General features: G+C 45.1%; 1 protein-coding gene and 1 long non-coding RNA gene across 4 annotated transcripts; both read right to left on the minus strand.

The window, feature by feature from the left end:
* Nucleotides 1-392: 392 nt before the first annotated feature.
* On the minus strand, nt 393-4,022 carry LOC129077691 (uncharacterized). Its single transcript, XR_008529886.1, has 3 exons — nt 3,868-4,022; nt 1,918-2,010; nt 393-1,554 (listed from the first exon to the last, which is right to left on the minus strand). It is a non-coding gene; the product is annotated as an uncharacterized LOC129077691 (long non-coding RNA).
* Nucleotides 4,023-8,251: 4,229 nt separating this feature from the next.
* TAPT1 (transmembrane anterior posterior transformation 1) lies at nt 8,252-63,879 on the minus strand. 3 transcript variants are annotated; one of them, XM_054581956.1, is made up of 14 exons: nt 63,633-63,879; nt 52,133-52,263; nt 40,014-40,132; nt 29,874-30,036; nt 27,401-27,536; nt 25,951-26,048; nt 25,712-25,781; nt 24,149-24,229; nt 22,430-22,539; nt 21,013-21,072; nt 20,582-20,650; nt 17,162-17,238; nt 13,537-13,697; nt 8,252-10,421 (listed from the first exon to the last, which is right to left on the minus strand). In XM_054581956.1, exons 1-14 carry the CDS (start codon nt 63,826-63,828, stop codon nt 10,204-10,206), a joined length of 1,689 nt encoding a protein of 562 aa, XP_054437931.1. In that variant the 5' UTR covers nt 63,829-63,879; the 3' UTR covers nt 8,252-10,203. The 3 variants fall into 3 exon arrangements, with proteins under 3 accessions (XP_054437931.1, XP_054437933.1, XP_054437932.1); XM_054581958.1 differs by lacking the exon at nt 63,633-63,879 and adding an exon at nt 59,957-59,975; XM_054581957.1 differs by lacking the exon at nt 63,633-63,879 and adding an exon at nt 57,424-57,646.
* Between the last annotated feature and the right edge of the window lie 80,300 nt (nt 63,880-144,179).

The raw sequence follows: 144,179 nt of genomic DNA on the forward strand, positions 1-144,179 counted from the left end.
TGGAGGAGCTGGGAGCTCCGATGATGTCCGAGGGCAGCCGAAGATGGATGTCCCAGCTCAAGGACAGAGACAGGTCACTCTTCCTTCATCTTTTTGTTCCATGGAACCCGCAGTGGATTGGGTGATGCCCCGCTCACACTGGCGAGGACTTGATCTCTTTATTTAGTTCTATTGAATTAAATGCTAACGTGTCTTCCAGAAACACCCTCACAGAAACACCCGGAAATACTGTTATTTATTTAAATAAATACACATTAGCCCATTGAAGTTGACACATAAAATTAACTGTTGCGGTGCCCTTAGCAGAGACAGGAGAGAGAGCTTACTCCCTCCTCTCTGCCCTCTGCCACAGGAGGACACAAGAAGACAGCAGACCAGGAAGAGGGTCCTTGGCACCCTGACCACGGTCTTCCAGGTCCCAGGACTGGGAGATAAATGTTTGTCGTTTAAGCCATCCAGTGTCTGGTAATTTGTCACAGCAGCCCGAGATGAGCCCCTCCGTGAAGGGTCTCTGCTGCAGCCTGGTAGTCAGGGTCCTCTGCGCTAGGGGGGGCTCGAACGCTCTCCCAGCCCGACTCCCTGCGCACAGGCCAGCGGAGCGGGGCGCCCAGACACTGTTCTGCTTCCCTGCCTCCTCTCCCGGCTGCACCTGGCCACAGCCTGGCCTTCCTTTTAGGTCTGACGCTGGTCCCAGTTTGGGTGTTTCTGATATCTACCTCCCTCTTCTTCGGTGCTAACCAGACCCTGATTTGGTTCAGTGCCGATATGTTCCAGGCAGTTGATTCTTTTAAGCCAGTGATTTTTCAAACGATAGCAGCCGGTCCATCACAGGATTATGCAATCGATTTAACTGTGGTAGGAACAGCATTTAAACATGTAAACAAAAAATGTTGGACTAAATCAGAGTGAAGGTAAATATTGCCGGTGAAGGTTCACTTCCCAGTTATATATACACGTGTGTGTACACTGGGTTTGAGTGACAGTGCTCTCCTGGGCGTGGCTCTCCCACAGGGGCCGGAACTCTGGTCTGGGCCAATCAGCAGGCTTCCCAGCTTCCTCCTCCCAGCCCTCCGCTCGCAGCCAGCACACACACACAAATTAAAAGGTATGACTACACATGCCCCTAAAATTGAAAACATATCTAATAAATATATTACAAATATTTAATGATGCCCTTATACCTAGGTATGCTTTTTAAAACCCCGGGAGGTGGGCAGGGGCTGGGACGGTCACCCACCAGGGCTGCTGAGAGCGTGGGGCTCCAGGCGCGCTCACACGCTGGGTCCCTCTGGAGGGCAGCTTCGTCACCCACATCAGAAGTCATGTGGTGCTTTGGCCCCAGGAACTCCAGCTCTAGGGATTTACCCTCAAGAAATCATCAGACAAATACCCAACAAAAAGGAATCGCCGAAATAAATTATGTTCGGATGGTACATGGCATTCTAGTCCACGTGAAGGAAACAAAGCTCGTTACAAACCATCGTGCAGCATCTCGCTAAGATCTATTTTCACGCAGAAACGTATGTGTGCGCATATCGACATTGTCAAAAGCAGCTGGAAAGAAGGAACAGGCATCCAGTTAGATGGTGAGACTGTGGCGATCCTCTCCCCACCCCGGCCTTTGTCTGATTAGTCTCTGACTTCTCTATAACTAGTATGTATTCACTAAGGATGAAAAATAATACCCATTTTAAAATTGTTTTGTGGTGTTTGCTCTCGCCCGAGGGGGGAAGAGTGTGCTGTCCCCGCCTCCCTCCTTAGCGTGGGGTCAGCAGTGCAGGCCTCTTAGGACTGTGTGTTTAGCGAGCCTGTGCCCAATGCAGTGGGGAGCCGTCCTCCCTGGTCCTGGCACCGCACCCACGGGACTAGAAACCAAGGCCTGCTGGTACACGGGCAATGCGATCCCGTTGCGCCCACCTTGCTGGATGAATGCAAGCCACACGGAGACTATTTCCAAAGTGCCAGGGATCGCAGAAATCCATGTTGTGACGCCTCACGCTGTCACGGTTCCTTAGGGAGGAAAAAAACCGGTGATTCAACAATAAGCAGTGAAACCAGAACAATTCATGCGTAATCCAAGTTCTAAAAATAGCACCCAGCAACGCTCGGTCAACGGAGAATTAGAATCATACGAGAGTTTGGGAAACGTCAACCGAGAGGAGGTCAGAGGGAACGGGACGCGTGTCAGCTGTGCGCGCTCTGGTCAGGAAGGGACTGAAGAGAAACAGCGGGCGCGCTGCTGAGGGCTCTGGCGGGGGCTGCCCTGATGCCCGTGCGGGGCGCGGAGGTGAGGGCGGCCTCCCTGGCGTTGGAGGGGCCGGGCGTCCGTTCTGGCCCTGTCCCTGGCTGGGTGGCTGCTGAGAAAGAGTCTACTGAGCCTCGGCTTCCCCATCTGGGACGTGCAGGGATGCCGTGCAGATTAAATGAGGAATGAGTTAAAAGAGCCTTGGATGATGATTTGTGCTGGACATCTAATAAATACTGCTCTAAAAATTGTTATTATTACTACTACTGCTGCTGCTATAGTTCTTGCTTCAAGCCACAGCCAGACAACATCTTATCAGGGGTAGAGGAGAAAAGCAGCTTGAAGCACAAGCTGCCGGTGGTAAGAACACAGTCACACAGATGAAAAGCACAACCCAGGGAAGACAGCGAATAACACTGAAATAATGATGTATGGTGCCAGGTGGGAACTAGACTTACTGGGGTGAGCAATTCGTAAGGTATAGAAATGTCTAATCGCTATGTTTTACACCTGAAACTAACGTAATACTGTATGTCAACTGTAATTTAGTAAGTTAAGTTTTCAAAAAAGAAAAAAAAAAATCGGCTTGCCCTGGGAGAGAGGCTGGGCCTGGGTGGGACAACGTTTGGGCGCCTCATTAGAACTCCTGCAAGGCGGTCCCATCATCCTGGGGCCCATCGCATCTTTACGCGTGTGCTCTTTGAAGGAGATGTGACCAGAGCATTTACATCCATTGTATTTTCAGGGGAATCAGTTGAAGATGGAGAGGATCTGAAAGCGCACGGCTTTGCAGCACCTTGCCAACAGCTCCTTCCCAGGTGCGATTCTCCGCCTGGTCCTGACAGTGGGGAGCTGAGCCCGATTTCTGGCTCCTTCCTTTCATTCCCCCTCCTGGAAATTGGCTCCCAGCCTTGGCTCGTGAGTGGGTCCCCCCTGCTTCTGGGAATCTTCACAGAAGGTAGCAGATCTGGCGGCCACTCATCACCACGACCCACCATCCAGTGAGAAACAGACAAAAACCGATTGTGCCTGCTCCGCGATGTCGCACAAGGAAGGGGTCACGTCTAGGCGGAGTCCTGTCCTGTGTCCTGTGCTGCCGGTGGGGGTGAAAGCTTCCTGCAGGGGCTGCTGCTTTGCCTTTGGAGCAGACAACAGGGCGAGGTCAGCCTGCCGGGGGGGCGGGGGGAGTGTGAGGAGAGGGTGAAGGGGAAGGTCTGACACTGCCCAAGTCCAGTTTATTCCATAAAGGCAGCCCCTCCCTTATTTCATGCCCACTGCCCTGTGCCCCCTTCACACAGCAGAAGAAAGCAATGTCCTAACTCCCCTGGCCCCTGGACTTGAGTGATCTACTCTAGACCTCTGCTCTCCACCCTTGTTGCTTTCACGCTGCCGTAAGACTGTCCCCACGCCAAGTCCCCCAGTGCCATCAAACCTCGGCTAGTAGAATGCACCCTGCTCACTCTTACCCCAGCGGCTCTGGACTTGCGGTCTCTGCCTGAATGAGGTTCCTACCCACATATTAGCTCTTAGAGGCCTCCCCTGCCCATCCAGGTTCCAGAAATCGTCACACCCCTATGACGCTACCCCGTTTTCTCTGCGGCACCACCCATCACCCTCCTCACCTCTCAACGGATCCCATGTGCGTTATCTGGTGTCTCCCCTGGAATAGAAGCCTGCGAAGAGGAGGAGCCTGCCTGCCCTGCTTGCTCTGTCCCCAGCTCAATGGCACCACTTACTGGACTGTGTGGCCTTCCCCCCGGCCTCGGCTTTGTTTGCTGATCAGAGCTTTGCAGCATCACGTGCCCCGTGGTCTCTGCCTGACTAGCCTGAAAGGTCCCGCAGCTGCGGGAGGGGAGGCCACGAGGGCACAGCAGGCAGAGCGCTGAGGTTTGAGAACATCTGGAAACCCCTTGCTCTGCGTTATCCCAGCAGCCCGGCCTTGGGCAAATGACATCAGCAAAATGCCAATTTTTAACTTAACGGTAGGCATGTGCTAAAGAACTTCGGCCCACATTCTATTTTTGTCCCTCCCGTGTTTACCTTGGGAAAGGCTGACGGAGTTGTTTTTGGCACCATAATCTGAGGCCCAGATCCCAGGGAGTGGTGGCTCTGGGCCAGTGGATCTCGAACGTGAACATGCATGTGAACCCCCAGGAGGGCCGCAGGGGCAGGTGGTTGGGCCCCACTCCCGGAGCTTCTGATTCAGCGGGTCTGGGCGGGAGCGAGGACTCTCTCTGCGATTCTAACACGTTCCCCCGTGGTGGGATGCTGCTGGTCCAGGGACCACACTTGGAGGACCACTAATCTAGGCTATGAGGCGTCAGGCGATGATGGTCAACACGACTGAGATTTGTGCAGAGCCCCAGCATTCGAAAACTGAGTTTCAGACGCACTATTTGCTTCTCCCAAAACCCTGAGCAGTGGGTGTTACACTCAATTTACAGACGAGCAGACTGAGGTTTGCAGGATCACACAGAGCACGTCCTGGCTCCAACACCAGCTGGCCCTACCCTGCACTTCCCTGAGGGGTAAACACCCTAGACGTCTGATATATAAAAGGTCACTCTACCCTAAGTCCTGAAGTCCTTGTACTGTGGTGTTGCCTCCCAAAGGGGTCTCCTTGCCTGGGCCCCTCCCTCTTCCCACAAGCTGCACACAGCACAGAGCGGGCGACATAGGTTTTCCAGTTGTGGAAGGGGTTTAACTTTCTGCTCTGGTATGTGCTGCCTCTGTGATCTTGCACAAATTATGTAACACTATAGTTTACAAAGTAGTTTCTTTCCATTTATCCCCTCATTTGGTAGCTACAACAGTCCACTTAAAATTCCACTTAAGTACCCCGGCCTGGTGGCTCAGTTGGTCGGAGTGTTGTCTCGTACACTGAAAGGCTGTGGGTTCAATTCCTGGTCAGGTCACATACCTAGGTTGTAGGTTCCATCCCCAGTTGATGTGTGTATGGGAGGCAATGGGTTGAGTCTTCCCCCTCTCCAAGATCAATAAAAACAACATATCCTCAGGTGAGGATGAAAAAAAAATTTCTCCTTAAGCTCTACCTATTGCCTACAGGGTCAAGCCCAGGATTCTTGGCCAGGCCCCTGCCCCGCCTCCTGTTTCCCCTGGAACAGAGCAAAGCCGTCTGGTTCCGAGCATGACAGCTGGCACGCAGACATGGCCCGTGCGGGGCGATGCGGTGCCGCGGCCGTGCTGGGCTCTCCCGCCTCGTTTGTGTCTGGCTTGCCCTTCCTTTCCTTTCTTACCCATTTAATTCTTTAAAGGCAGTTCAACTGCACATCCTCCACAGTGGCTCCCGTGTTTATTCATCCCATAAATGCTCGCTGCCTCCACACGCCAGGAAACCTCAAGATGCTAAGGCTCCGAACAAGGTGCTGGCGGTGAACGTGGTGGACCCCATGGGAAGCGGATGTTCCGCTACAACCAGGACCTGTGTTTACAGCAGTGCTTTTCCCACGGGACTGTCATCGCCCAGTTTAATGGTCAGTCCCCCTGCGAGGTTACAGACACACGTGAGCAAAGAGCACAGCTTATTCATTCTGTGCTTTGCACAGTGACTGCACAATTAGTATTTGTTAAATCAGGCCCAAGAATATATTGATGCTTTTTTGTTGTTGTTGTATTTCACTTACCTTGTTAACCCTGACGTTACAGCTATTTCTGACTTTCCCTAGTATTTACACTCTTACGTAGGCATATCTAAAATGAAATGAGGACATGGTTATTGGAAATTGCAGTTTCAAAAATAATGACCCGCTTTGCAGGTGATCCACCCTTCAAGAGCTTACTCATTCTGTACTTTTGGAACTATCTTAAGAAGGTGCTGAGTATTCTTTCAAGACACCTTAGTTTCCTTACCTGCCCCCCCCCCCCAAAAAAAAGTTGTAAGTTAAAAGCAAAAACATTGTGCAGATAACTACCCTTCTTTTCTTGTTACTTTCAATATCAACTTCAACTACAACTTCACACTGCCAAAACTTTGCGTCTTCACCTAATTTGCTGTATGAGTTGACTACCTTTTTTGACTGAGATTCAGAAGAGCAAAGCCATGCTTGTGGGCCCTGCTGAGCTTAGCCAACTTTTCAGATCACTTAGAACGCCAATGTCTCTAATGACTTCCCCTCTCAATTGTACACATTTCCCTTTCATCAAATTAAACATCATCTAAACCATCCTAGATGTCTCCGACACTTATGATGCCACATGGCACACTGAGCCAGAGCTAGAGATATTTTCAGCAGTTACTTATATGACTATTGCCTCAGTCTGCCCCTGGATGACATTTTTGCTGCCTTTTTGACATACGTAGTAACTCCTTTTGCTTCCACTTCCCCGTGCTGGTAGGCTCCACTCATGTACTCCGTTACTGTGCACACAACTTTCCTGAGAGACAAGGGGCAGGGCACAGTCGTTTGGCAGAGTATCCGATCAAACAGGACTTTGCCACTTAGGAACAAGTCTAATGTTTGGTTCAAGATGGCCTAGGGCACTGGGAGCATGTCCGCTGAGTAAACGGGGCATAGGAATCTATCTTTTCCCCTAAGAATATGTAGTAAATGTGAACCCAAGAGTATTTTCAGAGGCCTATGTTTTAGCGAGTCAGGCCTAACACCTCACTTATGTAACGATCTCTAAATAGGCCCTTTCAGATTCCCTAGTGTGTGGATGAGGATGTCATGGACCCTCCGCGTTCAGAAGTGTAGAAACAAAGGCATTTATTTCACTCTCGTGTTTAGGCAACGCTGAGTGCCCCCAGCTGACAGGCACCTCCGCTCCGCAGGGGCCTTCAGGGACCCAGGTTCCTTCCTGCATCCTACGCATGCTGAGCTTTTACTGCACGGCTGCCACGAGGCACACCTTCTCTGCGTCCCAGCTGCTGGGACGCAGAGAGGAGGAGGGGACCCGCCATGGCATACACCCCTTCAACTTCCAGCCCTTGGTGAGAATCAGTCCCCTGCCACATCGGTCTTCACCATTAAGACCAAATACAGCAGCTGCCACATGGAGCAGCGAGGCAGATGCGGGAATGTGGTCCCCAGCTTGGCCACTTGGTGCCCAGCTGTAACTCTGTGTCTGTATGGACAACTCGTGTCTCTAGTGAAAGGGCAATTGTTTGTTTGTACTTGGTAGAACTACTTGAAACTGCTAAACAATTACCTGATGTTTAGCAAATTCGATAGGAAAAGAGCCAGACTTACATAAAAATATATTAAAGAACTGGGTTTCAGAACTGAAATAAACCGGAGGTCATTTGGCCTTCAGCGGTGTCTCCTGCACGCGTTAGCTCACTGAGCGCTTGCTACGGGTCGCCCCCAGAAGAGCAGGGACTGTGTTCATTGCCGACCCCAGTGTCCGCAATAGTTCCTGACACACAGGCGATGAATACATCTCTGTTGAAAGAGTAAACTGGGAGGTATCATGTAGAGATTTTAAATTACCTTGTGAACGTGTGTCCTCCTCTGCTGAGTCACCAAGAGCAGAAGGAAAGTTTCCAAGGATCTATTTTAACAAGTTTCTTTCGTGGGCGTGTATGAAGAGTACGAAGTCTCTGGGTTAGCCGAAATACCAAAGCAAGAAGGACGAGCTCCTCAGTCACCCTGAGCGTTTACACCTCAGTTCCAGAGGCAAAGCCAGTGAGAGACTGACCTATGTTGTGCCTTAAACTTTTAAAACCAAAGTAATGCCTTGAACTTGACTCCCAGATGTGAAAAGCGTATTGTGTGACATTCAGAACACTTGCAAAATGCATTTAACAGATATTAAATGGCCGATGGTCATGGCCCAGCCTTTTTCTTTTAAAGACAAAAACCAAGCATTTTTGTCACCATTAAGACCAAAATAATAATTCAAATTTGACAGTCCCGTCCCTTGTAAATTAGAAATAAATTCCTAATAGAATGGGAAATACACTCTATGAAATATAACAGTAAACGCCATCAAAATAAATTCAGTGACCTTTTTAAAAAAGATTACAAAATTGAATTTATTGAGTTTCACACAAGATGCACTTATAAAATTAGTACTGAATGCCATTTTGACAGAAGAAATGAACATCGTTCCAAACTCTCCCAATATATTCTGCAAAGGGAAGTAAAATCTTGTGAAATTGACAGCACAGTGACAGAGTAATTCAAGCTGAACTGAAGGCTGTACCACCGTCACATTTTTGCTCTGCTTAGGGCTATGTTTGGCAAAGTTTCCCCCCAAACTGTTTCTATTCACCGTGGACACTTTCAGTGGAAAGGATGAAAAAAAAAAATCCTCAACTGGGGCTTTATTAAAACATAGACAAAGCAATTAATAGTCTTTTCAGTTTTAACTTGATACTTTTAACTTTTCATGGTCAACAAAAGAATTCCTGTACTGTTTCCTTTTACCCTATGTGAACATTAATCTTCAGATTTCTTTAGTTAATGCAGAAGGTTAAAAATCACTTTTGTATGTCAGATAAACAAGCCAAAGCTTTGTTCAAGCTTGCTTTACGTTTCACCCAGGAAACAGACAAATCACCTAAAATTTATCCCTGCACATCATGTGCCTGAAATAGCGGCACAGGAGCTGAACTTCAAGATGAAAATGCTACAGGAAACAACAGTTAACGGTGACATCCGGAGACATTGACATTAGATGCTGTAAAACATTTATAACAATGCAGGAAAGGCTTCTCAAGATAAAATGTGGTGGAAAAGAGCTTGTCTTACGATGCAGGCCACAAACTAGGAAGTAAGCAGAAATGGGATCCTGACCTCGAGCAAAACCAAAGAGCACCTCTTGGTTGCTGTTCCCAACATCCAGGCACAAGCGCCTCCCCACACCCAGGCAGCCAGCCACACCCCCAAACACCCCATTTCCTGTCTCCAGCACGAGTGCGCCCCGCCCCCCGCACAGGCGCACCCAGCAGCCCCACTCCCCACACAGACACTGTCCCACAGAACGGCCACTCGGCACAGAGGGACTGACGCCCTGGGAGAGCCCAAGCGAGATGAGGCTGCTCAGCCTGCTTCACTATTTACTTTAAAACTGCTGCTCAGAAAACTCAAGGAACGATGACGACTTTGATTTTTGTACATGGATAGTTCTGCAGCAAATCCTTTTAACGGTAACAATCAATGAAGCAATTAGTTTTAGAGTGAGACCAGGTAGCTATACATTAAAGTTAACACTGCTCTGCTTTTTCAGTATAAAAAGTACCTTTTTGTAAGGTAATTTCTATTTCATCCACTGCAATTAAACAATACAAAGCTCACATTTTGCGTTAAACTGAAAAATTATGAAACATTTCCTCAGTGATGCATAACCTTCATTAATTCATATTTTTCAAATAGACAACTGGCTTAGGGCTTTTTTTCCCCCTATAAAATGCTATTATTCATCATGTCTTATTTAAGGTAGCCTTTTATTCTGATTAATTCAGATACATCTTCAAGGATAATTCTGTGGCGAGGACATTTATCTTGACTGAAGTTCAATTATTTTTTTTTAACTGCTTTGGCAGATGAAGTAGAGTTGGAAAACTGTTCGTGAAAATGCTATGATGTGGACAGGTAACGTCGCGGTGAAAGCTGCTCAGTCTCCCGGGTCCCTAGGTGTGTGTCCTCACACTGAAGAGACCCCGAGGCCAACCTGGGCGTCCTGGAAGCACAGATCGACAGGGCAAGTGATTCTGAGGTTGTTCCCATCGGCCCGAAGTGACCCTGCAAGTGACCCTGCTGCGTCTCCAAGCAGGGGGGCGGTCCTCAAAAGGTCAAGGCTGGAGGTCGCTGCTGTTCCGTGACCTGGCCTTCAACCAGACCACATCACTGGAAGAAAGATACTAAGATTTGTTTTCCATTAATAATTTAAGTTTTTAAATAAATATTTAAGTGCCACTTTTCTGCCTCTGTCCATCCCGGTAGCATGGCGTGGCTGCCCCGGGACTCGGCACTCGGCACGCGGAGCCGCAGAATTCAGTCAATTCGGTTTCCACAAATTGTGAACCTGTCTATGTCCAACAAATCTTTCTTGGAGGACCTGTGTTTCAGTTCAGAGTTTTCCTGTGTAATGTCCTTCTCGTCACCATCTGGAGTTGTCAGGAACTGGTCAGAATTGCTTGTCACGAGTAACGGCACGACATTTTCCTTTTGATGGCTGGGCTGGCTGGTGACCGAGGCAGAGAGGTTTTCTTCTGTGGAAAAAGAGACCGGTGAATTAGGAGAGGGCTGCCCCCAAACTCATAACGACTGTGAGCTTACCAGCAAAGTGGTCCTGAAAGAAAGTGTGAATGATAACCAAACAGCATGTTGTACGCGCAGCCATCACTTAGATAATGACAGGCAGAGGCCTGCGCCATCTGTTGGCTAACCCAAAGTTTTATAGAGGGCTGCGAAATGGGTCATTTCACACAAATAAGCCCACTACCTGACTTTGGAAAGATCAGAAATGCCACGTAAGAAACTCCCTCCTACAAGCAAGTCCTCGCTAACTGCTGTACAGACATCAGCTCCTCTAGCCGCGCCAGGGCTGTGCAGACTCTCCCACGCTCTGCCTCCCATGCGCGCCACTCTGCTAGACCCAGCACTCCACCTGAAGGGAAACCACATCTGAGTAAAAACAAACCAATGAACAAAGCCCCACAGGTTTATCTGGGTCCTCAGGGGCCCCGGAGCCCAGCTGGGAGGCCCCTAGGCTGGGGCCAGCCACCAGCCTGACGGGTTCATTTGGCCCTTGGAGCAGCCTCACGAGGTAAAGCAGCCGCAGATGAGTGCCCTGCCGAGTGCCGGGTGTGCCACGCAGCAGCTCCCCCACCCCGGGGCGCCACAGTCCGGCTCACCTGTCTCTGGGCGCTCCCTCCTTCCTGCCCTCTCTGCTCCCCGACCCGGCTGCCAGCTTCTGCTTCTTTTAAAACACAAGCACCACGCCGCCCTGGGAGCTGGACCCTCTTTTCATCCTTGAATGGGATCTGCACTGCCTGACTTGCAACACCTTCCCAAATGCGCTCCTCCGGCCTGTGGTCTCCTGACCCCACACTCTGACAACTCCTCCGAAATTCCCTTCTTGCACGTGGTCCTGGACCCAGGGCCCTGACCTGCGACGTGTGCCTCAGGGTTTACCTCCGCATCGGCGGGGAGGCTCCTTTAAAGCAAGACCGACACTGACTTCTTATGGCTGAAGGGGCCTAGCACAACAGGAGACACACGACTTTGTTCAGACTTTGAACTGCCCAGTCAGTTGGAGCAGATGCAATCTCACATTACCAGCAGGGCTTACACGTTCTTTATAATGGAAAAATTATTTCAAGTGCTGCTCCAACTTTCCGCCACACTTTACACAAGCTCCCTGTCACACGTGCGAAGAGCGCGGCCCTCCCTTCAGACCTGCCTGGCCGGCTCCGCCTCCCGATGCCTCTCGGGCCTCGGCACCTGGCTCCTGCCGGCCCTTTCGCGACGCCCTCTCCGCCCATCCTCACCGGGCTCGTTTCTTCCCACCCATCAAGCCTCAGCTTGGGCAGCAGCCCCTCCAGGGAGGGACGGCCCCTCCCCTGGCCCCTCCATCCATGCCCGTCTATAACCTTGCTCCCTTGTTCGCACTGTCCCCCTGTGCCGTCGCCCCGTCCGTCTGTACGGCCCTGAAAGAATGATGTCTTTATCTTTGTATCATCCAGGCACACAGTGGCTCCGTGCATTTAAAAATAAACCATTTAAACTAAAAGTCATACGAATGTAACATCCATGGGAACAGGGAACTGGTATCTAGTGACAAAAATTCAGTCAGTGTCCCTGTTTTTCCTCCAAACCCTTCAGGCCAGGAACACTGGGATCATCCTTAACCCCCGTCTCCTCCTCACACTGCACGACTTCATCAGCAAATCCTGGGCTCTGCAGATCCTTCCAGAGTCTATCTGGCCAGGCCTCCCCACGCACACCACTATCCTCCGCTCTGAGCCAGGCAGCCTCCTCCGGGCCCCGGTCTCTGGGCTCACCCTTCTTCATCCTATTTTTCACAAAGCCTGACAATCATCTTTTTAAACTGTCTGTGGGTCACACCCCTCCTCTGCTCCAAACCCTGCAACAGCCCCTTCCCACAGCATGAAGGCCAAGGTGCTCACAACTGCCCGTGGGGCCCTGGGCGGGCTGGGGCCCCCGCAGCCTCTCTGACCCCTTCTCCAGTCCCCGCCCCCGGAAGTCCGGCCCCCTGGTCTTCACATCCCCCCACATGCCAAGCGTGGGCCTGCCCCGGGCCTTGGTATGTGCCCACCTGCCCTCTGCCTGGACACTGCTCCCTGGAAGGGGCGACTCCTCACGGTTGCGGGGGTGGCGTCTGCCTCCCCCGGCGCTACCCTGGTTTTCTCTACAGCACCCAGTCAGCATGTTCATTCCCTCTCCCTGACAACCTAGGCGCGCGCTGCCCTTTCCTCCCTCTGCAGACCCCCGTGCAGGAGGTGCTTGCTGATCATCTACTGAACCACCAACAGACGTGGTGGCGCAGAGCACTGCATGGGGGAGGGGGGTCTCTGGGATAGGTCCACACCGAATCATTCATGGGGGGTCTCTGGGATAGGTCCACACCGAACTATTCATGGGGGGGGTCTCTGGGATAGGTCCACACCGAGCCGTTCATGGGGGGTCTCTGGGATGGGTCCACACCGAGCCATTCATGGGGGGTCTCTGGGATAGGTCCACACTGAGCCATTCATGGGGGGGTCTCTAGGATAGGTCCACACCAAGCTATTCATGGGGGGGGTCTCTGGGATGGGTCCACACCGAGCCATTCATGGGGGGTCTCTAGGATAGGTCCACACCAAGCTATTCATGGGAGGGTCTCTGGGATGGGTCCACACCGAGCCATTCATGGGGGGGTCTCTAGGATAGGTCCACACCAAGCTATTCATGGGGGGGTCTCTGGGATGGGTCCACACCGAGCCATTCATGGGGGGGTCTCTAGGATAGGTCCACACCAAGCTATTCATGGGAGGGTCTCTGGGATGGGTCCACACCGAGCTATTCATGGGGGGTGTCTCTGGGATGGGTCCACACCGAGCCATTCATGGGGGGGGTCTCTGGGATAGGTCCACACCGAGCTATTCATGGGGGGGTCTCTGGGATGGGTCCACACCGAGCCATTCATGGGGGGGTCTCTAGGATAGGTCCACACCGAGCCATTAACAACAGCAACGGGGCAGAGTAAAGTCAAATCTTGAAGGCGTTGCTAAATGTGGACAGAGCAGTGAGTTTTTCACGAGGGAGAGCTCAGACGAAAACTCTTCAGAACATGACGTGCAGGCGTGAGAGAAGTCCACCCACCTGGAGAGGGTTTACATCTGCTCTGCGATTTGCTGGACGGTTTGCTGGGAGTGCCGGTGGGGGGAGGGTTGAACAGCTTCTCTTCCATTTTGGCTCCCTTCACATATTGGCATGATTTTCCCAATAGCACAATGCTATTAAGTACTTTCAGGGATATCAACCTAAAACCAGAAAGAGACAAACGACCACTGTTGGAATTCATCTACGTCACTGCGAACACCACCTGCTACCAGGGTGAGAAGAGGACCCTGGAGGCAGAAAGCCCCAGCCTGAGACACACCCACACCGAGTTCCTGAGGCTTCTTCCGGGGGAAATTTATCACAAATTCCTTACTTCTCATTGTAAGAAGAAATCATACCCTTTAAAAGTTATGCTTTCTAACTATTGGACATTTTCTTATATCACGTAAAAGTTTTATCTTCCAAATTATTTAACATTTTTCTCTTACCACAAAATAAATACTTTTAATAAAGCAGATGGACAAAATATACATATAAAATAACCTGTGATTCCACACTCCAGTGCTAGCCCACGTGACATCTGCTGCATCATCTTTTGGTGGCTTTCCTATGCGCAGGCTGCGACGGGTACTTCTTTGCTGTTCTGCACGGGGCCTCCCTTATGAGGCAGGAGGGGGCTGGGGCCTGGGGGTTGTGTCTGAGTTCACCCCCTGACCCGGCGCTGAGACGCTGCCTGGGCCTGGGGTTCTTAACCAGTCAGCCCATAAAGGAGACGGTTCTGGTGAGGGTGATTCAGAACAGCGCACGGAAGTGTCCACTGATCTTGTTACTTTATTACCATCTTTATTGTCTTACACAAAAAACATACGATGAATATTTTTTCCTATCAGCTAATGTTCCTCAATGATGCTATTTTAATGGACTTACACTACTGCACTATATGGGTCATCACATAACAAAGCCCCTCAAAGCCCTTGGTTTCTGGATATTTAGGTAATTTTGAATATTTTTCTTCTATTAAAAAGCTTCTGATTATGCAAGCTTATGTTAAATCTGTATTTCCTTAAAATAAATTCCTAGACAGCTATAATGCCAGAAGTTGGATTTCTAGACCAAAGGTATGTAGCATTTTCAGGTATTTGATACAAATCTGGCAAAAATTCTGGGCGGGGGGAATCAAACCCTTCCTATTAGAGCCTCCTCACGAACGGGCCCTTAAGCGACCCAGCACCAGGGCGCTCCCTGCCCGCTCTGCGGCCAGTGAAGCAGCGGGCTGCTGTTCCCACAGCTTCCTCGGCACTGCCTAGGGAGTGTCTACTAGGATTCCGAACTTCCTAGGCCAGCCCCAACCCTCCAAAAAACAAACCAACACCGTATCTGTATGTCACAGGCTTCCCCATGACAGCACGTGGCAAGCCAGGGCCCTGACGGCTTGGCCTCCACGCTCTGGAACCACACTTGCCCCTCTCATTCCCCGACCCGCACACCCAAACAGCTCATCCGCAGGTCCTGTCCAGCTCCCCTTCCACAACATGCCGCTAGCCGACAAGTTCTCACCACTCCAGTCCCAGCCACGGTCACCTGCCCTGCAATGGCGGCGACGACCTCCTGGCCTGGCCTGGGTCCTGCTCCTCCTCTCGCCTCGCTCCAGTCTCTGCACAGCGACCCGTGAGGCCCCGGCAAGAAGCCAAGGGGATCTCACTTTCTTCTGCTCAGAACCTTCCAGGGTCCCTCCCAGGCTGCGAGGTCCGCTCCCACTGCTGCGCCCCAGCTGTTCCTGCACCGGCCTGTCCTGAGTCCCCTCTGAGACTGCTCTGTCCCCAGGAGTCTGCATGCCCTCCCCTATTCCATCCATCTGACTGCACTGAAGAGCAGCTCACAGAGGCCACCCCGGCTGCTCTCTCCTGGGCAGCCACCTCTGTCACTCTCTGTCCTTTGACACCCCATGTTTTTCTTCCGGAGGCTTGTTACCAACTGTCACTTTATAGTGATTTGTCTTTCTGGTTGTTGCCTGTTTCTTCACTGGAACTTCAGTGACATGAAGGCAGGTACTTGTGTTCTTTTTGGTTGGCCCCTGGGCCAGTGCTGGAAGCAGTACCGGCATGGAGCGCTACTCACTGAGGACACTGAGCAGACGGATCTCTGAGGACAGGTCGCACGCCTCCCCCCGCCCCCAGTTCTGTGACAATGCTCTGAAAGAGGCTGGCGTGCGGCAACGGGGAAAGAGCACAGCCTGTTCTGTCAGGAGGCCCAACTGAGTTCTGACTCATTTCTGCTGAAGGGAGACTCCTGGGCTTGCTGGCGTGAGGGAGTGGAGCAGCCTCCACAGACTGGGGGCTCTGAGGAAGTTTCTGAAGGAGGAAAGGATAATTGGGGTATTACCCTGTTACCAGGATAATCAGAGTAAGCCAACAGACTGGAACGGCCAGTGGGCAGACGCGGCCAGCCAGGCTGCTGAGGGGCGAAGCGGCACGACGCTGGGCGGCGAGGGGACATGGGCGGGGTGGCGGGGGAGGCTGCCAATTCGCAGCAACTCCGATTCGAGCACTTCCACTTCGGTGAATTATGCACGGGCAACTGTAGCTAAACAAAGGTTTTCTGACATAGCAAGTGCACAGTTCATATCCTGATGTGTTTATGTCAAAAGAAAAACACTAGGCTAAAAGCTTGTTAGCCAAAGACGGGAGCAGTTATAGCAACACCACTCGGTGAACAAGGCACAATGAGCAATACGGGCAATTATATCAGAAAGGAAGAATCTCGTGGGTTTTTTGGAACGGCTACTTCAATATAGTAAGCATTTATGCGTTCATTCCGCTGGAAAACAGTCAGTGGCCATGCAACGTGATCAGAATTAAACCTGGCTTCGCTGCCACTGAGGTTACCTGCAGGGTCCGAGCGGCCCTGGAGGTGCTGGGAAGCATGTTCTTGACTCATGACGCTCATGAGGAGATGACAAGTGCCTGTTCCTGTGCTCCTGCGACAGGAGCCGCCAGGCCACGCGCAGAGCAGGAAGCACACTCAGTGGGACACGGAACAGCACGGGTGCCTCCGGAAAGCAGACCTCGGCCCAGGGGAAGATTCCGAGCGCCCAACGGCTGCAGCTAGTCCTGCCGCGTCCGTTCTCTCCCCAGGGTTCTCCTCCTGGGACGCTCGGCTCTGGCCGCTCACAGACGGACCCGGGGAGCACAGCCCCGGCGCTCCCCTGGAGCCAGCGCAGATCAAGGGTCAGCTGGTCACAGGTGGAGAAACTGCACTTCCACGTCCTCTTTGGATTTGTAAGGCACAGGTCTCGAGTGTGCTGGATCGTTAACATGGCAAACACGGTGGACAGTCAAAGAGGTTTTTGACCATAGAGAAATGTCTGAATGCAGTGGCAGATTTTATTTTATAAAAGAAAATATGGGTAAAACTCAACCCCTAAACAAAAAGATCTTTAGGTAAATAATTTCACTAAAATAAAACCTAAAGTGCTGTTAATACTACTAGCAAATAGCAGCACATTTAACTAAACCAGAGCTTAGCTGAGTCACAGACACATGCGGAGGTTCAGGCTGTCGTGGGAGACCCGGGACAGGGAGAATGGGTATAGAGTGACCTGATTGCATCTTGCATTTATACTGTACTGTATAACAAAAACATATTCAAGAACAGTTCATCTTACCCAAAATAGAAGAGTATGACACAGGCATAAGACAGGATTCCTTGCACTTTAATTGAGCTTGTTACAACTCTGATGAGCTAGCCAGAAACAAACCAAAACAACAAAAACACACAAACAAAACACAACCACAGAGTTATTAGTTAATATTTAAATAAAGAGCCATTATGCTGATTTTAACACTTTAGGCACACACCTGTGACCTCTAACTCCAAGTAGGCAGGCAGTTCTAGATCTGTCGGTTCATGCCAGACTGTGGCAGCTTGTGAAACCTTTGGTGGGAGGTTTGGGTTGTTTGGGCAAACCTAGGGTGCTCGTGGCTAATGCTACGCTCAACTCTTGACTCTGTGAAGTCAGACATTTCTCCTAGTTCACAACTGACACGTTTCCTTGGCCCTAATAGAGAAACAAATCAGCTGATTTTTAAAATAAAAATTATTCTGGAAAATACAAAAGAATTCATCATGCTTCATGTGTCTCTGACAGAGCTAGAACCATTTAGTGGGCATTTCCATTGTTCTTGCTTTTTTTTTGGTCCTCTGTTTTGATTCTTTTGAAGAACCCCTCCCCCCACCAAGGGACTCGCAGGGATTGGAGAGAAAAGGGAAACTTAAGAGGTTTGTACTAAAAAAAACTAAATACTATTACAAAATCAATCACATAGAGATTGAAAAATTTCCGTCTCTTTTAGTTAGTTGAGGTTAAATGCCTATTTTCTTTTTTATCTCACATAAATATAGCAGTAAAATCATTACCCCAGGAAACCTGCTGAATAAATCTAGTGGGATCTACCACTGGAAAATATTAGAGCTTTGGCTTTATAATATGCCCACATATTATAAACAAGTATATACAAGTATACCCCACTTTTCAAAAGATCACTTTACACCACTTTGCTGTTACAAAAGACCTACATTAGTACCTGTTTTTGTTAATTGAAAAAAGTAAAAAATTTGCCTTTATCATAAAAAGCAAGAATAACGTTCTGGGTTCGAGCTGCAGGACACCGCAGGCAGTGCGAGGGGACCGCACTCAGCCCCGCCGCAGCTGTGAAGGGCGGGAGCACCTGGGCTTCACCTCGATTTATTCTGCACATGTTAGCAAGAGGGGTCCTCAGGCACCAGGGAAGCCTAAGGCAGTTGGGAAGGCTGTTTGTATCAAGTGTAAAACTGGCCGTAATCAAGCTTTTTGATCTTGCTGAGCAAAATAAGGACACACAAATTAATGTCAGCTGCCTCTTCGATTTACGCCATTTTGGCTTCTGCGCGGTCTCATGGCAAGGCTCTGCGTTCAGATAGCGGGGGACCTGTACTAGGGTCCAGGGGACTGCTAAGTGGGAATGGAAAATCAGGGAAAGTAATTAACCCTATCTAGTAATGTCGTTTTGTCAAATAAAATAATTTATTTTGGTGTCTTAAATAAACGTCATAAGGTACACTTGAAACAGTATTTTTAAAATGCTGCCAATAAAAGAGCAATTGGGGCAAAATAGAGGGGATGGGTTGTCATGTGTTCAATAAATTTTCACTTTGAGGAAACTGACACAGGAGTCCTCATCATTTCCTCTAATGGGGAAATGACCTTCGTGCAAAAATTTGTGATGAAAATTAATGTCTCTAGGACTTTATTTGTTAATATGAAAGGTTTGCCAACGATCACATTCATTGAGGCTTAAACAACTTCCTTTTTATCTAGCATATTATTAGGTCACTTTAAGATACTTATGTCCAAAGCCTCATTTCCACAAGACCTTAATACATGATTTCTTTTACTTTTTTTGGATATAAATTCATTTTAGGACCTAAGGTAACCTTTAGAAATAAGGATTGCCTCTCTTGGGTCTTAATTAAATAACTGATTCCTGAGGCCTTAGTATATTCTTCAAAGGTCCTAAACATCTGCCAATGCCACAGTGTAAGGTGGGAGGTCTTAGAGAAAGGCACTGGGGAAAAAACGAAACCAAAACCAAAAACACACCCACCAGAGCACAACAGATCCCCTGCGAAAATACTGGTTTTCCAGAAGTATTTTGCCAATTATTAAGTAAGCTTAAATCTTTTGGTATAACAACCATAAAAACTCATTTAAAGACAAAAAAATATTTAAATACTTAAATAAAAATCCATACTAATCATGAATAGAGTTTTCTGGCAAATATGTTACTACATAGTTATCATTTAGCAAAGCAGGGTCACACCCAAATACAATCATCTAACCGACCCTTTTAAACAAAAATCAGCAAGGCTATCCTGGTTTATCCTTACACTGTATGTATCACATTTCTAATTGTATAAAACACAGAAAAAATTAATATTCTGTTTTATTAATCTTTTAAGTGTTTAACAAATAATTATTTTACTCTTTAAAATCCTCCATTTTTCCAAAATTTTAGTTCTGTTTCCTAAGAAAAAGGAAACTGTATTATTCTGTAATAAACTACTAAAATAACTGAAAACATCTAGGATGCGGTTATCTGGAGAGCTGCCCTGAAATTTAAATAACATTACATCTATTAGTCATTGGCCCTCTAAAGTCAGGCACGCTGGTCTAAAACACAGGTGTTACTACCTACACCTTCCTGATCCATCTCTTAGGTGATTCTGCGAGACTCTCCAGGAAGCAAGAGCTCCAGATGACCTCTGGGGAAAAGATGGTTGCGTGTGCTTTGATGTGAGAACAGGTAGCTAATAAGGAATATAATCAAATACAAGCACAGCCAGCCAACCTTCTTAACGAATATTATTAGAGCCTGAGGTGGCCAGCAACTATTTACAAGGCTGTTTTGAGCAATTCATTAAGATATAAACTTGATGATTTTTTAAAGTTGATTAAGTAAATTTCAGTGCTACTATTTAAAAATATATATAATTCCTGATTATAAGAGTAGAAATTATCATTGTAAAAACTCTGGAAAATGAATACAGAATGTTTCTGCATTTGAGCATACCATAATTTAATCTACTTCATTCATTTCCAAATTTTTCCTATAAATGCCACTGTAACATATAACCTTGCCTATAAATCATTATGTGCCTTTCACAACTATTTCCTTAGAACAAATTCCCAGAACTGGAATTACTCCATAAAACTGTCAAACTGCCCCTTAAAAATGCTGGATCAGCTTACACTCCTACCAACATGTGTTGCACTGGCCAGGCCCATGCCTACCACCAGGTATTTCCATTAAAAAAAGCCTTTGCCAAATGAAGGAAGTTTTCTCACTCTTAGAAAAGCCATTACACAAAAACAGTTCCTTAATATCACTGACTTACTGGATGGCTCTAATTCCAAAAGATAACAAAACTTCCTCCCAAATCATCTACCTTTCATTTTTATATCAAGTACTTACTAATAGTCTATTTATTAATATTTTATAACGGTGGGCACAGCATCATTTAAAAAAAGAAGGAAGTATGGACTTACCAGAACAGCCAGCGGGAGAGGGATGAACCCCATTCTCCGGGCCACGGAATCGCTGTAGTCAGTGTACGCCTAGACAGGGGGAGAGGGCCGTGGGGGTTAAGCCACATGCGGGAAGCCCCGCTCCCTCAGCACCGTATGTCTCCTAAACAGGTGAGGTTACGAGGAAGCGCCCCTGGCACCCATTACATCATTTAGCAAAAACAATTTGGAAATCTATATGTTCACAAGAAGTATTAAATAAAAAGTTGCATAACTGTTACAATGCTGTTTATCTTACGTATTAGTATTACTATTAATTTGTAAAAATTTAGTGTCAAGGACAGGAGTAAGTAGTAAGTCTAACTTGATGTATCTTTCCCTTAGTCAGTATCTCCTGCTAAATTAAACCACCATCAGTTAATATCAGATTATGTCTTTGATATAATGCTCACATTTTTCTGTCGACTGCTAACAAGGTCAAAAGCAAGGCTGGCTCTATATTCGCTGTAGACCTAAAGACAAATAGGAATGCAATATTAAATAGTGCAAATATATAATGTGGACAATTTAAACTTTGTAGATGAATATGTTTAAAAATTAAGCAGAAAAAAGGTCCTAATAGCCAAGCAGATACCTGGGTAGTGATTCTCTACTTGTTTTCCTACCACAGGAGTAAAACAGCCTCAGTCCCCCAGCTGTTACGCTCCCAAATCTTTTGAGGGGTTCTTTTCAAAGAGATAAATATTCAGGGATTATAGCCCTGAGAGTTTAGAATTGGGGGAATGGTGGCTATTTTAAGCGGTCTAACATACAAGTTCTGTCCGGAAGGTACCCAGCCATGTAGTTTGAAATATAGAGACATTTAATGAAGAAGATACAAGATACAAGAAACACTGTTCATAGGACAATGATGCCTCAGTCCCCTCCAAACCTTGGGACTTCACACCATTTCTCCCAGTCACCATTAGGTGCCCTGTTGGATTTCCCTGAATCTCACTGATGGTCTGAAATCGCTTCCCTTTCACAGGTGATTTTAGTTTTGGGAAAAGACAGAAGTCACAGGGCACAAAACCTAAGCTGCAGTGGGGAGGCTGAGTCACCTGGGTTATTTGATGTTCACCAAAAAACTCTGCATGAGATGTGAAGCGGGCGTGTTGTTGTGATGAAGCTGCCAATCGCCAGGTGCCCACAGCTGCCGCCTTCTGAATCATCTGAACAGTTTCCACGGAGGAAACGTTCAAGCTTAACACAAAATTTGATGCAGATTTGTTCCTCTATGTGCTCAGTCACTTTGAATGTGAAGGCCTCAGAGTACACAGGCTCACTCGTGGGAGTCCGCCGCCCCCCGACGCGGACAGAGAAGTCCTCACTGTGTCAGTTCCCTCTCTTTGGCAGCCAGTTTACACTGATGTCATGCAAACCGTTCTCATTACAGTAACAATGGTTGGACTTTTTCTGGACAGACCTCATATATAATAATTTGGAAATTTTAAATTACATAAATAGTTTGAAAATTATTTTTACTCTATAATAATAATGATGCCTTCTTAGAAAAATAGATGCTGAGCAAGACATAAAATTGAGTTTTGACAGCCTAATGCTTTAAATAAAAACAGTGTGTTTTTTAAAAGTTTAATAGATGACAGTATTAACAGTTCATAATGATTTGAGTTAAGTGACACTCTGATCTCAACTACCATTCAATCCATACCTCCACCAACTAACTTACAATCCTTACTTTAAAGTAGTGGTACCCTTCTATTACCTTCGTAAATACAATAATAAACCTAAACTTATTGTTCTGTAACTTCATCATATTAAGTAGCAGAAGTCAACATCAAACACTAAATTGCTTACGAAAATACATACATCTGCAGTAATGTCATTGAACTTGGTGATGAAAGCATGCTTTACAATATCCACAGCAATTTCTGATGCGATCACCATACAGACATCTGGAAATAACACCCAGAGATGATCTATAAAGTACAGAGGAAAAGAACAATTAAATTACTGAATATAAACAGAATCCGCAATATCACAGGCTCACACTGAAATCTGAAATTGACAAGGCAAAACTGTAATGTTTTCAATAAATAATAGAGATGGAACTAGCATTCAATAAAGTATCAAAGGAGCCACATTTTATCAAGTTGAAGGATAACTCATTCAACGTATTTATTCTGTACTTCCTCTGTGCCAAGCACAGCGTCAGGGGGACACGGTGTGAGCAGTGGCTCTGCCTCTATTCCTGGAGCTATCGCAGGACCACTGGTGGGTGACTGACAAAATAAGCAGGCTCGTTATAAGCTCTTCTTATTCCAGAACTGTCTCAATGCGACAGGGACATGTGCTGAAGTCAACTGAACCACTTCCCCTCTTTGACTGCTGTGACTTAAAGATATAGATCAATCATTTCCTTATTTCCTTCACTGTCTTCAGGTATAATGTCAAATTTGCTCACCTTCACATTTATTAAAATGTCAATTCAGTACCAACTGCCTGATAAAAACTACAAACAGATAAACTCCTAAGACCTTGAAGGACTCAGGAATGGGACAGAGCAAGAAGCAAGTCAGAGATGCTGCCAAGGACCTGGGCAGTGGGGGCGGATGGAGGTGGCAGGGCCGGGGATCTCCACGCTGACAGGGGGCAAGGCAGTTTCAGTGAGTCTGACACCACACTCAGGTTTGGAGAATCAGGTGACCTGATTTTATGGTTTCTATAAGAAAATAACTTCTGGACATGTATTTCCAAGATCACAGGTCTCATTTTATATATTTCTAACTCTTCACAGGTACTTGAAAACTAGCAATGAATCAAAATAAATTAACAAGAAGTTATTAAATGCCTATACCAGGTATAGTATGGAGGTAATAAATAAAATGCAAAACATGATTTCATTTCTTAAGAACAAGGTTTACCAAGTCATCAGACATTAGAAACTCTAAGTTCCTCGAGGCCACTGAGCCCGCGGCCCCCGCCGTCGAGCTCACTGCATCGTTGCCAGGCGGTGCTGTGCTTGCCTGCCTGCTTCCCCCCGGCCTCTCACCCGTGCCGTGCAGCATACGCTCGGTGAGAGTGTGCTGAATGAATGGGTGGGGAAAATTCATGGAATCCTGACGACCTACCAGCCTCAACTCAGAGGTGCATATAAGTAACAATTAATTGCTTTACATTTACGTTTTTAATTTATCATTATTTGAAATGCTTATTAATGTTAGGAAAGAACAGAAGTCGTTCTGGTGAACCCCTACCTACAATGAAAAGAATCCTACTGTGTTTGGATAACCACAGCGTAACTACAGTGAGCAAAAATAAAGAGGCTGGAGGCTGCAGGGCTCAGCAGGGCTCTTCCCCTGCCAGTGAGAACACAGCTTTAGGGACGACGTGCAGTGACGGGCACGATGGGCAGGAGGCTGTCACACAGGCCGTGGCTTCCCACCGCACCAACCCACCCTGCGGAGGCAGGCGCTGCCCACGCCTGGAGCGGAGCGGCTGAAGTGCTTTCCGTTTTCTGCAGCACTCATTCCATTCCACGTCCAAGAGTAAAATTAGGAGCCACTGTAGTTGTTTCAGATTACTTACCTGGATTCCAGGAAAACTGTTCCATGTTTCTTAGACACACTATTAGCAAAAGCACATAATTTGTAAATCGCTCCTTAATATCTGAAAAAAATTCAACACATGGATACAGAGTGCATATAAATAATATGGTAATAGCATAGTATACATATAAAATAATTTTCTCTTAGAAAATGTAACACAGTGTGTGTTAAGGGTCTGTAAAATAAACACACTATTTTATATACAGAACGGCGCCACCCCTATAAGCCATTTACTTCTTCCACCAGCATAGTTCTAGTGTGAACATTCCACTTTTCTATAAAATCTCAAAAAATATTCAAACCATCAGTCTACTCATATTGAGTCTGATTCCTACAATGGTCTTTGGGGACATACGACAACTATTTTCATTTGGAAAAAAAAACAGAAGCAGAAAGTGAAAGACAGGACAGGGCAATGTAAAACCCCCGCGTGGCAGAATGCTGCATTTTCGATCTGGTGAACATGAAGTGTGCGAGTGCTGGCTGACAAATCCCTTCGCTAAACAGTAGTATTACAAGAGCATTTCTTAGGATACATGCAGAACTGAGAGGGGAAAATGCTCAAATTAGGTTAGCTTTCAATAACATTTATATAACTTACTAAATACTCTCATCTTAGCCTAAATGAATTTAATAAAAGCAAATAACTAAATCCCTGCTAAAAGTTGTTCACACCTGTCACTTTATAAACTACTTTCTTATTACAGCCTAAGACACTAGGAAATCAAGAAATAAGATTAGGTAAATCGGCTTCGGCAGCGAGCCCGGCACACCCTATACATGCTGCAGAGACGGGGGGCGGCGCGCAGGCCAGCGTGGTCACTCACGTGGTAACCCTCCCCAGCCTGTGCACATGCAACGGTCATTTCTCTAATATTCCAGAAGCTCACACTTCTGCGCCCCACCTTGCCCTCCAGCGGTGGGACCCCCAACAGACCTCTGCATTTCTATTCCACCTTGCAGCCCTTCCTCAAAGTGTCTTGGCTTCTCTTTGGTTAGGCCCACCTTTCCCTGTAACTCCACAGCAAGTGAAACGGGCTTTTATTCCACAGCCAAGCCTGGGTCTCCGTAAGTGCGCTGGCACCTGCCATTTGTGTATCGCCTGAACTCCTAGACTCCTGCCAGTTAGGAGCAGGGCGGCCTTCTGCAGGGCAGCTCGGCCCTCAGCTCTTATTTGGAAGGGTCTGAGTTGCCACAATTCTGCTCTTAGTAGCTAGTGACCTTGGCAAAGTCAAATACTTTTCCTGTGTTTTAGTTTTCACATCTAAAAATGCAGTAATATCATCTGCTACAAACAAATTTCTGGATTCATGAGAAGTTTCTGAACGTATATAAATGTTTGTAATTTTTTACTATCTTTAACATCCTGAGATTGCAATAACCAAAATAATAAGCAAACTTAGTAAAGATGTTAAAGGGAGTAAGAGAAAGCCCAGTTTAAGTCAAAGAAACAGTAAACCACAGGAAATGTGACATCAGAGTTTGAGAATGAATTGCAAAATAATACTGCAGGAAGCTGCAAGCAGAATCTAACTGTACGTACCGCTATTTGACATCTGAAAAAGATTATTCTTTTCAAATTTCTTGAAAACACTTCCTTTAATTTCAACAAACTGAAAAGTAAAAAGAAAAAATATCATTATGACAGTTTTAAAAATGGACATAATACATATAAAACTTCCTGAATAAATAACACTTAGAAAAAATAATCGATCCCATTCAGAATATTGCTGTTAAAGCGCCCATATAAAGTGCCAAAAATGTAAAAAATCCCATACTTACATTATTAGACATCATGATAGTAAGCAGTGACTTGTTGTGTGAGTTAAACGCTACATTGAGAGTTGTTGCTTGAACCATTATAAGAATTGCATGCAAAACTAGCAGTAAGTGAGGTCAAGGAAAAAACCTGTCTGTTGTCATATTAGATGAATAGAAAACACTATACAGTTTTCAAAGTGAATAATGAGGAGAAAAGATAGCTAGCTGTGCGTATTTCATCCTTTGTAGTTTTCCACTAGTGGGTCGAGCTCTGACAGGATGGAGATGAACGCCACCCGTGTGAAACGCACCCGAGCAGAACCAGACCCCTGTGCCCAATCGCGTGGCCTGCGGGCCCCGGACCACGGCTGCCTGGTTCTTTCTGGTTCTCTGGCCTTGGCTATAATGCTTGGGAAACAGGCCCTTTAACAGTTCTGTTAAATAAGTGGAATAAATTATGGCGAATACTGAAAGAAGACGCTTAGCAATATACGTTCTGAATTAAGATGATCTGCATTCTAAAATAGAAAAACACATAGCAGAAGTCTGGAAGAGATTTGCCCCTCTGGTCCTTCAGGGGGTGGGGAGCCGACGAAAGTAAGAGTTGCCTGATAATTAAGATTTTTCTTCATATGTCATTTTTTTGAAGAAATCGTTAAGGTTCCAGAATTATATTCATATTACACATGGAACAGTTTATTTAAATTAGAACAGTGACTTTTATTCCATTATACTTGAAACAAGCTTTTACTCTATAGAAACCTTCCCACTTAGTCCTTTAACTTTCTAAGTATCAATCCAATTCTTTCAAGTATCACTGTTTCAGAGAGAATATAAACAAGTTATAGGACATGTTCCTGTGAATTTGAGTTCTGACTCACATGGAACTTCAGTGCAGGTACACGTGTGTGTAAATACATGTGAATGGGCACACATACACACTGCTAATATATAATAAAGCCTTCACTCTTCAAAAGAAAAGCTTTAAGGTGGGGGTGTAAGAGGAGAATAAAACCTCTAAAATTCCTCCCACCAATTTCAAATTTTACTTCTAGATGACCTGTACACATTTTAAGCCCAGGTTGTAACAAAGAATTCACAGGCATAAAGATTAACTAAAAAAAAAAAAAAAAAAAAAAAAAAAAAAAAAAATTCCAAGTATAGTCACACAGATCTACATAAATATAAAATATATATAATACCTTAAGTCAAAAGTCCTTCCACATAATCAGCTACACTGAGACCAGAACTGTTTTTCAGCAGTTCAAGGCAACACGCATACATAAGGCTCTTTAAGTTAATTTACAATGACTATTATACCTAATTTCTCAAAAGAAAGCAGATATTTCACATTACTGTTCAGGACACACACATACATCTTTAAATTAGAGAAACTAATTTAAAACAAACCAAACAAAATAATGTAGACTGCACATAACTCTTGGAATTTCTGATACGTCTAAAAGGATACAGACATAGAGAACAGCCATGAAAAAGTGGGGGATCACCCCAATGTGGGCTCTTTTCCTTTCTTTAGGCTCTGTTGCTGTCCAGTAGAGAGCATCTAATATATCTTGGCCAAACGATGAAAACAGACGATCTGCTACCTGGAGGGAAAAATTATTGTAAAGGTGTTTCTTAATATTCCATTTAAACATGTTACTAAAATTCAGAGGCAACTCAAATACTAGAGATGTGCATTTATACAAAAATTAACTTTTAAAAATCCCACTGGAAGGTAAGCTCCCGAAGAGTAGGGTCTTGTTCACACATTTGCTGCTGCATCTTTATTCTCTGACTCACAGTGAGAGCTTCACTTCTCATGTCCTTTGAATGAGTTTGTGACAAAAAAAGTCTTAGTGCATGCTGGCAAAAATAAAAGGGAGAGGACCCATCAAAATCATAGTTCCTCTGCTTTTAACATCCTCTAAATTCAAGCTCAGGAGTCAAACTTAAATCCTTCAGGACAAATACATCATTTGACCCTTTCTATTCATACCTGATATTTGTAAACAATGGCAGCTACAATTTGTTCGGGGCTCACCGCACAGAGTATGTCGATTTACTTCGTAAGACATTTTCAGGTGCTGGTCTCCATGAATACAGCGTGATAAGTGAAATGAAGCGCGTGCACACACCCATAAGAAGACAGCACAGCATTTGGGATTCAGCTGAAACGTCACATTCTAAGACCATCCGATCTCCTGTGGCTCCCACAGTCTCTAATGCCCTGCCCTGGTCTTTTCATCCTGGCATGTGTCATTTCCCAGCACTTCCTGGCCTCTGGGTTTATTTTCTGTCTCCCACCAGGGATACAGGCTCCGTGAGACTGGGCTTTGTCACCTATGGATCTTCGGGGTCTCTGCCAGTTCTTGGCATACTGGGTCCGTCGAATATTTACTGAACGAAGGAATAATGCAAGAGCTACTACTTGGAAGCCCTTACCACATGCCTGGCAGTGTGCTGTTGCCCTTTCTGTGTGCTGTTTTATTTATTAGTCCTCAGAATTCCCCTGTATTTCCAATTTACAAACGAGAACTGAGGAGTAGAGGGCTCGGCAGCCAGCAGCCGTGTGTAGGAGAACCAGGGTCACAGGCGGTGTCTCTCTACACCAGAGCCTGGGCGCTCCTGGTCCACCACGCTGGACCACGCCATCAACTGCTGTCCATGAAGTGAGGAGAATTAACACTATTTTGATCAGCAATTCATGGATCCTTCTTTTTGATCTATTTCATAATAACAGTAAGAATGCCCCCTTGAAGAGGACTTTGTGAGTCAGGTGGCGTACACATTGAGTCAGGGGGAGGCAGAGGCCCTGTCATCTGCAGTCCCCAGGGAGGCAGGCAGTCAGGGAGACCACAGGGCCCTGGCACGAAGAGCCACTCCCACGGCTGTCGGAGAGAGATGAGGCCCAGGCCTGCCTTTCCGAGTGGGCGCGGGGAGAGCAGGGTGGTCACTCGGCCTCATGAGCTTGACTCACACCCGCCTCCTGCGTCCCATCAACGGGGCACAGTAGGCACAGGACACTGAGCCTGGAGTCAGGAAGCTGGGGCTGGTTTGAAATCATCTCGGTCAATGAATTTAGGAGTAGCCAGGCTGGCTCGAGTTCCACACCTTCCGTGACGAGCTGGGAAGTCCGCAGGGACCATGGCAACGCAGCCCAAGCAGAAAGGCCTGCAGCTACCACATCGCCCCACTTGCCCACCCATTAGGAAAAACCCCTCTCTGGCTGAGTTAAGACAGGCTGACCTTACTTACATTCCTAAAACACCGTACAGAAAAATGTAATGTGAATCTCAAAAATGTATAATGTAGGGTAACTTATTATGTATCAAATATTAAGATTCTGCCTATAAATAAAGCCTATTTTGCTTTGTGTAACAGTTTTTGTATATATGCAGATTTTCACCTGCTGACTACTATAAAGTGAGATATATTGTATAAAAATGTTAAGTACTTAGAGATATTGGGAACCTTAAGTTTACCTGCTCTATTTGAAAATTCACAGCAATTAAAAATGTAAATCTATTACAGCCAGCATATATGTAATCCTAACATTTTCTTCATAATTTTTAAAGTTCTAGCAAAAACTAGGCATGGGTTTCCAATGAATATGCAAAATAAATTTTCCCATGATTTGACAATTTACATTCTCAAGATGGCGATGACTCAGAAATGTCCAGACAGCAGGTCCTTCGTCCTGACTTGGGAGCAGGGCCTGCCTGATCTGCCCCCTGCAGGTCCCCGGGACCAGCAGCACAGGCACAGCTTGTTTGAAAGACAGATTCTCTAGCGCCAGCCCGGACCTAGGGAATCAGAATCTGCACTGCCACGAGGCCAAGGACCGGACAGGCCCTGCGGGCTGGAAGCACCCTTACCGGGGCCGGGGCCGGGGCCGGGGCCGGGGCCGGACCGGCCAGGCGGGGAACAAGGCCCTTCCTCACCTCGAGCATGTTGTAGATGATGTAGAGCTTGATGACCGACTGCCCCCTGATCAGGTGGTACATCATGGAGTAGTCGACGTAGTGCATCATGAAATAGCAGATGACCAAAATGACACCCTTCAAAATGTCACACACCTGGGCTGGCTGGAGCAAACGCCTGTCCCTACGACATAAGAAGTAAGAAAAATATGAGTTTTACTTTGTATGTTCTTGAAATAAAGAATCTTTACTGGACATATACTGGCATACAATGGTAATGAGAATTAGGTTCATCTTTTAACTTCAAATGAACAAGGAATTTATCCATGTAACCGACTACTCAACAGTGTGAAATTTTCTGCCCATGTATAGAACATAAAGATGTTAAACCAGAATGACTATCAGAAGTGGGCAACCTTAACAAGTGAGCAGAGTGGGCAGGTGTCTGCAGACGGAGAGCTTTAAAGCCACGCATTTCTAAGATGACGACCTCAGCCTCTAACCTCACCACGAGGCCCCGAGGCCTGCTGCGTCAGCCCCTTTTACACGGCATTCGCACTCTATGCACATTGTTCCGTTCACGGCACTTTTTATTTAATGGCGTGACAGAGTTCCCCTATCAGTTCATAAGGAACTCATACTTCCACAATAGTGTAATGTTCTGGTGTGTGGATGTACCGTAAGTGACTTAACACTTCATCGACAGATTTCCAGGTTTCTGCAACTACAAACCACGATGCAATGTCATGCTTCATATGTAAAAAAGTATGTTCACAGAATAAATTCCTCCAATTGGAATTCCAAGGTTATGTTCACTAGACATTTTGACAGAAGAAGTGACCGGCCCTCCACAGGGGCTGCACCAGCTTAGACTTCAACTAGAAACACACGAGAGAGCCTGCAGCCCATGGGCCTCGGCTCAGTGTTTGGTCCCCTTCTGGATCTTGCCATCCTCTGGTGAAAAACAGTATCCAGTATACTTGCAATGTTAATTTCTCTCATTGGGAGACTGACATCGTCTTAATGTATTTAAGTTATTTATATTTTCTGTGAATTCTCTCCTTGTGTCTTTTTCTTACTGGTTTGTAGAATAGCTTTTACATTACACAAGTTAGCCCTCTGGGACATGAGATGAAAAGTTTTTTCCCAATTAATATGAACAGGAATCATTCCTTACTTCTGAGGTCAGAGCTTGAAGGGCGAAACTGAAGTTGTGAGTGGAAACTAAGACACAGCAAAATACACATTAGAAAAATAGTTTAAGGTTTATTTCACTGAGTATAAACTCCCATGACAAGGATGGGGAAGGAGCTTTCTCTAAGTCTACTGCAGGCTGGGTCCTCAAGACAGAAAATGCTCAATCTCCTGTTGGGGCAGCTTTTACAGACAGCCCCACGGACAAAAAGCGCCACACAGTCTTTTCCTTAGGAGCTGCAGAATCTCCTCGTTCCCACCCACCGTGACAACACCTACCCCGAGGTGTAAGCTTACTTTCCAGCTGGGCCTCTGACGTGCGGAGCCATCTACTTACTACAGCTGTATTCCTTGGCTACCCACTCTCTGGAGCACTTTCCTAACCCTGTCCATGTGTGGGTCAGAGCCTTTTTTTCCTCCGACAACCCTTGTGAAGTTCAACAAGGACTCTGTGAGTTCCAGCGGTTACCTGGAACACCGTTTTACAAGATGACGATGACGTGTGCCATGCCGGCTCGGGAGCAGATGGCACACAGCCTATCTCTTGTTTTCTACAATGCACATGCATGTGGTGTTCACTGAGAAATGCATTTCATCCGTCCACAGAGAGAATGTGGGATACTGAGAAAGTCCTGAAAAGGGGCAAATCCTGTGAAGACCATGTCCAGGAAGGGCTAGAAGTAGATGGGAAGACACTGGGCTGAACCAATGAGCCTAAAGGGAGATGCGGTCAGAATTCGCCTAAGTCCGACGACACGCCTTGAGACAGGCGGGACAGAGTGAAGTTATTCTTCACAGCTGACGTTTTGGGTAAGACTGCATCCAGGACAAAGCTGAGCAACCTCTGCCAGCGTTTGTCTGCTCCCTTTTCTCCCACGCTGTTCCTCCTCTCTCTCCCAGGCAGACTCTCGCCCTGTTCTCCCTGGGAACCCTGACTGAACTTCATCTCCTGCTTCCAAACATCTAGCCGGAACGCAGATCCCTGCCAAGGGCTATGTAATGATCAAGGCGATTAATCACCTGCCCTCCCCCTGACCTTAAAAATGGAAGAGGGGTCGCAGTTGTTGAGAGCTGGAGATAAACATCTCGGATCTGACAAGGGTGGGAGGGGGTGCATTCTGACCGCTCCCGGGCTCTGCGTGACTGTCACCTCTGGTCCGGCCAGGGGACTAGTGGGGCTGCACCGCCCACCTCTTCCTCAGAAGTGTGGGCACAGCTGGGCATATGCTGAAAATCACAAATCACCCCAGTTACAGGTCTTTGTATATAAAAACCATAGGTCCTGTTTTATGAATTAAAGAAAATGATAGAAACAAAAAGTAGAGACGCATTAATGAATCTGCATTAATTACCAAAATGATTTTGATGACTAACCAAAGCAGAAAATTGGACTTAGAGCTTCTGGGGCTAGATTGGCAACTATTTAATTAAGCTGATCCTAGTGAAAGCAGCTTTACTTAAGAGATAAAGGGCTATTTAATACATACATCTAATTGTATTCTTTATAAACATTTGCAGCAAAGGACCAATATGTTGGTGTATCTATGAAGAACTACTGTAATTAATACAGTCATTGCTAGAAATCAGAACTACCAAACATTGGAAATCTATACCCCCAAATAACACAATACCACCACATTTTGAACCAACATGATAATACATTAAAATTTAAAAATTTAGCATAAATATCTTTAATGAGCTTTATTTTGCCTAGGATTAAAGCAGGTTGTACAAACAGCTGGGGATCCAGCTGGGACATGGCAGACCCAGCCCAGGCCCCTGGCACCCAGCCACCTAGTTTTCACAACAGCCCTGCGAGGGGGAATCCCCCACCCCGGCTGGAAAGATGGGGCAGAGGGCAGCCAGGAGCGTGCCTGCGGCCGGAAGCCGTGCGCTGCTAGGGGCTGTGCTGGGGGCCAGGCCGGGCAGCCCGGCTCCGGAAGGCGTGCTCCTCACCACCGTCTACCAGTTCAGGCTGTTCTGTAAAAGACATTTTAAACTTACAGGAACCAACCACTCGGTACCTTTCATCTCTCAGCATAACTTAATACTGTATAACTAATCACTGTATTGTCATTTCATCTGGAAAAACTACTGTGCTAAAAAGCAAATACATCTATCATCTTTGTTCTTTATTTCCAAAAAGGAAAAAACAGGACTATAGGCCATGGTGTGATCCACTGCTTTCTGTGCTCTCGCTGCTCTGGTGAAAATCTTCTACCATAACTGGTTGCTCCAGAAATGCTTCTGATTTTCAAAATAAGGAGTACTATTCAAATAAAAAATAAAAGCAGAACTCTTAAGGAAAAAAGGTCCTGTTTTCATATAAATGTAGCTGTTAATGAAAAAGGAAAGCTGCAAAAATAAAAGAATTGTTTGTAAGGCAGCATCTTAAAAGTCGTGAGTATTTGTCAGATAGCCTGTCTGAGTAAGAAAACACCTAACCTCAAAATCGTTCACCTGGTTTGCAGCAACTCGAACCAGTCCCAGTATCTGCTTTCTCTCTGCCAGGGTATTTTTAGATGACACTCTGATAAGCATTTCCAGCTCCATGAGAAGCTTAGCCACAGCCCTGCCAATCAACTCTAAACTGGCTTTTGAACAATATTTTCAGACCACAGTTCTTCCTTATAAATGACTGTTAAACAGTAGCTAATGGCAATTCATTCTGCAAATGCTGAAAGCCCCATATGGATGCAGAAACAAGTGCAATAAGCTGTTGAACACAGTGAAAAATCCACTAATCTAATTTACAGGTTGGCTATGAGCTATCATAACACAGGTAATATTAAACAAGGTATTCGACAGAACTTAAATTTAAATTTTCAGGTTAAACTGCTCTTCCCGAAACCAAATTTCCTACATTTCTAAATTTTATCTTTTACTCATGCAAATGCTTCCACTGGATTTGCAGTTACCAGCTGAAGTGTTCTCATTGTTTCAAAGGCCCACGTATTTATGGGAACAGAATGACATCGTGAACAGAATGATATTGCAGACAAAGGTGTCAGGGGAAGGCTTTTTCCTCCCCTGTTTAGCAGAAGATAATATGCTCACCAGTAAAAACTGGTCACAGACAGAAAGATCATGAAGGAAGAGGAGGCAACACAAGTGAGCAAGAGAAACGGGGTAACACCTGCCTAGTTAATTTTCAAATCAGTGCTGAAAGATGCTAAGGTATCATCACAAGATACTTGATTATAAAATATATAGGCTGGACCTTTCTCTCTTTCTCTATCTCCTTAAACATTTTAAGCTATTTGTGATATAATTGAAAGAGTAAAGAAATATAAGCCCTCCTGAAATGAAAAACATAAAATATTAAACATGGTTCTCATTTATGAATGGTAAGTCCCTTTATAATTTTAAAGTTAAACTGGAATAAAGTATTGAGACTAAGATATTTTCCTTAATTAGAAAACTAAAAATTTTAAATCTTGTTTTCATGACATACAGTAGAATAACAACTACTAAGTGCTTAAAGTTTTCCTTGGGCTTTAAAATAATTTCAAACTATACTAGAAAAAAAAAATAACTGCTTTTATATAAAGCCATGTCAGGTGTTTGGAGTGACAGAAAATGAAAACTGCTTGTATGGAAGGCACTAAGCTCAGCTGACTGCTGCGGCAGTGGGTATAAGCACAGATGTTTGCTGTCAACTCTGGCCCAACACGAGTCAGGAAAGATCACTTTTCTGAGCGGTTTTCCCGTGTTTGTGGGGTCATGGTCAAATGCTGCGCAAATGTGGACAATGCTTTACAAGCAGGTAAGGCTAGGGAGCCACATTTTCTGCAGTACGTGTCTACTCCCAAGTGGTTATGTCCACCTATGCTGGGTTTTTTTTTTCCCATTATAGTTAATATTTGTTTGAACTGACGTCAATCTGGCCAAGAAAACAGAAGGAAAAATCAGGGTTTACTCACCACAAGGCGTCCCTGTGACACCACACGCCAGTCTACAAAGTGAAAGGGCTCCTCCCTTCGGTCTGATTTACGAGAGAGAAAGAAAGAGAGAAGGTTGTCATGTTGCTACGCTACTTAGAGTGTCATGTGAGGAAACAAGGGACACCACCACCTGATGTTATGAAGACTCTCTCATAAAACAGATACACTGCTCTCTACACATCAGCCATGTGGTCAGCCCTGGGGAGAGGAAATAACAGACATACTTGTTTCTCCAGAGAGAGTTACCAGGAGCTCTCCCTACATGTGCTACAGGGGTGGTGTTAACCACTTAGGCCAGAATTAAGGCACGTGTCTAAAATGAGAAAAATCTATCGTGTGTGTGTCAAGTTAATTTTAGGTAGAACTATCTTGGAGGAAGTAAGGCACACAGAGGAAATCCAGTGGGTTAGGAAACTCTCAAGCATTTTAAATTTTTAACTTCTGGGAGACAGGAGTTTTTCTATGAGGTTAACACTCAAGAGAAAAAGACACTATAGCCCCTTAAAAAAAAGAAGTCCAAAAGTTCAAATAAGAGTTATGCTGAACGCTGGAGTGAGATCAGAAAATCTGCTTGCACATATTTTATTTGCTCTAGAGTAAAAGAAAAATACTCTAGTATGTATTACTTAAATCTATTCTACACTTAGTACCTTCTGAAAAGTTTTCAAAAATAACTATTGGATGTTGGCACCAGATAGTATCATTTTTCTCTATAATTGCCCCCAATTTTTAACTCAAATGTGACTGAGAAATCCAACACACAAAATGGAGTCACAAGTTTCAGGAGGAAAGAGGAGTCACAAAAATGCCAGGCAAATTAAAAACATCTATAAAATTGGTTCTTCTTTATTCTGTAAGTAAATTTGGAAAAATTAGGCTTGATACCTCCCTTAGTATAACAACATACTTTTATTCTTCTAAGAAACATGGATACCTCAGATAATGAATCAAAACTTAATTCTGATTTTCATGTCCCATCATTTAAAAAATTATCCTAATCGAAGAAGTACCTGGAATGTTTTTCTAAAAAGATACTACTCTATCTGGGAAAGAGGGAAGAAATACCTACTTGAATCTGCTTTGAAAGAATCTGGGCCTGCTTCTTTATTTTAGTCTATAATAAAACATTTGGGAGCAAAGAATTTTCAAGATTGTTCATTCCGTAGGAATAGTTTTCACCGCGGTGTTCTTGAGAATACTGAGGAGAGATGTAAACGTTTTACGAAAGCAAGCATCCTTCGCAGACAACACACAGAACCGCCGAGTGAAGCTGATGACCCTGCCGATACCTTAAGTGAACAACACTTTAACGGGCAAAGCCTGACGAATGCCCCCCAGAGCACTCCCGGTGATGGCGGGGTGTCCCCGAGGGGCTGCAGAACTGCTCTGGCCCCTGGGCGCTGGCTCTCAGCTTTAAGGTGGGGCAGCGAGTCCTTGCCGTACACACAAGCAGAAACCCAAAACCCACAGCGAGTTTGCAGAAGATTTAGATATGGGTTCAAAGAATGAATTCTAAAGCAGAAAATATGGGAGGCTGTCAACTTTCAAAAGCCTCTCACAAGTGCTGTACCAGGTAGAATTCTGCAAGGAGACGATGCGAACACACTAATCTCAAATACGAAAAGGCGTCCATAATGTTATTCCACTGTAGATGTGATATTGAAACAAATAGTGCTGGACCACAAGGAGTTACTGTTTTCACATCTGCATCTGGATTACTTGGACTAATCTCCCCTTTACCCCCTCTTCGGGGAATAATTTCAAGAACTAAGAGACTAGGATAAGAGTAACTTTTATTTATTTATTTTTTTAGCAGGAAGAAACCTGAAATAGAAGAGAGAGGAAAAGAAAACAGGTACGATATAATCAACTCCATTGCTGATTTCTTTAATTCCTTCTTATCCCTTCGGAAAAAATTCAGTTAGACCGAAGGGAAGAGCACTTTTTGCTGGCTGAGGAAGACAGAACGCGAGGCAGCTACAGGCAGGATGCACCTGATGCGCTTTAAAGGGAGCGGGGAATGTTGGAAGAAACGCTGTAAGAAGGCAGACTCTGGCTATTTCTGAATAATAATAAAATTCTGCAAAAGTAAAATGTATGTTTATACTCCTATAATATTTGAAAGCTCTTAGGCAATATCAACAATAGCTTTGTTAATATAATTTTCACATTACAATTTAAGTTTCAAATATTTCAAATTTGGTGCTTATAAAAAAATTTCAAAAAGACATTGTTTTCTAAATTGCCCAAAGAAAACATAAATTACAACCCAAATCACCCAACTGTGATAAAGCACATGAAGGCTAAAGCAGGCTAGTACTGTATAATCTGGCCTACATTCAGGGTATTTAAAACTGCTGAAGTTCTGTTGCACAATTTTAGCTGCACTTCACATTTTATATATAGCACATATTTAGTTGTGATGTCATAAAATGTAATTTTTCAGTTGATTCAAATTGCAGAGTGAAGGCTGTCTACCCAGGGAACTTCCTGGAGTCCTAAGTGTAGGGTGTAACACACTGCCCTCTAGTGTCATGTTAGCTACAAAGCCCTGAAAATAGGACACTTAAATTTTGTTTTTAAATGTTACTGAAATTAAAACTTAGATTGCGAAGTACAGCCTGACACACAACGCCAATCGTCCGTGCTTTACATGCTGAGTCTTTGTTAAAACACACAGGAAAGGCTGGCCCAGAGACCACCCGCCTCTCACGACGACGCCTCTCACGACGACACCAGCGGGAGCGAGGACTGAAGACTCCCGGCTCCCGGCAAAACCTCTCCCAGCTTTCAGGACTAACTCTGAAAGACTTCTCGAATGCTACTTTGGTGCCCTGCTTCCCCAGGTGACAAAGGACACACAGAGATGACCCAGTTTAGATGCCTGTACCACAAAAGGGGTCTTCAAACAAGAGCCTTAAGAAAGAGGCCCTTGCGGAAACCCCCGCTGTCAGAGGGCTGCACTGTGTGCCCCAGACCCGAGGAAGAACCCGGAGGGAGGGGGCCTGAGGGTAAAAACATCCTTCACATTTTACCTCCTCACGCCGTCGGCCACACAGGACATGTTTCTTTAAAAACTGCTCACTTAAATATGGCTAGAACACAAATTTGCCTCATACTGTTGATCAGAGAATAACTACGAAGTAATCTAACTCATCATACAGATGTGAAAATCCCTGCATGGCATTATTTTATGTCAGGCAGCTTCACCTGGCTTTACCCACATGTCCTTGTGATGTAATTACACATGAAGATTTGTATGTAATAATGTCTTACTAGCTTTTTTTGGTGGTTTTCTGAAAAGGTAACTGAAGCGGCCCTGATGTTACTGAGCTCCCAACAGCGATACAAGAAAAGAGCACAGGGGGTTAGGCTCTGTTAATATTAAAGTACACGCTGCAAGGGTCTTAAAAAGAGGCTTATCAATAGGAATAAAGCTTCTTAAAAATTCTCCCAAAGGTATAAAGGATGTATTTGATACCTTAATGTTGATGGTAAATTCCTAAAAAGATTCTCACATCTGATTAACACATAATTAACAAAATACGTAACAATTCTCTCATTCTGGAAGGAAAGTAAGATTAAAAAATGAAAAGTATCACACACAGCAATAATATATTAATTCTTATCATTGTTTTACTCTGCATAATCTTGCAAAAATTTTTTACTCTTCTCACAATATAATCATGATCGATAAATTCTTCTATATATATTTGAAGAATTTCTTCCTTACTAAGACCAAGTAAGGTTCATTTTTAAAGGAACTATATGTTATTCAGTGCTTACTAAATAGTATGTATATGCTCTTTTACTACTTTAAAAGAGAATCTTCCATGACTTTAGTTTTCAAAAAACATCAACATATAATTCTGTATCTTGACCAATGACTTTGTAACTCAGTTTCTATGGTTAAGTTATTGATAAGAACTTTACTAAGTATATTTTTATATATCACAGAATAGCCACCTACTTTAGAGTGAAATGAAATTGTACATATTGTCCATTTCCGTATTTCAAAGCTTTCTTAGACTGCAATGTATTAGAAAAGTGATGTGTGTTAGGAATGTAACTTGGGCAACGATGCCAAGAACTGCAGGAGCCTGTCACGGGGAGTGACCGTGCAGAGCGGAGACGTGCTGACGCAGCCACACAAAGAAAGAGAACTGTCTAACCCAGCACCTTCTAACCTCAGGCCCAGTAAAGCATCATGATTCACATCAAGCTTCATCTTTTCACCGTCTTGTTCCCAATTTTGGTAGAGAAGAAAGGGAAGGAAATTACTATTTGTTCCGGTCTACTGTGAGCCAGCCACTGGGTGGGGGGTTCTTTCTAACGCCTCCCAGCCGCTGTGGTAAAAGATGCCGGGCCCCCAACGCCCCCTTTATACTGCTGTGGAAATAGGCCTAGCCAAGTCAAGTAGTTGCCCCCAAGCCACCAGCCAATCAATGTTGTCGCGCTGTCTGATGCTTCCCACTTGGACAAGAGTCTTCAGGAGGTGTCCCCTCTCACAAATCAGAGGAAGTCTCACCTGTAATCAGCCGCTAAGTAAGGCTCCCCAGGCCACTAAGGCAGTGACTCTCAAAAGGATGGAGGACGAATCCCTGCAGTAATGGCTCCTTAGGAGACTCTGATTCCACTGCCCCCACCTCCTCGCCTAGAACCCAGGCCTCACTTCACAGACGGTGCCCAGGTGGCCCGTTAAGGGTGCCGGGCGAGGCAGCACAGAGGCAGCGAGGCCCCGACTCTCAGGCCGAAGGCCCTTCCGTGGTCCCCACGCACAGCCTCCTGCTGCTCTGGTTCAAAATCATTCAGAACATAAGTGTGGTATACAAAGTACAAGTATTAAACAAACATACATTATGCATTAGAAAGACAAACAGCATTTGTTTATTCATTAAAGACCAAAGTGTGAAAAAGCAAATGAATTATCCTTATTCTGCAAAACCTATCCATGTGATTATTTAGTTTAACAGCTGTAAATAGTAAAAGTAACAAACACTTAAAGTAGTGATCTTACACTTACCTTAAGCCATAGCAAGGCAGAGTGAAGAGCCTGAATAGAGCCAGGAAGACTCTCAAAGGAAGCAGGGTGAACACATACAGAAATGCATCCAGGCACAGAAAGATGCCAAAAACCATGAGCTGGATGTTCAAAGGAGAGAAGAAAACAAAACATAAATAATCTTTAAATATTTGTAGAGGAAAATTTTAAATAAGGAATTGCTAAACTTTGTGTGAAATTCATTTCTCATAACTTAGTTATGGTAGAAACAAGTTAAGTAGTTCTATGTGTAGATGAGCCATATTTTAATGAAAAATCCTTTTTCAAAGTACAAATTTGTACTTCTCCTTCCAGAGCCTTTGGTTTACCAACTACAGAAATCAATTACAGAAGCCAATGACTCAAAACACAAGTTGCCCTGGACCACAGCTATGAAAGATCTGATGTGGCTTTCTGGGAACTTTCTCAAACTTTAAAGATATTATAGACAACTTTTAGGAAAACTTTTTAACTCTAAACTTTGTTCAACATTCCTCCAATTTCTGTAGCATTATACATTTTTATCCATTAAATGTGGGACTACATTTCATAGAAGGAGGGTGAAGTCTTTCGATGACTTGGAGAAGTAGCCACACCCAGGCTCCCCAGCCCTGCAAGAGCTGTGACTTCCTGTGTGTCTGACACACAAGTGTCGTACGGTATCTACGACCTTACACATCACACTTCATGTATCTTTTGTCAACAGACAGTCCTACATAAATACATGACATAGTTAAAATCTGCAGTTAGGGCGGAATTGCATCCTGCCCCCCCCCGCCCCGGACCCCCGATATCTATGTTGAAGCTCTAACCCCCAAGTACCTCAGAATATGACTGTATTTGGAGTGGAAGTCTTTACAGAGGTAATTAAGTTCAAATGAATTCATTAGAGCAGGCCCTAACCCAGCATTTCTGGTGTTCTTTTTAGAAGGGGAAGCCTGGACACAGAACTGGACAGAGGGAGGGTGGTGCAAAGACACAGAGAGAAGACAGCTGTCCACGGGCCAAGGAGAGAGGGCTCCGGAGAAACCAGCCCAGTCGATGCCTTAGGCTTTGGCACTGCGACTCGCAGCTGCCCAGTCACGGTGCTTTGTCACAGCGGCCCTCGCAGCTGTGACATACCTCAAAGAGGAAGGACACATTTTATAGATTCTTGGCAAGGTGTCTCAAAAATATGTTTCTCATATGTACACATATGGAACTTTTTTCTAACAATTTAGACCACGAACTACAAAGAAAGTACAACACTAAACTATAGTCAGGGCTCAGACTGCACATTCTCGTCTTCCATCCACGACAGGCGGTCAGAGTGGCCATCCAGTCTGTCGCCGGCAAGCCAGCGTTCTGCAGGGTTCCTTGTTTACACGCCTACAGGGGTGTTGCAGAGAAGACTGAGCATCGCCCACATGCAGCCAGTGGTCACTATTTATTACTCCCGTTCCCAGGTCACCGAGGAGCCTCTCCGTGGCTCAGTGTGTGTGCGTAAGGAAGCGGCGTGCTGGGAAGGACAGTAGGTAGGTGTCTTGCTGGTGACCTGACACATGTGGATGAGCGTGTTGTTCATTCGTCCAACACCCACTAAGCTGCTCATATGACCCAAGCCGCACACCCAGCCCGCCAGGATGGGGTTCCTGCCCTCAGTGTGCTTATTCAAATTTCAGCAAAAAGAGAGGCAGCACACAGATAAAGGTGGTCAAAGAAGCAGTAACGGTGTTGTGACAGAATTAAGGACACAGGGACCAGACAGTGGAGCCCTGGGGAGAAAAGGGCCAACCCGACTTGGGGAGATTTAGAAAAAGCTCCGTATTAGAGGAGACCTTTAATAATATCTGAGAAGGTGAGGGCGGATGGGGCAGGAGGAGCCAGGCCTGGGGGTGGGGAAGGGAACTCTCCGGAGGGAGGAAGCATGAGCAAGCACACAGAGGAAAGTGACTGTGAAGATCACCTTTTTCTCAAGAATGGAAGTACCATCACCTTTCTTTGGCTTACAGGAATTTGCACTAGTGTTGTTTACAGTAAACAACAGTAACTAAAGTCTGATCGACCTCCCCCTTCACGTTTTAAACCAGCCCAATGAACTCAGGGGGCTTCTCATGCTCTAAGCCGACCATGGGACTGGATGACTTGGAGCTGTCACTACCATAGACCTCAGTGTTGCCGTGCAAGGAACGCAGTGGCTGAGACGCAAAGAAAGTGGACTGAGTGGAAAGAAAACATCCCTGGATGTAAGGACAAACAATGTGCAAGCAACAGAAACACCTCCAGGGCTTGGGAATGCGGGAGGGTGGCCCAACCACTATGTCTCTTGTGTGAATGCTACCCTTTCCCATACAGAACTGCATTCTCTGAAATTCTACAAATGAAAATAAGAAAGCTTACTAAAAAAGCAAACAAGATGCAATCCTGCAAACGTCCGTCCCTTCTGGACGGAGGTGAGAAAGCCAGAGCGGTGTGTGGCCTGCCTGGACGGAGGTGAGAAAGCCGGAGCGGTGTGTGGCCTGCGCCAGCCCCTCCGGACGCTGACCTGGTGCAGCTCATTTACAGGGCGACCCCGGGCTGGAGAGGAGCTGCGCCCAGAATGTCCCCCGTGCCTGTCCTGCCTGTGGTCCTCCAGGCAAGCGGGTGTGCCTCCTGCTGGGTCCTCCTGCAGCTCTGTCCGGCAGGCAGCACCGCCCCTCCTGGGCGCTGGAGGAGGCCTCCGCTCCCGGGGCTCAAGGCTTGCCCCAGATCTTACCCACTATTTCTATGAGGCATAGGGATGAACGTCATTATATTTGTGCTAACTCATCTTTTGCCAGTCTGCCTAATGTCATTTAAAAATGCAGAAATAATAGGCATTTAATGAATCAAACTACAAAAGGCATGAAATTTTCACATATTTATATTTATTGCTGGCTTTGAAAAATGTGTTATTAAGAATTAAAAGCTGTGGGCATATATTACTAATGGGGATGTGTACTTTCACACTTTGGTTAATTTGCATGGCATCTTGGTAAAACAGGCAATTACTATTTCCTTTTTATCTGGACGAAATAACCATAAAGTATTCAAGCAGTTGTAAGTAATGGCTCAAGAAAAGTTCCCCTGAAGTCTGCCAGGCGTGACGAGAAAGGCAGAGAGCAGTGCCACTTGCCACTCCATGATTCCCTTTCGAGGAACACAAAAATCTCCTGTCCTCCTTCAAGTGCCACTTGGAATTTCAAAAGAAACACAACGGTGTGGTTAAAATGAAAGAAGCACAATGCTTTTGGAATGTGCTTCCTTCGATCACAGGCGAAAACCTGTCCTACCAGCGGAGAGCCAGGCCGTGGGCCGCAGGTCCCTGTCACCCTCTGCGCCCCGCCCCCTGGACTGCGGCCACCAGCCCAGTCCCGCCTCACTTTGTGCACCTTGTGGAACCTGGGCTCCTGCTTGACAGGAGCCTCACTTTCATGGGGGGAGGCCAGATACCGAGTGTGTCAGCTCTTTAAATTGGCTGTTACAGAAACAACGGAAAGCGGAAAACCTATGGTGAAGAACCAAAGAGAAATGCAAGTGTCTCAAGAAGAAATCAGGCCCTGGAACTTTTGGCATTTTCCACTTTCCTGGGAACAGAAGACCAAACGCTACAAGCTTTCCAAGACTAACACTCATTCTTTGATTTGTTCCTCCTTTTTTCTCAAACATTCGGGGTACAGCTCTACCGTGGCAGAGGCTGTCACAGCTGAATAAAATATATGTTCACTGTTTTAAGAAGATCAAATAAAGTCTTGCGAAGAAGCTTAACATCCAAAGAAGTGGATTCAAATTCTGACCACAACGCACAGTTAGAAATACACTTTACACTGCAATTCACTACACACACACACACACACAACCCTACACACCCAAACACCCAAAACAAGTTTTGCTAAAATAATGCTAACTTTTACTTCATGAAACACAGGCTGATATTTTCTATTTCCTTTTTAAAGAAACGATGCTGGTCTCATTAAATTCATGGCCCACCAAAGGCTGAGGGCGTAATGTCTGAAGATAGGTTTCAGGACAGGCGGCCCATGAGCATCTCCTCCGGTCCCCGGGTGGCCGCCGGCGGCAGCGAGGACAGTCCAAAGGGGCTACAGGGGCTCTGCGGAAGCATCTGCACTGGAATCACCAGGGAAGTGTTGCACAAAAAATGAATGAAAACCGTGGAGTTGCAAATTGCAGTGATTTAATTTAGAACTCATTTCCAGAGTAGAGATTTATAAAAATTTACATGAAAAAATAATTATTTCAAAATAACTCTCTGTTTAATTAGTAAGGCAGAGCTTGAGATTCTTCTCTGGAATAAAAAAAAAAGTGTAAGTGAAAACCAAGGTGCTGTGTGGGGCCTGTGGCCGCGGCCTCAGCCCGCCAGCGCCGCCGCCTGGCACAGGTCCAGAGGCCTGCTCAAGTTCACGAGCCCAAGCAGCGGGGCCAGGCTTCTGGGGGCCTGCAAAAGGCACGGCTTTGAACACTGAAGCCCTATGCCACTAACCACACCTGTCGCTTATCCTTCCGGCCTCAACCTGCCACTGGATTCGCACCACATATATTTAAAAAATAGCAACAAGGTTAGCAAAGTGTTTCACATCTGAACTTCAATGTTAAGAAAAGTACAAAACGGCAATAATTCCGTAATCCTGTATGTCGAAAAAAAGATCACATGCTAGTGAAAATTACCACAGCCAGCTTTTGCCACATTCATTGGGAACCTACTATTGTTCTTCATCATTTGAAAAATACTCGTCTCCACAGAAATAAATAAAAATGCCAGCCTCTCTCTCTCTAGAATGGAGCAAGGTTCTTAACTTTTAAAAATCTATGTTTCCCTTTTTCACAAAAGTCTCCTGCCCTCCTTTTAATGCTCTTTCAAATTTCAAAATAAATAACTTGTTATGGCGAAAATTAAAAGAGCACAATGATTCTGAAATTGGCCTCCTGGCGTTCGCCTTCTGGCGATTCTGAATACTGTCTTGCCACCAGAGCACCAGCTGCCGCCGGCTCGGGGAGGACCCACCAGTCCAGAAGCGCTGGTCTGCAGTGTTCACTGGAAAGCAGCAGCAGAGCAGGAAGGGGCACTTCCGGTCCTCCCCCGGGTCTCACACTCTGCAAAGCTCTGGGTCTAACTCCTGGGAGAGTAGAGATTGTGTCTCGCTCCATTTTACAATGGGAGGACACAAGGTCACTGGGAAGGACACCTTTCCCAGGGACCTGACAATCCAGTGAACTGGACAGAGACCGCGGGGTTGGTGCCCGATGAATGGGGTGTCCGAGAAGCACCGGCCAAGAGGGCGGGTCTGTGCGGTGGCGGGGGCGGGGGGGTGCCTGGGGAGTGTGCACATGGGGGAGGGGATGGAATCAGCAAAGATCCCCGCGCAGGGTAGAAGTTGGGCAGTAGACTTTGCCAGGCACAGCGAGGAGGAACAGAATCCCACACAAAGGGAAGAGTGTGTACAGGTGCAATGTACTGGGAGGCTGTGTGGCCAGAAGGTAATCATACAAGAGGGGCAGAAATCACCTTTGGTTAATCACTAAGGGGCGCAAATCTTTGCCCTACATTCCAGAAGTTCTCAACAGACATGCAGGGACCTATGGTTAGAAGAATGTCAAGGAGAACGGGTTATCAATAGGTAACTTTATAAGGGACTGACTTGGAAAGTAATACTGCAGATTCAAGGTCATCCCTAAAATAAAATAACTGTATTCACTTGAATTCAAAAATTCATGTCCCCAGAAGTCTATACCCTACGAGAGCCAGGTGCTCTTATGATAGGCAAGGTTACGAAAACATGTAACTATGGAAAATCAAGTAATTTTGATAGAGGTCTTGACAATAATTACAGTTATATTTAACACAAGAAACAGATTTCTTAGAGGTAAATAAATAAATCAAATGAAGTTTATAATACGTAGAAAGCTTATTGTAGGGCAAAAAATACCTCCCCCTTTCCTCTCACCTTCTAAATTCTTTTAGCTGGGCTAGTAATCAAATTGACAGAAGCAGATTAGCAGGAGAAAATATACAATGTTTATTACAAATGTACCTGCTGGGGGGACCCATAAGATATGAGATCCAAAGTGTGCTAGAGAGTTCAGGTTTAAATGCCATTATGGACAGAGGAGAAAGGGGGGCAGGGGTCAAGATTTTAATGGAAACAGACATTTTCCAGGTCGCTGAAGAAGAGTGGAACTCACGTATCAAGCCGATTCTTGCCAGGCAACCCAGCGGCAGTGGAGACGGGGGACGTCTAGCTGCCAGGCCCCTGCCTGGCACCCTCCTGCCTCACGCTAAGGTGAGCCTGTCAAGGTTCCCTCGCTGAAGCAGGCCCTTCCATCTGGATCTCTTCGGCAGCAAAGAGGGAAGGTCAAAGGTTCTTTCTAAGTCTTTTGTTTCTCAATAACCAGCTTAAAAATCAATACCCTAAAAGGCATAGTTTTGGGGTGGCAAAATTCTGGTCCCCTTCACTTGCACATGGAAAGGTCTTGAATTTCCTTGATTCTCTGAATTCCAATCCATGTTTAAATGCTGTTATTTTGTAAACACTTGACCCACCTTACTTGATTGAATCCTCCCAACATCCTGGAGGCGGGGACCATTACTTGGCATGCTGCCAGGGACAGGCCGGGCTGGGGCGCTCCCCTGAGAGGGGCGATGCAGCAGGAGGTCAGCTGCACTCTCGGGACCCTGGGGCACACGAGTCACACTAAGGGTCAGAGGTCTCAGCAACTGCTGCAGGCTCCCCTCACAGGCACAAACACACTGTTCAGGGCCTGGTCAGGAAGTAGCATTAGAGCACGGGGAGTAAGCAGGGACAATGGTTAAGGACAAGAAAGATCACATGGCCTGATACAACAAATGGAAAGAAAGGAAAGAGATTTAAGATTGTTTCCAAAGCTAACAGGACAGAAATAAGTTACTGATTCAAAAAAGATAAACAGAGCCCTACAGTGCCAAGTTCACAAGTTGTCTTTTCAATACATCAATGAACGGGGCAGAAGCCTGAAGCCCCCACGGCTGGCGTGTCCTGGAACTACGGGATGGGTCCCCCTCCCCGTGCCCAGCAATCAGGAGGCCGCGATGCCTGGGCCGTGGCCCACACCACCTCTAAGCCTCTTCTGGAGGGGCTCCTGGTGCTGCTGCCCGACTGGCCCTGTGCCCCTGCACTGGGAAAGGTGAGCCAGGTTCAGGAGGGACATGCAAGCTGCTGTCACCGCCTCTGGGAGCAGGGGCAGCATGCCTCAGAGAGAAGGGGAGGCGCGCCAGCCCAGGCAGCTGAGGCCACGAGGGTGCAGGTGCCCGCACGTTCCTGCTACTCGTCAGCCACGCAGCAGGACGTCCGAGTCAGGGGGCGTCACCAACACCGGCCGCTTCACGGGAATTTAGACCGATGGTGCCCCAAATGTGTTTCCAGGAAATTGGAAACTGAGCAGGCTGTCCAAGAAATCACTGCCAACCAACAAGGGCCCGCGGAAGCCCCTCTATTGGTGTCGCCATGAAATCCCAGGGCTGTTTCAATGAACTAAAGGTGAAACCGTGGCTGTACTTTCTTAACACACACTTCATGATGAGAAACAATAAAAAGGCCTCCTATGACATTTTGATTAAGCTCATTACTCTGAAAGGAACTTTTTCAATTACCTTTCCTAAAGGTTACCGCCTCTGACCCTCAAACAAGCGGAACTAAGCCCCCCACGGTTATGTAACATTCCCCTTTCTGGGATCTTTCCAGTCACTCCTGTTTCACAGGCTATAAGCAAGGCCCCGAGACTACCTAGTCCAACCTTCTAATCTTAGACAAAGTCAAAGCCAAAGAAGGTACAGGGCCTTGATCAGGCCACCTGGCTCTGACCTGCATGGCTGAGAGGAGAAGCTAAGGTATTGAATCTTGACCTTAAATATTCCCCTGTGCAACAGTAACCTTTCTCTCTTTCAATAACAACAACAGTTTTTGCCTAAAAATAACAATATTCTAAACCTACAGCAGTATGTATATATTCGACCTGACAAATTTAAAGTTAAAAAACCCACTAGATTCTCAAGACAACTAAATAGTTCTATGTAAGACTGATGAGTTGAATTCAATTTTTTTTAAAAAATGCATTAAATAACTATAATGTAACAATGAAATAAGGGATTGCCAAACCAAAGAGCATAGAATTACATCATAAAAAAGTCAAACATGTATTTTCATTTCAGTTTTAACTTTGATAGGCAAGGTTGCATAAACACATGGAACCACAGAACAAAAGTAATTTTGATAAAAGGCTTCATAATAATCATAGCTTACATCTGACATGCATTTAACATGAGGAATAGGTGTCTCCGAGATAAATGAGTCTGATCTCAGTTTGAAGGGAGACCACGCACAGAAAAGCGCTGAGGTCACCCTGATTCTTTCGGACCCACGTGGAGCACTGCTATGCTAATTTTTGGACACAGAGCTCTGAGGGGCGGCTAATCCAATTACCATTCTCACTGTGTTTCTCCTTTTGTTGGAAAAGTGTAACACTCTCTGTTCCTGGGCCTGTGCAGCTGGGGGCAGCTGGGGATGGCTGGGTAACTCAGTTTGGGCAGTAAGACGAAGCAGAAGGAAGAGCGCCTGGGCCTTCTGGGAAAGCTTTCACTCTTTAAAAAAGGAAGTCTTAAAGGTGGCCCAGCCCCTCTCCTCTTCCTTCTGATGGTGATGCAGATGCAATGCCTGAGGCCGAAGCTGTCCTCTTTCTACTAAAAGGCAACAAGCAAGAGACCCAAAGCCAATTTACCAACAATGTGAAGAGAGAGAAAAAAAAGCTTGCATCTATGCTGGCTTCATTCGCCTGCTGAAACAATTGAGATCTCCTTCCTCTAGACTTGCTTAAAAAAGATCTCATTTCTTTAAGCCCCTGTTAGGTATTGCTGCATACATAGCTAACTGTTAGGTATTCTGTTACATGCACAGCTAAAAGTGTTCCTTAGAAATCTATTTCAGTAGTTTTCCTCCCAAAGCCAGTCTAAACTCCATGGTCTAACCACCTAAGAGTCACTTGGATCCGGCCTGTCCTTCCTGTGTACCCGCCCTTTCTTGCAGGGACCTACAACTTCCACGTCTGGGTCTTCCTAGCATACCCACTCCCCACGCGCACACACATGCCCTAGGGTGCACGGACAGACTCTACATCCTTCTCTCAGCACCTTGCCATTACCTTCACAAGTCTTAAGTTCAGCTCTGTACTTCCGCATTGCAAAAGTACCTAGAACACAGTAAGTATTCAAAACAAAGACAGAGAAAATAAATAAATAAGTGAATAACTGATCTGTGCTGCTCTGAATTAGCACTTACATATATTACGGCTATTTTAGAAAATACTCTGATGAGCATTTTTTGAACTATTTCCTGCAGTTTTAGATTCACACAGATGTCAGAATTAGCCCTTCAACAAAAACCTGGGATTCGTTTACATTAATAATCAGGTTCAGTAAAAGATGTTGAACTGACCTTCTCTTCACTTTAAAGGATAAATATTAATTACATGTTTTATAGTATTTGCAATCCCTGTAGAAGCAAAGTGCTCTGTAATTATTAAGTGTCTCTCTCTCTCTCAAAAGGCTGGGTGAAAATGTCATAACATTTACCAAAAACAAGAACGAAAATGAGCAAGGTATTATGTATTAAAATAGACAATGGAAACACAAAGGAAACCAATAAAAAAAGAATCCAGATTCACAGGAATGTCTAGAGAGCCTTGCAGCTCTGACAGCGAATGCCTGAAGTGAAACGCGGCTCCGGCTCCGAGAAAGGAAAGGCCCTGGGGTATCAGCGCGGCTGCCACGAGCGCCTTGAGCCTGGCAGGAAACTGCAACCTGCCTTTCCTCTGGGCTCCCTTTGTCTGAGAAGTGAAGAAGAAATCGCCCTGATCTGAAATACATGACTTCCTCTCATGCACTTTAACAAGTAAAACTTCTAGAGTGTTGCTCTAAAAGACCAAATCAAATTTTCCTACATAGGCCTAAACCCAAAACCCTCTTCCATGGGAAAAAGGATTAGAAAATTATGACAACTGTGCATGAACAGTATTAATTCAACTTTTCTCATGAAATATATTTTACATACATACAAATGAAACCAAAGTTTCACGGAAAAAACACCCTTAGTATATCCAATGCATCTAATCAGAGTATCTAATACTTTATTCTTAAGAAAAGATCCTTACTGATTTGTAACTTACCATATGCGTTACCCATCAGTGGCCCTGTAATGGCCCATGTTTGAAAAACACTGATTTATACTCTTACCAAGACCTGTAGGCAGTTTCCCCAGAAGACAACTTAATACTCACAATACCAAACATGAAATGCTTACCAGTTTCTCTGAGAAATCTCCTCAGAAACTTGCTTGTTCTTTCCGTGTTGCCACTGTACCTGCCTTTGATGAGGTGACAGGATTACCAACGGACGTCGCCACAGCTCAGTATTTGTCCCAGGAGGGATAACAAAAGGGCCGAACAGACACCTCCCGCTCCGAGGCCGCCCCCAGGGCGTGGCCACGGTCTGGCTGTGGATTGCGGGCAAACCCCTCCGGAGAGAAGTGGGTCCCAGGGCAGCTCAGACAGGGCGAGAAAACAGCCCCCACCGGACAGAGCGGGGCTAGGGGCGGGGGGGAGCTGAACGGGGACAGCCAAGGCTGCCCTGTGTGAGGACACCGCCCCAGCCGACCCCCAGCCCCCCAGGCCCCTGCGGTCCCTGGCACGTCCACCCCACCGCGGACGACTAGAGGAAAAAGTGAGCCTTGCTTTTCAAAAAGTATTTTAAGAAAAATAGAATTAGTTTAATTTTTCACTTTTGCACACAGAATAAACATTACCCCCCCCCCCAAATCTTACACAAGCTCCAATATACACAACGACGGTGCTGCGGCGTGGGGGGAGGGTGCACCGAGGGCGCCCCACACACGGGCCCTTCACACCGGCCAGGCCCTCGGCTCCTCCACCTCCTGGGAGCCCGAGAACTCCCGAGAAATGCAACAGCACGTCGGCAACCAAGCCCACGGGGACCCCGACCTCAGGCAACAAATGCTTGCACTGCCATGTTTGTTCTCTCTCCCAGAATCTTCGCTCGCTCCAGCTCTCCACATCTCACCCTAGAGGTACAGAACTTCCCGAAACTTCCGCGTGTGACATGTCACCAAGAACCAATGTGAAGTGACGTTTCTCAAGTTGTCACTTTACACCTGACTGACACTGTCCTTCCACCACACTGATGGACTGTCAGAAATAAAAGGACACCAGCCAAACCCGGGGATCCTTACCGCTCCCTGCCTACCTCGCCTCTGGTCACTAACACGCCACAGAGCAAACCTGCAACGCTCTCTGACAGCCGCTCTAACAGAAAGTATGATTCTAAGGAAGCGACTGAATTATAAGTTTTATGTTACTATAAAGCTATAAAAATGTGTTTTAATATAGCTAAAGCTGAATTCTTTCCTTGTAGCAAGGAATTTTGGAAGTGCCCAGTCGCCACCTCTAGCAATGCAGAGGCGAAGGTGGCCTTCCTGTCGTACCTGACAGGCCCTGACAGGGTGAGTCGCAACCAAGGGAGCGTGGTGTGTGAGGACTCAGCGCCGCGGTGACTGCTGGCCCTGCGATGTGATACTGCCTGTGATGAAGGCGCAGGGGGCCACCTTTTCCTCGAAGACACTGTCCCTTGTGTTTTTAAATATGAGGGACATATTGTGAGAAACTGAAACCTTAATAAAGGCTGTAATTAAATAATTTATCATGCTGAATGGAAAAATGAAGTGCTTCTACTAAAACAAAACTGAAGTGAACTAAAGAAGTGAAGGTGATTCCTCAGAAAAAGTTATTGAGGTGGAACACAAATGGAAAGAGAGTAAGTTTAATAAGAAGCAAAAGTTAAGAATCATTGGACCTTACACTAAAAATATACTTTTAAGCCTCTTCCTATATGGGAATTCCTACTCCCCCAATCAACATATTTAATTACTTGTGATAACATTTCTAATCATTTAAAAACTCAACTCAAGCTGTTCACTTATTTTTTGGTATGACTGACACATTGACATAACTTTTAAAATGATATCTGGTTATAGGAAAAAAGGTACCTTTTCCAATTCCCTTGGTATTCGCATACAAGTGTACACTCTTTCTCTTCTTTCTGTGTACTTGGCCTCGTTATGTTCAAGGAAGTACCCTCTTGTTAGTTCGGCACTGAGGAACCTCAGCAATGAAAGCTCTATGGGAAAAGAAAATGACACAAAACAAAAAACAGTATTTAACAAGGAGCTTACAAGTTAGCTGGGGCCACAGGTAATACATTTATGTAAAAATGAGAGATTAAAATAAAGTCATCTATAATTCTGTGCCTAAAACTGAACTGTGCAGAAATCATTAGCAAAGACTGTTGAGAAAATTGCTGCTCTGTGTGATAGAAGCTGAAAATTCCACAGAAATACAGGAGAGACAATTACTATGAGCTGAAATAGTCATAAAAGTCTTTTGCAAGAGCCTAGTTCTGGGCCTTATAGGTTATACAGAGGACTATGAAGGCAGGAAAAAAAGAATACACAGTAAGCGTATATAATATGGAGAATACATATAGATATATATTGTTGTTGTTGTTGTCATCGTTGTTGCTGCTGTTGTTGTTAAAGGAAGTCAAGTCACCTAACAGGCATTGCTTTAGTCCAAGAACTATCCTGGGTGAACTACATGGATACTGGTACAACTTCTTCAGCATCAGAGATCCTGCAGAAGTGCCTAATAGCGCCATTTCTTTAGGTGAAGGCTTACCAACATGGTGTTTATCACAGTGTGGGGGAGGAAGAAACATTACCCTCAACGTTCAATCGGCTGGCCTATTAATCGGATATACATGAGACAAATTAGTAAGAGAAAATGACCAGATTCAATTACCTACATATGTGTGGGAACCCCCCGCCCCCATGGGAGGCTCAGAGACGAAAAGGGGAAAGTGAGGCATATGTGACAGTCGAGCGAGGGGACAGGTTAGTCACGTTGGGGCTTCGGGAGGTAACTCCATGTGTTCAGGAGTTATGAGTTTGCCCTGCCATGTAGATAGCTTAAAAGTATTTCTGGTGGTAACTCTTACCGTGAGCCAGGCCCCTAATTTAAATTCTTCTGGATAGTTGGGGGGAGGGGCAGAAGTTTCTATTGAGCCCATGCAATCTTGCCTTCAGGTCAAAATAATCCACACACTACTGAGGCACACACCTTAGGCCAGTTCGTTCTGAACCCTGGCGATACTAAGTTGTACAAAGTAGAACTTCAGGCCTGAAAGACCTCCCTTCCCTTGGATCTTTCATTCACCCACCTGGTTCCTCTGTTCCTCAAAGCTAGTTCAGCCAGAATCATCTCGTCTCAGATGAGCAAAGTCAGGCCCAAGGAGGTTGGTATTTCCCACCGGGCTGTGGCTGGCCGACTTATCGAGGGGCCAGGCTGTTAATGCCCAGATCGGCCACTTCCAGCCGCAGCCTGTACCTCAGTGACCTCTCAGGACCCCTGACTTCACACACACCTTCCTCCTCACACTCCCCGGGGGCCCGACTCTCTTCCAGAACTCAGGACACCAAAGGTTTCAAACCGTCCGTCCTCTCTGCTCGGAGCTGGTCTCGAGGTCCTTTTACCAAATGCAGTACTAGTGCTCCCGCCCGAAAATGACAGAGAGAGAAGGTGACTTCGTTTATGTTTATCTACATAAGGAGTTGAGTCTTACGGGAGAGCTATGGTCTGTATTATGCACGGGGGAAAGAGTAGAAGCCCCTAGGGAGACTCAGAGGCAGACTTCCTATCTGTCGATGGGCCTAAAACAGCCTGCTTCCTCCAGCACTTAACACAGATCGCTAGTTCTCTGAGCATCAGGTCAAGTGGCTTGCTTATGTTTAGGTGTCATGCCAAAAAATAATAACCGTGTCTCTCTCTCCCCTCTCTCCTCTCCCCTCTCCTCTCTCTCTCCTCTCTCTCGCCTTAAATACAGGATTCACAGTCCGTTTGGAGCGTTAGCGATACCATGACAGCTGCCTGGGACTGAGGCAGAGGGAGGGAAAAGCAGACCTCCAGCTCCTGCAGCCCAGCACAGGGACTGGCTGAATCATCACCGTGCTCTGAGCACCAGATTTATAGTGGACTGTACGCAAGGCGTGAACTCTGCTGTATATACAAACAGATGTTCGATGAAAGGCCTTAGCATAACCAAGTCCGTGTAGAGTAAAACTTTTCGTTAGGAACTTTCTAACCTGCTGTCGGCTGGCTAAAACCAGAACAAGATCTGCTGTCTGAAGGGGAGAAAAGGAAGCCTTAGAGCTGCAAATGAGCAGTGAGAGGGCAAAAATTACACTTATGCTCCATTCAGTGAGGTTTCCAATTAGGGAGAAGAGGATGTCCCGATGGCTAGTATCTACAAATACCGGCTCTCTCCTGTGCAGACTGCGAAGCAGCAGGATACACAGAAAACTGAAGAGCCTGCACCCAAACGAACTCTCACTGATGCCAGGGAGGGCTGAGTCACTTCACCGGGATCCCTGAGCGGCACCCGCCCGCGGCGCCCCCACCCCTCCCTGCCGCCCTCCGCCACGGCATTCTTCTCTCTCCAGTGGCCGGCTTTTCTGTCCTAAGGCTCTTGGGCGGCTCCTCCTCCTCCACCTCACCCTTAAACGCTTGCTGGTTTGGTGCTCCATTCACTACGTCCCAGCAAGCCAGGAGTCTCGGATGTATCCTCAGTGACCCTCTCTTTTTCTTTTTTTCTTTCCTATACATACCCTCCTTGGACAGTCATAGGTTTTGACCATCCTCTCAGTCCTAAAGTCACCATATCTGGAGCTCTGACTCCTGAGCCTGGACCCATGTTCCTGATGGCCTCTTGGGCAACTCCACCGGGAAGTCCCACAGGCGCCTTTAACCCGCAGAGCCGGGCTCAGTGGCTCCCCACTGCTCCCCGCGCCTGCAGCCTGGCATGCACTCCTGGCATCAGCAGGAAATTCTATGCTAGAAGCTCAGGGCCAATCCTGACCAAGCCCCTCTCCACTAACCAAGCCCTCGTGAGTGTCGCTCGGAACACGGAGCTTCTCCCTCTTCTTTCCACACGCCAGCCGCGCTGGTCCTCCTCTCTCTCAGGTTCCTGCAAGAGCTTCCAGACCCGTGCCCTTCCTCAGTCTGCCCTCCCTTCAGCTGACTTGGCCTCGTGCAGTCAGCAAGCTCACACACCAGGGACACCCTTCAGCAGCTCTTGGTCCCCTCTAGGTAAGGTCCACACCTCAGCAGTGAGGACAGCAGATCTCTTCCAACGTGGCCGCTGGCCATCTCTTCAGTCGGGTCTCGCACCTGCCTGCTCTAAATCTCTAGGTCACCGATCTCCAGTTACACTACTTTTCGTTTCTGGCAAACATGTCAGCTGGTTCACACTGTGCGCTGGCCCAGGAACTCCCTTCCCGTTTTCTGCAGGCAAACAGGCGCAGCCATGGCCCGCTCTGCGAAGATGTCCCCACGTGTCCCAGGGGAACCCATCCCCCTGCTCCGTTCCCACCGCGTCACCCTTGCCTGTGCTTCCCTGACACTTTTACGCTTATATTCTTGTCAGGTTTTCTGCTTTACTTTTGCATCCTCTGGGCAGAGCACATAATAGGTGTTCAGCAAATGCTTATCTGATGCATATAAAACGATATATGGATCAGAGAGGCGGAAGGAAGATCAGAGAAATATGTGGCCGGGAGCAAGAACAGAATCAGAAGCCAGAAGCGGTAGAGGCAGAGAACACCAGATTCTCAGGAAGAGAGCCTGTGACCAGGACAGAACGGTCTGAGGCGGGGAGCAAGCGGGGAACGCGTGGAAAGCTGCTGGTGCCTCAGTGGGCACGGCAGCCACTGAAGATGAGGAGCTTCTGCTGTGTGTGTGTCTAAGTAACCGTCGAGGGGGACCCAGCAGGGACCCGCACCTCCACCCCGACGCAGCCACAACCCGCGAGTACTCTGGGCGCGGAGGCGAGACTCGCGCCGCCCATGGTGAGCGCAGGGAGGGGAGCAGGGTGGCCGCTGGCATCTCAGCCATGAGGAGGAGACAGGCCTGGGCCTTGGCCGTTGATAGGAGTTTTGTTACAACCCACACGAAAGATCAGGGAATCGGAAATCAGAAGAAGGGGTGCTGGCACCAGCTCTGTCGTGTGTCAGTCCTGTGACCCTGCCAAAGTCACAGCTCTCCATTTCACAGAAGGGGACTGAGGCTTGGAGCAGTTTTTTTTTAAAGCTTTTGCTAAGTTATTTATCTTTAGAGAGAGGGGGAGGAAGCGGGAAAGAGAGGGAGAGAAACATTAATGTGCGGTTGCCTCTTGTGCGCCCCCCACTGGAGACCCTGCCTTCAACCCAGGCCTGTGCCGTGACTGGGAACTGAACCAGAGACCCTTTGGTTCGCGGGCCGGCGCTCAGTCCTCTGAGCCCCACCAGCGGGGGCCAACAGCAGTTTTATAATACCTGCCACATGCTTGCCTTCTCCATGGGCTGGGGCGGTTAAAGGGCTGAGAGAGGATTTATGCGAAAGCACAGGAAAGTCACAAAGCGTGACACAATGTCTTGAATGACTTACTACTGATTTCACAAGATGGTAACCAATTCTAGCTGGTGGTTACCTCATGTTTATTGATGCTACTTTTGCAATCCTGTTTCCATGGATAAAAGGTAATCTGACAAACAAGTATATTTCATAAACCATATGACCTACATAGCTACAGTTCTACAAAAACAGTTTTACAACATAAACATAGGTGTTTCCATTATATTATAAATAAAAAAAGTGTTGTGTCAGGATTCCAGCTCAAAAAATTCAAGAACTTTAGTTATAAACACCAATTTACATGCCACAATGAGGGATTTTAAAGTAGGCCCTTAAAAATCAAATGATAACAATATATTTTGAGTGCGCAACTCTCAAAACTATGAGACAGGCTCTACTGTGAGGCCCATTTCTAGATGAAGGAACCAAGGTGCAGACAGGTGCAGGGGGCCTCCGATGCCATGCAGGAAGTGGCAGAGGAAGAATTCGAAATCAGGCCATTGATTCCTAAAATTTGTGCTTTTTATGTGACACGAATATTCTAATTCTCACCGTCTCATGCTTTTGTAAACAGGCCACAGCGCTCTTCCTGGAAAACAGGACCTCCTCTATCCTCCCTTCTCTGTGCTCCCAGAGCCCCGGGTTTGCTTCGAAGTTACACAGTTAACTAGTCAGCTCCCCACCAGCCTGGGAGCTTTTTGAAAGGAGGAACCATGTATCTGAATCTTCCCAATGGCCAGTGGGCTCTGAATCTAAGGGTGATATTTGTGTAAAAGTAACACTATACTGCTGGGCTAGGGAAGGGTTTTATGAGATACATTAAAGCAGTACTAACCAAAGAACCCAGTTTCACTGGTGAAATATTTCAAAAGCTTTATCTTTCTTCTTCCACCCTCCTGGAGAACTGGCCCTGTTTAGGGGCCTAGGAGCCTCCCTCTTTATGGCAAGAGACAGTTTATGGAGGTCTCACACATGCTACTTGGTCAAATCCTCACAGTTCTGAGAGCTGCGGGGAGCAGAAAACGGTATTCACATTTTGCAAATGAAGAAACAGACTCAGAGGTTAGGAGATTGGTCCAAAGTCACGGAAAAGTTAAGGGGAAAATTGGGACTAGGACCCAGCCCAGTGTGTCCTATCCCATAATTACCATCCATCATCTGACGATCTTAGGAGAGAAGAGAACCTAACAGGACTCTGGCTTCACCCCATCAGAAACAGCCCCGTGACTCACCCTGAGGAAGGGGAGCGGGCCACAGCCCTGCGGCCCGAGACGTTACGTCAGCCTTGCTCGCCGCTCCGTCGGGTCCACTCCCACCTCCCCTGGCCATGGATGCATTTTGCAGGATGCTCGCTGCTAATCTTCTGTTCCACAGTGTAGCTCTGTTTCAGTGCTTTCGTTTTTTAAAACATTGTTTGCTAGCGTTCCACAGACTTATCTGAACTTACTTGTCCTGTGATATTGGGAATAGCTGCCTGACTAATTATTTAGGAAGGCTATTGTTCTTTTACCTGTGGGTACCACTCCTCAAGAACTCTGCTAGCTACGTGTACCTTTCATTTTCCGTACTGTGGGGGCATTTCATTTCTTCTGAGCAAAAGAGGCACTCTCATCTGTTGTGCCAAGCATCTGTCTTTATATTTTAAGAGCAAATTCTTTTCCAAAATAGAATAATACATGTTTATTTTCTGAACAATGACTTAACTTTTTAGATGCCAACCAATTTTAGTTCATTTGTTCAATTCTTACCAAGAAGAAATACCATTCAGTAAAAATCTTTTAAAAGTTGAAGTATTTTACCATTAAATTATAATATTAACAAATGCTTCTACATTAGAAGAAATACGTTTTTCCAACTGTGAATGTTTAATATAAGATAATAACAATCATAAATCCAAATCAATTTGTCCAGAGTGTTCTTAATCAATATTCATTTCCTACCACAGAAATGCTCTGTGATCCAGTATCTTAAATTGAGAAAAGTAGAGTAAAAACTGTTCCTTCCTCATCCCTAAAAGAAAAAATATGTTGAATTATCTACTGAGATAGCGAGTTTTAGAAATAAGAAGCCAGGGTATAAAAGTGTTAGTTAAAAGTAATGAGTAATCACAACACATTTATAAGTTCAGTAGCATGTCTAAATATATCTTTCTTAAAATAGCTCTGACTATTAAAAAAGATGGAACGTAATACTGGTTAACTGTTACGAAAATATTATGAAACATGCAAATCTCCAGTCTTCAATAATGTAAATCCTTAATGTACTTTATTAAGGTTATTTTAAGATACTAAATATAAGTTTATTACACAATATAGACGCACCCCCTTGTGCAAGGCTAACCAGAAATCAATACAACGGCAACTCTGCCTTCCGAAGTCAAATATGGTAAAGGTATCATTCAAGTTTTTAACACCTCAAACTGTTTAAGTTTAGGAAAGTAAAGTACAGGTAGAGTATTTATAAATTTATATTATTCTGATAGCCAATGCTATAGAGCCTATCAAAAAGCCTCTTTTGGGCAAGCAGTCCCCAAACTGGGCCACGAATGAGCTGCTAGGGCTGAAGTTTTAACATTTAAAAAAGCCAAGATACTGAACTGGTCAAAGACCAGAGTGAATAACTTTTTGCTGCTTGTTTGGTTTACATGCATTAGTTAGGTAAAGCAAGTGAGTCTTGAAAGCAAAGCAATAGTTTGTCAGGTGAGAAGTTAATTGTACCTTATCTGTGGTTACTCCAAATAATTTCCAAGTCAGTTTTAGTTACTCTTATTCTCCTCTGTAAATGAGAAATCAGGCATTGATTCTAGAACATAATTTCAGAATCAGAGCCTTTACTCATCCATTAGGGTAAGTTTGGGGCCGTAGGGATAACTACGTAAGCTATTCTATGGAGAATGAGGACAGGTTAAATGAAAACATATTTTAATAAAAATATGCTATTTGTAAGAACTTGAATTTTTAATTACACAAAATATAAGAGATGGGGAATACGAACAGTAAAAACCTCTGTCCTACTTGAAATCTTTTGTGGGAGTTGCTCCAAAGAGCTCAATGGGCTTTTCTGGGTTTTGGTCTTTCTTCCTGCCTCTGCTCATTCTTGCGAAGGTAAAGCAAGAGGTCTAGAATGGGTAAAGGCAGAGAAGAGAAGCAAAATAGATGGGCAACAGGCTTAAGCTGTAGCAGCGAAGAGTCACCACTTAAAAAGAAGAGGAAAAATTGGGCCCGACACTACTGTTAAAATCAGAAACACCGTCCAGCCGTACCTTACTACAGGCTCTTGTTTTATAAGCAATACCCATCCCTACGCAAACTCCAGCACCTGTGTTACGTAGGTACTGCTTCGTCCTCACCAGTAGGAGTTATACTTACATATTTTACAGCAAGTCTTCCACTGTAAAATCTCCATGGTCGCTGTAGCCAACTGAGATACTTGAGATACTATTTAGTAGTGGGGTTATGACACACATCCAAATGTATTAGGCAAGCCTAGAGTCAACAAGGCAATTCAACGACTGAGCTGAGCCAAGAACACATTGCCTAATTCTTAGTCCACAGTTGACTTGCTAGACCTAGATTCCTAAATAGGAATATGGCTATACAGAAACTCTCCCATTTAGAACTTTTACAGACGAGTCAAGTGGGGAACAAGCACAAAAAATGTGGTAAGATGTACTTATTATCTGATTTTACGCCAAAAGAACAATAGTCAAGTTTGAGAGCCACAGACGATTGTCCTCTGACACATTTCATTTCTAACAATTATAAACATATTAATATTCTACTTGTTATAACTATGCTGGTGATAGAACTTGTTCCTTGTTTGTAGCATTAGCGCTGAGGAGGTCTTATCAAGTAGGAAAAAATTATCAGTCATATTTTCAATTGTATATTACTTCCTCTTTTTGTCATTCATTTGGGCAGTTAAATAAACATTAAAAAAATAAAAGGACAATGGAAGTTGGTAGTATTTTTAAGACTAGGGAAAAAAGATATATGAATCTTCATTTATTGATGGATAACCAGTTCCAAGGCTGGTGACCACATAAGGCCACAGTGAAATACACAGTGACCATTCTGAGAGAGAGAATGGAGGCAGGAATGAGTGGGATAACAACTTCTGACTATTTTAAGTATTGGCACCGGAGAAAAGTTTTAGCTGAACGCTAGGCAACCTATAAACTGAAAGGAAGTTCAGAGAACCAAGTGATTAGAAGTTTGAAAAAAGAAATGAAAAGAAAGTCTATACTTGCCATAGATACATGTGTATGATATATGCAGCTGTATATACATAAACCAATATTCACATATTCAAATATATCTTCTAAACATCTAAATGAATAAGGACAGGTATAAAAATACATGAACCTCAAACACTACATTTTGAATTATTTCCCTCTGATGGGGAGGTTTGGAAAAGCACCTAATCTGTCTGTTCATTTATGGAGTCTGAGGCTCGTGGGACAGGCCGACAAACGTCTTATTTATAGGAGTCCCAAATTCCTTGGGAGAAAGGCTAAAGGGGACTTTGGAACTCATGGGTGGTTAGGCCACCAAGACACCCAAAGAAAGTCAAAGCCTGCCTTAATTTGTGGGACGGGGGGACGGGGCAGGGGTGGGGACTAGAGTATCAGAGGTAGCACCAGAATGTAAAAAACGGACAACTGCCCTCGATGGTGTGGCTCAGTGGATTGAGTGCCAGCCTGTGAACCAAAGGGTTGCCGCTTCGATTCCGTCAGGGCACACGTCTGGGTTGCCCTGCTGGGGGTGTGCATGAGAGGCAACCACTCATCAATATTTTTCTCCCTCTCTTTCTTCCCCCTCCCCCCTAAAAATAAATAAATAAAAAAAAAATCCTTTTTTTTTTTTTTTTTTAAAGAAAAGGACAACTAACACCTTAAGTGCAAGCTTCTAAGCTTGGAAGACTGTTGATTCAGGGAGAAATGCTTCTCATCTCCCGTGACACTAGGTGATGCCATGCAAAGGCCCTCTGAGGACCCCTACCACAGTTTTCTAAATTCAGGTCAGGAGAGGAAGGGAAGGCCACGGAGCAGTGGAAGGGAGCCCAGCTGGGGGGTCAGAGCGAAGGCAGAAGCCTCTCCGCAGCCTGGGTGGTGAAGAATGCCTGAGACCATCCTGACCTGCAGGGAGGGTGTCCTGGACAAGCAGAGCAGAGACAGACACGGGGGAAAAAACTGGGGACCCACATGGAGGCCCAGATGGAACAACACTGGCTGGTGACCCCAGCGGAAAAATCCCTGGATTCTCGGCTCCGTCCTGATCCCGGGCTGTCCCTGTCATCCCTCCTCGTGCATAACCGCTGGAGGTGGGGAAAGAGTGAGGACTGCCCCAACAACAAAAGCTGGTCTTGTCTCCCGGATAATGACCTTCTGCCACTATGGGTTAAAAACCCAGCTTCCAGCATGTTAAGTAAACCCTGCTCAGCGACCCACGCTGATGAAGAATGGGTGTGTGGTGCATGGAGTCTGTGGACGTCCACGGGGTCTGGTACCCAGAGCAGTCAGGGAAGGGCCAGGGGAGAGGTGTTAAGAGTTACCTCAAGAGCCCAACCTCTGGGCTCATCAAAAAGCTCTTGACAACTTCATTTTATATGCATGCAGAAAGAAAAAGAAAAGGACTTACAATGTTGGTCTTCCTGAAATTATAAGTTTCTTTTTATCTTAAAGAAATTGCAGTAACACCTGGCTACATTTGTTTCTATTCGCACCAGAGTGCTTTCTATATTCAAGTCTAAGTAAGTAAACAGACAGCCCAGATGTAATACTTTGTCTTACTTAGACCCTGCCAATTCAGAAAGAAAGTACTCTTGCAAACAAATGCTTAACTGACAACGAAACCAAACAGAGTTGAGAATTTCTAAGTGGTTAACTGAAAGAGACTTAACAAAGCACAGTCTGTACTTAATTTTTCAAAGATACTGACCTCTTCAAAATCTAAACTATGTCTAAGTTCTGCAAATTAGCAAATCAATCAATATGTCATCACCGGATTGGCCTTTACCGCATTAATGCACGCCTGCATTTTCAATACCCCTGCACAGTCAATGCTTAAGCCTATGACTTGTAACATTTATATTTGCGTGAACTGCAGGCGATGACGGCTAATAAAACCCTTACTATGCACCAGAAGCAATTTTTTGGAAGAGATTTAATGGAGTTACAGTTTGGGTGCTGTTCAAAACTTAGAATTCTATAAGAATATGTTGTGATCCCTCTACATTCAATAAAACGTACATTTCAAATCTTGTGGGGTTTTTTTTTTTTGCTTTTAAGTCTAATGTACATCATAAATACAAATGCAATTTTTAAAAATGCTTTGCAAACAAGAAAATCCGACAGCTGAAAGAAGTAATATAAAACACTTAAAACCAGTCATTCAAAGTAGGATTCGCAAGTGCATCTTTTCTTCTGCAGCCATTTTTCCCCCCTTAGGTCGCATAAGTTTCGGTTTAGGAAAAGTTCACAGGTTACGTTTTGAAAAGTGCTAAATACTTCTGTTCTGGGCAAAAGTACTGAACTTCACGGCCACGACCACACTGTCAGAGGCTGCTGTGGAAAAACAATGTGCTAGACAACTTAACAGGTTTCTATGGCTCAAGTTCGCTTAAAATACACAACAAAGTCACCTTGGCTTGGAGATAATTACACCAGCCTCGCGCTTGTCAGTTTTAAGCACCAAAAGACCTGGGAGATGCTTGCCGACGTTACGGGGCATGAGGATGCCCCAGCGGTCTTTCTTAAGAACCTCTGTAGGGCAGTGAAGTGGCCCTGGGCGGAACTTCCCGGGCTGCAGCCCCTGCTCGAACACACCTGGCCGGGGGGCTCGGTGCCGCGCGGACCCCGCTCGAGGAACTGTCAGTCGCGGCGGGAACGGCGGAAGCCTCGGGAGCGCCGGGGACCCCGCGCGCCCACAGCCCGAGCGGCCCTGGAGGCAGCGGCGGCGACGGGGCTCGCAGCAGGGCGTTCCCCGGACCCCGCCGCCCTCCCAGCGGCCTAGCACCACCCGCCCGCTCGCCCGCCCGCCTCACCTGCGCGGCTGCGGCGCCGCTCCCGCCGCCGGTCGCTCTCGTAGAAGCCCAGCGTCTCCGTGTGTTGAGGCGCTAGCGGGGGCCCGTGACCGCCGCCGCCCGGCTGCTCCGCCTGGCCGCGACCATCGCGCTCTGGGCCATCCGCGCCACCACGGCTGCCTTCTCCCGAGGCGGCCGCGTCGCCGACGCCCGCCATGTTTCGAGAGCAAACTAACCCCGCCGCCTCCCTCCAGCCTGCGGCCCGGCCTCCGCCTCCGGCCGGCCCCCTCCCCGCCTCGCCCCGCCCCTCCCCGGAGCCCGGACCGCCGCCGCCGCCGCCGCCATCCGCGGCCCGTCTGCCGGCGCGCACCATTGGCGTCAGCGGCGCGTAGGAAGCCGCCGCCGCCGCCGCCGCCGCCGCTACGGCGGCCGCCATCTTTTTCCGGACCTCGCCGTGGCGCGCGGGAGCTTCCCGCGCCACAGCTGGCTCCGTCGTCCGGGGCACCGCACTGGGCTCCATGCTGCCTGGCCGTGCGGCCGGGGAGACCGGGCGCCTCCGGGGCTCGGGTCCGGGACGTGGCGGGAGCGGGCCCGGCGTGGCGGCGGTAGCGGGCGGAGGGTCGGCCGAGGAGCCCCGGGGCGGCGGCCGCTGTGCCCGCTGCCCGCCGTCTGCGAGGTGTCCGGCCGCCCGCCCGGGGCCCCTTTTGCAGGCTCGGTGCCCGGAGTGAGTTGGCGCCACTGGCCCGGTCTTGGCACTGGCCGCGCGACCACGGCGGCGAGGGCCAGGCTCCAGATCCCCGACCCCCGCCGGTCCCGGCCCCATGTGTCCGCTATTGGGGCTCCATCTCTGCTGCATATTTGTGGTCACCCGTCACATTCCAAGGCCTCTGGGTTTGCGTTGACAGTTTCCAAAGCACTTGGACAAGGAGGAACTCGGGGATGCTGTCCAACAGGTGGGGGCGCGGAGGGAAGCGTCGGGCCCCAGGGACTCAGCCCAAGAAGCGGGGTGCTTTATGCTTTTCACGTGCCCTGGACGTTCTAGACTGTCCTTCGGGTTAGGGTTAGGATCCGGCTCTTGGCCGCCGCCTTGCCCTTGCTCCATCACCTGGGTGCCTGCTTTACTTGGGGCGGACCGGCCGTAGCAGCTCTGGCCTGTCACTTGGCACTGAGCGCGGTGTCAGACCACTTGCTACAGGTGTCGCGGAAGTGAACATGATTGGGGAAGGGGCCAAGCACCTTTGCCACCCTCTTCTCACATGGTTGCTGCTCGCTCCAGAGAGGGGGACTGCGGCAGGTAAATATCCCGTATGCCAACTTAAGAACTAACCTGTGCCACTGTTGACCTTTTGATTAGGAAAGGGAAAACTAATTAATTCCTCCCGAACATTAAACTGCCTGGAAACTCCACCAGACCTAAACTTGAGAACCAGATGGAAAGGGCTGGCACAGAGCTAAATCGAGTTTGTGTTGATTCATCAAAGACCCTGAAGGTTTGTTGACACTAGTGAATACCTGGTTGCAAAATCGCAGCAGGTTTAGACCAGAGTGGCTGTTTTCTCTGCGTGCTGGGGCAGACCCCTAACAGTCTGACCGCAGGGCAGGAGGCAGCGAGGAGGGACTCAGTGGACTAAGCCCTGCAGCTGCAAACTGACCGTGAATCTTTCCATGAGAGGAGGAGCTGATGCCTTTGGAAATTCTTCATTCTCCCCCGCAAAGGGAACAGTTCACAGGATTACATTTCTGAACATCCGTGGGACCAACCTCCATGAAATTCTCTGGGTTATACTTGATCAAAACTGAACCTTAATTCACCAAACACAAATGTCCTAATCTAGTCACCAAAGTCATTTTGAAAATCAAAAGGTACCGAAAATTTTATGGCCTCTAAGTTTGCTTACAGCTCAAACTCTATTATTTCTCTGATCTGTGATAGTGTTAAAACCCACCCCGTGCCTATTTATTGATTGTCGAGAAGGAAGTAGAGATTTATTGCTTGTGTATGTAAGTTCCCATTTATTGTCTCACTATGTTTCTTGGCTTATTGCCCCTGCCTTTAACTGAACAGGAGCCAGAAGGGGAAAAATCAGAATTTTTTGTTTCTTTAGGCATCCACTTATATTGTAAGAATGGATTTCTCCTCTATGTCAAGCCTGAGGAAAGGCATTGTGTACCAAAGGCTGTGCCTATCCTTTCAAATAGCAAGGAGAAGGGAAGCAGCCCTGTCCAGGTACTGAAAAGTGGGGCAGAGCAGAGAGAGCAAAGGGAAAATGGGAAAGCTGAGGGGTCCGTGGTTTGTCATCGACTGGGTCTTCCGCTGGAGCTGCACTACTTTACAAGACACTGAAACTGCTCAGTGAAACAAACCTGTAATGAAATCCACATGCTAAAAAAGCACTCTTAAAACAAACACTCATATAAATAATTTTTTCTAATTAACACTTCTTCCCTTGTGTAGGTACTGATAATTAGATAATCAGCTTATTGGATAGGGAAAGTTGTTTCCTTTGAGTTAATTCAACCTATTGCAGGTTACTTACCACCTTAGTAAGGGCATTTTCAGATACAATCTGCCCTCTCAGCCCTCTGTATTGAGGAAATACGATCCTGGATTCAACCAACCTTGAACTGAAAATATTTGAAAAAAAAAAAATTCAGAAAGCGGATCCCTAAATGATACAGTAAAACAACTATTTACATAGCACTTACATTGTATTAGGTATTATAAGTAATCTACAGATGACAAAAGATGTGTATAGGTTATATGCAAGTCCTGTACCATTTTATATAAGGGACTTGAGCATCCTCAGATTTTGGTATCTGTAGTGGGTCCTGGAACCAATCCCCCATGGATACCAAGGAATGCGTCATCTGTATGTATTCTAAATCTTCAAAATATTAAGTTACAAATAAGGAATAGTTATACAGCACAGAAGAACCAGCAGTTCTCTGAAGAAAATAAATGGCAGTTAAAATACAATTTCTTTATATCAGTCATGAAAAGAAAGAGGCCTAGATTTATAATACCATCGTTAGAAAACAGTAGAAATATTTCACTGACATATTCCACACCATTAAAGAGACATCAAATAACATTCTGAGTTAAATTATAAGAACAGGATTTGGATGACAATGAGCTATAATAATTAAATATCAATTCAGCAAACAGGTGCAGTCAGCATGTCACTGTAGAAGCTTCTAGTGAAAGAAATACTCCATTTGTGGGAAATAGTTTCAATAGAGGAAAGTGATGCCCAAGAAAGAGTCTTATACGTAAACAACAGAGAACAAAAAATAATTTCAGTGTGTTAAGTTTAAATGGAGTTGTATATTCAAAATTATATCTTAATATACATGCATAATTATGACTATAAATTCAATGAAAATTTTGTAAAACTACCACATGTATTCTTAGTTGTGTATTCTTGTGCCTTCTGGTTGTACTATCTACCATGTGGTGACTGTATTTTGAAAATAGCAAAAAGCACAAAGTATATTTTAAAGGGATGAAAATTTGGTAAGCAATACAATTTTAAAAAATAAATGGAGTGACTTTGTGTTTTATTAAAGATTTAATAATTGTGATTTTTAGACTAAATGAAATACATTGAATGCGTTGCATATAAACCATGATTCAAGCCCCAGGAAATTATCTCATGAAGCTTATGAACTCTAGCCTTCAGTGTCTTTCACTGGTAAATGGGGCAGTATCTTTCTATAGTAGGAGCTGAAAAAAATGTAATTTCCCATTTTCTTTCTCCTTAGTGGTGACTGAATGCCGTTTAGACTGAGTAGGTTTACTTTTCAACTGCAAAACAATTTACAAATCTCTTGATAGCACTTCCAGTATATTGCCCCTAAAATATGTTTAAAATTCGTTCCTTTTATTTTTCCCGAGTGAAAAAACATTGAGTACTTTGGTGATTTGAGGGAATCCTGAAGGCCTGGACCCCCTCTGACTCTCCAGTTAGTCTTCTGACCTAAGGAAACACTTGTCACCTCTCTGTGCGTCATTTGCCTCACTCGAGAATGTTGGACAGGTCACCCTGATGGCCTCTTCCAAAATTGTGTCATAAAATCCTTGCGAACCCCGTTTCAGATTCTTACACCCCCAGGGTAAAAATAGCTAGATCTGCCTATACTCTGAGTATTTGTTAGAAAAGTATGTAATCTTTAATTAGAGAATGACTTTGTAACTGGGTCTAAAATAATGCAGGGAATTCAAATCGAGTAATACATCAGGGGGCTGTGAGTCTTTAATGAGGCTTCTCTATTGTCTGTTGTTAGTTCATTATCCATTTTGCATGAGAACCGATGGGTTCTGGTGACCTGGCCAGTCCCTGGCCTACGCCTCAGGGTTGCTGGATTTTGCACGAATTTCCTGTGTTGTACCCAGACACGCCTCAGTCAGAGAGCGCTGCCCTGTCGCGGCATTCAGAGCAACCAAAACGGGATTCGAGATGATTCGTGTTGTACACAATTTTCGGAATATAGATTCAGCCACTGACTTGAGTACAGTTTAATTCTATAGTTCTCATTTAAAATTTATTTCAGCAGAACATGACTTCTGTTTTCTAAACCATAAATGCTATGTGTCTAATTCACAAAAAGTTCTGAATTTAATTTATTCCCCATTTCTTCAAAGAGAAAAGTAAGAGTTCATATTTTTTAAAAAACAACAGTTTGGCAACAGATGTTTAAAAGAAATAAAGTATATCCCTGGGCCCAGAGCAAGCCTTTGCAGCAAATTTATGTGAGTTTATTGAATCTCTGAGTTTCAGTAATAATATTTCCTATTCTTGGCAATCATTTTTGGACTGATACTTATTAGGTTTTATCCTGTCTGGACTTTATTCTATGGATTTCTAAAGGACATCAACTCAATTTGTTTCTGGGAGATGTAGCACAAATTCAATAATGTGCCTTTGATTCTACTGTACCTGTTACAACTTAACCAAAACAGTCATGAGCAAAATCTTATTTCTAAAAGCATTTCTAAATAGGACCTATTGAAAATGGTGTTTTGTTAAAAGGGATATTTTATAAAAGATATTTTGCTCTAAAAACCTTAACTTGGTTTCTTTATGTGGTAAAAGTGTGTGAACATAAAGCCATACTTTATTGGCTAATAGAATCTTTTATACATGATCAGCTATAAGGCTTAATTTGTATTAGATTTAAAATTTCTGGAAAATTCCAAAATACTGCTGGAAGCCACCATGACTGGGCAAGCTTTCCATTCCAGATTTCTCTCTTTAAGGAGAAAGAACATTGTTCTTTTTTTTTATTATCTCCATGAAAAAATAGATGTGTCATGTTTAGAATGATTTTAATCATTTAGTCAGTTAATTAACAAAAAATGTCCTGAATGAACTCAGAAATTCCAGTAAATTTGTTGATAACTGTCAAATCCTTTAAAAAAAAAAATTCCAGCTAGCAAATGCTTTGAGAGTTCATGAAACAGAGATTTTATTTATCACCGAAATCTTGTTGCTAGAGCTTTTGGATTTTGCGTTTCAGAATTTTTTATCACTCTGTTTTTATTATTCCCTGGTGGTGAGTTATTTATTGTTTCTTTAGGCCACTTATCAAATAGTAGTTGGTAATCAAAAGATTTTTACATGATATTGAAAATAAATTTTTACTTTTTTTTCCTAGTGTTTTTTTTTTGAACTCGCATGGGTCAAGATAAGAGTAATTTTTTCTTTTTACTTTCATGCCCTTTAAGTTCTTTTGAGCTATGATTGTAGACTTCTCTCCTTGTGATTAGCTTTCATTCTGCTCATTAATCAGTTTTTGCATTCTAGTCTGTTCTCTATTTCTCCTTTTTTGTTTCTGAAATAGTTAAAAGTGAATGTATTCTTTGGGTTTTATAAAGATCTGTTGTTTAATTTTTGTGTCTATGCAAACCTAAGTATCTCTTTTTTTTCTTTGTTATAAACATGCATTGCAAATACATAATAAATTTTCAGATGCTCAAAATAATCCTCTTTTAGGGTTTCTGCTTTCTAGGTTTTAGAAATTTGGGTTCAGGGGCCTTAAATTTTCAAATTGCTCTTTTGAATTCATCTGTTATATCCCCCCCTTTTTTTCAATGTTCTAAGTTTTTATACATAAAATTCTTCTGTAGTTTTTGACTTTCTAATTTAATATCACTTTCAAATAACACCATTTACCCCCTTTCTTCTGCAGCTGTACTTAATAAATACTGTCACTTAGGTGTACAGTTTCATGGAGGAGATCAGTACTATGGCTTATTTTTCAAAATAGCAATAAAGAGAAAATGTGTTGTGTCTGCAGCAAACGTTATCCCCTGGGGAGAGCTTTACCCTCCTGATTATGCTGTGCCTGAGCTGATACAAACATTTCACTCCCCTTCACTGAGCATATGCCCACTGGGGACAGGTAGATGCTGGGGTTAAAAATCGGGCATGTATAATTCATACATAAGTATTAAGGAAACTGAGGCTAGGTCAGAGGCTGGTCATTACTGATGATCTGCTAACTTTCACTCTGACCATTCATCTATACCCTGCACGTAGCTGTGTAGTGACACCAGTTGTACAAAAAATTCATTTCTAGCATGGCAAGCCATTTTTTAATATTCAATTTTAATATTATGGTGCTGGAATTTTTTATCTGACATGGTTAGCTAGCTATCCTTTTTCTAAACAATACTGAGTTGCATGAAATTTGATTTTATTTTTATAAGCTTGATAAATACTGTTTCACAGTTTCTGGTTTATCTTAATGTAGACAATAAAATCTCATGGTAAGTGTTTAAAGATACAAAAATGAGTTGATTTCATTAACTGGGTAACTAAATATCCTCTAAAATTTCTGCCACTTGTCTCCCTTTTGACATTTTAGTAATGTTCCACAGAGAACGCCCAATTGGTATTCTATTTATAGATAGTGCCGTCTTTTATGGTGGTATAGCTGACTTCTCCTTGAAAGCAAATAGTTTTCTTTGTATTAAGGATTTAAAAAAAAAAACAACACAACAGCAAGAGGTTTTTCCCCTCTGCATCTGTATTTTTTAAGCTAAATTTTCAGATAGTAGTGCCCATCAATCCTCCAGGGGCCTGTAGAAGCACAGGTGGGTTCACCCAAGCAGACATTGCCTCTAGCTAACAGATGGTTTTCTCAAAACAGTCTGTTTGGTTTTTCTCCTGTGCCAAGGTGGCTAAAATATGTGTTTGAGAGTAGGCCATAGAATTTAATCTGAAACGATGGCAGCAGACTGAAAAAGGTCTTCGGACAGAGAGACAGCAGAGCGAAACGCAGAAAGCACATAGGTGGCAGCGGCAGGCTTGGCTGGACCCTGGGCCGCCGCCCGCTGCCCTGAGACCTGGGCGAGCGCTGATCCCCGGGCCGGATCCTCTCCAGCTTCCTCCTCTTTCCCCTTCATTTCCGGAGCGGTGTGATTTTCAGCACTTCTTCGGTTATTTCAGGCCGCAGTTAAATGTTGTCTTGGCATAACTGGTAATACGTTTCTTCTGATGAACTCAAATATCCTATTCTAAATTCTCATGTTTATGTTAAATCGCTTCCCTTCAATCCACAGACTTCAGTATTTCTTCGGTAAACACTTCTCGAATGGTTTTTATGTGCCAGGTACTGTACAGAGCCCTGGTGTAACAAAGATAAATGAAACGTGTTTCTTGTCTGCATTGCGGTGTGATCCATCCCACACTGGAGGAGTGAATGCAGCGCCCTGGGGGTGCAAAGGGGAGACGGATCCATTCGGCTGCGGGGGGAGCCAGGGCGGCGTGGGAGCAAGTGGCATAGGAACAGGTCTTGGAAGATGGGCGAGCCAGGGTGAAAGACGGCGAGGTGACTGCAGAGGCTCGCAGGCAGCTGGGGGAGCGTGCAGAGTGCGTGAGGTAGGAAAACGCATCCTGCTTCAGTGGGGCTTCAAGACAGTTTTAGTCTCCAGGGTTAATCGTGGGGAGCGAATGGTGGGTGACCAGGGTGCTGGCCGGACAGAAGAATGGGCAAGAAGGTGTGGAAGGGGAATGAGGAATGAGGGGATCAAGCGGTTGGTAACACCCCCCGGGCCTTCCTCACAACGTGAAGAATAATTCATAGCTTTTCAGCCTTGTATGTAGACAGACTTGCTTGCCCATATTCTAGGGCAGAACAGCTAGAACACTAGTCTGTGTTTACTGAGCATTTACTGTCTATTAAGCCTTATTCTCCCATCCAAGTCCAATAGCTGGTCAAGAACTTTTACCAACAACTTTCTTTGTTGAAAATTTATCTCAGTGTAATATTTGTAGAAAAAAAAATTTTTTTTAATGTGTTCTGTTTATCAGTGAGAAAAAGACTTAAGACGAAGGATTCGGTTTTTGACAGAATTACAGATACATTTGGATGATAGGTGATGCATTCTTCACATAAAAAATGCCACATTTCACCTTGAAAGCCCAAATCAAACCATATCGATGATAAAATGGGATGATGGCCTGAAAACGGCTTTGTGTAAACTTTAAAGCTATAGATTATTTTGAATAATAACAAATATCAGAAATAATACACTTAATTTAGTCTCAGTGTCAGTCCTCTTCCCCCAGAATTACGGGGTAGGGTTAGAACTGTGTGTCAACTTGGAATCGCTCTGTTTGGGCCATTTAATTTAATTATTTTAATGTAAGTGCTTTTACCTTGGCCATCCGCACACAATTTTAATTAGGCCTTGGGACACAGCAGAAGAGGTTGATGAGGGACAAGACATGAAGGAATGGTCTCGCTATGGCCTGCCGGGGGACTCGGGCCGCATCCAAGAAAGGTGCTTTCAGCACAACGCTCAGTGCTTCTGAGAAACACCTCCACCGGCACTTGTACTCTTACACGTTTTATCAGTGTTTTGAAAGTCAAAAGACTGGCATGCGCAGCTTTGTCATCTCTACAACTCCCAGAGAGAATATTAATTTCTTAGCTTATTCTGATGCAGCAGCCGATGTGTAAGAAAGCTAAAACCATTTTCTGTATCTGCCCAGAATCTGCTTCCCATCTTTGCCTGTGAAGTTCTCACTCATCCTCTAAACCCCAGCTCTAATCCCCACCCCCAGCCCCAACCCCTGACCCTGCACAGTCCCCCTAACCTCCCTTTCCCTGTTGGCCCCCCCTCCTTTCTGTACGTGCCCATTCTCCATGCATCTCCAACTGCCCAACCGCACTGGGTTATAATTATTTTTAATGCAGTGTTCTTCCCCTTTGACTCTCAATGCCATATTTGTAGAAACTGTCCCCATATCTGCGTTTGGGCTGCATCTAGTTGAAAGGCACTGCATGGTGGTGTAGAAAAAACATGCACTTTGTAGTTAAACTGTTATGGATTAAATCCTAACTTATTTGCTATGGGAACTTGGGCAAGTTACTTCACTTCCTTGAGCTTCTTTCAATAAAGGGAGTCATGCCTGCCATTAAGGATTGTGGTGCAGATTAAACGCGATCCATCCGTCAGTTTAACAACAACACAGAGAGGTCCTATTGCACGTGAGGCACAGTGCTGGGTACCGAGAATATCATGGTGCGTGAGGCACGATCCTCCCCTGAGAACTTCATAATCTAGTGGGAGAGACAGCGAAACAGGCCGTTGCAGGACGTGTAGGAATTCACTCGCGCAGGGTCTAGGGGTCAGGGTGACGGCTGCAGGATTTGGAGTAGACGTGCGTGCGATGCCTTTGAGCCAGAGAGAGGATAGTAAGGCAAGACACAGAGAGAGGCGTGCTACAGCAGTGGCCGTGGCCTGGGGGCTGGACACGTGAAGGCCACAGAGAACCTGTAGAGCATGCGTGATCGGTTCACTCTTCCTTGCGGTGTGTGGAGTGGTTTGAGACAGGGAATCAGGAGGACCGGTGAAGAGGACGCTGCCTCGATGTGGTGATGGCCCCCGCCCCCAGCCCTGGCAGGAGCCGCAATGGGAATGGAATGATGAGAATATATGTAGGAGCCAGAAAAGGCACGATAAGCTCCGATATGGAGGTGGGGAAGAGGTGGTAAGGCAGGGAGAGGAGTCAGGAAGAGGACACACGGGGGAAGTGAGCGGGCTGGGGTGTAGTGGGGAAGGGAAAGTCCAGTGTGGGGACTCTGGGCTGGGAAGGGCCCGTGGGCAGTGCAGGCCCTTTGGCCTTCCTGCTGTCGATTGAGCTCTTGCACACAGGGCAGGGCAAAAGTAGGCTTGCAGTTGTTCATATGGAAAATAAGACAATAATCAATAATACAAGAATAAACTGTTCCATGTCCTCACAACTGGAAACCTAGGATTTGCCCCACCCTGCATTTTGGCCCTGCTGGGGGTTTTTTCTTGAATACAATCATTACCATAAGGATGATATCAACACTGGTGAGTTTTGTGGCAAAGACTTACTCCAGGGTGAAGCCCATTAAGCCAATAGAATCCCTTGGCCCATTTTCTGTATGACAGAATTAAACGGTTTCCAACTGTTTTGCTTTATTTTTATTTTGCCAGCATTATTTTCATCAGGATAAAATCTCTTTTGTATAGATTTTATAATGAAGGCTGGATTTTTCCACTTATTTTTCTTCATCTTTATCAAATTTTTACAGATTACAGCTTCTTCTAATGCTAAATTTTCCTTCGGGTCCGCTATTTCTGCCAGAGCAAATTCACTGTGTCAAGTTTTGCACATTTCAACTTTTATCAAATTTCTGTTTTTTTCATCAATTTGTAAGAAATAATATTTTTTACCACTTGCTGTCTTTGCTATTGTCAGCTGTAATTTACATTTAAAAAAACATCAAGTCTAATATTTTCCTGAAACAACTTTTGCAGTTTTTAAATTTATTAAACGTATGTAATTCTCAAGTCAACTTTTCATTTTCAACAAGTTTTACTATCTATCACTCTGGCCCTCAAATTGGCAGACTCAAAATGGCATAACTGCAGCCAGCCCATCAATGGCCAAGAGGAGGTGTCCAGGAGACAGGATATGGACACAAGTCTGGTGGTTTGGAGAGAAACCTGGGGTCAAATATAGGTCTGGGAGTCATTGGCATCTGGGTGTGGAGGCCAAGGGGATGGGTGGCATCCCGTGAGAGGGTGGGTAGCTTGAGAGAAGAGCACCCAGAAAACTAGAAGGAGCGCCAACGTTCCCGAATGTTGCAATGGCCAGCGGAAGAGGAAGAGGAGGAAGAGGAGGGGAGGAGAGGTGAAGAAGGAGAGGCAGGAGGTAGGAAGGAACCTGCAGCCGGGGGGGAGGTTATCGGGGAATCAAGTCGAGGCAGACGAGTGGTCAGTGATGACGGGCACCGCAGGGGGCACGCAGGATCCGTGCAAAAACATGTCCTTTAGGTTTGGCAACAATGACGCCATGACGTCATGAGAGCCATCCCCTGTGCACAGAGGGAAATGCCCAGCTGGGAGTGCTCACAGGAGAGAAGGACGTGCGTGCGGACATTTGTGCAGCTGACGTTGGCTATCGGAAGGGGAGCTGGTTTGCTTCTTTGCTCACCAGTTTATTTCCTTACATAGAAGAGAGGCTTGAGCGTGGTTAAGGGCCAGTGGCTGGAGGGGGAGGATGAACAGACGGGAGAGCTGGAATCGGACCCTAAAAAGCACACAGGGCTCCAGAACTTTCCAGGGGGTGGGAGCTGACAGCAGTCTTGCCTGCAGCTCCATACCCAGTGAGTCATCAGCTGGGTGTGCCCCAGGATACAACTGTCAGTAAGCAACCCATCCAACGGGGTTTCCACTTTGGTGTCCCAAATAATTCTCTGATTCTTTATTGGATTCAGAGCTCTACCCTGAACTACTGCTATTTACTTAACACTTTTTTTTAGAAATACATATATATATTCTATATATATATATATATTTCACTTAACACTTTAAATCCTCAGCCAAAGGGATTTTATCTGTTACCCCGTAGCCCACAGTACTATCGTCTGTCTTGACCCTTGGACGTTACCGCTTTTGAGGACATCCTGCTGCCACGTATTGCACAGGACGTCGGCTATGCTTTGAAATCCTCACTCTTCAGGTGGGAGCGGGGGTTGGGGTGGATGTTAGCACACCTAATTAGATCCAACGCTCACGGGTCAGGTTGAAGAAACAAACAGAACTCCGCTATGACCCTGCCCATTCCCTGCTCCTTCCCCTTGTCCTGAGACGGCAGGAGTTACAGCAAACTTGGCTCGCTCACAAATAATGGGGTTATAGCCGACACACACACACCAGATAGCCAGCCGGGCCTCTCTTTGTTTTCTGTTTGTTGGGCGCGCGGAGGCTGCAACGTAAAGAGACACCGTCCCAGCCCTGACGGAGCTCAGGGTCCAGCAGGCAAGGTTGCTGTTGCCATGCTGTGTCAAAGGTGGGCACGGTCGAGAACCAGTTTGTCTAGGTAACGCAGGGACCGGCAGACGGCCTTATGTTTTTTTGTCTAGAACAACTTTATGAGGCCCACGGGACATATGAAGCTCACTCTGCTTATCCTAATGTAACCATTTCACCTGCCAGTTCACACAGCTCCAAAGGTTAACTTTGTTTTATGGAGCTGTTTAGGTTCCAGGTCTGCAATTACCTTAAACCCTGTCCCCTTCTGTAGCAACCAAGACGAGCTACTGCTTCTCTAGGACTTTGAAGAGAAGGCGCTCTTGTCGTATCCCTTTCTACTTTTAGCTGGCATCCTCTTCCACCCGTGCTGTTCCGATCCTTTTTTCCCCCCATTCCGGACAAAGTGCCGGACACTTCTGTTGGCCGTTCTTGAGCCAAGCCTATCTGACCTCTGTGGAATTTAGTTCTGGGCACACAAACAAAATAAAGATGTACCGGGTCGTGGTGACCTGGCAAGGTCTCTGAGCCTCAGCCTTTACTCTCCTGTTTCCCGATCCCACCGACGTGCCCTGCCTCCGGGTCCCAGCACGGCACCCTGTGTGGGCAGGACAGGTCATTTGACTTTTTGAGGATTCGTACCATTTATCTGATTCCACTGTCCAGAGATGCTCTGTTTTTGTTTCCCTGTACCAAGCTGCTGTTCTACTTGGGGTCTGAGTGTGTCTAATTGGGTTGAGAAGGAATCGGAGGTAAATTTCTTTCCCCCAAATGGAAGTGTACAGTAAACGCTACATTAAAATGACTTGTAAGCCAGTTTTGTACAAACTTTAGACTCCCCTTAGGGTAAGCTGTTGGGAAAAGGGAAGGAAAGGGGAGCCTCCCTCCTTCCCAGGGCTCTCCCTCCAAGCCCCCCGGCATGGGTCACAGGTCCTGGATCCCGTCCCCTGCCAACGAATGGGTGGGAGCCTTCGCTCACAGCTCACAGCAGCTGGGGCCGGCCGTTTCCCTATCTTGCTTTGAGCGCAGGACACCGGCCAGGCTGTGTGGTGGGTCCCAGCCACACAGCCATTCCTGGCACAAGTCTTCTCTGTCTGCAGGGTCGTCCGTTCTTAGGACCCGGGTGTCCTTTTCTCCCTAGGGTGGAGTGGGGGTGGGGCAGGGAATGGTAGACAGGCAGCTTTCCTGTTCTGCCCTCACATCTGCTCCCCGAGGTCCTGAACACATAGGCACCTCCGTGCCCCAGTGGGGACAGAACAGAGGGACACAAAGGAGAAACTAGACACAATTTAGGGTCTTGAGCAGTATCCTGTCATACAAGCAAAAGTGCTAATAGAGAAGAGGGTTTCTCCTAAATATTTAGGAAAGCTCCTTCTGACCTTGAAAAGTACTGTTAGCAAATGACAATGGCGTCTGGTAAGGCCGAGGGGGAGGATTTTGCGGACTACGGGAGGACACGGTAGTTGACAGTTTGTGGGTCCTATAGACAGTTTTATTGCTGTCTAAGGGCCCAGCATTTTTTCTAAAGTTCTGTCTCAGTGGAAATTCCTGTCCCTGAAGTCACCATTTTCTAGACGCCTGAGTAAGGTCTCCCAAGAGTAGGGCTGCGTATCGTGAAAGGGCTCGACAGGGCCGAGCGGGAAACCCTTGCCTTCCAACGGGTCGGCGAGTCCTCAGCGCCGCAGATACTGCATTGCTTTGTGCATTTGTGCGACTGAGGTCGGTAGGTCCTGAAGCTCTTTGCGCAGCTCCTGAAAATGCCTTCTGACAAAGTCCGCAATTATTGGTTTCTTTTGTTCTTTCTTTTAGAAGCCTGGTGCAGAACAAATTAATAAACAGTAGTTGAGAAGGTGCATTCATTTGGGTTCTGCTTAAAGTCAGACAGGATCCAATCTTAGTGCTATTGATCCAAGGAAATGACCTGTTAGGCCACCTGTACAACAGCAATAATATTATTAAGGGATGTTACCAGAAAAGTAAAGTAATCTTCTAAGCAGAGGTATGAAGATTTAAGTTACATATGTGTGTTTATACTTACAGTGAGTTGAATCTTATACAAACCCAATTACATGTGTGTGAGAGGGTGCCTGGTAGGGTGGGAGTTTTTACTTAGAGGTGAACATAGGAAATCGTATTGGAGCAGCTCCCTCATCTAAATCTAAGAACTGAAGTATGTTTTCACTTTGGAACATGGTGTACGATTAACTTTTCTTTCTTAATCCTGTGATCTAGCAAAGACTTCTCAGTTTCCAGAGGTTTGGGGAGGAAATGGACGTGTTTTCTTAAAGTTGCTAAAAGCCCTCCGAGAGGGAAGGAAGTCAGGCACCCACTGCTTCCACCAAGTGTTAACGTTAGGAAAACCGGCCACCATGGACTGCGGTGACCCTGAGTCAGGGTGCACGACAGAAGAGGACACTACGTCTTCCCAAAGCGGAAAGTGGAGCCCGGCAGTGATTTGAGCCCCACACAGCCACCCTGCGTTAGGGTGAGGCTGGGAGCCTGGGGCCAGGAGATGCGCAGGAAGGAGGGGCCAGAAAACCAGGGGTCTTGCACGCTGCGATGAAGAGCTCCGGCATTCCGGGGTGCCTTCAGGGTCGCTGAAGGGTGTGAAGTAAGACAATGGCTGGGTTTTTCTATTAGATAGTTCCTTCCAGTGACCAGGGTGGAAGGTATATTTAAGAGGAAGAAGAATAGACATGGGAGGCTGTTGACATGGCCCCAGAGAGACAAATAGGGCCTGAGTGAGCCAGGGATAGAAGGAAAAGATTCAAGTAATAGAAGGTAAAGTTGTCATGACTTGGTAATTGATTAGCTCAGGGGGAAAAGTGCTTAATTTGTTTTGTGTTTGTGCTGTTTATTACTATTATAAATAGTGGGGATTGGAATAAGTGGCCAATTATTCCCTTCCTGATTCCACTCGTTTCAGCTGTTGGTCTCTAAAAAAAAAATTATGAAAATGGGGCTTTGATTAGCTTCACTTACTTTCATAATGACTGTGGTTATCATTCCCAGTTTGTTGAGTGGAGTCATTGTTTTAATTTGCATAAGTGGCTTTTGGATATGCAAAGATCCAATTACGATAAAAGCCAGGTATCAATTAGTATAGGAGAACAATTATTTAGATATGGCCATGACATTAAAGAGAACAAATATCTGACTTGAGCATTTGCCAACATTTCCATTGAGTTAATTCTGGCTGCCAAAGACTGATGGGAGGAAAACAAAGAAAACAAGGAGAAATACAGATGGTCTCAGCCAAATGGCACATCTGCAGGTTAGAAGAATGGAGAGCATGTCATTTTTTAAAATCAAAATATTTAAAATTTGAAAACCAACACCTGTTGTTGTTGTTGTCAAACAACAAGAACAACAACAACAACATTCACCTAAAACAATAAAATGGCGTTGGTGGGAAAAATGAACAAGCGTCCCTCACCATCACCACTTCCTACAGGCCAGGACCGAGGGTAACAGTTGTTAACTGATGGGTGGAGATCCTCCCAGGTCGATGGTGTCCTTCAAGAGATTCTGTTGATTTTACAGAATCTATGACAATGCACATTTCTTCAAGGTAGCCTTTGACCTATTCCCTGATCTGATAGAGTCTACTTGGTAATTCAGTGCATAGCTCGCTGGTTGGCAGAGATGCTGTCACGCCGGGGCAGTAGACAAGAGGAATAAGAGAGACGGGACAAAAAGCGGGAAGAAGAGGGTCAGGTGAAGGTTGAATACAAAAGACAGATGCCGGACACAAGAATAGGACTGGCCTGGGAGTGAAGCCTTGGAAGCCCACCTTCTCTGGTTTCTCTCTCCAATCCTAAACGCTCAGAACCCTCGCTGCTGACTTGTACCACCCTGCCTTCTCCTAAATTGTTCTCCCAAAGGTCACCATCACCAAGGGACCATTTGGTCACCATATTTGATGACCTTTCCTGCATTTTTTACCTCCTTTAACCTTGACCCATGTTTGACAACAACTGTACGGGCTTCCTTTGTGAATCTTCCCTTTCCTTGGCTCCCATGACTACATGGGACTACATGTTTAGTTCTTAAACATCCCTGACCGCTCCTGCACTGGTTTCCGTGTTGACTCCTTCTCTTCCAGCCCTTGAATTGTGAGCAATGCTTACAACCCTGTTCTTCTCCTGCTTCTCTTTCCTCCGCATTTCTTACTTCTTAGACTCTTGATTCATGTCTGTGACTTCAGCAGTGATCTTTATGAGGGAGACTGAAATATTATAGACACCTATAGAAATAAGAATACAATTTGGCCCTGACCTTCACGGGAGTTCTGACCTTCTATTTTCTGTTACTCTCTAGACACATGCCATCTGCATTTGAAGCTCAGCATTTCTGAAGCTGAACTTGTCCGCTTCCCATCTCGCGAACTCTGTAGCATGGCCCGCAGGGGCTCCCTGCCGCCACCCGCAAGCACCCTCCTCCCAGTCACACCTGCCTCACTGTGGCGGCGTGACCACGTCACGCTCTCCCGTGCCTCTGTGCTATTCACTGCGCGTCCTCCACCTGGGACCGCCCTCCCCCTGGGCCTGGACCTTTTTTCTTTTTGCCTGGCAACCCTTTTTTAACTCTCACAACCTCCCTCAGATATCATCTACTGTAGGAAGACTTTTTTGAATTCCTGGAGGTGGTGCCTTTCTGCTGTTTCCTTGTGGCCCCCTTGGAAACTTCTGCTATAGAACTTATCACACTGCAGTGTATTTGGTTGTTTCCTTGCTTATTTTTTTACTAAACTGTAAGCCCTCTGGGGGAAGGGCAATGTCTTTTGTCTCTGTACCTCTGGGTCCTGGAAAATGTCCCACACATAGTAAGTGCTTAATAAAGACGGAGTGAGCCCCAGAACCACGTTCTCCCTCCTGGCGTCTCTCTTTTTGCTGACGGGAAAGCCATGTCAAATTTTTATCTCCAACCAGAATTTCCCCCACCTCCAGAATCACATCCTTCACAGCATTTCCACTGAGTGATCAGCGGGTTTAGCAAAGATAGGATTGGTGAGAGAAAGCAGAGAAGGTGGACTTCCGAGGTTTCGTACCCAAGCCTGTCCTGTTTTCGTGTCCAGAGTCTGTCTTTTGCAGTCAGCCTTCACTTGACCCTCTTCTCCCAGCTTTTTGTCCCGTCTCCCTCATTCCCATTGTCTACTGTCCCTGCAAAGCCCTGACCCTTGGCCCACTATTTCCCTCCCCAGGGAGAGCACAGTTGCTTGCCCAGGTGCTCAAAGCCAAAATCTTGGACACATCCTTAATTTCTCTCTTTTTCTTTCACCCCACATCCAATACAATAATGTGTCCTATACTCTTTATCTTACCGTGTGTATCGGGAACCTTGCTGATTTTCATCTTCTCTGGCAAAGTCACATGGGTCTGAATCACCGTCATCTTTTGCCCAGGCTCTTACAGTGGCTTCTCTGTGGTCCCTGGACATCCACCTTTCCCCTGTACACACAGCACCGCTGCACAGTGGCCAGAGGTGCTCACCCGGGCTATGGGTACCTTCAGGATTTGGCTTTTGGCTGGCTCTCTGGATTCACTCCCGCCCACCTCCGCAGCTGAGGGCTCTGCTGCGCCCACACAGGCCTCCCTTCTGCCTCCTGAACACCCCGCACAGGCGCCCACCTCCCCTTACAGTTCTTGCTGCCCAAACACTCTTTTCCAGAACTTGGTATGGATCACCCTCTCTCTCCCGTCTGATCTCTGCTTAGAAGCCGCTTCTGGAAGGGCGACTGTTCTGAGGGCACTTTCTAAAAGAACACCTCCCTGGCCTTCTATTCTCTTATCCTGATTTTTTCCTTTCCCCCTTGATATTTTATATTTCTTTATATATTTATTGATATATAGTGTGTAAGTCCCTTAAGTGTATACGCTCTCTAAGGCCTTCGTCGCCTCCTTTGCCGCAGCCTGGCATCGGTGCAGGCCCTGGGACTGTGGTAGGGGATCCATAAGTATCTGATGAATGAATGGATTATTCTGGATCTTGAAGGTGATGAGTCATTTCCAACCCCCGCGCTGCCCCCCCCCGCCAGCCCCCGCTTGCCTTCCTGCCTGTGTGGACAGTCTCCGAGTTCTTCAGAGTCTTCCTTGTGCTAGTTCACTGAACATTTGTGGACGCAAGCGGCCTTCCAGCATGTTTATCATTGAGCTCCACACTTCCCGCAATAGCCATATCGAATGAGGTGGTGAGTGGGACCAGAATGGTGTAAATGCTAAAGCACCAGGCAAACGTCATTCGCCTTCCAGTCCTACCGCGATGATGTTAATGAACGTTACTTCACTTCCAGCAGGAGCCTCTAACTGATCTCCCGCATCCATGTCCTCCCCGGATGATGTATTCTGAACCTTGCCACCCACTTGCTCTCCTTCAAGCACTGCGATGATCATGCTCTTTTCCTGCTCAGAAACTTGGACTGCCTTTCCGTGTACGACCAAATAGTATACACATCCCCTGGCTTGTCAATAGATTAGGAGGTGAACGAGGACCCTCCCCAGCCTGGCTCCGGCTGCCTTTCCACTGCCTTCCCGGCTCCCCGACCACAGCTCTCAATTTAAATCCAGCCCTTGGAGCAAATGAATGTCATGACACTGCCCTTGCTGGGTCCCCCACCCCTGGGCGATCTTTCTCTTCTCTCTGCGTGTTCACAGCATCTAGTTCTCTCTCTTGGGGGGCATTCTTGCCCCCCCCACCATCATACCTTTCCTGAAAGGAGGAAAAAGATGGAAGGAACAGTGTAAGCATCTCTCTTCTCTTTGTCCGTTCTGACTTGGAAGGCAGGGACAATTGGAGCTCTGTTTGTCTGAGCTTCTCTGGTGGTGTGTGGCTGCCTTTGAAGGAGGCCTTGGGGTTCCCTTTCTGGGATCGGCCTGCCTACAGTAAGCGTGCGTTCACGGCTCCCGCCTGCGAATGGTGGGGTTCGAAGACAGGTTCGTCTTGCCTTGCTGAGCTGGTAGTAGGGCAAGTCATGGGAAACCTACAGGATAAGGTGCACTCTCCAATCCAGCCTTTTCCGGGTTATAAGGCTGATGCTTTGGCCTCCATGCATCCGACTCTATTTTTCAATTAGTTCTGAACTCTGAAGAGAAGAAGCAATTAATTATCACCCTCCCTTAAACTCAAAATCATCCAGATAGCCCTTTTTTTTTTTTTACAAACTGCTCTACAGTATTAATTTGTATAATGTCTATTCAGAGTCATAGTCTAATGTCATAAGCATAAAGAAGGGGCGCTATTATATACTATCATTTTCCCTCAATCTCTTTAGACTTCAGGTTCACGGGTCAGTATTTATTTGCATGGAGGTCATACAGGGCTAACAAATGTGATACCAAGAAAAAAATGAAAAATAAAGTAGATATGATGAAAAAGGAGATGTTTCCTGTGTCTTAGAATTTTGGCTGAAGCCTAACGCTATTACAATGTATGACAAATTCCCCACAAATGAGGAGGTGGATGTGGGGGAGAGGGTTGGTGTCGTGTAGCAGATGGTTTCCACCACGAACAGGCGTATTTTGCTCTTTTAATATCTGTGTCGGCTGTGTTGGTGCGCATGGTCTGAAGCTGTGGAACTGGAGCCGACGAGACTGTATCCCACACGTTTTATTCTCCTGTGCGTGTCTCATCCCAACCGCACGGACGAGGGTTGGTTTGCGCGAACGTAGGGATCTGCCAGTGAGACGCATCAGGGAAAGACCCTGGGCGCTCAGCAGGATGAGAAAGAGGCGAGTATTGTATCATGGGTTTAAAAGGCCATCTGTTTTTGGGAATATGTGTGTGAGTTGCCAATTACATCAGCCCTAGCTGCCGCTGCTCTTGATAATGCATTATTAGTCATCTCTCTTCCCACAAATCCTCATCACTCTCAAGAGAAGCAATGCTGCATTTCAAATCCACTCTAGGAAGATTTTTCTCAACTGGTGTGTTATTTGATATTTTATATTTCTTTATGTACCAATTACTATATGGTGTGTAAGTTCCTGAAGTGTATAAGCTCCCTGAGGTCTTTGTCACCTCCTTTGCCGCAGCAAAGCGAGGCTGTGCGGCCCTCTGTCTGGGATTGGCCTGCCTCTAATAAGCGTGCACCCGCAGCTCCTGCCTGCAAGTGGCGGGGCACAGAAGACAGGTTTGCATTCTTTGAATAAAAGTCGCTTTTTTGAAAATGACTGGGAAGGTTGGGGAATAAACCAGCTCCTGCTCACTAATTATTTTTTAAAAGTGTTACCAGTGAATTGAGCCTTAATATACTTTGTGTAACCCTTTTAAATCTATTGACATGCTAGGTGTCATGAAAATTCAGTGGACTTTGTAGCATTAGAGGTTAGAAATGAGAAGTGGTGAGGAGAAATGAAGGAAGTATGACAAATATTCATGCCCCTTTCCAAGGAAAAGAAGTTTGAAAAGGCTGTATAAACTGATTCACACAAACGACTTCCACTATCTACCTCCTGGGTAGCTTATGTGAAAGTGCTTTTTGTACTGTGTATTAGCCAAGGTTCCCCAGAGAAATAAAACCAATAGGATGTCTCTATCTCCATCTGTCTCTTTAATCCTAGTATTTATCTGTAAATCTATCTATCTATCTATCAGTCATCTATCACTTAGCGATATATTTTAAAGAATTAATTGGCTTACATAATGGCGGAGGCTTGGTGAGTCCAGAATCTTCAGGGTAGGCCAGCAGGCTGAAGACCCAGGGACGAGTTGTGATTTGAGTCCAACGCCAGTCTGCCACCTGGGTTCCTTCTTGCATGGGTGGGCCAGGTCAGTCTTTTTCTATTCAGGCCTTCAACTAATTCAGCGAGGCCCACCCAAGCTAGGGAGGCCCATCCACTTTACCCCGAATCCGCCAATTTATGTGTTAATCTCATCCAAAAAGCACCTTTGTAGAAACTTCTAGAATGTTTGACCAAGTATCTGGGCACTGTAGCCCAGTCCAATTGACACATAAAATCAACCATCACATAAAGTAAGGTGAAGAATTGCTAATTTTTTGGTTATTTGTCTATTTCCAAGAGAAGGCTACCAAGATGGCAAAATCGCTGCTATTTGAGCAATAGACGCAGGTTGAGATGTTTGCTAAGTGGAAAGGCAAAGACTTCAGTACATATAACAACACGAAGATAGTAGCACCTCTATATTCTCACCACCCAGAGATATATAATGTGTGTAAGCGTATATATTTTTTGCCTTTCAAGATGCTCAGATGCCTGCACGGGAAAGGTAGAGAACAGAACCAGAACGGCGAGAGGGGACAAATTTTGCCTCAAGGCCGAACAGACAGGGTGACGTCCCCCAGAGCTGACACACTAGTGCCCTCCTGTGGTGAGCGTGTTTTCCAGTCCTCACGGTGGCTGGCAAACCTTTTTCCCTCAAGCCCCAACGTGCTCTGCTCCCTTTACCTCCGGCTCTGCAGAGACAAAAGGCCTCCAAATGCATAGTCTCCTGAAAACACCTCTGTTTTCAGCCCTTCCTGCCTTCTATCTCAGTGAATAGGTTTCCTGGATACCCCCCCATCTCCCTCCGCCACACCCCCCCCAACCAGATTCCCTACTGTGTGTCGGCCCTTATCTTTCCACCTGCCCCAGGTCCAGGCTCATTGCGTGAAAATGTAACCCTCTAGAAATAAATACGCGACATGCTCTGCAATTAATATTTTATAGCAATGAGGCGCTCACGGCTGACAGGATGTTCCTGGAAGCCCTAGGATGTGTGCGTATTTACCGAGCGCAGGACTGAGGGTAACAGACAGAAAGGCAGATGTACGACAGACAGAGCAACGGGTCAGGCTGCGCAGCGCCTGCAGGGGGCGAGACTGAGAATTCCTTGCCCTTTGTATGGAGTCCTCATTATATCCTAGTGCGGAAAGCATGGGGCGTGGCGAACAGAACCACCCACGAATTGTGCCTTAAGGGTGCAGACAACAGCTCTGCTTGTGACAGGCAGTGAGACAGCCCTGAGCAGAGCAGGAACGACAGGCCAGCTAGGGGAGGTCACCAGGGTGGAAAGCCAGGGAAGGAGCCACAGGCAGAACTGGAAATCAAGGGACTTGCCGGCCGTCAGGGTAACCTTTCTTCCCTGGCACATCGCTGGTCATATGGTTAGAGCCCCTGACCATTCATCTCACTGGTCGGCGGTGTGGACCCTCCCCTGACCTTTCCTTGCCGCTGTGCTACTCACGTGGTAGCATCACGAGCATGTGTTCGCAATATACTCTTCCCTACACGAGGTCTGTCCAGGAGGCATCCGGCCATGCAGTATGAAAGTAAGAGACATTTATTGAAGAAGATGCAAGATACAAGAAACACTGTACATAGGACAATGACGCCTCAGTCCCCTTCAAAGTGGGCACTTGGGGACCTCACACAGTTCTCCCAATCGCCCTTGGCTGCCCCTTTTGATGTACCTGAATCTCATTGCCAGTCTGAAGTCTCTTCCCTTTCAAAGGTGACTTTAGTTTTGGGAGAAGCCAGAAGTCACAGGGCACCAACTCTGGGCTGTAGAGGGGAGGCTGAGTCACCTGGGTGATTGATGTTTCACCAAAAAACTGCATGAAACGTGATTCATGAGCAGGCATGTTGTCATGATGAAGTTGCTAATCACGAGTTGCCCACAGCTGTGGCCTTCTGAATCATCTGAAGAGTTTCCATGGAGGAATGTTCAAGCTTAATGCAAAATCTGATGCAGATTTGTTCCTCTACTTACTCATTAATTTTGAATGTGACAGCCACACAGCACACATGCTCACTCAACAGTGTCTACAGCCCCCACTGACCAGTACAGTGAAGTCATCATTGTTCATACACGACCATTCCAGTCCACTCTCCTTGGCTGCCAGGTTACATCGACATCATGCAAACCATTCTTGTTATATTAACAGTGGCTGGAATTTTCCTGGAGAGACCTCATAAGTCAGCCTTTGGTCCCTGCTCAGATGTCTGACCTGGTCCTTAAGAACTGAAAGCGCTGAGCTGCCTGGTCAACCACTGGTCCTACAGGTGACACCATCACTGAGAAATAACAGGGAGCCAACGCAGGTGACCATGCTATTCACTAGGATTTTATTAATGCAGATTCACTCAGCTTTTATTAACACAGATTCACTCCAAATCCGTACTAACCTCATAACAATACTAATCACTCAGAAACAATCAGCAAAATAACATCACATGAGAGAACATGGGGGATAATGACCCCAAGTCCCAGAGTTTTGGTCTGCAGGTCGGGGAGACAGCACGGTGGGCAAGGGAGCTGTCAGCACCTTGCAAGGAAGGATCTCAGGAGCCAGGTGGGCAGCCGGGCAGACGAAGCCCTCAGCCCAGCAGGGCAGAGCCTCCGGCGGCCGATGCCGAGGGAGGTCAGCGTGGCGTGGAGGAGCACTCTGGTGTGTGGAGCTCGGCTGTCCCAGCAGTGGCCTGGAGCCTGCCTCAGTTATACCTTGAGAGGGGTGTCCTCCACCCTTCTGGGTCTGTTGATTGTCACCCCTGATGGCAAGTGAGGAATTTCCCCAGGGGCCTATCTATGGGTGGTCCCCCTCTGTAGACAGCTGTTTCGGTCACATGTGCAGATATAAAAACTGGGATATAGAGCTGGGATAGCAAACAGGAAAAACTGGAGGGCTCTTGCTTGGTCATGTGGGGTAGTCACCACTTGAATTCAGCCTCTTGTTACATGTGAAAATACGGGCAGATCTTTTGGAGGCTCCAGAGAAGCCAGGAATCTGGATTTTTGTATGAAACAGCTCCAATTGAGACATGGGCAAATCTTAAAAAATCCCTCCTCCACACACACATTCTTCAAACCAAACAAAACATGCTCATGTCCTGAACTTCTAGAATGCCAGTTTGCCACCTGTGGCCTTACATATCTCAGCTGCATTGGTCTGTTTCCCAAAAGTTAAAATTTAGATTTTCTTCTATAGATCACTAATTGCCAAATAAAATGCAGATCTGATTTTAAGAAAGGCTTCGTTATACCTGGTTGTTGGTATGTATTGAAAACTCACTTTGCTTAGAAGTGAATTTGCCTTTCTTTTTGCTAAGTGTTGATGAAGAAAACATGTCTCAAAAATTCCAACACTTCCATACATTATAGTTTTGTCTCAAGAATTTTTACTTAAAATAGAATGTATGGAGAAAATGGTGCCTCTAAAAGATCCACCGTCCTTTAAAGTTAAGCTGAAGAAGTACTAAAATGCTTTCTATTGTTTTGAATCTTTGTGAGGCTGACATTTGTTATAAAAGGAGCTTCACAGTTTCGTGATTTATTGCCTTGGAGTAACATTATTTGTTATTCTATGCTGCCACCTAGTGGAGCAGCTGAAGGACTGCGTCAGGGATTCCGAGGTGCCTTTGTATCTGGATTTTGGTGTTAAGTTTCTCCCAAATTATGTAACATGATAGAAAAACACTGGCATAGGCAAGATTTCACAGAAAATAGGAGGTTCATAAAATGTGTTTTTTAGCCTTTTAAAAAAACTGATTAAAAGTTACATAGTTATATTGTTGGAAGACTAAACTACAATTCAAAGTCAGACTATGTTTAAGAAATGTTTTATCCTCCCATAGAGGTTGCTTTGTTTTGAAAATTATGTTTCGGTTTTTTTAGAGATGCGAAAGTTCAGAACAAAGGAGAGCCTTCCGGGGGAAGAGAGCCGCGATTCGCTTGAGTGACGGTATAACGGGAGCGGCGCTCCTCCTCGGCCAGGCCCCGCCCAGCGGGAAGCCTGGTTCTGCCCAGGCCCCGCCCACCAGCCCTCCACCCTACCTTCCAGTGCGAGCTTGGGGATTGGTTTGTTTACTTTCTCAGCGGGGCGCTTAGCATTTGGAATTTCCCTTCTATGAAAAGCAGTTCACTCATAGCATTTCTCTCAGCTCGAAAGGACCCCAGGCTTGTCAAAATTGTACCTCCCTCACTTTGTAGAAGAAACCTAAAGCCTACACCCAGAAGGGTCCTGGGAAAGTCTCAGCCACCCAGGCTGCGGGGCCTCCCTGCCCCCGCCCAGGACGTGCGGAGGAGGGAGAGACCGGACGGCAGCGACCGCAGTGCGCGCAGTGCGCCCCGTGCGCGCCTGCCTTGCCTTCCCAGGGGCTGGCTGGCCCCGCCGGCCCTGGCTCCGGAACCGCCCTTTCTTATATAAGCTAAAAGAAAAAAAAAAAAAGTTGCTACAGGAATGTTAATATTAACTTAATTACTAATAGTCATTACTAACAGTAGATTAATATTATATTAAAATTAATATCAGCTTTTCCATAGCAGCAGAACAATGTTAAAGGTAAAGAAGGTACCCCCTTGACAATAAATCAGGCAATTTTCCAGGAAGCAAGAAGAGTTTTGAACTCGTCTGGGCCTAACAGCATTGTTTTCAAAATCGTTGAATAAACATTTAAAGAATTCCATTTAAAGAAAATCGTTGAATAAACATTTAAAGAAAAATGGGTATATTCTTACTAATTGTGAGAGACCTTCACATACCTTTTCCAGAATCTGATAAATAAGGCAGGCAGAATTGTTTTTAAGGATTTAGAAAGTTTGAACAATACAACAAATTGGGCTTAATAGAACCACCCTGTTCTTTGTTAAAGAACAAAACCACGAAAAAGTCTCAGCAAATGCCTGAAAATAAATATGCTATTGATCATATGCAATCAACCTAGCAATCAATACTGCAAACAATCCCCATTGTTTAAAGATTAAATTAAAAAATCACAGTCATAGATAAATATTTGTCTCAAAAAGAAACTATAATAAAAATTACAAAGCATTTAGAATTGAATAACAATAAAGACACTACAAATAAAAGATAATAGGATGTAGCAATTACAATACTTTATGGAGTTAATACATTTCTTAGACAGAAGAAGATATAAAAGGGCAAAATAAAGCTATTTAATTCAACAGGTTAGAAAAAGAATGGCAGAATAAACTCAGCAAGGAAAGAAAGTAGCTAAAGAGAATAAATGAATGAGATAGGGAACAAAAATTGTAATAGAGAGTTAACAAACATTAACTAAAATAATGTTTTTTGAAAAGACTAATGAAATAGTCAAATTTTTAGCAATGGCACATATCAGTGGTAAATGGTAATTACTACTAGGAGTAAACAAAGAAATCACAGTGCAGAGCAGAAGGAATTGCAAGAGAACACTGTGAACAACTTTATGGCAATAAACTTAGAAATAGTTCCTTAAGTTTATAGAAAAACGTAGAATATCAAAAATGACTTGATAGGATATAGAAAATCTGAAAAATCCTATTAACATTAAAGAAATCGAATCAGTGTTCCAAAATACACGCACGTGCACACACAATCTACATACTCTGATAGCTGGGAGCGGGGGGGATTTGTTTGTTCATTTTTTGGTATTTAGCAACTAAATCCCTTTTTAACTGGAACAAGGGCAACCAAACCTATGCAGGGCCCCAAATAAGGTTCTAAATAAGAAATTCTGGAAAAAACTCCAAACCTTGAACAATGGCAATGTTGTGGGAATATGTGTAGTCCATGGGGACTACTTTGGTTGCTATATAACTCACTGTACACAGTTGTCAGGTAAGTGGACTGAATCGTTATTTTAAAAAATTTAGGTAGCTGCTCCCCATGTAGACTGTTGCACAGCATGTCCAGTATTTTTGCCGAAAGCATTTTTGCTGTAAATGTTTTCCCTGAACCACTAATTAGCTGTAAGGCAATTTCGCCATAAAAGATGAAATAACAAAATAAAAAAGACATTAAAAAGGACAAAAATAAAATGTGAAAACAATAACAAAATTAAGATTTTATGGCAAACAATGAAAAGGTATCGTCTTCCATGCCCTTCATTCATAGTATTTTACTTTTTTTGGTCTTCTTGTTTCATCCTTTTTGACATGACACCTTTTCTTTTTCCTACAGTTTCTTCCTTTATTAAGCAAGGTCTCAAGTTTCCATCTAAAGAATCAGTAACTAATGCTCCCGAAGGCTGTTGTGCATTAGCAGCTGCCTCTTGTGTGCTGGCAGGGCTGGGTTTGGTGCTGACCGGCAGCAGGGATGACAGTGCCCGGGGGCAGGACTGGCAGACGGATGTGTCATTATCTCCAAATACAGGATGCCATCTGGCTTTATACCTAGTTGTTATCATCCACTGTTTTGAGTCCATTGGTCTACTCCTCGCTATACTGGCCATTACAAAGGCTAAGCTTTACAGGGTGCATGTAAAAATGGGAGTACGTGCGAGAACTTCATCAACGGAGTAAGGAGACCAAACCGACAGCAGGCTTAGGCACATTGCCTGCCAAATGTAAACCAAATTGACGATCAGTAATTTTACCCTTTACAGTGCAATTGCCTCGTGGCTGATGAGGTGTGCAGCGAGAATGCTTGCTAAGAAAATGCTTGCGGCAAAGATGTTTACAGAAAGAATATTTATGGTGAAAATACCTAGAAGTGTTTTGCGGAAGAATCACATTTCACACGCTTCCAGGGCTTGTCGGTGTCAGACTGGGCTCTGGGAATTCCACACGTGTGACGCCTTCACTCTCCGAGCAGCCCTGGGAGCGATGTATTCTCACGTCCCCATTTTACTTGTGAGCAGCTTGCCCAAGTCCATATAGCTGTGAAGGGGAGCAAGTGAGGTTCAAACCCCCGAGGTTCTCCACCCCCTGCCTCCACTGCTTCCAAGGACGCCATCTACTCACAGGATATTTGCAAACTGAAATTGACCACCAGTGATCTTCAGAAATAGCCCCCGTGTACCAGGCAGTCATGACCTTCGCCCGCCACCCCTGGCCACTGGATGCCCTGTAGACCTAGTTTATGTGTTTTAGGAGAAATGTGTCAGTTAGGGGTTCTTTTTGGAAAGCCACAAAAACAATAACTCTGGCTAAGATCATATAAAAGAGGACTTTGTTACCGGGATGTTGAAAGGGTGGAGAATGAGAGGGAAGCAGGAGAGTCTGGTTTAAAAATAGAATGGGAGGTGTCACAACGTCTGTGGGAGGTTCGGTGACAGGAATGGCTCAAAATCAGGGCATTGCTTCCAGGACCAATGGCCTCGATTTTGTATGAATTTTGAGGCACTGAGTCTGATTGTCCTAGCGGGGGTCACGCATCCTCTCAAGCGCTGCGTAGAGTGTGGGGAGAGAAAGGTTCTGAATGGAGGAGATGCTGGGTCCTTTCGCCTGGAGATAGTGTGGGACTTGAGCCAGGGGACCAAGGACCTCATGCGTTACTGCAGCACGGAACGGGCTCGAGGGGAGTGTGGATGGGGAGCAGGCGCCAGTGAGGAGGACGCTGATGTGAAGACAATTAGAATGAGTAGTTGGTAAAGTAGGGTTTAAACTTGGGTCATGGGAGAGAGACTAGGGTGTAGAAAGGATTTAAGAGGATGATTTACCAGCAGTGTCCTTTTTCTTTGTTCCCCTTCGTCACCAGGGTCTGAGCTGTCATGTCCGGCCCGAGTATATTTGGTCAAGTCTGAGAATTAAAGATTGTCTGGCTCCAAGTCTGTCTTCTGGCCCGAAGACTCTCGACTGCTGACTTCTCTCAAATCCTAAATTTCATCTCAGAGTCATTTTGTTCCCAGCATTTTTAATCCAAAGTCATTTTACTTCTGGTAGAGATAGCAGCAAGTGGGGTTTATCTGTTTAATGGAAATGTAATTTCAGGAGCAGACCATGCCCCTAATTACAATAAAAATCAAACCTAATATTGGTTTGGACTTATTTTACTGTTAATATTATTTACTCTCTGAAAACAGACTAACCCCCAATTAGCATTGTGAATCGCCCTGTAATGACCAGAGAGTCCATGCTATTACATTACTGAAATCATTTGCATAGTGATTATGGTTTAGCTCTATTGTTTCCCTCCTGGAAATGTGGTACAATGGGCTCTCATTAATCACATGGAAGAGCCTGGCAGATGGCAGAACGAAGGCAGTGTGTTCCCCCTAAGCCTGCGCTTGTTTTAGGTTCAAAACCAATGTCTCCGTTTGCTCCATTCTCGTCCCTCTCATGTTTCTTAGTTTCTAAACCACTTAACAGAAAAACAGTTTAAACTGCAAATGTGATTGGTGTAAGGAGATTTTACTTAAAAATTGAGCAGTGTGAATTACCCATCTTGTCTCCGTCCCCTCTCTCCAGGACCCCTCCCCCAACATGACAAATGACGCCTCAAAGGAAATGTCACAGAATATTAAGGCAACTCAGGCATGTGTCTCTCTCTCTCTCTCTCTCTCTCTCTCTCTCTCTCTCTCTCTGCAATCTGCTTTAAGTGAACTAGAAGTAGCATGAGGAGTTTGCATAACAAGACACAGCAAAACTAGAGACTTAGCCTTCAACTTACAAAAGGAGTCTTTAAAAAATGGCTTTGAATCCCAAGTACTCCTGCTGCAATTAAAACATGACCTACTCTCTACAGTTTTAATTTTTAAGGAAAAATTGATAAAACAACCTAAATGCATGTATACACCCCTGCACGTGCACCCACGCACACACGCTCACAGAGGCACGCCCGTCACCTCCACAGCACCCGAGGCGGGACGGTAGAATGCCGGTGAGGAGCCAGGCAGGGCTGGCCCGTTCTTGACTCTGATTGCATCTAAGTCATCTCTCTGCCTGAGCATCGGTTTCCTTATCTGTGAAATGGCAATAATAGTCACCCGTTTACTATACAATAAATAGTATCCGTTTTAGTTGTGATACGGGTTGGATGCCTGTATCAGAGACCCAAAACACTGTGTCTCCGACAAGACATAGGGATACTATGCCCCGCACATAGCGGCAGAGTCAGGGACCCAGGCTCCCTCTGCCTTGGTGTTCCCCATCGGTGGGCAGGGGAAGGCCTTTGTGCACAAGATCCAGGATAAGTCACTACCACATCCGCATTCCAGACCATAGGAGAGGGAAGGTAAGGGTGCACCCCTGGCTTTTAACAGCCTGCCTGGAAGCTGCATGAGTCACTGCTGTTCACATCTATTAGAGAGAACTTGGTTATATTGCCACCGCTGGCTGAAAGGGAAGCTGGGCATTACATCTCTACTTTGGTTGTCCACAGGCTCGTTTAAATCTTGGGAGAATTCTACTCCTAAAGAAGAAGGAGGGACAGACATTGGGAATGACTGGCAAGCCTGTCATCCAGTGTCACATTGTGGTGAAAAGTTAGAGGAAGGAGAAAGAGGGGGTATAGATCCATTTGTATTTTGTTTTTAATTGGAAGAGTAGAACACATCCCAGCAGCCTCCTCCAATCCCAGAAGACTTGTAATTACATGCCAAAACATTGTCACATGGCTACAAAAGCTGCAAGGGAAGTTAGGGAAGTGAGCGATTAGCTTTCTAATCATGGCAATGCAAAGTAAAAAAGGATACAGAAAATGAAAATAAATATGGGATTGGCTAAACAAGAGTGTCTATCAGAGTGTACCAGAGAGGTTAAGTAACTTGGGTTGCGTCACACAGCTGTTCAAACTCACACTTGCTAACTTCCAAAGTGTGTGCTTCTAGTAAATCACTGACCTTAGTCAGACTCTTCAACAGTCCATGGCAATGCCTTATGGGGAATCTGATGGACAAAACAAACCCTGTTAGCCCTTCATTCCAGAGCCATGGAGTCACAGTTAGGGAATTCTCCATGAAGGGACCACAAGGGCAGGTGTACGAACTGGTTTAGACACAAGCACCTGGGATGGGAGCGTTCACCTCTCCGAGGCGTCCACCCCTCAGCCGGTTCCCCCAGTCAGTTTCTGGCTTTCCATGCCAAGACGAAGGTCTTCAGACTCAACTGAAGGGGAAGCTTGGGGAGAAAGTAATAGCTGACATTTGCTGAGCCCTTCCTATCAGACACTGTTATAAGAGTTTTACATGTTGTCTCATATCATCTTATATATAACAATCCTATGAGGTGGAAACAGTCATTATTCCATTTTTTAGGGCAACAGAGACACAGACTGGCCCGGGTCAGACAGCTGGGACGTGGGGGAGCTGGAATTCCAACCAGTGTCTTAGCCACTTACCGCGATGCCACTCGCATAGGAACTTTTAAACTGGCCTGGACATTTAATAACTGGATATATCTAGAAAGGTATGAAATCTGCCCAAGATTTCCCTAAAATATTTTAAAGGACATTTTAAAGGGTATAACAGAAGGCAGTGATTGTAGAAAAGGAGATGTTTCAGGCATCCGTGTTTACGGCCAACGGAAATGATACTCCTGGTGGTAATTGGTGTATATTGAGTTTCTGCAAAACTGAGCATCGCCTGTAGGTGGAACTGTAACCTCTTCCAGAAAAATATTTTGAGCTGGGAAGGCCAAATCGGCTTGCTTTTTGGGATTACCTGGAAGACTGAAAAAAATATGGATTCCTAGGCACAGAATCTCAGAGATTCCGATTCAGGAGGTCAGCAAAGGGCCCTGATGGTAGAGCAGAGCCTGCCACAGGCTGTGTTTGAGATAACTGCCCTCAGAGGGCGTCTGGCACCCTGGGGTGGGGCCCCTGGGGGCAGGTCACCAGCTCCGCCTGACGAATTTGCTTATCGCTTTCCCAAGGAAGCAGAATTTGTTACTGAACAGCTCTTCACGAGACCAAACACTATCCTCAAAAACTCTCTGTGCTCGATTTCAGGTTTCTAGAAATTGGAGCTGCCTCTTCTCTTTTGATAAAACTGTAACGTTGGTATTTTGGATTATAACAAAAGAAAATGCAAGACCCCAGAGACCGAGGACAGCCAGAGAGTTTTGTCTCTGTTTTAGTTCCTGTTAAATAATGCTTCGGAATCTGCTCTGTACCTGCCTCTTACCAGAAGGTGGTGTGGGACAGCAGAGAAAGTAGTTTTGGGGAGGGCTTTCCGGGCAGAGAAATCTGGGACTTGGATTGAAGAGCCATCCTGGGGAGTTAAAGCGGGATGAAGTAGCCCAGGGACCCCCAGAAGGATTTAGAGGTTCTCTCTCCATGTGTTCACAACTCAAAGGGAGAGAGACCCTTGGGTACACGCTCTAGTTGGTCACATCTACTTGGTGGAGACATTTATTTATATTCCAAAGGGCAAAACCCCAGGAACTTCGTCTTCTCTCCCCAGAGGAACGCGCATACATTGAGATGAGGTTTCTCTCCCTCCCTTGGGTCGGCGCGTTATGCACATTAGCGCCCAGCTCCCTGCATTCAGGTTCCTCCGCGCGGCGTGAGCCTCCCTCTGCGGGGCCGCTGTGGCGGTCCTTGCACCACCCAGAAGGGGACGCGCTGGGGACCTGGGGAATCGACACAGCTATTGCAGTAAGTAAGTAATAATGATTGTTGCAATCTGGAAACCTCACGTTTGCCTTCAGGATACTCTAAATAAATAAATATTGCTTTTGAAAGCGTATCAGCTGGCAGCCTGAGAATGTTCTCTTTCTCTCACCGATGGGGGCACACGGCAGAAGACTGCCTAGACTTGCAACTGAGCCTGTTTGTAGGCGAGGGAGGAGGGTCTTGATGGAGAAGTGAGGTGGTGGAGGAAAGCCGTGTTCTGACTCCTTTTTCTGTTTCAATCAGCAAAGAAACAAAGGGCCTATAGCGATATTTAATTACTATCTTTGTTTTGCATTTTGGGACATTTCATATTTATCCTACATACGATGTCTGTTTTACAACTGGCTCTCTGGCAATAGGGTAGGGGTGGGGGAGGAAAGCTCAGATTTGTGGTGTTTGCCAATATCTGTGGTGTAAATACTCCCACCGTGGTTGATTACAGGCTGACAACGTGTGTCAACCAGCTTGTAAAACTAAAAATTCAACAATAGGCTCTGTCAAGCTGGTATGAGCCAACTGTTCTATGCGACTGGCATGTGGCTAAAACAAAACAAAATGAATTGAAACATACACATCAAAAGAGCAAGAAATAAAGGAGATTCCCAATGATAAATGTAGATTGTCTGTCCTTCAAGAATTGGAGCTTAGTTGCTACACTCTCTCCTCTCTCCCTCACATTGAGAGTAGGCTACACTCAGTGAGGCTTTCCAAATAATAGCATTAAGGAAAGGAAAAAAATAGTAACTTTACAATGGAGAAATCTTGCAAACACTACCTTAAACAGGTGGTGAAAGTTACCATTACCCCCAGTCACGGGATGTGATGCCATGCAAGTATCATGCAGCCCCCTCATTTTATGTAAGAAGAAGGGTAATTCCCATCTGCACGTTTGTTCAGAACCCCATAACCTCAGCCTAATCACAAGACAAGACACCGGGCAAACCCAAGCGTCTGACTCTCAAGGTCATGACCATCCAGGACAGGCTGAAAACTGTCACAGACTAGACCAGAGGACACTGGGAAGATGTGCCAACCAAATGCAGTGTGGTATCCTCAGCTGGATCCTGGAACAGTAAGGAAGACTAAAAAAAGGATAAAATAAAATTAAAGTCTTGGGTTTAATTAATAATGTTGAACTTGGTCAGAACTTGGACAAGCTGACCCCTACGGGACAGAGAGGAAAAATAACCTGCATTTTGCCTTCCACCCCGGGCTCCTATCATTTCCCACAGCTGTTCCGAGTGCCTTCGAGGAGGAGGAAGGCTCAGGCGGAGCCACAACACGGTGCCCCTGAGCAGGGCTGAGAAGAAGATTGAGTGCATCTGTGGCCCTTTAACAATTACCCTGTTTGCAACAACAAGCTTGTCTGGAAAGCTATCGTTTATCAATGTCCTAACTTCTAGAGCTGCTCAGTCTTTTTTTTTTTTTTTTTTTTTTTTTTGAGGAAAAAAATCTTTAACTTTCAAATATGTTGAAACTTCGCTGTTAGCTCTTATTATCTGCCTGCATCTATGGGACTTGTGAAAGCTCCTTTATTTTTCCTTCCCTACGTCAGAAATAGCTGGTGAATGAAGAGTTGGCCTGAGCACTGAGGTGTCCAGATGACAACTTCAGGCAAAGGATGACTTTGATGAGATATCAAATGAATACGGACCAAGGCTTCCTCCCTGGAAAGCGGCCTTTGAAACAGGGGAAACAATAGAGAAGGCGGGTAGATCTGAGAATGTGAGTAACAACTATAACAAACTCCCAGAGAGTAAACAGTGGCTGGGCCACAACCTGGAGAGAAAAACAGCAGCTCAGAGGGAGAGGCAGGCACTGTGTGCTGCTCTCTCATCCTTGTTTTCTGCAAGTCAGAAAAAACAGTAGCACAGGCCCAGCCCCGGCTGGAGACTCAGAGAGACAGCGCCCCCTGTAGCCGGAGCGGGAAGCGAAGAACAGGTGAGCGCAAAGCTCTCTTCACTGCCCTCTACGTATAAGCAGGACGTGAGTGGCTTGTAGTGTTGTGGTGCTCAGGGCAGGGCTCCAGGCGTGTTCTTCAGAGCTGTTCCAGTTTAAAGAGCTTCTCCCCAAATTCGTATGTTGAAGTCCTGACCCCCAGGACCTCAGAATATGACCCTATTTGGGAACGGTCATCTCAGGTGTCATTAATTAGTTAGGGTGAGGTGATAGTGGCGTTTGAGTGACCCTTCCTCCATCCGATGTGACTGGTGTCCTTAAAAAAGGGGACCTTGGGGCACAGGCTCCCACACGGGGGAGCACCACGTGAAGATGAGGGCAGAGACTGGGGCGAGGCTTCTGCAAGGCAAGGGACGCCACGGGCTGCCAGCAAACCACCAGAAGCTGGAGGCGTGAAAAAGAGTCTTCCTAAGAGGCCTCAGAGAGAATCCGCCCGCTGATACCTTGACCTTGGACCTCATGCCTCCAGAACAGTGAGACAATAACGTTTCTGTTACGCAATCCACCGAATTGGTGGTACTTTGTTAAGGCAACGTTAGGAAACTAAGGCAGAGGCCAGTGGTGCCTGGTGGGAACGGGAGCTGGGAAGGCTGGGAATGGCCTCCGATCCCGGAGGCTCCCTGCCCCGCGGCACGGTCCCCGCTCCCACTGACATTCTCTGGGAGGCAACTAGGGACTGGACGCAGCCTCCCAGGCCGGTGCTCACTGTCCCGGGGAGGTGACACAGCACTCTGCGTAACAGAGTCACCAACTATTAGAACTAAAAAGAGATATCACTAATATTAGCAGACACCTTTCAAATTTTAGAGTTGCCCTATACCTGCAGGAAAAAAAAATTGAAAATATAATAGAAAATAACACAAGAGAAATAAATTTATGCCACATTCAGGACTTTTCAGAGATTTACTTAGTAAACAATGCCTGACATTGTATAAGGAGTAATTTAGAGCTTTTTTGAAGGACAGAGAATCTGAATACATGACTGTACCATGATGCTCACAGATGCACTGACACAAAATTGTAATGGGATCAAGTTTCCTAAAATTAACTTATAAATTAAAAGCTATTCAAAAAAAAATTCAGTATTATTTTTTGATAACGTTGGCAGACTAATTCTCAAATTGGTGGCTATTATGAAAAGCCCACAAACAGCCAAGTCTATGTTTTAAAAGAGGAGCCAATAAAGGGGAGTCTCTATGAGATACCAGGTCCTGGTAACAAAGACAATATCGGAGCAGAAACAATCAGGTACTGCGATAGAACGAAATAGGAAGTTTGGAAGCAGACCCATAGACACCTAAGATCCCGATACACTATCGTGTATGGCAAGGCAAATCAATGGAGAAAGGACAGGTTCCTTCCTTTCCTTGAAGGATGAGGCTGATGTTGGGAAGTGGAATTGCATTATAAATAAAAAGAAAGTGGGATCTCTGCCTCAAACCACACACAAAGGGACTTTTAGATAATTTGGGACTTAAATGTGAAACATAAACCTGTAAGGTAATAAAAAAACAGAATTTTTAAACAAATTCTATTTTAATTATGCTATTACAGTTGTTCTGATTTCCCCCCTTTGCTCCCCTCCCTCAGCACCCCCACTCCCTCAGGCAGTTCCCCCACCCCATTCACATCCATGGGTCACGTGTGTAAGTTCTTTGGCTATTCCCTTTCCCGTACTACACTTTACATTCCCATGGCTATTCTGGAACTACCTAAAAAAAATAGAATTTTTGGATGGAATTAGTATCTACAATATACATCATCTCCTGCAAATCAACAAGAAAAAGACATAAATACCAATGCAATGTCAAAATTTGAGCAGGGGAGTCCGATGAAGAACTCAAGTGGCGTAAAAGTACAGGAGAGGAGTCCAGCCTCACTCATACTCACACAGGTGCCCAATTTAAGCAGCAAATAGACACCACCTCTCCGGTGGCCAAAATTCAGACGGTGGGGGAACGTTAAGTCCGACAGGGATGCAGAGATGTGGGGAGACAGGAGCCTTCACTTTGCAGCCAGCGAGAGTGTTGACTGGGTTGGCGTTCTGGGGAGAGCTCCGGTGAGCAAAATGGCAGAACTCAGGAAGATTTTTTTTCAGTTATAAAATAATATAATTAAAAATATAAACTTACGAATAGAATTTTTGGCACAAAAGTCACGCTGGAGGACATCAATGTATTTATATCAACAGTCGCGAGCTCCTAAACGGATGGCCGACGCCTGGGTTCATTCTCCTCTGGGCAACGTGGTTTGGGAAAAAGGACATGTCCTTTGGAGTTATGCCCTCGACCTTGAAATTTAGTGCTCTTTCTGCTGCATCCTGGGCAACTTGCAGGTGCTGTGAAAACTGTTACTGCCACAAGAATGACACCAGCCATCGCAGATTACTCCAGCTAACTGTCAGCTACGACTGGAAAGCCAGCTGCATGGGCCTGCATAAAATAGTGTTTTAAAAACTGCTTTCCTAAATCTGATTAGTGTGAGAAAGCCTCCTGGGGAAGTCTCAGTATTGACTGAGAAGTTTCAAAGATCGGACACCTGTTAGGGCAAAATGCCGATTCATCTTAATATCTCTACTACCTAGTTCAGTCCCTAACATTTAGAGACTTCTTAATCAATTTTTTTAATTGAAAGAAGGGACAAGCTATTTGTTTCCTAAATCATAGGAAGCCCTTTTTTCTCGGAGGCAGTGACTTGAACTCCTTTCCCTCCCCTGAGAGTCCTTTTATTCAAGAGACATGCTTTGATCCCCACTGCGTGCCAGGACATGCACTGAGTGCGCCACATGCACCACCTCACTGAGTCTCCCAAGGACCCAAACGCAGGAGCTATCCGACCTCTGTGCTCGCATGAAAAGTCAAAGCGTGGGAGCTTAACCTTGCTCATGGTCGTATAGTAAGGTGTAGGGTGAGAAAGCAAACCGAGCCTCTTGTCTTCACAGATATTAATGGAACTGCTGCAAGGTAAGGTCCTCCCTCAAGGATTTTCGAAGCTGCAAAGATAAATAGGACAAGCTCTCTTTTCTCAAGAGCTTACCATCTACTTGGTCATTTATAAACTGAGGGCAGTCTTACATATTTTATGCCAAGAATTTTAAAAAATGGTCTAAGAGATAACGAAAAGGAAAGTTTAATTTTCTCTAATTAAGGGTTGGCTTCCCAGAGATGGTGGAATGTGAGCCAGGCTTTGAAGGGTGAACAGAATTTAAATGTGCCCAGAGGTGTTTCATGAAAGGGGATCAGCTTGATTAAAGGCTAAGCTATAGGCAACGGCAGGCCAGTTAAATCAGGAATAGTGAGGGAGGATGGAAATGAAGGGCTGAATATAGAAAAGCACATGGGAGTCTGAGCTGAGTCTTCAGAGATGTGACAGCCACAAGTCTGGGATTCTATAACGTCACTGAAAGTGATGCTGTACAGCTAACATTCTAATCCTGGAGCTTCACGCACTCCCTGAAATTTTTGGCAAACTTGTGTGAGCATGTATGTGTGTATGTGCATGTGTTTGTATTAGAGAGAGTATGGGTGTGGTGCTGATGGTTCTCGGAGTATCATTTTATGGAAAAAAGCACCCTGGTCCATGGCTGACCACAGGTGCTCTATGAGTGATGCAACCTGGGACGAGGTGAAGGACCACTCCCTGCATCTAGGGTGAGAAAGCAAGGATCACAACTTAGGAATTACATGGATAAAGTGGATTTGGTGAAGGAGGCTAGAGGGGAATTGTCAAAGACAACAACTGTGAACATCTACTATAACAGAGGACCATGAGGAAGGAGTTAAAGCGTGGGATGCCTGGCCCACCGTGGCCCAGGAGTTTTAGAGATCAACAAACAGATGCGTTCTATCATCTGTGTTCTCTTGGGTCATCAGGAAATCATTTGCCTGTCCTAATGAATGCTTTATGTGATTAGGAATAGTCAAGCTAGTGTAATCACAACAAAAAAACCTAAACCCTATTAAAAAAAGTGTCCACAAGATGGCACTATGGGCCAATGGCAATATTCATCTGGGGGTCACAAGTAAAATGTTTACCTTTCTCTTATTTTTCTTTATCCTTTGCTAATATACTGCAGCCTGATCCCCCTGCATAATTTGTCTATTAAAAATACTGGCATTTGGAAATAATATCCCTAGTTTTCACAATCCCTGTTCACTCTTTACATAATCCTTAGTAGACTTTGGAAAACCTTTATTTGAATCCCAGTTTTAATACAGGAAGTTGGATCTAATCTTTAATTTACTAAAAACCTTCATAAGGCTGTGTGTAGTTAACCACTGGCATTTATTGGTGCTTGGGGAGCAGTGAGATTGGGAAAGACGGAGGGAAATAGGAGTTCAAGGAGAGGAAAGGGCTTGAAGTTTGATCAGAAAAGCACAGAACACTAGCTTCAGCCACAGTCGGCCTGGCAAGGCAATGAAGAGAACTCCACGGAGGTGAAGCATTACTTTGGAGAAAAAGACTCTTGTTTTCCTGGGGTGCAGTGTTGTATGTTGGGACTTAAAAACCTGCTTTGTTTTTTTTTTTTAAATTATTATAATGATGTAGAAAGAAGAACAAATAGCTTAAATTAGGCACCAAAAAGAGGAGTTAAAGTGTATCCTTTGGCCAAAGGACATCATAATACAATTTCACATTTATATCGTAATTAACCAATTTACAAAGTACTTTTATACCACCCTCGTCTTGTTGAATTTGCAAAATCACCCAGTGGGTGGGCCGTGTAACCAACCTCACTTCATACATCAGGATGCTGAGACTCAGAGACGGAGGTGCATAGCCTTGCTGAAGAACACACAGCCACCGACTGGGGGTGGAGGCGTAAGGAGCTGGTTAGTTATTAATAAAGGGAGCCCATGGAATCAGACGTTAAACCTGACTCACTAGGAAGCTGCAGCTTCACAGACTCCCCAGGGCACATCCATCCTCCCCAGAAAGGACTTAATCCTTGAGTGGGCAGGAAGAACTGGCTTTCTAATCTTCCCGGGGACCACCGGCCCATTCACTGGGACTACTATGGTGGGCGTAGGGAGAACCAGGAAAGGGGGAATTCCTGTGCTGAGACATGTACACTGGAAGCCAGAGGATGAGGCAAACTTTTGAGGCTTGAGCAGTAGGAGCCCAAATGGCAACACTAAAAGGGAAGAGTTGAGCCTGAGCAAACTTGAGAAAAAGATCAGATAAGATAAAGGCATGAAACCCCAGAAGGCCCAGGAAAGGGATTGGTTAGGGGGAGTGCTCAGCGCAAGCTTGCGAAGAATTAGGAAGGAGATGGGTTCGTTTACGAGGAAGCTCACTGCTTCCCAAGCCCCGGGTGAGTGCCATCAAAGCTTAACGGAGGCCTGAGGTTGGTTGGTTGGTGTGTGTGCGTTCTCTCCCTCACAGCAGGCATGCGGGCTGAAGCGGGGAGCCCCTGGGGCTGGGACGCAGCAGGGAGCAGGCACTGAGCTGGGCTGCCAGGGCTCAGGATGACGGCATCGCAGGTCCAGGTCTTGGCCCTCCTGGTGGGCACTTGTGCTCACCAGGCTCAGGACTCCTTGTGCCGCGAGACAGAGCTGGTCGCCCGGCTGCAGATGAGACCTTGGGCACCGGGGGGCAGGCTTTTGTTTTTGCCTCAGTGAATCGTCTCTACGTCTCATCCTCCTATGCGTGGGTGCTTGAGATGCTTTCTCTGTGACTGCACGGAAGAACCCTATTTCCACTGGCAACAGGAGGGCTGGGGCCTCGAGGGGCTCCATCTCCTCATCCGTGAAGGGGGGCTCATGATGCCCCCTCCTGCAGAGCTGTGTGAAACCTAACCACGTAATACGGGTCTGGACAGAGACTCAGTGTGTGGTGGCTGGTTTCATCATCTAGAGAAAATAGGTTCAAATGCCTCTTTCCGATGATATATACGTTAAGGATCTTTGGTTGCAGCAATAAAAACCAATTAACTTCTTAACAAACTGCTAAATTACCTCCCATACCCACAGTCCCCCTCCCCAACTGTGTAAAAATATTTGGTGGAAGGACACAGAACAGCTGCAGAATCGGAGGAGAAGCAGGCGAGCTGGCTCTCGGAAAGTGCGGGATGCAGGAGAGACGGGGACTGACCCACCTGGCCCACAGGAGCAGTCTGTGGGCGGGGGTGGGGGGGCGTTTTCCCTCTTTTCCCTATTAGCTCTTCTGGCTGCTCTAATGAAATTTACACAAGACAGTTCAACAGGAGAAAATAACCAAATGCATTGGGTACGTTCATACAGGGATTCTGTAAGATTACGGGACCTCCGAACAAATCGGGTAGTTGAGGCTTGTAAACCACCTTGAGCTAAGAAGAAGCGGGGATTGTACTTTGGAACTTCAAAGGGGAGGAAGGCAATTCACGTGGAGATGGAACACAAATGTTTGGTCAACAAATCTTTTCTGGATTGCCTTTAATAATGGGGCACAGAGAGGACTTTGAACAAACAGGCCTTGCTACGTTCCTCCCTATCTATCACACTTGGGTCATCTTCAGCTGTAGTTACCCATGATAAAAATGTCTTTCCTGGAGCAGGTTCTCTAGTTGATTTTTTCAGGCACTTGGGAGGGAGGTCAGAGTTTCTCCCCAAGGCTTTGATTTCTTAAAACAATCCATTTCCCAAAGAATCATGTTTCGCCGTTGCAAACAGCTCCCCTTCAACTCCATAGCCAGGGGAGGCAAGAGTCCTTGGCTTGCAGCCCTGCCAGGGGAGGATGCGTTACCTGAAGGGGAAGTTGGGGTAGAAGAATAAGGAGAAAGAGAAGGAGTGGAAGGAAGAGTAGGAGGAGATGAAGAGGGAGAAAGAGAAAGTGCCTGGCAGGAAAAAATGATCAGAGGTCACTGCTCAGGGTATATCTAGAACGAAGACCTTAAATATCACTTTATGGAAAGTGAATGATAATGACCAGTATTTACCGAACACTTAGGTCAGGCACCATTACATTTACTAACTCGTTTAGTCCTCTGACAACCCTACGAAGCAAGTAGTAGTATTCGTCTCATTTTACAAGAAAGGAAAACCAGGCACATTGATCAGAGTGGCAGATGTGAGTTTACAACCTGGTTGGAGCTCATCACACCAGAAAACAAGGGTCTTTAGAAGGTTGTTGTAAAAATCAGAAGAGTTAATATTAGATGGAAACATGAAATTGCTGGTATTCAGCTGTTTTTTGACTGAGGAGGATGTCAGTTTCACATGCTTCCACCTAATACAGGAACAGCGCACGGAACGGTGCCCGGAACACAGTCAGTGCCCATCCGTACTTCTTCTCATTAGACGATTCTGCCTGTCTGCAGACAAGTGGGCTTTAAAACTAAATGTGCGCAGGGCCATTACTATTTAAACTGGGTTGGGTGGAGTAAAAGCCCGGGAATGTGCTCTTTGATTGTTGCCACGCTGAAGTTCTCTGAGGAGCAAGCTAAGCGTCGTGGTAGTTTCTTTTCCTTTTTGGTTTCTGTGTGCCTGCACAACTTGCTTCTCACCTCTCTTCCCAGACTTTAGCTGACAGCATATTCTTTGGGACTGAGAGCAAAGCAAGAGGTCTCTGTTTTCTGGCAACGCAGCGGCACGTGGGGAAGCCCTTGCCTCATCCTTTGGGGCCGGGCCCCCTCTCCTGTCTGCCTCTACCCTGCAGTGCTTCCGCTCCGGCAGCTCGGCTCCTGAAACTACTCTCAGTGAGTGCATCCAGGGCTGGCAGTGTCTCTGGGAGGTGCTTAGCACAACCTTTGAGTTGCGTATCACTGAGAAGGTAGGGGTAGCTAACTGAACTGTTGCAGAAAGCGTCCTGGGATGGCCTGTGCTTTGGCGGAGTAGCTACTGTCCAGCCAGGAACCCTCCGAGCCTCAGAGTAGGTGGAACAATCAATGACCCTACAAGTCAACGCAGTTGCCAGTAACCACCTCCATACCCCACAGCTGGAACAGTCAAGTAACTGCCACAGCGCAATTCCACGCTTCTCCCTCAAACACAAGGCTCGCTCCGGTCTGCCAGAAGAGGCAAGGCCACCCACGAGCCAAGGGTTCCTTTTTTTCTGGAAAGATAAATAAGCACCTGTTTCCAGTGAAAGTGGTTTCCAAGAAGCCTGCACCTCTTGATGGCTGACCCACTTCCGGATTCAATCCCGGCTGCTGTTTCAAGAACCTCGTCAGGGTGCCTTTCCCGCTGTGCGGTCCACTTTGGAGCTTACATCGCCGTTAGAAGGCACAAATAGCCTCATTGCGTAATGTAACCTGATGTTCTGACAACCCCACTTATACTCAGGTGAAATTGAAAGGTCACTGTTGCAGGGAAATAGTGGCACGAGAATGAAAATGCCTTAAACACAAATTTCACAGACATTTCCTCATCTTGAGTTTTACCTTATGAAATTGAGACCAAATTGCCTGTGAGTTTAACAAAATATACAAGCATAGGATTCATTTCTTGGGAACAAAGTAGCCTCCGGAAAAATTGGAACGTAGGTAGACACAGTATGAAGTGGCCCGAGTATGTCTCAGATGCTCTCTGTCGTATTATTGTTCATTCTTTCGCCCTGTATTTACTGAACAGCTACGACGTGTGAGCAGCTAGGCTCTGCCCTGTGGGTCAGATGCAGAAGACAAACCTAGTCTCTGTCTTCGCAGGGCTCACAGTGTCAGGGAAGAAAGACACAGAGACACAGGATTGCACTAGATGGAGAAGAGGGTTAGGAGAGCAGAAGTACGTTTGGGAAGTGCGGAGCAGGAGATCCGACGGTAGGAGAGTGTGGAGAGCACCTCCTCCCAGGGAGGCGACGCTGGAGTTCGAAAGGGAGGGTGCATGGGTGACAGGCACAATAGGGCAAGGGAAAGTGCAATACGTGCGGAGGGAACAGCATGCATGGCAGCTGGGGGAGGAGAAAGGGCCCGCCAGAGCTGCTGCTGCTCGAGGTAACCTGGAACGGGATCCGCGAGTTATGGCCCATGCAGCCATGCGATTCACCTGCTGCCTATTTTTATAAATAAAGTTTTATTGGAACGCAGCCACTTTCACTTGCTTTATTAGCCTTCATCGTAGCTATTGTGCTGCCACGCCTGAGTTGAGCAGTTGCGACAGAGGGCGTATGGCAACTAGCTCATAGTAGGCACTTAATAAGCAGTTGCTATTACAACGTGTTCGTTCTTCTGCAGGCAAGAACATTGAAGTGAAATGGCTTAAGGGAGATAGAGAGTTCTTCTATTTCCAGGAAGAAGACAGGTAAAACGCCACGGGTAAACGCCAGGCCTGGTTTTAAACCTGACCTCGTTGATCAAGGACCGCTTTGCATCAGCAGTCATGCTGCTGAAAGTCATCGAGTTGGCCACAGTGCTACACAGGCATCCCCGGCGAAAGGCTGACCGATCTGGAAGCACCCTCATTTCTGAAAAATCCATCAACCTCTGAATATAACTCTCTCCGTCCATAGCTCTGGCTCTCAGCCTTTTTTGGAGAGATCGGACCTTATGAGTTGTCCTCTGTCTCTCTAGTGGTGAAGGTCTCTGCTTGGGACATGGCCAAAGTGAGAAAGGGGACTGAGGGGGGATTTGGGTCCAGGCATACCTTACCCCAGTCCCACAAACTGCGTTGTCTTGCCCACCCCGTGTTTCTCGAGTTGGGAATGCAGGCTGCGGGCGCCAGATCAGACTGTGGTAGGTGACGCCCAGGCCTGGCCTTCACTAACATTCCAGCGCATAAGGAGGAAGTCATGCCTTCCTGTCTCCCATTCCCTTATGTGGCAATGAAGAGAACAGGCTCTGGAGCTTGACTGGTCTTATGCTGTATTAGGCATCTATCACTATGTAACAAATTAGGCCAAAACATAAAGACTTGAAACACCAATAAGAATTTATCGCCTGACACAGGTCATGTGGGTCAGGGATTTGGAAGCACTAACCTGGGTGGTTCTGATCTGAGGTTTCTCATGAGGTGATGGTCAAGGGGTCAGCCAGGGCTGCGGTCCTTTGAAGGCGTGCCTGGGCTTGGCGGGTCCTGTTCCAGGATGGCTCATGTGGCTGGTAAACTGGTGCCGGCCGGTGGCTGGAAGTGTCAGTTCATTGCCACATGGACTTCTCCACAGGACTGTGATGGTCCTCATGACGTGGAAGCTGGCACTCCTGGAACAGGTGGTCTAAGAGGGTATCAGCATCTTTCATGTCCTAGCCTTCTGTGTTAGTTGGGCTGCTAGAACGGAATAGCACATTCTGGATGGCTCAGACATGACAGAAATTTATTTCTCATAGTTCTGGAGGCTGGAAGTCCAAGATCAGGTGCCAGCACGGCTGGTGTCTGATGAGGGCCCCCTTCCACATTGCAGACAGCTGTCTCCCCCTTGTATCCTCATGCCATGGAAAGAGGGTGAGAGAGCTTTCTAGACTGTCTCTAACAAGGGCACTAATTCCATTAATGAGGGCTCCATCTTCATGGAGACTCCCAAAGGCCCTCACCTTCTAATACCATCACAGTGGGGGATAGGACTTCAACATATGAATTTGGGGAGACACAAATATTCAGTCCATAATACCTGGAGAGTCTCACAGTATCACTTCTGCCATAGTCTTTGGTCACACATACTAATGTTGACACAATATGAGAGCCAGCCACACAAAAGCACAAGCACCAAGAAGCCAGGGTCATTGGGGCCACTTTGGAGGGCATGGTGGAGGCTGTCACTACCAATGATGAGCTGGGCAAAATTGGCCACAGTAAATTTCACTACACCTCACTTGCCTCATCTGTAAAATATTAATAAAATAGCATAATGATATTACCTACCTCCTATACAAGTGCTTTTTGAGAATTAAAGGAATTAATATCAGTTAAGCCCATAGAACATTGCTTAGATCCTAGTACACACTAAAAACTGATCAGTTAGTCCTTTTGTGCTTCTTTAATTCAGCACTGCTTGACGAGCCAGTCTGCCGTGAGACAAGGGGCCAACACGAGAATGCAGATTGATGCACTGCTTCCTTCACTGAGGGAGTGTGCTCCAAAAAAGGGCAGTTGTCAACTAAAATTTTTAAAAAATTAATTAAAAAGTCATGTAAACACAATATTCCAGGTAGCCCTGTAGCCGACTTACACTCTGAAGTGAGCTTTTAGCTGCGGACCAACAGCCAGTCCACAAACCGCCCTTTGTGTAGGGCTTTTCGACCTCTGGAAAATCTCCTTTTTAATCACAAGAGCACAAGCAATTCATGGCTAATGGCTTCTTTTTCCTTCTCTTTTTTCCTTAATTTCTGAAAATGCAGAGGAAGGTGCATGACAGCCGGGAGTTTACGAGGCTGACACGGTGCTGTTGAGATGTGAGGGACGGAGGGAAGAGGCTGAGGGTGACAGGTCGTTGACAGGTGGAGAAGTCACGGAAAGCCATGGAAGGACAGTGATCACACCTTCATGGCAAAGAGTTCTCTTTTCCACTTACAGATACATCACAGAATTTTTTTTTTTTTCTCTTAACCGTAGCCTCCATTCTGACTTTATTAACAGTTTTGGTTTTACAACACTTGGTGGGTTAAGCGTTCCCCAGACAAAATATCTTCTCCATAAAACATTAAGGTAAAGAAGACATAAATTATTTGCATAAACCTGTTTAAACATTCCAACTTTCATAACCCCACCAATTCGTTCCTTGGGAGAACAACCTCCATGTTCTCTAAATCTAATTGTAGCCTATGCCAGGGATTCGCCAATGGATTTTGGTACCATAGTTCATGGGGCTCCCATAACAAGGAGTTCAGAAACTTCTTCTCTTCACTTCCTGACCATTTTACCCACTGGGGTGCAAAGGCTTTGGGTCCAGTCAAAGGACCCTGGTCCATTTGTCAGCCTTCATCGTGATTCATCTCCCTAACCATTGCTCAAAACAATTGCAGGTCAGATTTCTCATTATAACCTTTGAATATTGGCTTTCAAAATGTCTCCAAGCTGGATACATAAAGCAGACTTGTTTGGGGCTCTTTAATCCTGGGGTGTCAGCAGTGGGTCCTTTTGGCTTGTACCCTGGTGGGTAGTACTGTAGTAAAGCCTTCTCTTGAACCCCATCAATGCCCCGTTGATTCACCCCTAACCATCGTGGGTGTCGGTGGGTCATGCACTGGGCCAGGGCTGCTGTGGCTGGGGTCGCAGCACTGGCTCCTTCTCTGGGGGGCTCAGTGGCATGGATTCTGGGCAGCTCCATCAGCTGGGATTAGCGTAAGCAAAGACTGGGGGAATCCTTAGCAGCAAAAGCTTCGGATGTCCCTGACAGCCAGGAGGACTGCTGGGGTCCTTGCTGGGTAGAGCTGCTGGGGTCTTCTGTTATCTTTTTCCTCCGAAGGAGAGCTCGCAGCTGCAGGGATCCGTTTTGGAGGCAGGCTCTCTGAGACGGGGGGATGGGCTGGCGCAGGTGAAAAGCTGCCTGCGTGTGTCCACGTGGCCATCCGTGATTTCTGTGCCCCATAGGGTCGCTGTCAGCCCCGCATTGCGCTCCAGAGTGCTCTCAGGGCTACTTCCATCAGTAAGTAGCTAGTAATCACTGCTTTTCTGGAGGTACAAGTGATGGGACCTCCTAGCCCACCAACCTTGCTGATGTCATGTTTCTAGATGTTTGTTGTTTTTTTGTGTGTGTGTGTCCAAGGAAATAAATATGGTCCTTGGGGGACAGGGGCTTTTCCATGGAGTTGGCTTTAGTTGGAGTGCGGCTGGGGCAGGCTAGGACCCATGGAAGACTATACAGCTGGCTTCTGCTTTCTCCCAAGGCACCGATGCCTGTCCTTAATGCTGAAATTTGGCTCTGGAGACTCAGAGGACAGAAATTTCAGGCAAAGATGAAAGGTAGAGGAATTTCTTCTTACAGAAAATGATAAATAACTGGTCTGATTAGACTGGAGCTGGCCCATTCCAATTAAGAATTTATTTGGAAATGCCTCTCTGTTTGTCAAGATTTGGATCACGGACCTTTCTCAAGAGCGGTGGATGTATCAGCCATCACAGTGAGGTCAGTGGCAGCCACACCACTTGGCCGGGGCACTATGGGACGGGGCACTGACCTAGACTGCTGGAATGACCATCCTCAGGGAAGATATATTGTTGCATAAACTGACTCATGTCCTCGGGGATGGAGGCCCAAGGAGGATCAGAGGCCCCTAGACTTATCTGTTGGAGATCACAACGCTGAGAGTCCCATGATGCTTTCCACGCAGAGTTACCAGCTCCCCCAGGTTGCTTGATGCCAGGAGGCTTAGGGGTTCATGGTCATAGGCATCATCAATGCTGAGACTCATGGGATGAGTGCTTGTACAGGGTTCTTCTCCTCCTTCACTGAAATGATTCGGTTTAGTGCTTCTAGAGCCAGATGTGGCTGAAATTGTAGCTACTTCTTTCTTTTGATGCCTTGGTTCCAGAGTCAAGTCTTTATTGCTAACTCATCAAGTTGAGTAGCTGAAGTAAGTTCTGCTATAGTAACTCATTGTGGGTACCTGGTCTTTTTCAAACATAGCTTTCAGTATTTTAAGCTGTTTTGGACTAAAGTTTGCTTCGTACCGGTGAGCAGACATGGACTTTTCTGATCCATTTTAAATGGAAGACTTATGTAGGAGGCCCTTATTTTTCATACAAACACATTCCCCACCCCCTGCCCAAAAGCCAGCATGCTACCTAATCACCCAGCTGTGAGGACGGGAGGTTGAATGCCAGATTTTACTTAGTTTTTCAGTGTCTACCATAATATCTTTTAGGAGTAGAATGATCAGCTGTCTGTGATTTTGAGCTCCTGAATTTCATCTCTAGAATTTCTTTTTAAATCAACTTCTGTTTTAGCCTGGGTTCCCTGAAAGCAGAGCCTGAGACAAAGGCTTGCCTGTGGGTTTTCATCTGGAAAGTAATTCCAGGGAGCAGAAACTGGAGAGTGGATGGGGAAGCAAATACAAAAATGAGCTATTGAACTGGCCGCTGCTGCAGGGATCCAGTGCTTCGTCTTCCCAGGGTCTTCTGAGAAACTTGAAATTCTTGTCTCCTTGGAATACATACGGGAGAAACATTTACCCGTCAGCTTCTCTCCCCTATTAGTTAAAGATTAGTTAAAGTCTCTGGGTCTTAGCTCTCCCTTGCTTCCAGGTTGTAATGTTGCATGTCAGTGTTACACGAGTTCCCGCAGAGAGTCGCAGGCTATGTCAGAAAAGCTCCAGGTTAGGAATCCGGAAGTGCCCGGTACAGCTGGAAGCCAGGTGCTCTGTGGTTATTCCCTTGCAGAGCCGGTCAAAGTCTGCTGCTTGAAACGTTCGCAGAAGTAGCTGTAGCCAAATAGAGGCCTGAAAAGATTCCTGTGGATCACAAGAACTAGCCAATGTAATGCACTAAAATAAAGAAGCATTGGAAATTAAAAAAAGAAAACATTAAGTAGGGACTTTGAGTTTAGCTCAAAAAGGTAAAGAGCTTAGAAACCATTACTACTCTTCTTTTAAGAAAAAACTGCATGAACTGAAAATCAATGACTTTTCCGGGACCTATCACAGAAGTGTAAACTCAGGGAAAACTGCCACCTTGAAGGGAGGGGAGACAGAGATTTGCTTACCTAGAAAGAAGCGACTAGAGCTATAAACTAATGGGAACATTTAAATGGTAATTTCAACAAATTTCCAGATATAGAGTATGGGCTGGTGGGACAGTAAGAAACTTCTGGGCTCATCAGCCTTTGGGGCTACCCAAATTTTCACAGGCTTTTCATCCAAGAGTCCCATCAGGTTCTGATGGAGGGGGTGTGAGAAAAATTTCCTCATAGCGCTGGTAGTCACTGTGAAATAAGCCCAGGGCCTTCTTTGTGACAAAGTCCTATTCTCCTGGGAAAAGACTTTGGAAGAATGGAATTCCTCCCCACTCCTGCCCTGCTGTACCACCTAAGGGAATAAAAATTTATTTTGGTCAGGGAACAGGGCTTGAAGGCACTAGATTTGGAACAGTGTCATGAAGGATGGAAGCAGGAAGCAGGGGGAAACAGCTCTTCCATTGAAGGAAAGATGTGGAGGTCACAGTCCCAAGACCCAGGCCCACTAGAGGGCTGAGATTTAATCAGAAAATTATAGATCTCTCTCTGTCTCTCTCTCCTGTTCTTTCTCTGACATCTTAACCACTACACCAAGAGAGCGCTCCAATGTAGCAGTGGTTTACAGCTGACATAACTTCAAGAAACAAATGCTTCCTGAGGAAGAGTACAAAGAGAAGCCCAAAGTCAAGAGAGGGGACAAAAAGAACTACTGTAGAGGAATCTGAAGCTCAGGCATCTACAGCCACAACAGACGTTAAATAAAGGCCAAGTCCTAACCAGACTAACATATAACATCATGTTAGTGGCCTGTGTGCCTCAGTCTCTATTCCCTAATGCAACGTGTTCAACCTTCACCAAAAATTTACCAAAGCAGGCCCAAAGCAAGAAACAGCACACTCTGAAGAGACAAGAAATTCATCAGAACCAGGCTCGCAGATAACATGAAAGTTGGAATTATTAATATGTTATAGAAAAACATTGCCAACATAGAAGAAAAGATGGGATGTACAAGCAAAAACATGGGATTTCTAAGAAAGCATCCAAAGGAGATACTATGAATGAATAAATAAATAAATAAATACAGTGACAAATGAAGACTGTCTTTCATGGGCTCATTTGTAGACTAGACATCAGCAAGGAAAGAACCAGTGAACTTTGGCAGTTTCTTGGAAAACTAAACACACTCTTATTGTATGATTCAACAGTCATGATCCTGGTATTTTCACCCAAATGAATTGAAAACTAATATCTATACAAAATTTGTACCTAAGTTTTTAAAGCGACCTTATTTATTATTGCCAAAAATGGGAAGCAACTAAGATGTCCTTCAACAGGTGAATGAATAAACAAACTGTAGGATAGCTGTACAATGGAATATTATATAGTGATTAAAATACATGTGCTATTAAGCCACAAAAAGCTATGGAGAAAACCAATGCATATCGCTAAGGGAAAGAAAGCAATCTGAAAAGGCTATGTACTATATGACATTCTGAAAAAAAAACACCCCAAAATTATGGAAACACTAAGAAAAAAACCCAGTGATTGCTCAGGGTTTGTGAGAAAGAAAGGAAAGCATGAATAAGTGGAGCATGAGGAATTTTTAAGGCAGTGAAATCATTCTGTGTAATACTATAGCGGTGGATACATGTCATTGTAAATTTGTTAAAACTCATAGAATGTACAACGCAGAGTGAACCTTACAATGTAAACTCTGGACCTTAGATCATAATAATGTATCAGCATTGGCCAATCAATATACCCAATGTACCCCAGTAACGCCAGATCCTGCAGGGGCGGGGGGAGTGTATGGAGGTCGGCCGGGTCTGCGAGCCCAGAGGAAGCCTGGGTGTGGCCTCTGAGTGCATCCTCCCCTTTGTTGCCATTTCCAATGTTGCGGATTCAGCCCTCTGGGATGTTGCTTGAATCAGTCTTGTTTTTTGCACCTCTTCCAACATTGCATTGGTTTAGGACGCCATCGTCTCTCCTCTGGCAACACCGGTGGGATTCTTGGTTCAGATACTCAAAGGGAAAGTGATTTAAGGTCTTTGTACCTTGCTTTCCTTATCTTAAAAGGGGGAATGTTAATACAACCTAATTTCATAGGGTTTTGGTGAGGGTAAAATTAGCTTAAGCGTTTTAAGGAAAGAATTTGCTTGGCATTTGACACTATTATGCATTAGGAATCATCATTCTCTTTGTTTTCAATACTTAAATGAGAATTACTTATAAAACAAAATTAAGACACAAAAGCAAAATTTATATATATGGTGTCAGATATGTGCGTGTACGTGTGTGTGTGTGTATGTGCATATTTACTTTGGCCTCATTCCTTTCTGATTTCATAATACCCATGCAATTCAACTATGATAATGTGTGTATACTGATACCAAACCTTGCATTCCTTCAGCTTTGAATTCATCAGTGATGGTTGCTATAAGTGTATGAGGGGAGGTGTGTTTGAAAAAGACAATGACCAAAAGGCCTATTATCAACCAAAAGTGATAATCTTGGGGTTTTCTTAGTGTGGGTAGAGAATGGAGGGGATATTGCTATTATAAAATTGACATCAGAAGATTTCTGATCTATGAGTGGGACAAGCTTTGGTGGGGAAGGCAGACTGGTGGCCACACAAGTGCGTGTCAGAGGGTCTGCAGAGGTCGTCCTGAGGCAGAAGAGTTCAGGCGTGAAGAGAGTGGACTCTGGAGAATGACAGCAAGGGTGTCTTCCCCTGTACCCTGATTGCTCTGTGTCCCATTAACCTCTGTGTCCCATTTCATCATGTGTAAAGTAGAACGATAAGTGTACTTAAGTCTTTAGGGTTGTCGGGCAGGTTAGTGAGTTAATAGGCTGGTCCTGGCACAAAGGGGGAAACTTCTAAGGGGTCTGAGACCCCAGGGAGGTGAATGCTCCTGTCTTGACCCATTCAGGGACCCCGTGTCCCAGAGCTGCTCCTGTGAGGCCAGCATGGGCCACTCTGAGAGGCTGGTCCATGGCCGTGGAGAGAGCCAGTATCAGGGCTTGTCAATGAAAGATTCCCTTCGTGTCATTAGATTACACTCCTCAGGCATTTCCCGTGACCAGCTGATGGTGGCCTTTGGATCTGGCTCATTCTAAATTTAGACAATCTTAATGATTAGAGAGGACCCCCCTGCCCCCAACCCAGGGGAGTTGAAAGCTTCCTCCTGTTTCTCCCATCCACTGACTGTCGTTTTTCTCACGGGTCAGAAGGGACTGAACCTTCCCACCTGATGTTCCATCCAAGCACCTGGAGTCTGCCATGCTGAGTCTTTCCTTTTCCATCAGAACTCCAGAACAATGACAGTATCGGAGTGCCGTACTAGGCTGACTTACGATACTGGAAATAAGCAGGGCCTATTTTCTCAGTCCCCTGTGTGCCTCTGCAGAGCTCCGGGCTGGCCCTGTGAACCTTGACGTGTGTGTGTTTGGGAAGAAGAGATGACTTCCAAAGCATTTTGTTAGCAAGTTTTCTCGCCTAAGAGCCTGTGTGTTCTGATTGCCTCCAAGCCCTTCTAGAAGCTCCATTTCCCGACGATCAGTGGGAAAATCCCCAGAACAGGATTGGCTGCATGAAATTTCAGGTTTTCTGCAAGTTCACAGCTAGAGCCCGTGCACAATTACTGTTAAGAGTTTGATTTTGTCACTGTGAAAGCCCTGCGGATTAGGCCGTTCAGAAGAAAGGAAAAAACCTATTCTGAACTCTTAGCCTCCCTTGGATATTCCTGGATAGAAGAGTCTTCGTAGTGCCAGAGCATTTACAATGTAAACGGTTTTCTTTTCAAGGTCAGGGTTTAGAGCCCAAGGCCATTACTAAAACTGCAGGGGCAGAGCCAGAACAATTCTTTTGGCATTCTAAAAATAAGAAGCTTTATTTTCAAACTGCAGGATGTGGTTGAAAAGACAGAGTCTCAACAATTTACCTTTTTGACTGCCACTTGTATCCTTGTCTGTCAATTTGGCCTGAGAGAAGGAGGCTGGTCCCATACAAAGGGAGCCCAATTTCTTTTTTATTTATTTTTGATTTAATCTTTGTTGTATTCTTTTTCCATTACCTTTAGTCCCCTTATGCCTCCCCCCCATAACCAGCACTCTCTTGTCCATGTCCATGAGTCCTTTTTCCTTTGTGCTCAATCCCTCCACCCCCTAAGCTCCCCCTCCCACCACTACCTGCCATCTGCTCTCTCTCCATCTATGAGTCTGTCTCTGTTTCACTTGTTAATTAAGTTTGTTCATTAGATTCCACATATGAGTGAAATCGTATGGTATTTGTCTTTCTCTGGTTGGCTTATTTCACTTACCATAATGTTCTCCAGGTCCATGTATACTGTTGCAAAGGGTAAAATTTCTACTTTTTTATGGTCAAATAGAATTCCAATGTGTAAATGCCCTGTAATTGTTTTATCTCCTCATCTTGATGGACACTTAGGTTGCTTCCTTATCTTGGTGACTGTAACTAATGCTGCAATGAACATAGGGGTCCTTATGTTCTTTCGAGTTAGTGTTTTGGGTTCCTTGGGATATATTCCCAGAAGTGGGATCACTGGGTCAAATGGCAGATCCATTTTTAATTTTTTGAGGTATCTCCTTGCTGCTCTCCACAGGGGCTGCACCAATCTGTGTTCACACCAACAATGCAAAATGGTTCCTTCCCCTTTCGCCACATCCCTCGCCAGCCCTTGTTTGTTAATTTATTGATGATAGCCCTTCTGACAGCTGTGGGGTGGTTGAGATGGGATCTTATTGTGGTTTTAATCTGCATTTCTCTGATGATTAGTGACATTGAGCATCTTTTCATGTCTCTTGGTCATCTGTATGTCCTCTTTGGAAAAGTGTCTATTCAGGCCTTTGCTCATTTTTTAATTGGGTCGTTTATTTTTTTGGTGTTGAGATTTGTAAGTATTTTATAAAGTTTGGATATTAACCCCTTATCAGATGTATCAATGAATATGTTCTCCCATTCTGTGGGTCGTCTTTTTATTTTGTTGATGGTTTCCTTGGCTGTGCAAAAACCTTTTAGTTTGATGTAGTCTCATTTGTTTATTTTTTCTTTTGTTTCTCTTGCCTGGGGAGATACATCTGATAAAAAATTTCTATGAGCAATGTCTGAGATTTTGCTGCCTGTGTTTTCTTCTAGGATTTTAATGGTTTCCGGTCTACATTTAAGTCTTTGATCCACTTTTGGATTTATTTTTATGTGTGGTGTAAGAAGGTGGTCTAATTTTGTTTTTCTGCATGTATCTGTCCAATTTTTCCAATACCTTTTATTGAATAAATTATCTTTAGCCCATTGTATAGGTTTGCTTCCTCTGTGGCATATTAATTGACTATAAAGGTGTGGGTTTATTTCTGGGCTTCCTATTCTGTCCCATTGACCTATGTGTCTGTTTTTATTCCAGTACCAGGCTGTTTTGATTATAGTGGTCTTGACATATAATTTGATATTAGGTAGCATGATCCCTCTGACTTTGTTCTTCTTTCTGAGGATTGCTGTTGCTATGCGGGCCTTTTGTGGTTTCATGTAAATTTTTGAAATATTTGTTCTAGTTCTGTAAAATAAATCATTGTAATCTTGATAGGAATTGTGTTGAATCTATAGATTGCTTTGGATAGTATGGACATTTTAATGATATTAATTCTTCCTATCCATGAACACGGCATGTGCTTTCACTTATTTGTATCTTCTTCAATTTCTTTCTTCAATGTCTTATAATTTTCTGAGTATAGGTCTTTTACACACTTGGTTAGGTTTATTCCTAGGTATTTTATTCTTTTTGAAGCGATTGTGAATGGGATTGTTTTCTTAATTTCTCTATCTGTTAGTTCATTATTGGCATATAAAAATGCAACTGATTTCTGGATATCAATTTTGTACCCTGCTACTTTGCTGAATTCATTTATCAGTCTAGGTGTTTCTTGGTGGAATCTTTGGTGTTCTCTATATACAGTATCATGTCATCTGCAAATAAAGGCAGTTTTACTTCTTCCTTTCCAATTTGGATGGCTTTTTTTCCTTCTTGTCTGATTGCTGTAGCTATGACTTCTAGTACTATGTTGAATAAGAGAGGTAAAAGCAGACATCCCTGTCTTGTTTCCAATCTTAAGGGGAACACTTGTAGTTTTTGCCCACTGGGTATGACGTTGGCAGTGGGTTTGATATACATGCTCTTTATTATGTATAGGTATGGGGACCCCAATTTCTGACAAATGCATAAGATTGATTCTCTTGGATCCTGGTAGGAATGTCTCCAAACTTCCCCTCCTTTTTGGACCCAGGTGATGAACGGTTAGATGCATGGTGGCCGAATCCTAAGCAGGATCAGGACTTTGTCAGCCGTACCAGCAGGAAGAAGATTTTGAAAGGAAACCAGCGTCGCGGCAATGGACAGAGCCGGAGCACCGAAGGGCTTAGGGATCCACTTCCTTGAGCCGTTCGAGAGATTGACATGGGCCTGGGGTGCAGGCTGAGGTTTTTGGCCTTTGTCATTTCTTACTTCTTTCCATGTCTTACCCTCCATGACAAGGAGAGAGTATCCTTTAGCATAAAAATGTATCCACAGTGTTCAATAGAGGGCATGCTATTAACACCCAAGAGTCTTTCAGATCTTGGAGACGCTTTACCACAAAGGCCCTGGAAGACCCTAGCTCAGCCATCTTCATCCTCACCATGTCCGGGGCCTTGACCATAGTGGACTCAGGCGGCATGAGGCTGAGCTCTCAGGAGAGTTTCTTGGGGGTGGTTAGAGACCCTGGAAAAGAAGCGTCCAGGTTGAAGGAACTGCCCCCTGAGCATCTGAGTCCCAAGTGTGTGTGGATGGAAATGGACCCAATAAGAACAGCAAGCTCATGCCAGTCTTCCCAGCTGGTTCATGGTCAGTAAGCAGGAAGACCATGAACTTCCAGTTAGTGGACCGATGGACTCCTAACTGGATGCACCAGCAGGTCCATCCAGACTTTGCTGGGCATAACAGCAACCTTCTACATATTTTTCATAATATACCTAATGAATTATATATATGTACATGTGTTTCCCAGCACCACGTTATTCATAAGGCCTCCCTTGAAATTTTCTTTATGACAAGACTGAAGCATCTGTTTTAAAGCTCTCTTAGCCGCCATTCTCTTTTCCATCAGTCTTTTGGGGTTTTTTGAATGACACCTTTTTTTTTTTTTTTAATCATTTAGAATTGCTTTCATGGTCTTGAGAGCCCTGATTGACTGGGTAGTTCTCTGCATGGAAGACTCTGATAGGTAGCTGAGTGCTTTTCTCCACGCCCCCAGCCCATGGGCTAAATCAGTTTATCTGTCTTCTTGCTGGAAGCATATGCTACAGGTACTGAATATCTATAGAAGTTTAATGGTGGCCATGTAGGAATTCATAAAAGAAGCATCACAGTGTAGGAAGAACTAGCCGGCTGGTATTCAGGAAGGTTGCTTTTATACACCTTGCCCAAGGTAGGTTGCCTTTAGAAAATTAATTTTCTGTAGTATTGTTTTTGTATCTGTATAATGAAGGGGTCGACATGGCTCAATGGTGGTCAGTTTTTTAAATTCTCTGCGGGCAACTCCCTCACCTCTTCTTGTTTGACGCTTCCCTTGAATTCCTTTCTGTACAGAGACGTGCCTCGCATGTCCCTTCTTATGCTATCTTCCTAGTTCTTCCCACATCTGGTCACTTTCATTCTGCAAAGCTCTCAGCTCCAAAGTTACCTCTTCAGAGAGGCCTTCCTAAACTACTCTATCTAAGTCACCCTGTCCCATGTAGCTCCCTGTTTGTGTATATGATGTCGTGTATTTACTTTCTGTTTTCCCCATGAGGGCTGGGCTCTTGGGTGTCTTGATAGCTGCTGGAAAACCTAGGCTCGAAGTGTGCCTAGCACATAGCAAGTGCTCAATGCATATGTAATGGTGCATGAATAACTTGCACTTTTCATAGAATTAACCTCTCTCCATATACCCTGAGCTATGATAGAGTTTAATGTCTTAATTATACCAACTTCAGAGATGTGAGAAGTAGGGCGAAGGTGATGACTTTTGCATCTTGCTGGTCTGGCACAAGGTCTCCAGGTCTAGGCCACATGGGAGCCCTGGGCTCTGGGAGCTGAGCCTGGTATGAGGCGCAGGGGGCTCATCCAGCTGCGAAGCCCTAGGCCTGGGGGATCAGTGACTACCTCTGGTTCCTCCGCCAGATGATCAGTGTAAGTGATTCTAAGTTCTCCCTGTCAGAGTTTAAGGGGAAAGAAAGATGCTAGGACTTTCTATGTACAAATAAGGTGAGGGCAGGAAGCCACTATTTTATTTGCTTCCTCAAAGAAAGTTCTGTGTCCTTAGAAAGTACGCTATGCATAACAAAGTATATCAGTCAACTGGCAAATACATCTTGTACACTGAATTGCCACGTGACATGTTGTGATGACAGAAAATCTCTAGTTAAAACCTTCCTGAATGTAAAAGTACTCAGGAATGCCCTTCATAGGTAGATTTGAGAATGATTAAATATGATCCTAAGCCTGGGTTTAGTATAAGTGTTGGGTTTATCTAAACCATTTATTGTTCTTAAATGGTGTCACAAAGTTGTCACTGTACTTTCATTTTTCAAATCAACTCCTAAAGGGGTTTTTAGCCTGTCAAAAAATTGGCTCTGGAAATGTAATCCTCTGGTGGCAGCTTTCTAAGGTCACGTGGTTCAAGTATTAGGGCAAAAATCAGAGGCGCCACTAGTCTGAGATAAGAGATTATCATCTTTCTCTAAGCTTTTTTTTTTTTTTTAATCCAAATGAGTTCTCTTTAGTAAAAAGACAAAACAAAAACAAAAAACAAAAAATGAAAAGAAGCATAGCAAACCTTACAAAGTTCAGACTTCAAAGCAAATCATTTCTTGAAAGCAAGGTTTTTTTTACTTTTTTAAGGGAAAAGAAAACTAATATACAATGGGGTGCTTTTTATGTCTACTGCTTAGTGTGTATTAGCAGCAATTTCAGTCTTTTTTCCTGGCAAGATCACCAGCTCTCATCAGCCATAACACAGAGGCTTAGAGCTGTGGCAAAGCCTCACCCAACCTCTTGCCCTCTGCGCAGGATACGAGGGCGCAGGGGAACACTGCAACCTCCGAAGCACCTGACACATTAAGAGGAACAATCGCAACTCCTGGCCTAGACACATAGCTGATTAGGGAACAGTAAGAGGAAGACCCACTGTTTAGAAAACCTGCACTTCTCCCGTGTTCCTGTTTCTCTCACACTGTCACCACAGTCACACTTCTGACACAAGATGTGTGGGGCTTCTGCCTACACCAGGCAGTTCTGTGACACCAGCTGGGTGCCCTGCAATTTAACTCAACTCCGACATTCTCTCACTCTCCCTGAAGACGGAGTCAGATCCCGCAGGTTCAGGGCTCAGTCCCACAGGACCACGCCCCCTCTTCGGATGCCAATCGAAAGTCCAGGGGGTCACCTGTATATCTGACTGAGGTTCCCACAATCCCTTCTTTGGTTTCAATTAATTTCCTAGAGGGGCCCGTATAACTCAGAAAAAACAGTTCACTTACTCTTTACCAGTTTATTATAAAAGGATATGATACGGATACACAGGAATATCCAGGTGGGAGAGTCGTGTAGGGCAAAGTGTGTGGGAAGGGGCGGAGCTTCTGTGGGGTGACTCTCCAGGTGGGCGGCTCCCCAGGCGCCTCCATGTGCTCACCAGCCAGGAAGCTCTCGGAACCCCCAAACTGTGGGATTTTTATGGCTTGTGTAATAAATAAGGCTTCTGCACACAGACATGGTCACTTATAAACTGTTTTACAAGCCTCTCTCTGGAATATGAAGACTGGGGTTGAAAATTCCAAGCTTCTAATTTGACCTGGCTTTTCTGGTGACCGACCCTCACTCAGGAGCCTACCTGGAGTCACCTCACTAGAACAAAGGACACTTTTATCATCCAGGAAATTTCAAGGGATTTAGGAACTCAGTGTCTGGAGGCAGAGTCAAAAACCAAGTATTAGAGCAAAAGATACTCCTAGTGTTCTTATCACTGAGGGAATTTCAAAGGTTTTAGGAGCTCTGGGTCAGGAACAGGGTCGGGGGGGCAGAGATCAACATGCTTTCTATTGTTTCACACTTACCGTCAAAAGACAAATGGGCAAAAGATGTGGACGGAGAGAAAGAGAGATACAAGCGGAAATATAAAACATATGAAAAGATGTTTCACTTACACATAAAAAGAGAAATACAAATTACAACTACTCAAAGTGTCATTCACTCACTAGATTGGTAATAATCCCAAATTTGGATATTGTTGGAGTTACAGGAAAGCAAGCACTTTTAAATGGACCTGACAGCAATACAAATTTGCACAACTCTACAAAGGACAATTTGAAGCAGCTGTGAAAGTTAGAAGTGCATGTGTCCTTTGAGCTGAGATTTCTACCTCTAGGCATTTATTCAACATTTTTGCTCAGGGGGAAAACGATGTATGAGCGCAGAGCCCCCTGAAAAATCAGCATTATCTTTGGGAAGGCGGACCCCTTGTAGTAGAGGCCTCCCCCTGCTAGGTGAGTGTTCTAAGAACCCATCCGTCTCAGTGCACCAGCTGGGGTTGTTGTGAGAAGCTGCGTTCGGCTTCAGTTAATTTTTTTGAAGACTCAACATGTCGCCCACTTCACGATGGGTGCTTTGTGCGTGCCCCTGCCCACATCAGAGTGTTCAGCAGTTTTTGACTAAAAACAGCATGACCCCCTGCCCCACCCGCCTTATTGACACCATCTCACCCCGAGCAACTTTTTTTCATTTCCCCCGATGAAAAAAGTCTTCACAGGGAAATGTTTTGCCGATGTGGAAGAAGTGAAACAAAAAAATGACAGAAGCACTAAAAGGCATCAAAATTGATGAGTTCAAAAACATCTTGATAGGTGTCATGCACCAATCAAATGAAGAGCACTTTGACCGTGACTGAAGTTTAAATATGTGAGAATTTAAGTACACAGTTTTTTATAAATAAATTCCATTCTTTCAGGTTCCCCCTCATATATACAAGGTGATTCTGCGAATCATTGTTTATAATTGCAGAGGATCAGAAACAACTTTATGTTCATCAGGAGGAGGTTGTTAAACACAATTTTATTTATCTACGCAATAAAGTTCTTCATGTATATTTATGGGAAAATTGCTAAGATGTATTAAGTGAAAAAAGTAAGATTCATAAAGTGTACAATATGCTACTATTTATGTAAAGAAAAAAGATTAAAAACTTACCTGGTGTATGTATGGTGTGCAGGGAGTTCAGTGCGTGTTTGTGTATGGGTGACATGGGCAAAGGCGGCCACAAGGTACAGACTCCAGTTACAGAGGCCTAAGTCTTGGGGATAGAACGCACAGCATGCTGGCTACAGTTAATACTATACTACATGCTTGAAGGTTGCTAAGAAAGTAAATCTTAAATGTTATCACAAGAAAAAATTTGTAACACTGTGTGATGATAGACTAGCCTATTGGGGTAATCGTTTCACAACATACATGTCAATCAACTCATCATGTTGTATACAGGAAACTAATATTACATGTCAGTAAAATTCATTCCTATGAATTTGGTATGTTATTTGCCCCATTGTACAGACACAAACACTGAAACTCAGGTAAAGCTACTTGCCCAAGGTCACACAGCGGTAGTGATGGAATTTGAGCTCAGATCTGTGAGGTGACTAAACTCACGTTCTTAAATATTTATGCTGCTTTGCAAGTCACGTCACACCTTTGAGTCTCAGTTTGTTCAATTTATTCAACTGTTATGGATCCATCTCATTGAACTGGTGCAATTACATAAAGTTGAGTGTGTGAGAGCTGAACTTGGTGCTGGGTATATAGCAGGCACTCAATAGCTGCTTCTTTCTCAAATTACCAAGATTCTAGAATGTGGAGCCTAGGCGTCCGGAGTTGATAAGGGCCTTATCTCTGAATCCTGGCGGAAATGGTTTGGAATGTGGTGGTATATTTTTGAAAAGTAAACAGATTTTTAAAAAAACTATAAAAAGTAACATACACTCATGAGAAAGCGCAGGATAGTATAAAGCCCAGGAAAGGTAGGGGAATAATTCAGTTTTGATGCCCGATAAAACTCTCTTATGCTCTCTGCCACTCTGTATCTTGGTGACTTGTCGCCAGTTACTTGCTCTACTCTGTCTTCTCTTCTACAAAGTGAGGATCATAGTCTTACTCTGCATGACCGCCATGCAGATCCAATGGGACCGTGTAGGGAAAGCAGGGCTCACAAGGTCTGAGGTGAACCAGGTGCTCAGTGAGGGCGCCTCCCGTTGCAGGGGTTCCCGCCGGCCTTGTCGCCGCCGCCGAGGGCACCTCCGTTCCCTCCCCTGCAGGCATCCGCTCCTGGGCTTCCTTCCTTGCCTGTTCCCTTCGCCGTCGAGGAGTCCTCTTTGTCATCTCTGCATCTCTGGTGAAGCGTGTACCCCCTGTTAGGCACCGTAAGATATTTATTGATATCGATTAACTATAAAACAAATATAAAAATATAATTTTTATATAGTAAAGTACCCAAACATGGTCAACATTAAAATGGTGATGGCAACATCCAATTGCGCAGCTCTTCAGTTTCTCCCGGCACTTTGGCATTCTGGTCGGCTCAATTCCTTACTCGTTGTTCGTTATGAGAGTACGTCACTACTTACCAAGGCTCCCCGGCTTAAGCAAAGGATGTGCTCCTTACAGCATTAGCTCAGCTGTTCCTAAGAAACGTACCTGTGTGCTACGTCTTTGATGAGTCTGACCTATACTTTGATTACATGGGAAAACATCGCTGCAGGGATCCTGCAGGGAACCAGGAGAGAGCGCGGGAGACCAGGACCAGAGCCCGCTGCGGTGAGGAACTCAGCGGGGCGTGGGGAGGGGCTGGTGTTGCTGACAAAAAAAAAAAAAAAAAAGAAAGAAAGAAAAGAAAGAAGATTTTCATCTAAAATGAGAAAAGAGAAGAGAGAAAAACAGCTGCATTTATACGAGATGGTATGATTTGCTTCCGCTGATGGACATAATGGGAAAAAAAATCACTTGAACATTGGGGTTGAAATTGGGTTGAATTTGAAAGGGAATGCGGCTGGATAAAATGGCAGGTCTGCACTGGCAGGAAGGTACCCTTGAAATGGCATTAGACACGTGAGGAAAATGGTCACACTTTAGGGTGAGTGATTGCTCGGAGACCCAGAGGAGCCTGGAGTAGATATTCATTTAAACTTCCTAGTTTGCAGCCTGTTAGAGTTCACAGAGACCTCGGTGAAGTCTGACCTGGCGGTCTGTGGCAATCAGCGGAAGGGAGACGGTGCCGGTGATTCCGTGCCAGTCTTTCTCCACCCCAGGTACACCGTGGGCCACTCTAAATTGAAACCCCAATGTACCTTCACTTCCACACTGTCGCTTAACCGGTCATTACCTGCTCAGCAGATGGTACGGTAATTCCTCATCAACCCAAGAGAAAAACCTAAGCATCTCCCCTCATGCTCCCTTTTCTCTCAACTTTCTTATCCAGTCTGTCAGCAAAGTGCTATTAAGTTTGCCTCCTAAATATGCATGTCTCTGATCAGAATGCCTTGCTCTTTCTTTAGTGCCAGCCCACTAGTCCAAGCCTCCATCTTCCTCAAAACATCCATCCTAAGTGGCCGCTCTGCTTCCCCCATGACCTTTTAATACCCAGTTTCCTAAGACCCGGCAAGAACTTCAAGCAGAAGTCAGATCCTCAGTGGCCTGAAGCCAAGCCTCCTTCCCTGGCTTAGCTGACCCTGCGATGTAACTCACATCTTTGACCCCAACCCCCCTCCTGCTGTTCTCCCTCTCCTCTGACACACTCTAATCACTGGCCTCTGCTCAGGGTTTTCATTTAGACACCCATGTTCTATTCACTAGTGGCCATCTAGGTCCCATGGCTTCTTCACCTGACTTCACGTGAGTACATGTTTATCCCACAGAACCCAAGAAAATCTGGGACTAAAGGCTGAGCTGAGGAGCAAGACAGAAAACTCAAGAACTGATTGAAAGTCTGACATGGAACAGTAGACCTCAGACCCCCCGCCCCCATCACCTCTTGCTGTTGCCTCCATAAGACTGGAGGGGTAGTCTCAGGCCTTGAGGACGTCAGTCAGAAGGAAGTGGAGACATGAGGCTGAAATAAGAGGTGTAAAATAGGAGTCTGTAGATTGGACTGAATACTGAGACACGGTACTTGCCCCAGCCCCCAGCTCCCTGACTTGTTTCTGGTCTTCATCAGCTGGGGGTATTTCATCCCCCTTCCCTACCACTGACGGCAGGGATCACAGGAATCTTCTTCGGTGAAATAAAATTACTCAGGAGAAAAGTGCTACAGATTTGACACCCTGATCATGTGGTCTCCCTGCGACAAATCCAGTTTGCCTCCAACCACCTCAGGAGACTTGCCAGCACAGGGCTTCCACTCATGGTTTAGTGCCTCATTCTCAGATGCAAAGTAGTATTCATACTTGAAAAATTTCAGCAAGTTGTCAGCATGAGAGACAGAGCTAAAAACAGAGAAAAAGGAACTCAGAAAAAACAAAGACAATAGAGACAGCAAAAGAACATTAAAAAATTTCATTATTAACATCTTTAAGGACATAAAGTAAGATATTGAATCTATGAAAAAGAACCAGATGGCATAACAAAGGAGCAATAACTCTTTGATTTTAAATATCAAAGTTAATATAGTAACCGAAATGAAAAATTAAATAGGAAGAGTGGTAGAAATGTCACAAAAGTCCTTTAAAAACTGGAACTAAAATATCAGAGGTGGACATTAGGGTAGAACAGGTAAGAGAAATTAGAGAACCGATCTAGGACACCCTGTATCCGGCAAATAGAAATTTCAGAAAGAGTAAGAAGAAGAGAAATTGGGAGGAAATTATCAAGTAAATAATACAGAGAACTTTCTCAAAATAGAAAGACATTACTCTTCAGACTGAGGGACCCCTCCCTGAAATCCGTGTCACAGTGAAAAAAGGAGACACTCATCAAGAAGTTGTAGACTACAAGTGAACATGAGACAAATTCAAGTTTTTATTTGCAAAAGCAAGTTGATACAAAGAAATTAGCTTCACCATGGCATTAGAAAATACAATCGTGACACAATACGCTATAAGACAGAGCGATATCCCAAATTTCTAAAGGAAAATTATTGTCAACAAATAATTCTCTTTTAACTCATCTTTCAATCAAGCCTGAGGGTAAACGAAAGTCATTTTCAGATGTTAAGGATTAAAAATTGTTTTGTTTCCCATACATGCATTCTGTTGAAGCCAATGGAAGATGTATTTGAGCAAAAGGGGAGTAAACCAGGAAATAGGAAAACGTAGGGGCAGGGGATCCAACAGGGAGACAGTGAAAGAAGTTGCGCGTCACAGCTGCAGAGCCGTCCTAGAAAGCCAGCCCGTCATGTCCCAGTCTCCAGTCCTGCTTCCCAAGTGATCAGTGCTTGCTCTCAGGGTCCTCATTCAAGAGCAGGGAAAGAACCACCCAAAGGATTAGAGGGAACAGTGTCCTGAGCTTATACAGGGAAGGGATTGGTGCCTGTTCCCAACAGCCAGCATGGAAGACCTTACCGTTCCCAAGGCATTCGTAAGAGCTGGCATCAATGGGAGGGAAAACTCACTTTCTTGGTCTCTCAATTAAAAATGATCAGGTATGGGAAGAAGATAGAAAATATGACCCATACATAAGAGAATCATCAATTAACTGAAACTAGTCCATAAATAATACAGATGATAGAATTAGCAGACACAACATTAAGAGCTACTATATCTGTATTCCATATGTTTAAGAAGAGAGCGAAAAGGCTGAACGCCGTGAAGTGACAAAGAAGAGATTTGAAAGAGACTTGAATTAAAATTCTAGAGATGGGAATGATAACGTCTGGATAGGATTACCAGCAGATTAGACACTGCACAAAAGTCGCTCAAAGTCTTCCCTGATTAGGTAAGAGCTACAAGATATTTTTTAAATCCTGGAGGAAGCAGTTCTTCTATCTCAATTCTCATTTATAATCGGCACTGGCCTTTCCTACTGACAGTACCTGTGAGTTAATTAAGAAATAATTTGGCATTGATGTTAAGAAACCTGGCACATTCTTCATCAAAATAGACTCTTCTTGGGCCATAGGGATAAATGCTACCTGTTTAATGATATTAAGTGGTTGGCTCATTAGCTTGTCATGAATAAATCTCTTTTTCCAAATACATGTGTGCCATGTTTTTAACTTTTTGTGCTACAGGTAAGGATGTTTGGTGGGAAAGATTCAGGATTTAGAGGCCTGGTTTTCAATAATATTCATAGATATTTGTGGAACATGTTCTGTGTTCCAGACATGGTGTCAGGAGCTAGGGGCCCACTGGTGAACAGGATGCAGCCCCTGTGTCTAATGATGCTCAGAATCTAATGGCAGGAGACAGACAAGGAAATGTGCGATCATGACATGGAGTGATAAGATTATGGTGGCAAAGCAGAGGCACTGATGAGAGCATATAGGAAGGCATCCCCTCAGATTCAGAAGCCAGAGAGCCTTGCCAAAAGGCATGAGGTCTCCTATGGGACATGAAAGAGAAACAAGGGCTCACACCTTAAAGAACTGGAGGGAGACGGTTCCTGGGATAAGGGCCAGGCACAGGCTCAGAGTCAAGAAGAGACAAGGCATCTTTGGGAAACTGCAGGAAACTCAGTGTGGTTAGAAAGTTGGACAACTGGGCTGGGTGAGAGTTTAGCCTAGGGAGGTTTAGTTTAGATGTTGTCCTGAGGGAAAGGGAAGGAGTTGAAGGATTTAGAACGTGATCATTTTCCTGTTTAAAATGTTGACTGCAGATGCAGTGTCAGAATTGAAGGGAGGCTGTCGCTGTGATCCAGGAGAGATGCAACGTTACCCTGCACTTGGACAAAGACCCCAAGTACGGAGAGAAATGGACACTTTCAAGGGAAATTTAGGAGCTGGATTCAGCAGAATGTGGTGATTGATGATTGCTGGAGGCCAAAGGAGAGGGAAGAGTCTTAGGTCATTCTTGACTGGAGCAACGGTAAGCCCCCCCTCCCTGGGCCGATCTAACCAGCTTTCTTCCCTGGGTGCCCACCTGACTCCTGGCCACTGCGGCGTGAGCCCCCAGTGCCAGTGGGGACTGCAGTGTGTTTGAGTTCATGTTCTTTGACCTCGCCTGGGTGTTCACTGTTGCCTGGCAACTCGCGTGCATTTCTGCAGTCAGCTCTCTTTCCCTTTCTCTGCAGTGTTTCCAACCTCTCCACTCTCCTGAAAGTTTCCGCCCCATCACCAACCCCTTCTCAGTTCACAGACTTGCCTCCTCTTTTCCTAAAAACAACGAAGGCCACTCGAGTTGATGTCCCATACCTTCTTGCTCCTGTGTGCTCATTTATCCTCACAGCTTTGCCTTCAGGGAAATTTCCCATGCTCCATTGCAAGAATATGTCCTCTGCCTGTGCACTATCTCCTCCCTTCTCACCCACTCAGTCACTTTGCCTTATGGCACCTTTAATTATCCCCTCTCTCTTCAGCTTTCCTTCTCTTCTCTCCTTGTTCCCTTCTTCTCTTGCCTCCTTCCCAAGCCTTCACTATCTTGATTCTTTCGGGCTGCCATTGCTCTCTCTTGCTGTTGTACTTCGCCTGAAGACCTGGCCACCCTCTCTCTCACCATGGCTAACTTCCTCATTGACTCTCAGCCTTCTAAGACCACCTGTGTCCTTCATGGGCTAAACACAATGGTTTGCACAGAGGATTGATTAGGATCCCAGAGCTACCACTTACTGGCTTGGTGACTTGGTCATGCTCAAATTTGTCAACTGCAAAATAAAACCAATATTGATTATGTCACTCATTTGTTGAGCAGATTAGATGAGCTCATGCATCTGAATCCTTTGGCACTTGGAACTTACTGACAGCCATTTCTTACCAGAACTTGGATATCCTGATTTTTCAGTCCAGGGCATGCGTTCCACACCACCATTCAGCCAGCCGAACTGAAGTGAATGTGAGGCAGTACCGCAGGCAGAAATGGCTCGATGTGGCTTAGCTTCAGGGTGAGCTCCCTTGCTGTTAGCCTGCTGATAAGGAGCTTTAGCGGTAAGTTCTCAGCCTACTGCTTTTCCAGACTCTCATTTAACCTATGTGTTTTCTCCTCTTTCATCCTGTCTTTACATTGTTTTTATAACTCTTAAATTCTTTTTTAAATTATTATATTTTATTCATCATGCTATTACAGTTGTCCCAATTTTTACCCCTTTGCCCCCCTCCACCCAGCACCCCCACTCCTTCAGGCAATCCCCACACCATTGTCCATGGGTCATGTATACATGTTCTTCTGCTACTCTATTTCTTATACTCTACTTTATATCCTCATGACCGTTCTGTGACTACCAATTCGCACTTCTCAGTCCCTTCACCCCGTTTGCCTATCCCCCCAGCACGTCTCCCATCTGGCAACCATCACAATGTGCTCTGTATCTATGACCCCGTTTCTGTTCTGCTTGATTGTTTATTTTGTTTTTTAAATTCAATTGTTGATAGATGTGCATTTGATGCCATTTTATTGTTCATATTTTTTATCTTCTTCTCAAAGAAGACTCCCTAACATTTCATGTAATGCTGGTTTGGTAGTGATATACTCTTTTAGCTTTTAGAGAGGACAAAAAGGGAGGGAAAAAATGTGGTTCAGGGGAGCTTGACACTTTCTCCTGAACCTTCTTTCCTAACACCTGGTCTCTTCCACGGAACGTTCTTCCCCAAGGTGGGGGCTCCATGAAACACACAAACACCCTATGCAGAGAAGCCTCCAGCGAGCTCTCATTTCCAAAGATGGAGTTTATAGATTCACAGTCCTAATCCAACAAATCTCTTGATGTAGCAAACATTTCCTGAAGTCTCATTCCCTTCCTAAATATTCTGGAGCTTGCAAACTCAGATATAATGGATGGAGCTATTAGAGTGAACAATCACTCAACAGCATAAGTTATTTTAATGTGCCCATCACTTGAAACTAAACTTCCACCATCTGTTCTACCCTTTAACTGCAAATGCAAAAAGAACACCATTCTCAGTGGCATCATAAAAAGTTAGATATAAGTGATTTAAATGCATGTTTTGGTTCTGTGTTCAGTGCAATACAGATCTGAAGGAAGTCTCATATTGGATTTATTTTTTATGGCGAAATCAAAATGCACAGTAGAAGAGTTTCTCTGTTAACAAAAGGGTGACTTTTTAGTTAGCATGGGATATGTTCTACAATGGCATTCATTCATTCATTCATTCATCTTTTCTTCCACAAATATTTATGGAATACCACCATGTAGAATGCCTGGCACTGTATTAGGCACTAGGAATACAGACCTTAACAGTGATAATTGGCAAGACCCTCGGCACCTCCAGAGGAAAATAAAACAAACCATTTCTTTTAAGTAAACATAAAGTCATATAAAAACCCAGGCATAAATTTCATGTTTTGCTTCAGAATGGTAATGTTTTAGAGTGGGAAGAAGTTTGAAATTAGCCAGATCTTGGTTTTAAATTCCCAATTCCTTCACAATGGGACCTCTTTGAGTCCATTTTCTTACCTGACATTTATTTAGATATCTGACTCTGTTTTCTCACCTAGAAAATGCGAAAAACAATATTTTCCTTATCAGATTAAATGAGTTATATGTGCAAAGTTGCTAGCCCAGGGTGTGGCTGTAGTTGGCACTCTGTGTTCTATTTCTAACTTGCATTTTTAAATAGGTTTTTGGAAGTTACTGTTCAGGTGTAAAATGATAGACTCATAGACTGTCATAGTAGGAAAGGGTCTAAGAAATATTCAGCTTTACATCCATGGTCCTTATTTTGTAGACAGTCCTAGAGGGAATTAGTAACTAGCTCGAAGGCTTGCACTTTGTGGTGGTCTCAAGGCATTCTGATTGGGCACCTATTGATAAAAAATATTTGAGAATTCACTTTCAAATAGGTATAATTGAATTAGTGTGTGTGTGTATATAACAGTATTAACAGTGTTTATATTATAAAAATATGCGTAATAGGATAAAAAATGAGGGTGATAAACTGAAGAATGTTGTTTCATTAGTTGTGATGGCTTCATACTACGCTTAAACCATCTGGCACTAGTCTCTTGGGACACATTATATACTTAGGTGAAGTTCATTACTATTTCCTTTCTTTCCAAATGCCCTGCACGCATGCCAGCAGCACTCCTTGTCAACTCCATCCCTAAGTTATATCCTCTCCACCTCTTTTCATATCAGTTTTGGCCATGCTAGCCCATGCCAGGAGCATTGCGCACTTGAACTTCTGCCGTCGCCTTCTAACTAGTGCCCGGCTTGCATTCCTGCCCTCCCAACCTGTCTTAATCCGTTCTGGCTGCTCTAACACAAATAACCAACCAAAGATGGAGTGGCCAATAAACCACAGCAATGTATTTCTCACAGTTCTGGAGGCTGGAAAGTTCAAGATCAAGCCACGGGTAGAATCAGTATCTGTTAGGATCCCACATTTTGGTGTTAACCTAAAAATAAAAAGCCAAAGGAAGAAGAAAGAAGGATTTATTTTTGATCACAGAATTGTAATTCTGGGACATAGAATCAGGCAGAAACCCAAATTGTGTCCCAATTTTAGGGTGAAGCCAAGGTTTTGTTTTGTTTTTTAATGAGAAAAGGAAGGGAAATAATTTCATGAATGGAAGTCAGGCATTTCTGTTGGTGTTACCCAGCTATTTCATTATACATGGCTAGTTACTAATTCCATCTTCAGAGAGAACGTCCTTTATCAATAATCTTTGTGGCCAGGGTGTCTGCTTTCCTGTTAGCTTTACAAACAATTGTAAGACAATGTTGCTTTGGCCCACCCAGCTCAAAGGTTATTTTGCTCTGTTCAAACATCTCATAGGTTCAAGGGGCAAGATGTGCAAACAGGTTTTCTGGAATGGCTACTCTGGCCTGTTTGAAAGTGGCTCTACTCATATCAACTTTTCATAGGGGACATAAAAAATAAATAGATGGGAATATAGAGAAATTACGGCTCCCTATATAAATATCCTTTTGATAACACTCATGTGTAAATACAATAAAAAAAATATGGTTCTGATTCTGAATACACTTGGAATTTCATACCTGGTCCTACCCAGATTAATAATGATGCAGGGAAATTTCTTCATATTTTACATATCACTGTGACCCAGAGCTTTCTTATAATCTGAGGAAGTTTAGGGACAAACTCAAAGAGTGAAAGCATCAACCTGATTCTTTGAGAGAAAAAAAAAACTGGAATAAAATAATTAGGTACCCTTTGCCTTCTAATGAACCGACGTGCAACTGTATCCAATTTCCCTTCTGCTTTTCCTTTGATCCTGTCAAGCTTTCCCTTGGTCAAACTTCTTCTGTTCCAATTACACTAATTTGTAACTAGACGTCTTCCATCTGGGATACAGATTTGTGCGGTCTCCGTTCCATGCTGGGCTAAATTTGCCCAGCACCTGGCTGAACATATTGGTTTCGGCATATTTACCCAAATTGTTACTAAAACATCAGAAACAGTGGGCTCCTGCGAATCAACTCACAAGCAGAGTCCCTGTCACTTACACTAATACAATTTAAACTTGAAATTCACCAGCAGAAGCTCTACATTGCCATTCACACCAATGGCAGCCCTGGGAGCCCTGGATTTGACTTTTAAAGCAACGACGGAGCAAGGGAGAGAAATTAGAGAGGCACGTCTGCTGGGTCCAGCCTCCTGTTTTATACATATTCTGTGGATAATTTTTTGACTTTTCTTTTTCATCCTGTTTTAACTTCTGCATTCAAAGCTATTGGCAACCTCATTTCCTGAGTTCTTTTCAAATCCAGTCTTTTACCTCCCTCTGTTGGGTTGAGGGATTAAAACTCCTTAGCCTTCGCGCTGGTTTCGGAATGCAGGCCGAGGGACAGTGGTGAAGAACCTGGTTCTACCTCCCATTTTTGCCGTGAAGTATCCCTTTTGATTTACAGTCTGGAAACCCACAAAAGCCTTCCTGTTGTATCTTAGCTGGAAAATGGTCCAGTGGCAACCCGATTCTTTGCAGGAAAGCCTTTCCCTCTGTTCCTGCCTTTGCTGCAGGATTTGTTATTGTAATACCTGTTTACTTACATTTCTATCCGGTGATAATGAGCTTTCAGCCTTTCTGCTTTAAGGTTCCTGGTCGCCTGAGGGAAGGCCAAGAGAAAGAGTACGAGATGGGTTGGGCAGAGGCTCTTGCCTGGGACTGGCTTCTCTGTGTTGATTCTGCGCTCCCTTAATCCTTTGGGCCCTCCCCATCTCCCTTAGAACAGTAAGGATCCAATCCAGCAGGTGTGGCTCAGGGGATTGAGTGTTGATCTGAGAACCAAAGGGTCACCGGTTCAATTCCCAGTCAGGACACAAGCCTGGGTCACTGGCCAGGTCCCCGGTAGGGGGCTCACGAGAGGTGCGCGAAGCAACACTGATGTTTATCTCCCTCTCTCCTTCCTTTCCCTCTCTCTAAAAATAAAGAAATAAAAAGAAAGAAAGAAAAGTAAGGATTCATGAGTGAACCAGCCTGTGCGCTACCAGCTCAGTGTCTGGCTGTTGTGCCAGACATGAGTGAAATTTGTTCGTCACTCGTTGTCCCTTCTAAGGTTGGGGGTGGTCCTGCCATCTTCTCTGGCTGCAGGGAGACACCCCCTTCCCTCCCCACCACGCAGTCAGAAACAGAGTGCAGCCCTTCCCCCACTCCATACTTCCCCATGGACACCCCGGCCTTAGGAAATCAAATCTCACGTTTAAAACGGGTGCAACTTTCCAAGGAGTGGATTGAAAGAGTGTCTATGTTGTTGAGGTTTTGAGTCAGAACCTGTGTGCTCTCTATGTCATTATTGGCCAGAGAGAGGTAATTTTTCATAGCATCCCTTCCCACTTGCTCCTTACTCATTTCTTCACGAGTTCACCTAAGTGTCTCCTGTGCCCCAGGCTGTGTGCTAGGGTCTGACAAGAGAAGGCCAAAATGCTGATTGAGAAGATCAATGAGAAAGCTAAAAAGAGGCTGGAGACTGTCCGGCTGGAGACTATCCCACTGCAGTTCACAACTGGAAAACGTTAAGTCACAATCCTGATTGGGGCGCGGAAAGTGGAAGGGGGTGTGGAGAGTCAAAAAATCCATTAAAGTCATTAAGCAACAAAATACTTAGTTGAAAGAGGTAGGAATGAGGTGGGCAGACTTTTGTGTACTCAAATCCCCCACGAGAGCTGAAAGAAGTTATCAAGGTACAAAGAGAGGGACACGTTCAAACTGCGGCTGTAAAGGTGGATCCCAGCGGAAAGACTTGGCTCCTCTGATGTAGCAGGCAGAACCTAAGAGGGGTGCACTGCATGTCGTGATCTGCTTGTGAACCCACATTTTTCCCCATCATAGGAACCTACGTTTTCTCCCCATAATACGAGTCCACATTCTGTGACTGGAGAAGCCGCACTGGGACACTTGATGACAGGGGCCAGAGCCTGCCTGCCACTGCCGGAGCTGGAGGCCAGATTCTCACTTTTCCCTGCTTCCCTCACAGCCAGAGCTTGGCTTGTGCCTTAGGCTCAGCTAATCGGGTCCAAATGCTTTATACTTTGCATGGTGAGTGACTGACACAGAGAACAGAGACAGTGGAGAATCCATGCCGGTGGCCAGCAGCACAGCTATGACAAGAGCATCCGCTTCTGGAGGACCAATGGCCGAGGGACTTCTCAGGGTCCAGCCTCCACAGCACCATGGGGCAATGGCAGCAAAGTTGTCTTCCTTGGGAAAAAAAAATATGATTTCAAGTGAACAAAATGAATCACAAAATAAATAAATAATAGCAACGGAACCACGCATGACAATTTAGAGTGATGAATTCAACTTTTACTCAGCATATATTATTGAAGTCCTTATTGTGTGTCACACATTTTTTTCTAAACACTTTGATACATCAGTAAACAAAACGGTCAAAAATCCCCAGGTCTTAGGCAAGATTTCCTACAAGCAGAGCCTGAAATGGGTATTTTTGTTCAAGTGGTTTATCCTGGATGTGCTCATAGGTGAAGGGGAGTGAGGGGTCTGGATGGGGAGGGGAGGGGGTAAGCTAGAGTGTGGTCTCAAGTAGAAACCAGCCTTAGCTTGATTGTACAGGGAAACTCTGAAGCACATATAATGTAACAGTTGGTTTCACCTAGAAACAAGGGGACCTAGCCTTTTGTACCCCCATGTCAATCAGCCATTGGCTAAGGTCTGTCCCCCAGAAGGACATAAGACAGTGCCCCCTATTACTAAGGTTGTTGTACTTGTCCACTTATAGGACATGGAACTATCAAGAGCACACTCTGAAAGATTGCTTTCATGACAAACTGATTTTTTCCCAGTCCCAATACGTTGCTGAAGTCTCGTTTCCTCAGGAGGCTTTGTGTCTGCTGCCCCTGCTGGCATGTAACTGCTTTCTGTGACTGCTGACCCACTCTGTAAGGATCCCCATCTGAGCAGGTAGCACTCTTCTGGTTCCCTTGATGAGAGGACCCCCTTCTCTGGAGACCAGACTGTCTATAACTACAGAGTCTGAAGCTACGGACAAATGAAGCACACACTTTCTCAGTGGCTCATTCTGCTTCCATCCCTAGGCATATGTCCTACCTGTTAGACACATATCAGCATATAATGGCCATTGGTTTCAATTATATTCTGCACCATAAAGGATGTCACTCCATCTTCAAAAGGTGTCCTTTTCAATCAGGCCCTTCAGCTATACCCTCAAAAACTTGTTCCACCACTGTCTCAGGCCAACGGTTTCTGGATGGTTTGCTCTGTGATAGGACTCACGCCTTCTACAGTTATGTGCTCATTACCATCTTCACGATGTCCAGATGGTCAAACCGCGTTTGGAGTATATAATGACAGAGAATGGGAAAATTAGCATTGCTTTGCAGCAACACTGTGAGTATGTACTCTTATTTGTCTCATGAGGATACGAACTGTTTCTGATCTTCTCTTATGGGTATGGAAGGAATACATTCATTAGATCAATAGCCACATATACTGTATCTCAGACTATGTTAATCTCCTCTGTTAAAGACACTACATCTGGCACAGCAGCTATACAAATAAGACTATACTTAGCCGAGTGTATGAGAGTCTGTGGACATCCATCATGAGCCATCTGGTTTTTGCACTAGTGAAGTAAATGGGAGACAACAGTCCATTAAGAATTTGAGGGTGACACTAATATCTGTTATGATACTCAGGGATGAGATATTGCTTTTGATTTACTATCTTGAAGGGACGAGCAATTTCGGGGATTTCCACGTGACCCTTTCTTACTACCATAGCTTTTACTCTACAAGTTAATGTGAGATTCTACCAAATTGCGAAGTATGTCAATTTTAGTCATACTTGTCAGAAATTAGGAAAATTACAATGTGAGTCTATGGATCCAATGGGTCCATTGTGAGGGGGACCTGGGCCAGGGCTCCCTTTATGACATGACCCCCACAGTCCCTACTCTAACAGCGATTCCAACAGTTCTTTGGGTTCCTGCGTGTCCGTGTCTACACATACCCTATATTCTATAGCTTTTGAACGATGCAGCTCTTGATCTGTGTCTACTATGCAATTATCTAAGTAAATGGCCATAATTCTTTTTTCCTTGTTGTTGTTGTTGTTGTTATTGTTTTTGTTGTGGCTCTTCCTTGCTTGTTTGGGAAAACCCTACTGTGTACATTTACTGTGTTGTTGCAGGATTTTTTTTTTTTTGATGGAGATCTTGTCTTCCCATCAGTCAGTGGGTTCTGGGCTGGGAACTCCTCTGGTCAGTACACTGAACAGTCATGACTTTCCACCGGGGCAGCTGACCTGAGCCTTCTGACCTTCTATTCTTCGAACTTTTCTGACTATGTATTAAGCATTAGACTTGCTGATTGTCCATTAATATTGGACAATGCCATGTTCTATGCGACATTTCCAAGATCCCCATTGGTCATGAGCCCCTGGCTGCCATTCCAGTCTTGGTGTTCATTTTGGCAAATAGATTCATTCTATTTCTGATTGTTAAGTGCAGCCATTTGGCCTCTTCTATTTCAAGCTCTCATTATCTTCATCGCTATCAGGGCTCTCTGTTCTGAAACAGCATCTGCTACCACCCGTCCTGACCTACGGAGGAAAGTATACTCCTCAGTTTTTCACTGCATGTGGCTCTTTCACTGGGAAACAAACTGTCCTCTGAGCCACCCCAAGGAACGTGTTTGGGTGGCATGTTTTCTGGTCTCCTATACTAGACATCCTCTAGCATCCCTTCTTTGAAGTTCACAAGTCCTTCCTCTATGGTTTTCCTTTTTTAATTTTTCTGGCATCCCTTCTTCATATAAGGGGCCATTACTTTTCTCAAGCTCCTAAGTGTTATTTTAGCAACATGTTCGAACCATCGTGTGGGACTTCTGTCAGGGTGTTAAATGTTGTGTGACAGAGAGGAGTCCCATACGGACACACTTCATTTTCAAGCTTTATATTCCTCCAGCTTCGACCAGCAAGTTCAAGGTGCACTGCCAGTCACACTCTCTGGTGCTGACAGCACTTGCTAGGTTGCTCCTACAGCTCCTTTATTATATAAGCTTGTTCTTTGATTAGCAGGATGGATACTTTTCTAGTCATGTCCAGCTGAGAGTTAACTCTCATTATGGATTTAGTGGCCAATAGGAAAGGTGAAAAAAGATTCTGTTAGGGGCAAATGTTATAAAATAAGTCACCTGCTTCATTTTAGAGCTCTGTACAGTTTTCAAGCAAGGGGGGAATCTCTAGCTTCTAAAAATAGAGGAGAACTACTTCTGCAGGCCCAGAAAGTTCAGGGTCAATGTTCTCATGTAAATCTATCTATCCAGATACGTCCAGCTCAAGTCACTATTTTTGTATCTCATGATTTTTTCATTGGGTACCTGCCTAGGTTCATCATTGGGACTTTTCTAAAGTTATAGCATTATTAAAACTAAGTCTTGTGCTTGATCTTGAGCAATGTTTGTCCTGCAGCTACAAAGGTCTTTAAAGACAATCAAGAATGACCTATGGCTCTCACACTTGGTTTTAAACTGTCAATTAATAGACCTGACTTTGTTGTATTCTCTTTTTAATGAATCAATGTTGTTTAGAAACAGCCACCTGATTCCACGGTTCTTATAATTGTTATTTCTTCTACACCTCTCAAGTGCAAAAAACATTGTGCCAGCTAGTGTACTTCTTTCCAACTGTTCATCACGGGTAAGAGTCCTAGCCATTACAGTTTTTGAATATGTCAGGAGTGGTCTATACTCCACCTAACACCAGTGATGGGCTCTTCATTGCCATTCAGCCAGCAAAAGATCCAATTTGAGAGTCCCATCCTAAGAGCTTCCTAAGGCTACCCATTTCTGGTACCAACTGTCATTGACTTGGCTTCCGGAAGCAGAGTCTTTGTCAGAAACAGAGTAGCCAACCAATGGTGTGTATTCTTTTTCCAGTGACTCACGGTGGAAAGACTTTTCAGAAAGAGGTGAGGACAGAGGATAGAGAATGTGGAAAGCTAAGCAGGAATATTGTCTCAGCTGACAATTAGCTTTAGTCTGATCTCACGGCAAAGCTTTGCAAACCAATTTATACCCCCTCAAGGCAATGGGCCCGCTTTTTGGTGCCTCATGCCAGTCAGTCATTGACTATAGTCTACCTCCTCAGGGGAAGAGCTTTCTTTGTTGGCTGAGGGAAATTGTGTAAAGGACATAGCACCCCTGTGACAGATTAAAGGGGCAGTAGATAGAAGGGAGATGAGGTTAACAGAGGTTTTTTTTTTTTTTTTTTTTTTTTAAAAAAAAAGCTAGGTGAAATAACAGTGTGTTTGCTGTTGGGAATGACCAGGCAGAAAGTCAAAATGTAAAGAGAGGTGAGAGAGAACTGCTGTCATGAGTGGAAAAGTGGGGATAGAATCCAGTTTAAAAATACATGGGTTCATCCAAGCTAGAACTATGGTGTCTCATCCACAATAAGAACAGAGAAGAGATGTATGCAGAGGCTACAGTGAGGTGCGCTCAGCTCCAGGTGTGTGTCCATGAGGTAACAAAGTGGATGTCTTCCCTTCTGAGTGGTGCTGGTCAGAATGGGAAGAAGTCTTTCTGACAGAAGCTCCATTTGATCTGCATTTTAGAGATCAGTAAGAGACATTGTTTAGATAGACAAGAGATCAAGGAGAAGTTCATATGTTTGCAGTTCTTTCTTCTGAGGAATTTACATTACTTTCCAAATTAAAGCAGCTCCACAAACATCCTCCAGAATCAAGGGAAACAGAAGAAATCATTATCTAATCAAGACCTACTATGTGCCAGCATGGGAAGTCAGACCCACACCATTGGGCACAGGAGGCTGGATTTCCTGCTGGAATTCACAAGAACTTAAAGACACAGCCCTGCATCATGAAGCTGCCTATTCAGGAACAAAAGTTCTTCACAATTCTATTTATTTAAATATCACAAGTCTTTCTTCCCAATATACCCCACACAGTGCATTTGTCCCTGTGGATGTTGTATGTTAGTTGTCCATATCGTCACTGTGTTCAGCTGATTGTGTCTCCTTTACTCTGCCTTCCAGTGGTGACCAATGCACTATTGCATCATATTCTGTAATCTTGGACTTTGTGACATTCCACTTAGTCATAGATGACATGTACATAATCAAAGTAATGGGAATGAAAATGTTGTCGATGATGGTAATGGTGAAGCTGAGGGTCATCATGTGCGTTCTCAGTGCCTAAAATGGTAGTCAGCGGATGGTAGGCTTTTAACTGGTTGTTTGGATGGATGGATGGAGGCAGAATGCATGAATTAACACATAACATAAAAGTAGATTCCTCAGAAACAGCAGCAGGTCCTGGAATAATGTTTCATTTAACGTCATTTCAATATAATGTTGATGAGATGTTGTAGGAACTTAACTCTTGTTAGCATCAATTAGCCTATGGTGAAATTGGTTTCATTATATGCCACTTGGCTTAAAGAAGCAGACCCTGTCAACATTAATTGAGGGCTTACTGTACTATTCCCTCTAGCTTGGGGATGCTCTTATAAATATGGAAAAACACAAAGTCTGTTATTCAGCTATTAGCAAAGTTGTTTTGTCTTCCTTTGCAGGTAATTATGCTGCCAAGGGCTGAGTTCACTGTTCCCTGTCAGGAGAGGAATTGTGATGCTGTGAAAAGAATATGGATTTAGAATTTGAAGATTAGTGTTAAAAGGGAATTCAGTTACCTCCTAGCAGTGTTATCTTGGGCCAGTCACTTAACCCCTCTCTCCGTCCTCCTCCACACTGACAAAAAGCATGACGATAACACACTCTATTGTGCAGGATGTTGGTAAGGATTACATGAGATAATGCATTAGAAGGTGATTTGTGTGCCAAAAGCAATACAGAAATTTGAGCCCTTGTTCTTCTCTTTGATGCAGGCAATACTAGCGATTCTTTCTTTGTGAATTCATAGGAGCTTAGCTTTTCAGAGATGTTATCCTTTCATTTCTGCCTAGAAAACATAAAGATAATGTGAGCGCTGCTAAGCTATAGGAAAATAAGTAAAATAATGACAACCTTCACCTTGGTGGAGTGGAACAGCACATGCAGTGTGTTCCCATACACACTCCCATCCAGTCCTCACCACAGGCCCAGGCTGTGCCCCTGACAGAATTCACCGTGGGAACAGGGAGAGTTTAGCTGCTAAATTCCCTGAGCAGAAAGTGGAACACAGGACGGGATCTCAGCCACCAGGCCTGGAGATCTGCTCTCTGGGCTACTGTTGATATTAACTGTGATGCTTAATTTGATGTGTCCACTCGACTGGGACGACGGTGTCCAGATGTTTAGTCAAACATTATTCTGGGTGTGTCTATGAAGGTGTTTCTGGGAGAGATTGACATCTGAACTGGTAGACTGAATAAAGCAGGTTCCCCTCCCTAACATGGGTGGGCCTCAGCCAATCACCTGGAGGTCTGAGTAGAAACAAAAGCTGAGGAAGAGGAGTTAACACTTCACTCGCCTGACTGCTTTGAGCTAAGACATTGGCTATACTTGCTTGGGTCTTGAGCCTGCTGGCTTTTGGACCAGAAATTATACCACTGCTTTCCTAGTTCTCAGACCTTTAGATTTGTAAGCCAACCATTTCTCTGGGAAGATCTTGTTCCTTTTACTGAAGAAAAATGGTATTAGAAACCAAGATCTGGGTGGTAGTTGTACTAGTTTCTATAGGAGTATTATTACTTTTAGGCCTTCTGTGCTGACAAAACAAGGGAATATATGTGTGCATATTAATTTGTGTGTACACAGATATCTATAAATATTCCTATATGTCACTACTGTATCTATATTAAGTCAAACATGAATTCAAAATGTCTCTAACTCTAATTCATTATGATAAGAATCATCCTAGCTTTTCCCAGGCTTGCCTGTAATCTTCTACTCTAAGACTGGGAAAACCACCATTTGCCATTCATTTATCTAACTGTTGAACTCCAGTGTATATGTGTAGCAGCATCAGAATTGTTCATCTGTACACTTGGAAGAAAAAACTTTATCACCTAGAAGAGAGGGAAGTGTGAGTGAATGATTGCCCGCGAGGAGTCCCACTCTGGCAAGATATGGTGAGCCCTATCTCAACAACCATTGCTTGGTGGCTGGGGCCTGCTGGCAGGTTCCTGACCTAAGGCTGAGAGCTGAAGCGAACTCTGAAGGCACCCCCAGTGATAGACTGTCCGCTGGCTGCTCTTCCCTGGAAGGTGTTATCTTTAAAAGGACACAAAATAGTGTGTCTCTGTGGCTGCCAAAAAAGACAAAGCACCCAAACCAGTCAAAAACTCTTGATGAAGTAGTGGCTCCTATTTGGGGGCTAGATATCAAGACATTGTACTGAAGCTAGAGCATTTAAGATATTGTGATTTTAATACAGGGATAGTTAGGCAGATCGATGGGGAAATTAAACAGGGAGTCCAGCATCGGATCTATACATATTTGGAACCTGTCACATGGCCAAGCTGGCACTGCAGATCCATGGAGAAAGAAAGGAAAATTCTGTAAATGGTGGTAAGACAATTCTTTACTAGATGGTAAGAAATGAAAACGGACCCTTACTCTACCTCAGACACAAAAATCAATTCCAGATGGATTGAGAACGTAATGTGAATGGCAAAACTTTAAAGCTTTTAGAAGAAAATACAGGAGAATGCCTTTATGATCTTCAAAGAGGAAGAATATTTTTAAGACATGAAAAGCACAAATGATAAATAAAAGTGTTGATAACTTAAACTACATTAAAATTGGCATCTTCTTTTCATCAAAAGATGTTATAAACAGAGTAAAAAGGCAATCCACAAAAAGATTTTTAATATATATAATTAACAGAGTACTGTAGTGTACAATGTGCTTTTCAGTATCTCTTGGGAATTAACAAGAAAAAAAGCCAAATGATCCCAA

This window comes from Pteronotus mesoamericanus, unplaced genomic scaffold (genome assembly GCF_021234165.1).
Source record: "Pteronotus mesoamericanus isolate MK-2021 breed Mesoamerican mustached bat unplaced genomic scaffold, CSHL_Meso_final contig_68, whole genome shotgun sequence".
In the NCBI taxonomy this organism is placed as follows: Eukaryota; Metazoa; Chordata; class Mammalia; order Chiroptera; family Mormoopidae; genus Pteronotus; species Pteronotus mesoamericanus.

Excerpts from the sequence above, each read along its gene's own strand:
- TAPT1 (XM_054581956.1), bottom strand. The coding sequence starts at position 63,828 with ATGGCGGGCGTCGGCGACGCGGCCGCCTCGGGAGAAGGCAGCCGTGGT. Across the intron at positions 25,782-25,950 it reads CTATCATGATGTCTAATAAT|TTTGTTGAAATTAAAGGAAG; the intron begins GTAAGTATGGGA and ends TTTACTTTTCAG. Across the intron at positions 20,651-21,012 it reads TTAGCAGTCGACAGAAAAAT|GCGTACACTGACTACAGCGA; the intron begins GTGAGCATTATA and ends CCCCCTGTCTAG.